Below are 127,691 nucleotides of genomic sequence, written 5' to 3'. Positions count from 1 at the left end.
GGGTTCAACTCCCAGTCTGAGGTGAATGGTTGTAGCTGGCAACCACAAACTGACAGTGAAAAGGTAAGAGAGGTTTAGAGTTAGGCCTGGTCCTATAGAGGCCCTTGGGAAACCATGAGCCAAGTATACAGGAGAGGACCTTTTACTGTTGTCTACTCGTTTCCCCACCCTGCCCCCAACTCTAATCCTAGGTTTATTCAACACAATTACTTTACTCTACACAACAAAATACAAACATAACATTATCTCAAATATTAGTGACTAGTGAAACTCGCTCAGTGGTGTCCGACTGTTTGTGACTCTAGGCCAGAATACTGAAGTGGGTAGCCTTTCCCTTCTCCAGGGGATCTTCCCAACCCAGGGATCAAACTCAGGTCTACCCGCATTGCAGGCAGTTTCTTTATCAGCTGAGCCACAAAGGAAGCCCGTCTCAAATACTACAAAGTTACAAAACTCAAAACAGAGAATTTATAGTACAATAAAGCCACCAGGGCTTTCCTGGTGGCTCAGACAGTAAAGAATCTACCTGCAATGTAGGTGACCTGGATTCAATCCCTGGGTCAGGAATTTGCCCTGGAGAAGGGAATGACTTCCCAACTCCCGTATTCTTGCCTGGAGAATGCCATGGCCAGAAGAGCCTGGTGGGCTACAGTCCATGAGATTGCAAAGAGTCAGACACAACTGAGCGGCTAAACGTACACACACGTATAATAAACATCAAAAAAGCAATGGACACGTTGCCAAGGTAACCTTCACCACTGCTGTGAATACCAACACAATGAGGGTTTCAATGATGGTCTAGATTTAAACTCACAATATCAGAGAGGGTGGAAAAGTGTGTGCGTGTGTGTGCACGCACGCGCACATCCATGTATGCACATGCTGCTGCTGCTAAGTCGCTTCAGTCACGTCCAACTCTGTGCCACCCCATAGACGGCAGCCCACCAGGCTTCCTTGTCCCTGGGATTCTCCAGGCAAGAACACTGGAGTGGGTTGCCATTTCCTTCTCCAATGCATGAAAGTGAAAAGTGAAAGTGAAGTCGCTCAGCCGTGTCCAACTCTTAGCAACCCCATGGACTGCAGCCTACCAGGCTCCTCCATCCATGGGATTTTCCAGGCAAGAGTACTGGAGTGGGGTGCCATTGCCTTCTCCGACGTATGCACATGAGTACATGGGAAAAGAACTCTTGGGGCAAATAACATCTGCTCACTTTTGACCTGGTGGGTAAAATCCATATGCTTTTGCACATCTGTGAAATATTTCCTGCTGTAGGGCAAGAAATGTCACAGCTATCCGATATTCTGAATTTCTGAGCCATTCGGACAAGGGCAAGTGGTGCCATTTCCTACACAAAGAACTTAAGGATGTCACAGTTATCATGACTACAGCCCTTCAGTGTGACCTAAGGGAATTCAAGAAGAGAAGAATACTGCTATAAAAATGCAGGATGCTGGCCCCAGATAGCTGAGATACATATGAAAGGAATCACATCAATAATCCGAAACTCTTGCATCGTTCCATGCATAGAATAACTCTACATTCCTTAACTTGATATCTGGTTTTCCTTACTTAACAATAATCTTTGATGTTCAGGCTGCTTGCCCCTATTGTTGCAAACTAGTAAATAGCCCGACTCCCTCTCCTGCCTGCTTGGAGCAGTTTTACAGGGCTACTGAGATACTGTCTCTTGGGCTTGGAGTCCTTAACATTCCCACAAAATAAAATAACTCTTTACTTTCAGGTTGTGACTGGTTTTTGTGTTGTTTTTTTTTTTTTTTTGTAGCCTACACATCCAACAGCAGGTCTAGGACAGAATTGTTAATATCTACACTCCTCTCCTTGACTCTCCGGTTTTTCTCCTACGTTCTTGCTTTCTTGTTCACCCCTGCTCCACTTCTTTTTTTCTTCTGTTAACCCCAGAACACCTGTGTGACCACCAAGGCGTACTCTTTTCCTCTTGCTCCTCTCCCTCTGACCCTTCCAAGTGCCAACTCTTTGTTGCTGTTAGTTGCTCAGTCATGTCCACCTCTTTGTGAACCCATGGACTGCAGTACGCTAGGCCTCCCTGTCCTTCACCATCTCCCAGAGTCTGCTCATTGAAGCCACGTGTTCCGGAAAACAAACTCACTCAGAAGGACAATGCAGATAGTGGAGTGAAGTTTATTACACCGGCGGGCCCAAGGACTCCTCTTAGCCAAGGACCCCACCCAGTTTTTGTGAAAACATTCCCTGAAACTAGTCTGAACAACGGAAAAAGAAAGATACATCAAAGTTAACCCGTGATTCTATGCCTTAAGCCTAGGTAGTTAACTGTGGACAATTATCAATAGGCCTATGGTCATAACCCAATAAGCATAATAGAATGTATTATGTATTACATTAATAATACATTAATGTATTAGTAATACATTAATACATTAATAATACATTAATGTATTATAACCGAATGTCTATTCGGTTACACAGATAATTAGGGTATTCTTTTAGGCGATGGAGAGCCCTGGGGCTCTTCCTTCCAGGGGCCTGGTTTTCTAGTTGGTATGTTGTTTCCATAGATACTGGGCATATAGCTCAAAGTCCACAGTCCGGCCCAAGATGGAGCCCTGCTTTCAAGACAGAGCCTGTTCTGTTTCCTCCTTCATGCTCAGACTCCTGTCCATTGAGTTGATGATGTCATCCAACCATCTCATCCTCTGTTGCCCACTTTTCCTCCTGCCCTCAATCTTTCCCAGCTTCAGTCTTTCCCAATGAGTCAGCTCTTTGCATCAGGTGGCCAAAGTATTGGAGCTTCAGCTTCAGCATAGTCCTTCCAATGAGTATTCATGGTTGATTTTCTTTAGAATTGACTGGTTTGATCTCCTTGCTGTCCAAAGAATTCTCCAGCATCACAGTTTGAAAACATCAGTTCTTCGAGGCTCAGCTTTATTTATGGTTCAACTCTCACATCCATTCGCTACTGGAAAAACTGTAGCTTTGACTAGCTATAACTTTGTGTAGTCTCTGCTTTTTAATATGCTCTCTAGGTTTGTCATATTTTTTCTTCCAAGGAACAAGCATCTTTTAATTTAATGACTGTAATCACTGTCTGCAGTGATTTTGGAGCCCAAGAAAATAAAGTCTGTCACTGTTTTCATTTTTTCTCTATTTGCCATAAAGTGTTGGGACTGGATGCCATAATCTTTGTTTTCTGAAAGTTGAGTTTTGTGGCAGCTTTTTAACTCTCTTCTTTCACCTTCATCAAGAGCCTCTTTAGTTCCTCTTTGCTTTCTGCCATAAGAATGATATTATCTGCATATCTGAAGTTATTGATATTTCTCCCAGAAATTTTGATTCCAGCTTGAGCTTCATCCAGCTGGCATTTTGCATTATGTACTCTGCATATAAGTTAAATAAACAAGGTGACAGTATGCAGCTTTGATGTACTCCTTTCCCAGTTTGGAACCAGTCCATTGTTCCATGTCTGGTTCTAACTGTCACTTCTTGACCTGCATACAGGTTTCTCAGGAGGCAGGTCAGGTGGTTTGGAATTCCCATCTCTTTAAGAATTTTCCACAGTTTGTTGTGATCCACACAGTCAAAGGCTTTCGCACAGTCAATGAAGCAGAAGCAGATGTTTTTCTGGAATTCCCTTGTTTTTTCTATGATCCAGTGGATGTTGGCAATTTGATCTCTGGTTCCTCTGCCTTTTCTAAATCCAGCTTGAACATATGGAAGTTCTTGGTTCACATACTGTTGAAGCCTAACTTGAAGGATTTTGAGCACTACTTTGCCAGCATGTGAGATGAGTCCAATTGTGCAGTAGTTTGAGCATTCTTTGGCATTGCTCTTCTTTGGGATTGGAATGAAAACTGACCTTTTCCAGTCCTGTGGTCACTGCAGAGTTTTCCAAACTTGCTGGCATATTGAGTGCAGCACTTTCACAGCATCATCTTTTAGGATTTGAAACAGCTCAACTGGAATTCTATCACCTCCACTAGCTTTGTTCATAGTGACGCTTCCTAAGGTCCACTTGACTTAGCATTCCAGGACGTCTGGCTCTAGGTGAGTGATCACACCATCATGGTTATCCAGGTCATTAAGACCTTTTTTGTACAGTTTTGCTGTGTATTCTTGCCACCTCTTCTACTTCTGTTAGGTCTGAGGTTAGAAATAGACGGGCTCCCATTTGGACATTACCATCAGCCAGCCTCCTGTTTGCATTTCCTGAAGCAAGAGACAGGTGGACTCAAGTGGAGGAATTTACAACCAGCCTCCTGTTTGCTCTCTGAAATGGAAGTAACCACAGAAACTGGGTAAATAGCTAGTCTTTGTCTCTTGTAAACATCTCATGGGAATAATCATGGCAAGGACAAAGAGAGGGAAGAAAAAACCCCTCACAGTAAAGGATAAGGGAGACACTACACCTGCGCAGAAAGGCTCCATGGAGTCAAAAGTCAGAGGATAATTCCAAACCGTAATGAGTCTTGCTCCTCCCAGAAGCTCTCACTTGGAGAACCATCTTGGCTAGGGTGTGCCTGTGCACCCCAGGGGAGGGTCCTGAGACAAATTAACCAGGGAGGGGACAGAGCAAGATGATTGGCCTGAGTGAAGACAAACATCTAGAGGACTGCCCCCTTATACAGGCTTTTTTTTTTTTTTTTAATAAGAATGTTAATTGTGGCTTTATTTCTTTTCTCTTTTTTTAAAAATTTTATTGTATTTTTAAACTTTACAATATTGTATTAGTTTTGCCAAATATCGAAAAGAATCCGCCACAGGTATACCTGTGTTCCCCATCCTGAACCCTCCTCCCTCCTCCCTCCCCATACCCTCCCCCTGGGTCGTCCCAGTGCACCAGCCCTAAGCATCCAGTATCCTGCATCGAACCTGGACTGGCGACTCGTTTCATATATGATATTATACATGTTTCAATGCCATTCTCCCAAACCTCCCAGAATATTGGAAATAAAAGCAAAAATAAACAAATGGGACCTAATTAAACTTAAAAGCTTATACAGGCTTTTAACTTCCCAAAGCCGCAACTCTTTCTGAGCTCGCCTGTATGCCTTTCCGCATATGCTTTTCTTTTCAATAAACTTTTTACTTTACTCTTTACCTTCTTCCTCCTTGCCTGAATTCGCTCTCGACTAGGCAGAAAAGGACTAGGGACGCTAGTCCTAGCTGCTCGCCCTTGTGGTCCAGTGGTTAAGACTCCAAGTCTGGGAAACTAACGCCTTGCTTCCAGCTACCCCTTGCTTCAAGCTGCTGTTTACTGCTGCCCAAGTCCAAAATCAGGTCCATATCATTTCTGTCCTTTATTCTGCTCATCTTTGCATGAAATGTTCCTTTGGTATCTCTAATTCTCTTGAAGAGATCTCTAGTCTTTCCCAGTCTATTGTTTCCCTCTATTTCTTTACATTGATCACTGAGGAAGGTTTTCTTATCTCTTCTTGCTTTTCTTTGGAACTCTGCATTCAGATGGGTATATATTTCCTTTTCTCCTTTGCCTTTCACGTCTCTGCTCTTCTTAGCTATCTGTAAGGCCTCCTCAGACAACTATTTGCCTTGTTGCATTTCTTTTCCTTGGATGATTTTGGTCACTGCCTCCTGAACAATGTCACAAGCTTCCGTCCATAGTTCTTCAGGCATTCTCTCTATTAGATCTAATCCCTTGAATCTATCTGTCATTTTCCCTGTATAATCATAAAGGATTTGATTTAGGTCATACCTGAATGGTCTAGTGGTTTTCCCTACTTTCTTCAGTTTAAGTCTGACTTTTTCGATAAGGAGTTCATGATCTGAGCCACAGTCAACTCCTGGTCTTGTTTTTGCTAACTGTATAGAGCTTCTCCATCTTTGGCTGCAAAGAATATAGTCAATCTGATTTCACTATTGACCATCTGGTTATGCCCATGTGTAGAGTCTTCTCTTGTGTGGTTGGAAGAGGGTTGCTATGACCAGTGTATTCTCTTGGCAAAACTCTATTAGCCTTTGCCCTGCTTCATTTTGTACTCCAAGGCCAAATTTACCTGTTACTCCAGGTATCTCTTGACTTCCTACTTTTGCATTCCAGTCCCCTATGATGAAAAGGACATCTTGTTTTCATGTTAGGTCTTGTAGATCTTCATAGAACCATTCAACTTCAGCTTCTTCAGCATAACCGGTTGGGGCATAGACTTGGATTACTGTGACACTGAATTGTTTGCCTTGGAAACGAACCGAGTTCATTCTGGCATTTTTGAGACTGCATTCAAGTACTGCATTTCAGACTCTTATTGACTGTGAGGGCCACTCCATTTCTTCTAAGGGATTCTTGCCCACAGTAGTAGATATAATGATATCTGAATTAAATTAAATGGATCCCTGAGTTATGATACTATATTGCTGTTAGATTTATGTTGTAAAAAGAAACTTAAACGGAGTGAGCTTCTGTACATTCAAATTTTCATAGCCTTGAGTTTAGACTATGAGACCCAAAAGGAATTTAAGAAGTGTGTAGCTCAGGGGGAGAATTCTAGTAAGGACACGGATGACATTTTAATTTACCCGATGGGGCCATCCAAGCAAAAAGGAGCTACTCCCTGCCTTCTGGGAGTAGCTGTTGCCCCAGAAGAGGCCACGGTACCAGCAGCAGCTGTGGCAACAGAGGCCACCCCTCCGACAGGAGGCCCTCCTCCGCCAAGGCTTTTGGCCAAAGGGAAGACACAGCTGGGGAAGAAAAGAGGCCCCACCCACATTCAGGAACCTCTTCTTTGTACCCTGAGTTACCCAAGGGACCATGCTCAGTCTAGCTAGCACTCACAGCAGCCTGAGTTACCAATCAACTGTCCCTGACTCTTGGTGATCCTATGGACTGCAGCACACCAGGCTTCCGTGTCCTTTGCTATCTCCCCGAGTTTGCTCAGACTCATGTCCATTGAGTCAGTGATGCCATCCAACCATCTCATCCTCTGTCTTTCCCTTTTCTTCCTGCACTCAATTTTACCCAGCATCAGGGTCTTTTCCAGTGAGTCGGCTCTTAGCATCATGTGGCCAAAGTATTGGAGCTTCAGCTTCAACATCAGTCCTTCCAATGAATATTCAGGGTTGATTTCCTTTAGGATTGACTGGTTTGATCTTGCTATCTAAGGGACTCTCAAGAGTATCGTCCAGCACCACAGTTTGAAATCATCAGTTCTTTGGCACTTGGGCTTATTTATGGTCCAACTCTCATATCCACACATGACTACTGGAAAAACCATAGCTTTGACTAAACAGGCTTTTGTAGGCAAAGTGACATCTGCTTTTTTAATATGCTGTCTAGGTTGGTCATAACTTTTCTTCCAAGTAGCAAGGATCTTTTAATTTCATGGCTGCAGTCATCATCTGCAGTGGTTGTGGAGTCCAAGAAAATAAAGTCTGTCACTGTTTCCATTATTTCCCCATCTATTTTCCAAGAAGTGATGGGATCAGATGCCATGATCTTTGTTTTTTGAATGTTGAGTTTTAAGCCAGCTTTTACACTCTCTTTCTTCACCTTCATCAAGAGGCTCTTTAGTTCCTCTTTGCTTTCTGCCATTAAGGTGGTTCAGTTCAGTTCAGTCACTTAGTCGTGTCCAGCTCTTTGTGACCCCATGGACTGCAGCATGCCAGGCTTCCCTGTTCATCGCCAACTCCTGGAGCTTGCTCAAACTCATATCCATCAAGTCAGTGATGCTATCCAACCATCTCATCCTCTGTCGTCCCCTTCTCCACCTGCCTTCAATCTTTCCCAGCACCAGGGTCTTTTCCAATGAGTCAGTTCTTTGCATCAGGTGGCCAGAGTATTGGAGTTTCAGCTTCAACATCAGTCCTTCCGATGAATGTTCAGAACTGATTTCCTTTAGGATTGACTGATTTGATCACCTCTCAGTCCAAGGGACCCTCAAGAGTTTTCTCCAACACCATAGTTCAAAAGCATCAATTCTTTGGTGCTCAGCTTTCTTTATAGTCCAGCTTTCACATCCATACATGACTAGTGGAAAAACCATAGCTCTGACTAGATGGACCTTTGTCGGCAAAGTAACGTCTCTGCTTTTTAATACGCTGTCTAGGTTGGTCATAGCTTTTCTTCCAAGGAGCAAGTGTTTTTTAATTTCATGGCAGCAGTCACCATATGCAGTGATTTTGGAGCCCAGGAAATTAAAGTCGCTCACTATTTCCATTGTTTCCCTATCTATTTGCCATGAAGTGAAAGGACCAGTTGCCACGGTCTTCATTTTTTGAATGTTGAGTTTTAAGCCAGCTTTTTGACTCTTCTCTTTCACCTTCATCAAGAAGCTCTTCAGTTCCTCTTCACTTTCTGCCATAAGGGTGGTGCCATCTGCTTGTTTGAGGTTATTGATATTTATTTTGGCAATCGTGATTCCAGCTTGTGCTTTGTTCAGCCTGGCATTTTGTATGATGTACTCTGCATATAAGTTAAATAAACAGGGTGAAAATATACAGCCTTGATGTACTCCTTTCCCAATTTGGAACCAGTCTCTTTTTGTGTGTCTAGTTCTCACCGTTGCTTCTTGACCTGCATACAGGTTTCTCAGGAGGCAGGTCAGGTGGTCTGGTATTCCCATCTCTTTCAGAATTTTCCACAGCTTGTTGTGATCAATACAATCGAAGGCTTTGGCATAGTCAATAAAGCAGAAATAGATGTTTTTCTGGAACTCTTGTTTTTTTCCGATGATCCAGCGAATGTTGGCAATTTGATCTCTGGTTCCTCTGCCTTTTCTAAATCCAGCTTGAACATCTGGAAGTTCACGGTTCACGTACTGTTGAAGCCTGGCTTGGAGGATTTTGAGTATTCCTTTGCTAGCGTGTGAGATGAGTGCAGTTGTGAGATAGTCTGAACATTCTCTGGCATTGCCTTTCTTTGGGATTGCAATGAAAACTGACATTTTCCAGTCCTGTGGCCACTGCTGACTTTTCCAAATTTGCTGACATATTGAGTGCAGCACTTACACAGCATCATCTTTCAGGATTTTAAATAGCTCCACTGGAATTCCATCACCTCCGCTAGCTTTGTTCATAGTGATGCTTCCTAAGGCGCACTTGACTTCACATTCCAGGATGTCTGGCTCCAGGTGAGTGATCACACCATCGTGATTATCTGGGTCATGAAGATCTTTTTTGTACAGTTCTTCTGTGTATTCTTGCCACCTCTTCTTAATATCTTCTGCCTCTGTTAGATCCATACCATTTCTGTCCTTTATCGAGCCCATCTTTGCACGAAATGTTCCCTTGGTAGCTCTAATTTTCTTGAAGAGATTTCTAGTCTTTCCCAGTCTATTGTTTTCCTCTATTTCTTTGCAATAGTCACTGAGGAAGGCTTTCTTACGTCTCCTTGCTCTTTTTTGGAACTCTGCATTCAAATAGGTATATCTTTCCTTTTCTCCTTTGCCTTTTGCTTCTCTTCTTTTCTCAGCTATTTGTAAGGCCTCCTCAGACAACCATTTTGCCTTTTTGCATTTCTTTTTCTTGGGGATGGTCTTGGCAGCTGCCTCCTGTACAATGTCATGAACCTGTGTCCATTGTTCTTCAGTCAGTCTGTCTATCAGATCTAATCCCTTGAATGTATTTGTCACTTCCACTGTATAATTGTAAGCGATTTGATTTAGGTCATACCTGAATGGTCTAGTGGTTTTCCCCACTTTCTTCAGTTTAAGTCTGACTTTTTCGATAAGGAGTTCATGATCTGAGCCACAGTCAACTCCCGGTCTTGTTTTTGCTGACTGTATAGAGCTTCTCCATCTTTGGCTGCAAAGAATATAGTCAATCTGATTTCACTATTGACCATCTGGTTATGCCCATGTGTAGAGTCTTCTATTGTGTGGTTGGAAGAGGGTGTTTTCTATGACCAGTGCGTTCTCTTGGCAAAACTCTATTAGCCTTTGCCCTGCTTCATTTTGTACTCCAAGGCCAAATTTACCTGTTACTCCAGGTATCTCTTGACTTCCTACTTTTGCATTCCAGTCCCCTATGATGAAAAGGACATCTTGTTTTCATGTTAGTTCTAGAAGGTCTTGTAGGTCTTCATAGAACCGTTCAACTTCAGCTTCTTCAGCACAACTGGTTGGGGCATATACTTGGAGTGAGTGAGTGAGTGAGTGAGTGAGAGTCGCTCAGTCATATCTGACTCTTTGCGACCCCGTAGACTACACAGTCCATGGAATTCTCCAGGCCAGAATACTGGAGTGGGTAGCCTTTTCCTTCTCCAGGGGCTCTTCCCAACCCAGGGATCGAACCCAGGTCTCCTAAATTGTTTGCCTTGGAACTGAACTGAGTTCATTCTGGCATTTTTGAGATTGCATCCAAGTACTGCATTTCAGACTCTTTTTTGTTGACTATGATGGCTACTCCATTTCTTCTAAGGGATTCTTGCCCACAGTAGTAGATATAATGGTCTCTCAGTTAAATTCACCCATTCTAGTCCATTTTAGTTCACTGATTCCTAGAATGTCGATGTTCACTCTTGACATCTCCTGCTTGACCACTTCTAGTTTACCTTGATTCGTGAACCTAACATTCCAGGTTCCTATGCAATATTGCTCTTTACAGCATCGGGCTTTACTTCCGTCACCAGTCACATCCACATCTGGGTGTTGTTTTTGCTTTGGCTCTGTCCCTTCACTCTTTCTGTAGTTATTTCTCCACTCTTCTCCAGTAGCATATTGGCACCTACTGAACTGGGGAGTTCATCTTTCCATGTCATATCTTTTTGCCTTTTCATACTGTTCCTACTCTTCATTAAGGTGGTGTCATCTGCATATCTGAGGTTGTTGATATTTCTCCTGGCCATCTTGATTCCAGCTTGTGTGATTTGTCCAATGCAGCGTTTCTCATGATGTACTCTGCAGTAAGTTAAATAAGCAGGGTGACAATATATAGCCTTGACGTAGCGCTTTCCTAATTTGGAACAAGTCCGTTGTCCCATGTCTGCTTCTGTTGCTTCTTGACCTGCATACAGGTTTCTCAGGAGGCAGGTAAAGTGGTCTGGTATTCCCATAACTCTCTGCTTTCAGGCTGTGGCTAGTTTTTTAGTCAACACAGAAGATTCAAAAAGCAACTGCTGGTCTTCAGACTCCAGTGAGCGATCATTACTCCAATTGACTTATTTAGTTTTCAATAATTGGGATATGGCCACAAAGGCTGAACGAGCTCAGAGAAATATGCATAAGGCCCAGATGATTGCAGCGGCTTTGTCTGCTCAGAGTCGACCAATTGGGAGACTGCTTCTTGCGGCCAATCTGGCCCTGGCAGACCACTAGGTCCATGGGTACCCAAACAAGGAAGGTGTATCCTATGTGGACAAAAGGGACACTGGAGGGAAGATTGTGATTAATGTGCCCTTTGCACATAGCCAGGGCATTGGCAGATGGATGTCGCAGGGGCCAGAGAGTGAGGTGGGGAGGCCTTCCACCCTTGGTTTCACAGTCAGAAGACTTACCAGCCCGAAGCTAAAAGGGGCTCTTCCTGGAGATACTATCTGCATAACTAGCCTCAGGTGGTTATTGATGTGCCAGGCTACTTGATAGAATTTCTTGTAGACAACCTTCTCGATCTTAACCCAAGGATTGGAAAACTTAGCAATCATAAGGAATACATAATGAGGTTGTCAGGGAAGAAACAGGGGCACACTTTCCTGGAGCCCCTTTTGTGCAATGTCAATGGCCAGCTGTTTTTACATTCCTTTCAATTTGTGCCTTATTGTCCCATTCCTTTGATGGGAAGGGATTTCTTAACTAAGTTAGGGTCATTCCGTTTCTCAAGGGGCAAGGGAACCACCCTTATCACCAAATGGCTCTAACAGAAAACAGAAAGCAGCAGACTGGATCTGAAGTTGAGATGGAAGCCTTCGTAGACCCTGGAGTGTGGAGTATCGAGGATCCAGGCCTGGCCGAAGATATCCAGCCAGTGGTTATTAAACAAGACCCTCAAGAAATGGCTGGTGTTCACTGTAGGGGACATCAGTCTCAGATTCCCGGGTCTGAAATTGGAAAGGGAAATCACCACGTTGACCAAGAAGCGAAGAAAGCAGCGTGTACACCAACAGATAAAATAAGAGCAGTTTTACACGTCCCAGGCTTGATAGAGGAAATGCCACAACCTTGTTATATGAAGGAGGAAGATTGGGCTAAAAATAGGGGGTTAATAAGTCAAAAGATATGGTATATGTTAGATGAAAAGATTATGATCCCACAAACTCAGTGATGGAAAGTAATCAAGGCTTTACCTGAAACCATCCATGATAAACGTGACGCTCTTTGGAATTTACTGCAAAGGCAGAATGTTGTGCTTTTATTCCAGATAACTCTGCTAATGTATCTCAATTACTAAGTCACATTGCACAAAAAATAGAGGCTGTAAATGACCCTCTCCCAGATTTAGGAACTATTTTGGGAAAATGGTTCAAGTCCCTAAGATCGTGGCTAAAATGTTGAAACAGGAACTATGATGCCTCTGTGTTTGCTTGTGTGTTCATATGTGACTATGTGTGTGTTATAGACATATAGTATTGCCAAAAATTAATTCATAAAATGGCTCTATTTGATTGACTTAAAGGAAATTAAGCACATATATATATTCAGAAATACAAAATAATCTGGTCAGAATAAGTTTCAGGTTCATGTTATCTGGAAAGTATTCAGGGTAAAACTGATATCTGGTATTGCAGGTGGCTTAAACTTGTTGGTTGATTAATACAGACATGTCTTTAGAGTCATCAATGTTAAGTATGATACTTCTGTTGTCCCTAGGTCTACTAGATCTAATTATATCTATCAAAAATTTGTCAGCAAGAATAGTAACATGGAAAAAAAACTTTTAAGAAAAATCAGATATGTGTTTTCAGTAAAAAAAAAAAAAAAGGTGTGAGGAATGAAAAAATACTGAAAAGAATTATGCATGATCAGGATTTTCTAAGATTGGATTAAACTTAGTTGGGTAAATGGATTTTGTTGGGAATGGGCTAGGACAAGACTGGATTTGGATTCTCCCTCCAAAGTATTCTTGAAATGCTGCTTTTCACAACAGATTGTGTGAGTTTCTTGGCCTTTAATTGATTTGTATGTGCTTGTGAGAGCTTTTGTAACTTTGGTTAAGGAATACGTGTTGTTTGACAGTGACCTATAGTCTTATTTGACAAGTTTTAAAACTTTTTGACAAACGTCTGGAATACCAAATTTTAATTAAAGTTCTGATTTCCAGCTTTGGAGGGTCTCTGAAAGAGAAATATTTAACATGCACATATTTGGTATGATATGTTAAATATTATTGTAATGTCATGTAATGGAAATGGTTATTGTAACCAAGATTTTTTTTTTTTTTATCAATTACACTGTTTCATGCTTAGTTGCTCAGTCTTGTCCGACTCTTTGCAGCCCCATGGACTGTAGCCCACCAGGCAAGAATACTGGAGAGGGTTGCCATGCCCTTCTCCAGGGAATCTTCCCAACCCAGGGATCGAACGCAGGTCTCTCACATTGCAGGTGGATTCTTTACAAGTATACTGTAATCAGATATTTAACTATGCCTTTTGAGTCTTTTGTCATTTATAGATATTTTTGTACTCTGGTGCTGTTACAAAAAGTGCTTCATCACCCAGAAGATTCTTAGAAGGCTAAGGAAGTGTTTGCTGTAGCCAATACTGATTGCAGGACCCTGTTATGTTAGCGCTTATCCAGTCCTTCTTCTCTCCACCCATTTAACCTACAGGTGTCTGTTCTCCCTCTCTTTCTTGCTTAACTGCACTCTGAAAATGATTGCCATCTAGCTACACTTGATGTGTGTCCTCCCAAGACAGCACTCCCTAATAGTCCTTTCCTCTGGAAGCATTCTGCATTCCAGAAAGAATGTTACAGGAGGATGACCTCTAAGACTACCAGAACCTGTCTTGGAATCACATGATGCCTCATGATCTCAGTGGCCCCAGGAGGAGGAGAAGAATGTAAGACCACAGCAACTCTGATACTTATCTTCAGCCTTATTTTCCATCCTAAAACTTGAAGGCCTTTTCTAACGTCCCAGGAGGTGGGGCATGGTCTTGAAAACATTAGCTTGCTGTGGTCCCCCTTTGCCTTGCAAAGTAATAAACCTACTCCTTTCTACTCCTCCAAAACTCTTGATTCCATATTCATGTTCAGCATCGGTGAACAGAGCCCAGTTTTGTTTTGTTTTGTTTTTTTTTGTGACACAGTGGCATCAGTTCCACATGAAGATGCTGCCTATGTGGGGGTTCCAGTCCATACAGATTAAAACAAGGAGCTGTCCTGGACCGGGGCCCCTAGCTCAGGTATCTGGAGATTTTTACTCACTGACAGGAGGGTCCACACCCCTATTCAGCCTTGAAGCAGTTACAGAAGATACCACCGTTGTCCTGCTTCTCATAAGAACATGGGAGTAAAATCTCTGAGGGGAGAACAAATCAGGATGGGAGGAGACAGGACACAATTTTTGAAAGAATGACATAGCCCAAGGACACAACACAAACTGATAAGAACCAAATGGGTTCAAGACGGTGGACAAGCCACCTTCCACTAGACCTTGAGCCTCAGTATACGCTCACTGTAACACATCAACAAGCTAAGTCACGCTCTCGCACACGCCGTGACAGTTCCCAGGCTGATCATTAAAGATCAGAATGTAGCGGCCCAATTCCTGGAAATCTCTGCCCCTTCCCAAATAGTTGGAATAACCTGCTCATTAACTGATGTAATTACCCAGCCCATAAAAGCTAACCACACCACATTTTGAGGCCACACTCACCCTCTGCGACAGCCCACGCGCTTGTCTATGGGATGTCTTTCTTTCTAAACAAATCCACTTCTTACCTATCACTTTGTCTCTCACTGAATTCTTTCCAGTCCTTTCCTCTGGGAGCATTCTTCATTCCAGAAAGAATGTTACCGGAGGATGACTTCTAAGACTACCAGAACCTGTCTTGGAATCACATGATGCCTCATGATCTCAGTGGCCCCAGGAAGAGGAGAAGAATGTAAGACCACAGCAACTCTCATACTTATCTTCAGCCTTATTTTCCATCCTAAAACTCGAAGGCCTTGATGCGACGAGACATCAAGAACCTGAGCTTCATTAGGTCCTGAAACCGGGTGTTGTGATCTCAGTTGGAAGACTGGGTTTTGGCTGTGTTCCAGTCCCAGCCCCATGGGTTCAAGTCCTAGTCTGAGCTGAAAGTGATGTGAAAGTGAAAGTTGCTCAGCGGTGTCCGACTCTTTGCAACCCCATGGACTATAGCCTGCCAGGCTCCTCTGTCCATGGAATTCTCCAGGCCAGAATATTGGAGTGGGTAAGCTGTTCCTTTTAACAGGGGATCTTCCAAACCCGGAGATCAAACCCTGGTCTCCCACATTACAGGCAGACTCCTTACCATCTGAGCCACCAGGGAAGCCCACAGTCTGAGCTGATGGATGATGTCATTGGCAGGGCTTCCCAGGTGATGCTAGTGGTAAAGAACCCACCTGCCAATGCAGGAGACACCAGAAACATGGGTTCAATCCCTGGGTAGGGAAGATCCCCTGAAGGAGGGCATGGCAACCCAATCCAGTATTCTTGCCTGGAGAATCCCATAAACAGAGGAGCTTAGCAGGCTACAGTCCATAGAGTCTCAAAGAGTCTGACACAACTGAAATGACTTAGCATGCACACACACGATGTCATTGCTGCTGCTGCTGCTAAGTCACTTCAGTTGTGTCTGACTCTGTGCGACCCCATGGACTGCAGCCTACCAGGCTTCTCCGATTCTCCAGGCAATAACACTGGAATGGGTTGCCATTTCCTTCTCCAGTGCATGAAAATGGAAAGTGAAAGTGAAGTCTCTCAGTCGGGTCTAACTCTTAGTGACCCCATGGACTGCAGCCTACCAGGCTCCTCCATCCATGGGATTTTCCGGGCAACAGTACTGGAGTGGGGTGCCATTGCCTTCTCCCACACGATGTCATTAGGGACTGGGAATTTGGCTTTATATGACCATTTGGCATTCCCTATCAATGGATTACTGATTTCTGGTTGAAAAGAAATGGAAGGTCTATTAAGGATTTAGTGCCCAGGGACGAGTTAGGGACTTCTTCGGCTATCCAGTGGTTAAGATTCCATACTTCCACTCCAGGGGGTTTGAGCTTGATCCCTGGTCCGGGAACCAAGAATCCACATGGTGTGGACAAAGTTTTTTCTTAAAGGTCAAAATGTCAAAAGAATTTATCGCCCATCAGGAGGAACAGCTTTTGATGTCTGGACATGATTTTGGGTGTTTCTGTTGAAAGAGTTCAGAACATGCCACCCCTCCACCAATATGCTACTCTAGCAGACTGATTATTTTGAGTTCAAGGCATTAGTATAACAGCAAGATGCAAGAAGGGCTCTGGGAACTTCCTTTTTCTTCCTGAAAGCAAGAAATAAACTTCCCATGGGAAAGTTTTCTTCCCTATACTGGGAGGAAGAAACCTTTTATCCTCAGAGACAGAGTCAGATTTTTCTCAAAAGATTTTTTTCCATGAGGACAATCCGTACTAACAGGTCTTTTGAAATAACTTATCCTCCTTGTCTCCCCAGGTATTTCAATAGCTTTTCTGTAGTTGCTCCTCTGTTCAACCTAGTAAATAACAAGTCTTTCGGTCTTCATTTTCTTCTTTTTTTTTTTGGCAAAGATTCCCACATACACATAAATTTTGTGTGCTTTCCCCCCTGTTAATCTGTCTTGTATGTCAGTTTCAGTTGGAGACCCTAGAAGGTAGAGGAAAATTCTACATCCACTATGGTTCTGGAGACAAGAATGGGCTAGCATTGGCAGGGATGCAATTGACTTCTGGGTCTGCAACTTAGAGATCCAAGGACCAGGCTGGAGCAGAAGCTAGAATCCTTACCATATCTGTCTCCCTGATTGCTGTCTGTGGTACCTCGCAGAGAGAGGATGGTAAACAATTTCTCTTTATCTTTTTCTTTCCCGGGTGGATTGGCCAGAGAAAAGCATTTGAAAGGATTAGTAACTTTGGGTAGTTAACTCTTGTGAGCTTTTTTTCTTTTTTTGTCCGTGCTGTAAGGAAAGCAGGATCTTAGTTCCTTGACCATGGATGGAACCTGTGCCCCCGGTAGTGGAAGCTCTGAGTCCTAACCACTAGATCACAAGGAAATTCCCAGAACTCTTGTAAATTTTGTGTGGGGTACCCATTTGTTAACCCTTTCCTTTCCAGGGACAGCTGTTTCCTCTTTGTTTCCTATTGTGTGCTGAGAGCTTGGCTTGGCTTTCTGTCTGCGGGGACATGCCGGCATGTTTGGTCCTGAGTGTCAGACCCGCAGGTGAGAACCCTGAGAATATGCTGATGGCCACACACAAATGTATTTTGCACCCCATTTGTGGATAGGGTCCTACCGACCACTGGGCCCTGTTGCCAGCCTCTGAGGGAAATTGTCCAAGTCTTTCTCTCTTTTGGTCATCTTTGAGAGAGGGTCTGGATCTTGAAGGGGCTTCCCAGGTGGCACTAGTAGTAAAGAACCCACCTGCCAATGCAGGAAACAGCAGAGATGTGGGTTCGATCCCTGGGTCGGGAAGATTCCCTGGAGGAGGGCATGGCAATGCACTCCAGTATTCTTGCCTAGAGAATCCCCTGAACAGAGGAGCCTGGTGGGCTACAGTCCATGGGTCCCAAAGAGCTGGACACGATTTAGCATACTTGCTGGATTTGAGAGGGTGCTATTTTTTGCACTCTTTGGGAAAATCTCATGCCTCCATGAGAGGGCTTCTCTGGTGGCTCAGATAGGAAAGAATCTGCCTGAAATGTGGGAGACCTGGGTCGGGAAGATTCCCTGGAGAAAGGAATAGCTACCCATTCCAGTATTCTGTCCTGGAGAATTCCATGGATTAAGAATCCTGGTGGGGTTACAGCCCACGGGGTCACAAAGAGTCAGACTAGACTGAGCAACTAACACTTTCACTTCACTTCATGCACCCATGGTTTAGTCACAGGAGACTGACTGATTTTGAATCACTTGAAATAAGTATGCTTTTGGTTTAAAAATAGTAGGAAAAAAATGAATTCAGTACTGTTGGGAAATTTTACTGTTTGTCTGAGCTGAAACCAGATATTGAAAGGATTTTTTTTTTTTTAAGGAAGTCTATGGCTTATTTGGTGGAGAAGGCAATGGCACCCCACTCCAGTACTCTTGCCTGGAAAATCCCACGGACGGAGGAGCCTGGAAGGCTGCAGTCCATGGGGTCGCTAGGAGTTGGACACGACTGAGCAACTTCACTTTCACTTTTCACTTTCATGCATTGGAGAAGGAGATGACAACCCACTCCAGTGGTCTTGCCTGGAGAATCCCAGGGACGGGGGAGCCTGGTGGGCTGCCATCTCTGGGGTCGCACAGAGTCGGATACGACTGAAGTGACGCAGCAGCAGCTGCAGCAGCAGCATGGCTTATTTGGAGAAATTGGCTTAATTGGAGATATATTCAGAGTCTGATTGCAAGGATAATCAAGGCCTTCTCTCCTAAGCTAAAATGGAATTATATATCAGAGGGCTATTTGGAAACATACTGGCAAGCAAAAAAGTTTTAAAAGCCTTTTTTCAAGGGCTTCCCTCGTGGCTCAATGGTAAAGAATCCCTCTGACAACCCAGGAGACATGAGTTGAATCCGTGATCGAAGAAGATCCCAAGTGCCTTGGAGCAACTAAGCCCATGTCCAGAACTTCTCCACAATGAGAAGCTTGTGAATGTACTAGAGAATCAACTAGAGAGTAGCCACCACTGTCTGCAGCTAGAGAAAAGCCCTTGCAGCAATGAAGATTCAGCATGGCTATAAATAAATAAATAAAATTATTTTCAAAAAGCCTTCTTCACAAATATTAGTAAACTTATTCCATCTGCCAGAAACACAATTTGCATCCAATTATTTTTTCTTAAATAATGAGTTTAAAATTCTTGTACTTGTTTCATGACTAAACTTTAAAAATAAAAGCTACAAACTCTCTGTTTGCTTTTGTCTCTATGATTGTCTATGTTGTCTATGTTCTTATGGTCCTTTAATGGACTGGAACCTGGTGGTCCAGAGTCAACGATAAAAGTGAAAGAGAGAAAGAAGCTAGTATTTCCTGGTTTACGCAGAGAACCAATAAAACCCTAGAACAGGGCTTGCACCACTTACGAAGGCACAGGGTGTCCTCTTGAGGAGGTCTTGAAAGCCCGGGCAGGAGAGTGAGCTCGGTGGGTTTCCACACTCCAGAGAATTAGCCAGAGGGAGAGAGGGAGAGAGAAAGAGAAAGAAAGACACGGGACCCAAGTCTCTGGTGGAGCAAGTGTGCTTTAATGATCTTTCTGTGAGTATATATAGGCTGGTATACAAGGAATTTCTTTCGACAACGATAAAGATCAGAAAACCAAACGTACAACAACCGTTATCAAGGAAACAAGGAATTAGCAATGGTCATAAGTAAGAAGTCAATCTATATGTCAAGAAAGAGAGTCGTGAACAAGCAATTTTGTCGTAAGGAGAATGTTTACTGAAGGAAATCCACAAATGTGTTTTATCTCATGACCTCATTCCTGGGAGCAGCGTGCCACTCCACTCGTTACCGTTATCAGGAACTGATAAGGAACAAGGATTTATGAGAGATAGAAAACAGCACACAGGAATCCTCCTGTTAAACGTTTCCTGACACTATGTTGCATGTATGTAATATTTTTTTTTACCTCTAGGAAGTATTGCTAAAAATTAACTTGTAAAAGAGCTCTATTTAGTTGGCTTTAAAAAAGGTACTTACATTGATTAGTCAAACAAACAAATTTAGCTGTCTCGGCTAAATGCTTAAGATTTTAAAACCATGAACTCAACTTAAGGACAAAACAAATGATAAAAGTGAGTTGCTTGACATATAGCAACAGTAAATTTTAAAATAACAGAAGTCTGGCCTTCCCTGGTGGCACAGTGAATAAGAATCCACGTGCCACCGCAGGGGACACGGGTTCGATCCCTGGTCCAGGAAGATCGCTCTTGCTGGCAAGCAACTCAGCCTGTGTGCCACAACTACTGAGCCAGTGCTCTAGAGTCTGTGCTCTGCATCAAGAGAAGCCACCACAGTAAGAAACCTGGGGACGGCAGCAAAGAGTAGCCCCCACTCACCACAGCTAAAGACAGCCTGCACACAGCAACAAAGATCCTGCAGATCCAAAAATAATCGATCGATTAAAATTTTATATAAAGGAAGTCATATATTTAACTTTTTATACTCTTTGCTTCTGTAATTTTTGACACTTGCCTGATTTATCAACAAGAAAAACAGGGTAAGGTCATGGCTAGCTATTTAACGACTCATGAAAATTTCACGAGTAATCTAAGTATAATTGTTAGAAAACAAGTAATACATATAAATGAGATACACGTTTATAAGTGAGCTTTTCAACAATAATTATGTGTTACAATATGTGTGCTTAAAAATAACTTCCAGAATCATTTTGGAAGCTTGAAACCTTGGAGTTACACTAAGTTAAGAAATGATGGATCATTGAATATGTAGATCATTTTCAAATAAGGGAAAATACTACAATACTAATTAATAAACATAAGCTTATCTCCTTGGCTTCTTAATTTTTACAGAGGCACTAATGATGTTTAGACTACTAATGCGTCCTTTGCCACATCAAAAAATTGTATTATAAGGAAGCATATGCCTCTACAGATTATTAAATGATATATTCATAATTTTGTGAGTCTACTGCAGAATATTGGTATAGACATTAGTATAAATGTTGGTATGGCCACAGACAGTTTCCAATTACTTGCTTCCTAGTTTTTATTGGAAATTAGAGTTACTAATGAACTGTGGTGTTGGAGAAGACTCTTGAGAGTCCCTTGGACTGCAAAGAGATCCAACCAGTCCATTCTAAAAGAGATCAGCCCTGGGTGTTCTTTGGAAGGAATGATGCTAAAGCTGAAACTCCAGTACTTTGGCCACCTCATGCGCAGAGTTGACTCATTGGAAAAGACTCTGATGCTGGGAGGGATTGGGGTCAGGAGGAAAAGGGGACAACAGAGGATGAGATGGCTGGATGGCATCACCGACTCAATGGACGTGAGTGTGAGTGAACTGCGAGAGTTGGTGATGGACAGGGAGGCCTGGCGTGCTGCAATTCATGGGGTCGCAAAGAGTCAGACACGACTGAGCGAATGAACTTAACTGAAGAATGGTTGCATAGTAATCTATGAACTTTTTAACCAAGTGTTCAAATCTTTGCTGTTTTGGACAAGCTTCCCAAAATCGAATTCTAAATTTTACTTCCCCTACGTTGTTTCCTCTTGAGCCGCAGCTGAACTTTTTGAAGCTGTAAACTCTGTCTGCATGCCTGGTGATAGCTTAGTGGCTCAGTCGTGTCTGACTCTTTGAGACCCCACGGACTGTTGCCCGCCAGGCTCCTCTGTCCATGGAATTTTCCAGGCAAGAATACTGGAGTGGTTTGCCATTTCCTTCTCCAGGGGATCTTCCTGACCTAGGGATCAAACCCAGGTCTCCTGCATTGGCAGGTGATTCTTTACCGAATGAGCCACCATCTGCCTGCCTGCTGCTGCTAAGTCGCTTCAGTCGTGTCCGACTCTGGGCGACCCCATAGACGGCAGCCCACCAGGCTCCCCCGTCCCTGGGATTCTCCAGGCAAGAACACTGGAGTGGGTTGCCATTTCCTTCTCCAATGCAGGAAAGTGAAAAGTGAAAGGGAAGTCGCTCAGTCGTGTCTGTAATTCAGAGAGGCCTTTACTTCTCACTGTGAGTATATTTTTCTGTATCAGGAAGTGTGAGAGGCAGCATTCTAAGATATGGTCCCAAGATTTCTGCCTCAGATGTATCTGTACCTCCTCCTTAAGTGTAGGTAGAACTTGTGAATATGATAAAATGGCGAATATGATGTGATGTTGTATTTTAGAAGGAATTTGTAAAAAATTTCATTTTACTCAAGTATGGTTGCTTTACAATGCTGTATTAATTTTTAGAAGGGACTTTGTAGTCGTAATTACTCTAGTCAGTTAATTAAAAAGGAGCTTGGCTAGTGCCCTGCTTGTGACATATTTCTTTTTCTTCATTGATGTATAGTTGATATATCCTAGTATATAAATTAGTTGTACAATATAAAGATTCACAATTTTTAAAGGTTACACTCCATTTGTAGTTATTATAAAACATTGGCTATAGTTTCTGTGTTATACAATGTATCCTTGTAGAATATGTGTGTTGGTCGCTCAGGCTATAGTTTCCGTGTTATACAATGTATCCTTGTAGAATATGTGTGTTGGTCGCTCAGTCCTGTCTGATGGCAACATGGAATTCTCCAGGCAAGAATACTGGGGTGAGAAACCATTCCCTTCTCCAGAGAATCTTTCTGACTGGGGGATTCAAATCCTGATCTTCTGCATTGTAATCAGGTTCTTTACTGTGTGAGCCACCAGGGAAGCCCATCTTTGTAGGGTGTGCGTGTGTGTGTGTTCAGTCACTTCAGTCATGTCTGACTCTTTGGGACCTTAGGACTGTAACCCACCAGGCTCCTCTGTCCATGGGATTCTCCAGGCAAGAATACTGGAGTGGGTTGCCATGCCCTCCTCCAGGGGATCTTCCCAGCCCTGGGATTGAACTTTCATCTGCTTCCATCTCCTGCACTGCAGGCAGATTCTTTACCCACTGAGCCACCAGGGAAGCCCCTTTGTAGCATATTTTATGCCTGATGGTCTGTACCTCTTAATCCCTTACCTCTATATTGCCCCTCTACCCCCTCCACTGGTAATCACTATTTTGCTCTCTATATCTGGGACTCTGCCTCTTTTTTGGTATATTTACTAGCAGGTTGTCGTTTTTTAGCTCTGTGAAACATTTCTATGGGGCAGATTCCTGAAGGGGCATTTACTGATATCAGGGAACCACAGGACAGACTTATCAGTCCTAATTCCAGTTATTTGTTCAAATGTAAACTTGGCCATGATCCCACCATATTGCATTTAGCTATCCCTCTCCTTAGGCTCCTCTGGTCTCTGATCTTTCTGGTTTTTTTCTTGTCCTTCAGGGTTTTTTCTTGCTTTTTATGACCATGACACCTTTGAAAAGGACCGGTGGGGCATTTGGTAGAATGTCCCTCCATCTGGGTTCAGGTGCTGTTTTCTCGTGGTTAGATTGGGGTTCACAAAGGTGTCTGTGAGAAAGTGCATGATACTGCATGACTTACTCCTGGTGACGCTCGCCCGAAGCATGTGACCCTCACCTGGACCACGTAGTTCAGGGGCTGTCTGCCAGCTGTTTCTGCTCCACTATCGAGTTACCATTTCTCACTTTCCCTTCTTTGGAATTGAGTCCCTGAATCCAGCCCACTCTCAGGGTTGGGGTGAGGGGGTGGAATTAAGCTCCACTTTCTGGAAGAGAGACCATCCCCAGATAGGATTTCATCAACCAGTGTCAAGAGACTAAGTTCGACTTTTGGCAGCAAGTGCTACAAAACCCTCTCAGGAAAGCTGGCTTGTCCCTAGCTTGCAGGGTAAGCCTTACAGATCCAGCCAGGCCAAGCTTTGCAGATTTCGGGGACATCAAAGAAGAGCCAAATTCACCAAAAGGCATAGATATAGCAGGTGAAGCTCGGGCTCGTATCTTCAGTTAGCAAAGGATAGAGGCTTTTGGAAGTCCACTCTGAGATTCCTTATGGAAACTTCCAGTAAAGCAAGCTGAACTCTTGCTGTACCCATGTAAAGTAATCAGGGCAAATTCGATGAGACCTGGCAAGGAAGGTCTTTCTTTGAGATTATTTTTAACAAAAGGGACAGCTCAGATATTATTTAGTCATAAAAAAACAGAAGCAAATCTTGCTATCTGTGGCACCGTGGATGAAGCTGGTAGGTGTCATGCTAAGAGAAATTAGCCAGACAGAGAACGATTAAAATCTGCATGATTTCACTTATGTGTGGAAGTTAAAATAGCCCAACTCACAGAAACAGAAGAATGCCGGTTTTCAGGAGCTAGGGGATGGGGTGAGGAATGGGGTGACGTTGGTCAAAGGGTACAAACTTTTACCATAAGCCCTGAGGATCCAAGGCACAGCATGGTGACTATAGTTAGAGTGCTGTATTGTCACATGTGAAAGTTGCTAAGCAAGTACGTTTTAAGCATTCTAACCACACACACCAACTGCAGATCATGTAGGACTGTATTTATTGGGGGGAAAAATCTGTGTAGGGTGTTTCCCTGGTGGTCCAGTGATTAAGAGTCCGCCTTGCAGTGTATGGACACTGATTCCATCTCTGGTCTATTACGATCCCACATGCTGAGCAGCAACTACGCCCTTGCGCCACAACGACAAGCCTGTGCTCTAGAGTCTGTGAGCCGCCATGAAGCCTGAATGCCCTCAAGCCTGTGCGCGGCAACAGGAGAAGCCGCTGCAATGAGAGGCCCATGGACTGCAGTGAAGAGTAGACCCCAGCTCGCCGCAACTAGAGGAAGCCTGCACGCAGCAACAAAGATCCAGCTAGCCAAAAATAAATAAATAAAATTATTTTACAAAATCTGTGTAGAAGTGGATCTATGCAGTTCAAGCCTGTGTTGTTCAAGGGTCAACTGTATTAAGATTATAAAAACATCATAAAACTGGGCGCAAAAAAAGGGAAAGCTGATCATTTCTCTGCCCCTGTGAGTCAGTTTGCCCAATCATTTCAATATTCCTGATCTATAAACCTGTTTGTTCTTTGACTATCTGACCAGCTGCCCCTCATAAATCATGAAATAGGGAAAATCTTTAACATGCAATCATTTTACACCAGCGTGAGAACCATGACTTGTTCCCCTTCTTTGAAAGTTATCCTGTAACATGGCCTGTTGTTCTTAGATGCCTCAGCCTGGCACTCTAACTCCAGATCTTGTTGCTGTCTGGGTCTTTTCACACTTGTTCCCCTTCCCTGGAACTCCATGACTTCTCCCCAGTAAACTTATTCTTTCAAACTCCCCAGACAAGGTCACTGCCCCACTTGTGGCCTTGCATGACTCCAGTTACCACCTTCTGGCTTAACCCATAACACCTAGTGTGGGGCAGCGAAAAAGAGTAGCTAGGGATGTGTGTTGATGTAACGGATATATTTTTTGCCTAATGAACTCCTAGTCACCCTTCAAAACCCCAGCCCTAATGTCCCTCCTTCCTATGAAGAACCTTCATTTCTCCTCTGGGCTCCTCTAGTACTGGTGCCTCCCACTCTGGCCCATCCCTGCCCCATGGGACTAGGGCTATCTGTCTGGCTCTTCATCCCCAGGACAGGGAGGTTCTCAGGGGTCCCAGCATTGTGCATATCTGGAAAAAGGAGATTTGCTGAATCACAAAATCCAAAAGTGTTTATTAAGTGAGTTTTGACGTAGCACCATTCACAGTGAGACAAGATTCTTGATCCTGGGGCAGAATTTTGAGTCTGGGCTTCGTAGAATAGGTGGAAGTAGTGGCTTTGCTGAGTCAGGGATCAAAAAACAAGGACAGGTGTGATTTCGTTCTTCTTGCACCAGCTCCCTCCCAGGACACTGGTTGTCAGTCACTTGAAGTGGACTTCCTTGGACAGCTCAGCTGTGAGTTGGCAGACATCTGGCTTCTGGCCCTGGAGAAGGTGGCTGTGAGTTGGGGTCCTGAAAGGAGACCCTACCCTACCCCCACTAGCCAGAGCCCTCCATTCCCTGCCTGGCTTACCTGGTACAACCGGCAGACAAGGTGTAGGAGATGTTCCTCATCTTTCATGTGTTCCTGAACAAGCAAGACAGGGGGTTAAAAGTTCCACTGGCTCCCAGTCTGGCCCTTGCCTCCTGCCTCCCAGATCAATGTACATGCCCATCAGCCCAGTCCCTGCCGGGGGGCCCCAAGAGTTCTTACCCCATTGACGACGACCCAGGGCACGTATTTGTGGGGTGGCCGCAGAGCGTCCGTGAGCTGAGCGTTGATGTGCAAAAGCTGCATGCCACGGTTCCCCGTAGCACACTCCATGATGGAATCCGCGGACACCTTTGGCGCATAGATCTGCAGGCACTGAGGGCAGATGGGGAGCTGATTAGCAGGGGCATTGCCTCAGCTTCCTCCCTGCTATCTCCCCAACGGTCCTCCTTCTAGCAACCCCCACGCCCTCAAGCCCAGTTTCTGCCTCCTCACTTACGACTGTGGTTTCCAGGGATGCAGCAAGGCTCCTAAACAGCAAGTGCTTAACACATGCCTGAGTGGAGGCCCCAGGGCAGGGGCTCAGGCTGCCTCCAAGAAGACCAGACCTGCAGCCCCACCCCTGCAGTGTTTTATTTTCCCCAGAGCATCCGTAGTCGCTGTTCCCTCTGCCGGGAACACTTTTCCTCCTCCTTCCTCTGAGTCTCCTGAGTGTTCCTTCCTCCTTTGCACACCCCCAGCCACACTATGACTCTGCAGGGCTTGGAGGTGTCTCAGGGAGGCTTCAGGTCTCTTGGGTGGCCCAGATGCTTGATGAATAAACAAACAATCAGGGCAGATGAGTCACCCTTTTGGGAGTTCTTTTTCATAATCCTCCAGGGAGGGAGGTGGGCCAGATGTGTCATCTCCATACCCCAGAGAAGGATCACTGTCTGTATCCTTGTATATTCCTGTTCAACCAAGCCCAGCTCAGAGGCACCTCATCCAGGAAGCCCTCCTTGATCTATCAGGCAGGCCCGCAGAAGATCTTGGTTCTCTCCATTCAGAGACTGAATCTTTGAGAAAGGAGGCTGTATTCCTGGGACTGCACAGAGAGTGGCAGTTGGGGCCAGGACTTGAGCCTGGGTCTGTCTGGATGCAGGGAGGCCAGGGCCCCCCAACCCAGGCTGAATGAGGGGTGCTACTCACCGGCTTCAGGTTTTGCTCCATGTCATCCATTTCCTCTAGGCAGACAATGGTCAGGAAGGCTATTTTCTGCTCCAGCTGATCCAGCAGGCAGGCCTGGGGGTGGAAGCGGGCAGGCAAGGATGTGAATGGCTCAGAGCACCCTCCACCCCAAGGACCACCCCAGGAATAATCACGAGGTGTCCACCAATCAAGTGGAGAACAAAGACATGATTAAATGGAGGCACAGAGGCAAGGGACAGAGCTGTCTGCAATCCCTTCTGAGTCACGATTTCACCTTCCTTATCAGGGCAGTCGCCCCAGCCTCTGTGCCCCTCCCTTGGGAACTGGGGGAGAAGGGAGCTGCTCACCTCCACTTTGTTAAGCAGGCACTCCCGCTCGCCATGCTGGCATGTGAACTCCCACTTGCCGCTGACGTTTCTTTCCTGAAAAACAAGAGAGGTGAGTGCTGGCTGGCCCTCCCCCAGACCTCCTTCCTGTGGCCACGTGCCTCCCTTTTGGTCCCCAGGCACCTGAGCGTTCCCATAAGGCACCAAGGTGACGTTGAGGATTTCCAACACCATCAGCCACGTCGGGAAGAGCTCTCGGATCAGGAATTCCCGGCAGCCAGGGCACAGCGCCTCATAGTAGAGGCTCACGTTGACCAGTGGAACATCAGGCTTCTGGGGCGATGCCTGCAGGCACAGCTCACCGACCTGCACAGGAGAAAGGGGTGTGAGTCAAGTTAAACCCTCTCGGAGGAAGGAAGCTGCAGACAGTAGGTGTTCTATCTCACACTCCTTCCCCACCTTGCCAGGTGGGAGTCTGATGCTGAGGCTTCACCGAAAGCCTAAATCTTCCTAAATATCAGTCAGATTGCAAGATGGATGTGACACAGATTTGCAAACAGTAGGCAGTTAATGGAGGCACAAGACTTGCTTTCCTCCAGAGATGAAACTTCTTACCCAGGGGGAGACAGGGTGGAAGAATTCATGGCCTTCACCCGCCTGGGTCACTGCGGGTCAGCCCTGACTTCCGGTGGTGTGTATCACCACCGCCTGCTCCTTTGTGGCCACTTCATCCCCTCGAGCCATGGCCCCGGGCTGAGCAAGGCCCTACACCTCACTGACTCCTTATTTACTCTTCCTCTCCACCAGCCCACTGAACTCCTCCCAAGGCTACTGCAGAGGCGGCGCCTAATAGGTGCTGACTTCCGGCTCCAGCTGAGGGGTGCGGGCGGCCGAGTCTGTGAGCAAGTGGTTTAGCCTCCGGGGCATCTGTTTACTCCGGACCACAAAAACGCGCGCTCTTCCCGGAACGAAACGCACCCTCGATGAATGCCCGTGGCCAGGGGCCGGCAGCTCAGCGAGTCTGGGCTTCCTTCCCCTGGCCTAAAAGAGGGGACTCTGATTCTCGCTCCAGATGTACACAGTTGGTGCTCAGTGCACCTTGGGGGGAGGAGGGAGTTGCGGGAGGATGGGGTGGGGGACAGCTGAGGGACTCGGACTCCAGATAGGAAAGCGAAAGGGAAAAGAAAGTATGGCCAAAGTGCCGGATTGAAGGGTGGGTTTGGGGAGGGGCTCGCCACTCCCCTCCCCCCCGTGTAGCATCCTCTCCGGACCCGGGTGGTCCCCGTCGAAGTCGGGGGGGTGGTGAGAGGAGAGGAGCGGCCGGCCCCCGACCTGGGCGCGGGTCCCGGCTGGCCCGCCCGCCGCGTCGCCGACGCTACCTGGCAGGGGGCCGCCCCCTCGGGGAGTGCTTCCAGCAAGGACCACCGCGTTGCGGCGGGGACCTCCAGCGGCAGCAGCAGCAGCAACACGAACAGGAGAGGCGACGAGGCCATCACAGCGGCGGCGAACACGCGACGGCGGGGAGCCGTGGCCCCGGGAAGAAGCCGCCTTTAACTCGGCGGTGGCCCGGCCCCCAGGCGGAACCCGCCTCCCGGTGCCCACGCCCCTCGGGGGCCCGGGCTGGTGCCTCTGGGTATCTCTACTTTTCTCTCTGGGTCTTTCTTCCCATCCCAACCCCACCCCAGCCCCATTCCCCCCCACACTCCCCGCCAGGTGCTGGGCCCCCCAGTTACCTGAACAACGCGCTGCCCTTCCGTCTCCCCCAACCCTTCCCCGCAATCAGCCCGGCCCAGCCCTGTGAAGCTGAGGCTGAGCACCTCGAGCAGAGGTGAGGTGGGGGCTTAGAGACAGAGAAACAGAGAGATCGAGAGATAGGAGGTCTCTATGCGTCCACGGATTCCTCTGGGGGCCGTTAGAGCAGCCCTGCCCCGCCCCCACCCCGGACCTAGCTCATGGACCCGACTCTCCGACCTCCCTACCCTGTGTTCCCACGGGAGGTGATCCCTTGCCCCGGCGTGGGCAGCCAGGCCCCCTCTCCTAGCTTGGCCCATACCCCTCCTCATTCCCAAGCTTCACCCCTCCCCCTCTCAGGCTCCCCCCCGTAACCCGGACAGCGTGGTCGCGTGGGGCTGACTCAGGCTTGACCACAGCAGGGCCAGAAAGCAGAAGCCAGTGCTGGGAGGGGCACCTCACTTCCCTCGGCACCCCCATCCCTGGCTGGAGGGTGGGAAGAGAAAGCTGGTCTTCCTTCTTGCCGCTCTCCCAGGCTTGAGGAGGGGTGCACCCCTGCCCTCTGCCAGCTCCTTTGGTAGAAGAAAAGCCTGGGTTGGAGCAATCATTACTTGAAGCCTGTGTGATGTATTAATACATGGGATGTGGGAGTGGCCCTGTAGGACCCAAATCCAGGGGAATCAGGCAGACCCAGGTTTGCTCCAGGACTGTGCTGGACACCTCAGGTGATGAAGCCCCAACTTCTCCTTCTATAAAGTAGGAGAAGTGAGGTTTAGGGACTAAAGCTATCATGAAGGGCTCGGAACAGAGGGAATTGCCCCAGGCTGGGGGTAGGGTGGAAGGTATTTGCAGGATGGCAGACTGGGCAGAGAGAATAACCTAGATAAAGGCTTGGAGGCTAGGAGTGTTAGGGAAGGAACCAACACATTCAGACTTTGCATGGCAAAGATTTGGGCCCCACGGGAGGAAACGCTCCCCACCCTTGCCGGGAAATCAGTCTAGCCCCCAGCTCCACAGCCCAGGTCCCCCTCCAGTTCTGGGGAAACCCCAGCCCACATGGCCACATTCATAGCAGCAGGTTCGGGTGCTGGGGTTCCCCTGAAGTCCCCATGGCTGGAAGATCCCACCTCATTCTTTTGAACCCTTCGCAGAACCCCTTTCCTTTGTGAAGCCTCTGCAAGGCTAAGCGACATGGCTTTGGGGAACTTAGTCTGTATTCAGTCCTGTACTGGGCTGAAGAAATAGCAATAAATATAATTGCTACAATTTTTCCAGTGGGTATCAAGCACCAGCCTTATTTGGAGGAATTCCTAAAGGTAACCTCACCCATTTGAGCATGAAATCCTCAGAGATGCCCAGTAGAGACTGTTGGCCTTACTTGATAAGAGGAAATGGGACGGAAATGGGAGGTGACGTTCCCAAGGAGACACAGTTGGTTGAGTGTGGAGACCAGCTAGAGGCTATGTGGGACGTTCTCTTCTGTGCTCAGGCTCCACCCGGCTGGGCTCACGGGACTGAGAAGGTGAGCTTTACCGTGCTTCCACTCAGGGCGTTGGGGAAGCCCTCAGTGGGGGCCGAGTCTGGGCTGGAGTTATTTAGAGGGTGCCTCCTGACTGGTCAGTCACTCAAGTGGGGACAGTGCTTGGAGGACCGAAGCTTTGAGGCCAAGGAAGGTAACTCCTGTCCCTCTGAGAGCCCAGGGGAGAGATGGATCAGACAGCGGCTCCTTCATCCCTGGGGGCTGTCTCAGCCACATTGGGTCCTGACAGGTGCCGTTGGGCTGGGGAGGAGAGGAGGTTCCCAGCCCTGGGGGTATGTGAGGGGAGGGCAGCAGGGAATGGTGACTGAGTCCGGGTCAGTGCCACCATGAGGACCCAGCTCAGTGTCCCCAGAGCCACGGCAGGCCGCATTGGGCAGGTGTGGAGAAGAGGGGTTTGACACTGTGGGGATCCAGGACACAGGAGGCCCCTCTGGATGGCATGGGAGTGGATGTGACAGTCTTTTCTGCTTGGCCACGAGGAAGCTGCACTTTAGAGGGGTGGCGATTTTCTGGGGCCAGGGATGGTGGCTGAGTGTCAGAATTCAAACTCAAACTCAAAACTTGGGAGCTATGGCCTGGGGTCCCTGCAGCAGAGGCTGGGATCTGAGACTCTCTGCCGTGTGACCTCAGGCAGGTCTCATCTCTCTGCACATGAGCAATCTAAGCTGCGATGGCGAGGGAGGTGGGGGACAAGGCAGGGGCTGGCAGCCTCCATTCGGCAGCCCAGAGCTAAAGCCTGTCACTGAAAACAGAAGCGTCCATCGAGTTCAATGTTTTATATCCATTATCAGTATCAACGTACCATACAAAACCCTCCTGCCAGCCTAGCCAGACAGGCAGGAAAAGGGGGGTGGGGTCCGTGGGTGGCATAGAAAATCAGGGCTCTCGTCCCAAAAGAGGAGAGAAAAGAGGGCTTTAGGTACACTTGAGGGAAAATGAAACCAGAGCCCAACATGATGGAGAAGCCTTGAGTCTGCGTTGACTAGGGTGCTGGCACCGTTATGTGCCGGCTGCCCGGAGGTGCTGGCGGCCTCAGTTCCTGGGAGGCCTGGGGTCAGCCTGTGAGTTTATTTTTAATTATTTTCTTTTTCAGGGGTACTTCTTGGCAGCAGCCCCAAGGTGGGGACAACCCGGGGCCGGGTTTCACTTCAGGGTTTGAAGGGGAAGTTGGGGTCTATGGGGCAGGTCCCGCCTGGCCCCAAACGTCACGGCTGAGGTTCTTGGAAGTGGCCAAGCGAAGTTCCTTCCTGCCCTGACCCCAGGTCTATGGCTTAAAAATGGGGGCACCCAGGCGGGGGCCACGCAGCCCAGGGGCCTCTGTAAACACGGCAGGTGCAGCCAGGTGGGGCTCTGGGGACCCCCGGAGGCCCGTGGGGGACAGGGCACAAGGTTGTGGGTGGCCAGAGCCGTTGGAGGGCAGTGATTGTGGGGGCAAGGGCTGTGGAGTTGGGGAGGCGGGACCCCCAACACGGATACACAGAGACGGGGAGGGAGGGGGGACGGACAGATGGAGCTAGAAAGAGACAGAGTGACAGCAGGGGACAGAAAGAGACTCAGAGAAAGATGGAGAGAGAGGCAGACACAGAGAGACAGACAGAACTGCGGAGAGAGGAAGAGAAAAACAGATACACCTTGAGAGATTCACAAAGAAGAGACAGGCGGAGGAGACCCAAGGAAGAGACAGATTAGACACAGACTCCAGATGCAGCGGCTCCGCTCTGGGCCCAGCCGGCGGGGCCCAGGCCCGGGGGGCGCGCCTGCTCAGCGCGCAGCCGGCGGGGGCCCAGGGCCGGGGGCGCGCACGGGGTGGGCGAGCGTGACGGTCAGCGCGTCGTTGTGCTGCACCAGCGAGGCGTGCTGGTAGTGGAGGACGAGCTCCTTCAGGGACCCGTACAGGTTGTAGGGCTCCGCGAAGCCGAAGCCGGTGGCCGTGCGGTAGATGACGCAGTGCTTGGTATCCCCGTCCACCCTGCGGGGGCGGGCTGGGTCAGAAGGGCGCCCGTCCTCGCAGGCTTTCCCAACTCCGCCCCACGGCTCCTCTCAGGTGACCCTGCCTGGGACCCCTACTTCCCCATCTCCTGGGTGCTGGCTGCTGACCAGGCCCCGACCCTGCTTTGATCCTGCCCCAGCTTCCTCCCCTGTCCCCAAGAACCCAGGGCTTCTTCCCGGCTGTCTCCCAAGGCCGAACATACAGCTGGTGCTCAATGAGAGCCCTCAGAAGGAATGGGTAGATCCCCCTCCCAACATTCAGCCATTCTCAGTTCCCTGGCCAGGCACTCACACCACAGAACAGGCGTAGCAACCCCGCTGGCTGCTCTCACGGATGAGGAAGGTACCGTCCCGCTTGCCACTCAGCATTTCCTCAGCTTGGGTGCGGTTGATCTTGCCTACATACCAGGTGCGTTCCTCGTGGTGGGGGAGGTCATCCTCATCCTCCATCAGTGAGTACTGGCTGTGGAGGAGGCAGGGAGGAGCCCTGGTCACCTACTCACCAGCCTCCAAGGTCCCCCTGTCACCTGGACAACGCTCCTTCCCTGGTGAACTCCTATTCACCCTGCAAAACCCACGCAAAATGGCCCCTCCTCTAAGAACACCCCTCCAACCCCTCCACCCCTTGGCTGAAGTGGTCACTCACTCCTCAGTCTCGTTCTTGATCCCCAACCATTCGTTGATTTTCTTCTGCCGGGCACCCTTCTGAGTGAGCCACCTGGAGGGAAGAGGAAAGGTGGGCTCCTGCTGCTTGGCTGGGAGGGGAACAGAGGCTGCAGCATAGGAAAGGCAAGCCCTCCGTGGTCCTGGCCAGCCAGGCTGGAGGCAAGGGCTGACCAGAGTAGGTTCTGGGTGCAGTACCCCCGGTTACCACAAGGGGTCAGCCTTGGCCAGGGCAAGGACAGCTTCAACTCAGGTGGATGCCCCAGGCTATGCCAGGGAACCCCGCTCTGCCCCCGCTACCCGCGCCGCCGCCATTTATTGTTTCTGTTAACACTTTTTGAGACCCCAGACTGTGCCATCACAAGGTGTTATCAGCATCAGAAGCTCAGTCCAGGGGGCTGCACAGTAGTGCGCCTTTGCCCATGGCAGCTGCCTGTTCTGAACCTTAGTTTCCCCCACCTGCAAAAGAGAAACTTTACAATATTTCAGAGGACCAAGTGAGCTAATGTATGCACGGTGCTCAGCACACACTAGGTGCACACAAGTGTCAAAGGTCCAGGTGGGAGGGGGAAGCCTCAGAGACGGGATCTGGGGCTCGGGTTGGGCACTGCATGCCAGGTCACGGAGTCGGCATTTGCCGGGGCTCCCAGTGACTCAGCCGTGTTGCAGCAGCGCTCCCATTTCACAGCTGAGGCTGGATGGAGCTGCTGTACAGGGAGCCCTTTTTTTTGGCAGCACCATGCTTAGTTCCTCCGCCAGGGATCAAACCCGTGCCCCCTGCCATGGAAGCACAGAGTCTTAACCACTGGATCACCAGGGAAGTCCAAGAGCCCTTCTGAGTGGGCCAGGAGGGGCCTGATCGAGAGGGAAGGGGGCTGGTGGACAGATAATGGGGTAGGGAGGTAGATGGGACTACCTGGTGGAGAAAGTGAGATACATGCAGAGGTCACTGCTCCAGGTGCCCCTGCATTAACAGGGGGGGACCCCCCCAGGCAAGCGCAGAGCCAGGCACTCACACAAGGTACTGGTCTCGGATCTTGCGCAACTGCATGAGGTCTGGCTTGAGGCTGTTCATGCGCTTGTCGATCTCTCGGTTGTCAGAGGCCTGTGCCCGCAGCTCCTGCTCCAGCTTTGTGCGACTCTCGTGGATCTCGGCAATGCGAGACTTGAGCCGCTCCGAGTTTAGCAGGATCCTGTGGGAGGAGTGGCTCAGAGGCCTCAGACTGGCTCCCAGTCTCTAAGCCTCTGGACAGGCTGCTTCCCTGAGTTCTCTTTCTGGCAAACTCCTATTCGTCTTTCCAAGTCCACTCCAACCGACCCTCTCCCCACCTTGGAACCCAGGCTGCCCACCCTGTTTCCTTTCTTTCCCCACTTGAGCTGTGTTGGAGCAGGGTGTGGTAGGGCAGAGAAGAGGAACTGGACTCACCTCTGCATTTCTTTCTCATTGCCCTCACGTCGGAAGCGCTCCAGGTATTCCTTGCTGCACTTCTCCTGCGTCTGGCCCTGCTCTTCAAAGATCTTGATGGTCTCATTGAAGGCTTCGATGGCTGTGCGCTTCATCTGCAGTTCCTGGAAGAGGGGTAAGTCTGAGCACCTCCTGGGACTCCCGGCAAATCCCTCATGAGAGGTAAAGGCAGATCCCAACTCTGATGTGGAGGCACTGTTCAAGCTGGTTCCTCCACCAGGGGCACCGTTCTTCCAGCTGCACCGAACGAACTCCTGTTCCGCCTTCAAAGCCCACATCCCCCAACCCACTCTTCTTTTAGATTCTCCTTTGGGCATCTTACAAAACAACTGAGTGCGTGAGCGCTGCTCAGAATTAATGATAAATCTAGTTGCTACAATTCGTGGGGCTCCTTCTCAGGGTAGATGCTGCACCAAGCCCCTTTCATGCATCCTCTCATCAAACCTCCCAACAGCCTATACAAAGTCAGAATTGTTAATGGGGAAACTGAGGCTTGGGAGGCGTAAGCCATTTCCAAGGTCATGATGCTCCTAACTGATCCCAGACAGTTGTCCTGTCCACTCAGAACCTCAGGTAACCTGTCTTTAGAAAGGAGACAAGAAAGAGACTGCTCAGAGATTACAGGGGAGACAGAGAAACTCCCTGATGGAGATGGGATGTTCAATCTGAATAAGTTGCATCTCAACTTACAAAAGAAGTTTATTAACACAGTCCTGGAGTGATAAAACCTTTCCCCACTTGCCTGTTTTTAAAAGATACTGCTGTTTCCCATGACCCCTGACCCTTTGTCTTAGGCAACTCTTGGTGAGGTGGTTACCATCATTTTGATAACATCCAGGTTGACGGGGATGGAGAAGAAAAGGAACTGAAACTCATGGTCCCAGTTTCCAGATGGGGAGACTGAGGCCCAGAGGCTCAACCAAGACGCCTCCCACGGCTCAGCCGCTCACGAGGCTGCTGGGTACCTCCTCATCTGTGTTTTTGTTTTTAGAATCATATATATAGATTTCTGGGCTTCCCTCAGAGCTCAGTTGGTAAAGAATCTGCCTGCAATGCAGGAGTCACAGATTCAATCCTTAGGTCGGGAAGATCCTCTGGAGAAGGAAATGGCAACCCATTCCAGTATTTTTGCCTGGAGAATCCCATGGACAGAGGAGCCTGGCTAGCTACAGTCCATGGGATCACAAGAGTCAGACACAACTCAGCAACTAAACCACCCCCGCATTGACTTCTATGTTTTCAGTCAGTCCCTGGTGCTAAGAGCCTGCTCGTGACCTAGAAGTGGACGTGTGGCACTGCGACCTCAGCACTGCCCCTGCGCCCAGGCCTCCTTGGGGTGTGCTTGCCGTGGTACCTGGGAGGTGCGTGTGTACTCCTCGTAGAGCTGGTCGTACTCGCGACTCTTGTCCTGGTACTGCTGGTGGTAGACCTTGAGCTGGGCACCCACCGCCTCCACGCTGTCCTCCTTGACGATCTGGTCCTGGGAATACCCGGTGCCATCAGGCAAGCTACCTGGGAAACTGAGGCCCAGCGCCAGCTGGGCATCGCCAACCCCCAACCCCAGCGCCCACCCCAGCCCCCGACCTGTTGGTACTTGGACACTGGGTAGAGGAGCCGCGTGTCCAGCTTGGCGTTGTACTGGGCCAGTGACTCATGGCGGTAGTGGGTGATGAGGTCCACGACAGAGCAGAAGGTGAGCGGCTCCGAGAAGCCGTAGTGCCCATCTCGGTGGAAGACCTTGATCAGCTTGTTGTTTCCGCCTTTCCTGGGGTGGGTGAGGGGGTATCAGTGCCCAGCGGCAGGTCCATCCGTGTGGCACTGCCTGTATGACCCCCAGTCCTCTGACCTGAGTGGCCCGCTCCCACCCCTCGCCCCAGTCTCCCTGAAGGGATGGGCCCCCACCTGAGGGTCAGCGTGTACTCTCCCTGGATCTTGCTGGAGGCATCTCGGACCAGGAAGGTGCCATCGGGCGTGTCCCGCAGTTTCTCGTTTACCTCCTCCCTGTGGAGACAGCCGGGATGGGTGCCCGCTGGGAGGCCCTGCCCCCCCGGGTTCTGCGGCTCCGCCCAACAGTCCTACCTGGAGATGTCACCCCAGTACCACTCGGCGTCCTGCAGGGAGGGTGGGCTGCCCCCATTGGCCAGGCCTGTGGGGGCTGGCTTTGTCTTGGGGGGTTTTGGTGGCAGTGCTGGGGGACAGGAAAACAAATACGCATTGAGCACCAACTGTATCCCAGGGTGAGCTCCCCTGGCAACTGAGCCTGCTGATACAGGCAGGGCCCCGAGTCAGCATTCTCATCCCCAACAAAAAGAGCTAATCCAAGGGGGTGGGGGTCACCTGGGGGGGCAACCTCCTGCTCCTCCAGATGTTCCTGAAGCAGCTTCTCCACCAGCAGCGCAGGAAAGTCGGGGGTGGGCTCGGTCCTAGGGAGAAGGGGAGTGTGGTGAGTGCTGGTGTGCACATGGCCTTCTGTGTGCTTGCACACCTGGCAGGGGGTATGTGTGAAAGCACGAGAGTGGAAGAAGAGTAGATGCTGCAGGCAGGCGTGGGAGACCCACTACTGTCTCTGCACATACAGCAAGCGATGGGTAAGTCTCATGCAACAAACAACAGGAGTCCAGCACATGGGTGGGGAAGCAGAAAGAACAGACACAATCCACTTGCCTGCTCTCTCGTCCAAGCCCTTTCGCCTTGTCCCAAGCCCTGATGGAGTCTTCTTGGAGCTCAAGTCTCACCCCCAGTCATCTTTCCTAGCCCGCCCATCACGACAGCTCTGGCCTCTTCCCCATGGGGCCCTCATCCACACTCCCCTCTCCTTTCTAGACCCCTCCCTGGCTACGTCTCCGGCCACCCCTTTCTGCTTCGACTCAGCCCCGCCCCCCAGCATCGGCCTCTCACCCGTCGGGTGCGCCCCCTGGCGGCGGAGAGGGCGGCGGCGGCGCGCGTAGCAGCAGCGGCCCGAAGGTGGCGCCCAGGGCACGGACCGCGGGGCCTGGGGCTGGGGCGCGCCCGGCCACCCGGCCCAGGTGCTGGAGCAGGAAGCGCAGCGTGAGCGCATGGTGCAGTGGCAGCGTCGGGGGCTCCAACGCCGGCCCCACGGGCCCCGCAGCCTCTGCGGACAGATGGCCAGGGTTGAGTGAGCCAGGGCCTGAGCCCGCCTGCCCAATGCCTTCCCCAGCCCGGGCTTCCCTCCAGATTTACCCCGCAGGGCTCGGTGTGCCTCGGCCGCAGCCTCGGGTGTCACGAGGGGCGCTGGCAGCGCCAGCAGGAAGCCTTTCACACCATCTGACAGGGCTGCCGCATCCCACTGCTCCACATCACTCAGGGACCAGTCTGTGGGTGCAAGAGGGATACCTCGGTCCAAGGCGGGCGCAGGGAGGGGACACATCCGTCCAGGGCAGGTTCCTTTCCCACTCACCCACTGAAGCTTGCCCTCACCTGTGCGCACGGCGGGTGGCTCAGGCCTGTAGCTGTCCAGCCCTGGGGGGAAGGGATGGGGTAGGTCAGCGTCACCCTAGGTGCCAAGACCAGCTCTCAAATGCTGCCTCTACCCCATGTGGGGTCTGGGGTGGCTACTCAACCTCCCAGAGGTAAGAGCAGAGGGAGGGGAGGGAAATGGTAGCAGAGGGCACGGCACATGCTATGCAGGGGTCCACGTTCCCTAGGGAGTTATTCCTTCCCCAACTCAACAGGGAGACCCAGAGCATCCAGACTCAGCCTCTCCATGCAACCTGAGCCCAGGGAAGAGGATGAGTTGCCCATCCCCAGAGGTAAGCAAGCAGAATCCAGGGGCTGCAGGCAGGCCAAGGCTCACCTGTCCGTTCAATGGCCTCCACCAGCTTCACCAGGATAGGGGGAGCCACATCAGGGGGGGAGAACTGCTCGGGTAGGTCAGGGAGTGTAAGGCCTGGCAGGAGGGGACGCAGTGTTGGCAGGGTCCCTAGAAGGACCCCAGCCCCGTCTTTGCCTGCTGCATCTCAGCCCAAGGGCCTGGCATCTGGCCCACTACCCTGGGGGAGACAGAAGGCCCAGCTGGTGGAGCTGGGAGGGCTGAGCTGGTGGGAAACAGTGTTCTGGGTTAAAAGATCAGTTCACACAACTTCAGACATGAGGTGGAGTGGATTGACCAGTGTCAACCAAATGGGATGTCCACTTCCTAATCTCTCAGATATAATGAAGATAAGGGTTTCACGATGAGACCATCTTAGATTAAGGGTCCTAAACCCAAGGACTGGTGTCTTTATAAGAGAAGGCCATCTGAAGAGAGAGGCAGAGATTGGGGTGATGTAGCACTAAACCAAAGTATGCCTGGAACCCCTAAAAGCTGGAAGAAGCAAGGAAAGCTCCTCCCTTAAGGTCTCTGGAGAAAGCACAGCCCTGCCCACACCTTGGTCTAGACTTCTGGTCTCTAGAACCATGAGAACATGCTCCCGTTGTTTGAACAGCCACTGGCTCGTGGCAGTTCATTACAGCAGCCACAGGACACTCATGCAGCAGGTTTAGGACTCTGCTGTTGCTTGCTGGCCAACCTCGGGCACAGGACATACCCTCTCTGTGCCTTGAATCCTGCAGCTGAGAAACTGGTCAATGGCATCATCTCTCCTTTCTTAGCGGGAACAACAAAGCAGTTGAAAAGAATAAATGGAAAATATCTCATCGGGGTCAGGACATCTCATCCCAAGAAAAATCTCCATTTTCTAAGTCACTTTGTTTTTTTAAAAAAAAAAAAAAGTCCCCCCTTTTAAAAATGCTGGCCCCCTCCCTGTCCCAGCCCCTCCTGGCCCCATTTCGCCCCACCCAACCTTTTGTGTGCAGGCGCTCTCTGCCGGCACAGCCACCATCTGATGCAGCTTTGGCCCTTGGCGGGGACGCCCTGGCACACAGCAGGGGCAAGCCAGGGCCTGTGGGGCCTCCCTGAGTGATGGGCCAGGTGGTGCTTGAACTGCAGAAAGGCCCAGCTGTGTCAAAAATGCAAAAAAAAAAAAAAAGAGCAAACAAGGGGAGGTGGGTGACATCCAGCTGGTAAGGGGGCCACAGTTCCGAAACTCCACTCTGAAATCGGCCTGTCTGCAACGCGGGGAGGGAGGTCCCATTAGAATAGGTGTCACCCCCCATTTTATGGGTGAGAAACCGAGTTTCAGGAAAAGAGCAAGTTCCCCTAGACGCACAGGCCAGTGGGGGCCCAGGTCACATCAGGGCTCGGCATGAAGCTCCCTGTGCAGAGCTGCATGGAGGGAAGGCAGGCAGCTACAGCGTGTTGCCTAGTGGTCCTCAGAGGGTCAGGGCTTGAACAGAAGGACCAATACCCCCCAATTTCCAGATGAGGAGACCGAGGCCTGGAGAGGGCTGGCCCTAACCCATGTCACGTGGATATTGGGATATTGGGAGGGCGGAGCTGGGTGGCTGCCTGGGAGTGGGGATGTGTGTGGTGGCTGGACCCAGGCCAGGCAGAGGAGGGAGGCGGCTGTTACCAGGGGGAGAGGCAGACTCTGGCGGGGAGCCCGGATGGGGCCGCCTCCTGCTCCTCCAGGCTGAGGCGGGACGCAGGCACAGGCTCCGGAGACACCAGATGCTGCAAAGCCCAAGCCTGCAGCATGCCGCCTCGGCACCCCACCATCCCACCCCACGCCATGGGGACTCTGGGCTGACCCTCTTTGGGCATCAGAGTCCCTTGGGCACAAAACCAGGTGGGCCATTGGGAGGGGCCATGGTGCCTCTCAAGGCTTTAGCCTTCACTGGGACTCCCTGAGCGAGTGGTTTGACTCCCTAGCACCTTGGTCTCCCTATGTGTACAGGGGGCCACGCTGGGCCACTGTGAGTGATGAGGCAGACCATGCTGGGTGCTCAGCACTCATCAGCCTCCTTCCTACAACTTGTGCCTCGTTTCTCTGCCCAGCATACAGGCCGGCATGCAGTCACAATGTACGTTCAGTGTCCTGGTTCTCCATTCCGAGCATGCTCTTTGGAGGGAGGGGGGGCCGAGGGTCTCTTTGAAAGGGACGGAGCATCCTCACATGCCACTGTGCTGTGTGGCCTCAACTGAGTAGCCCACCTTTGGGCTTTTTGGCTCCCATCATTCTGGAAATCAGAAAACCAGGGTTATAACAAAGGGGGCGGGTTTCTCAAGGGATTCCGTCTGCAAACCACAAGATGAAGTTAAATTGAGCCTCTGAATCTTCCCGGACACTCCCTATTATCTTCAGAATCAATCCCATGAAATCCAAGGTGAGGACCCTGCCCCTTCCTCACTCGGCTCCACTTGTCAGGGCTGGTTCCCTGAACCCGCTGTGACATTCCCTCAGGGCCTTTGTCTTTGCTTTGCCTGCTGCCTTCTCCCCCTACTCTCTGAGAGGCTGCTTTCTCTCGGCATCTGTCATCACTTAATCACCTTCTTCTCACTTCTTGAACCAGAAGCCCCATGAGAGCAGGGCGAGGCTAGTGTGTCCGCCTCTGGGTGCCCAGCCACGAACTGCACCCAGTCCTCCATAGCAGTGTAATTGATACCTGCCAACCAATCAGATATCCTCATTCCTCCTCTCCGGGGAGAAGCACCATTGCTTCATGGGAAACAAGAGGAAACTGAGGCTCTGCGGGCACTCCCGGTTTCCCTCATTCCTGCCAGGGGCCCAGTCTGCTGCTCACCTGGCTCAGGGGGCCCGTCTCGGGGCCTGGCGGGCAGTGGGCGGGGGCCACGTGGGCGAGGGCCAGGCCGGGCCAGGGCCACGGGCCCCAGGAACTCCACATAGGTGCCAGGGAAGTCGCCGCGCTGCCGGGTACGCTCATTGAGGCCAGGCATCCAGCCTACGCTCTGCGGGCAGCGCTCGTTGCCCTCGGCCACGCCCAGCGCCTGCAGGGCGGCCCTGCTCACCACCAGCACATCACCCGGAAGCAGCTCCAGGTCCTCCGGCCGCTCCCGGCGGAATGGGTACAATGCACGGTATTGGAAGCCCTCAGGGCCAGCCATGGCTGGCGGGGTGGGGTCTGGATGGTCAGGTGGCTGCTTGGGGCCCCAGTGGCCCCATCAGCCCCGGGTGGGGGGCCGGGAGGGTCCGCTGGGAGGGCTTGGGGACTCAGGCTTCGATTTTCACCAAGAAGTTACAGGTGACCACCCAGGATGCTCACGCTTTGCTTCCCACCATTATTTCATGACCCTAACAAGGGTCACTCGTTGCTTGTCCACCATTCGTCAACTGGTGGGAGGGGCTCGGCAGCCTGATCTCAGGTCACTCAGCTGCTGCGTCCCCCCTCAATCCGTAGGGCGGGGCCGGGTCGCTCACTCCCTCACGTGGGGGGCCATCGGCTCCCGAGGCTGGCGGCTCTTCCAGCTGCGCCAGGCGAGGGGGCCGAGGGCACGGGCTGTCACCATGCTCGGCTCGGGACACCGACCTAGGGGGAGAGGGGTGGGGCAGCATGAGTCGGTTTGAACTCCTGCCACCCTCAATTCAGAGCCAAACCCAAATCCCAGGTTAGAATCCCCTAACTGGGTACCCTTGGGTCAGTCCCTGCACCTCTCTGGGCCTCCGTTTCCCCAGCTGTAAAATGGGTGAATGGCCCTCCCTTGGGGTTGTTGGGGGCAGAGCTCCCAAGAATCTGTCCTGGGCATACTGCAAGTTCAGTAAACAAGTTCTTCTTCGCCCCTGTTAGAGATGGGGATACTAAGGCTCAGAGTAGGCAGGTCTCTGTTGGACATTCAGTGGGCCAGGAAGCCAGGACTGAAAAGCTCAGAGCTGCCCATTTTCACAAGGCCCAGGATGCATCCATCCCAAATGGCCAGTTAAACCCTGAATGCTCAGAGCATAATGGGTGATGATGTTCAGCGTGCTGTGGAGCCCTGAGGAGGGGCTGTGATGGCTGAGTGCAGTCCGAGGCTGCAGGGGCCACAAGGGATAGGGAATGAAGTCCAAGCAGATGTCATAGCACAAACAAAGGTGAGTCCAAGCAAACGGATCTCTGATCTCTGTAGGGGGAGGAGAGAACGGGGCGGTGGTGGTGGGGGTCCCTGACGTGTCTCAGCTTCAGGCCCACAGTAGGTACTTAAAATAGAAGAGGGTTGGTGGGAGGCCAAGAGGGCCTTAGCCCCACAACAGACATGGAGCTGGGAAACGGTAGAAGGAAGGAGGGCACTGCAGCTGCCAAGTGGGTGGCTGCTGTATGCAGGGGCAATGATCACCCCCAAGGAGCCACCAATCTCAGGAGACACAGCCCAGCACAGACACATTCTCAATCACAGCCCTGCAGGTTGGGTCTTCCTGAGAGATTGGGGGTGGGGTGGGGTGGGGGGCGGTGCTTTTCCAAAAGGCGGGTCCTCACAGAGGACAGGAGGAGCACTGGTCAGAAGGACTAGTACAGGCAAAGGCTGGATAGCCAGAAATACTTGTCAAGAGTTCAGAGTGGCCTTAAAGCCACAGGCCATGCAGGCCTTGGGGTCCAGGTAGAGGGTCAGGCTTTATCCGTGGACCGCGGGGAACCGCTAGAGGTGTCCAAGTACTGGGCACAAGCTCCACATTCCAGGACGCCCCAACTTATCCGCTCCCTGGCCCCTGGCGCCCCATTCTACAGATGGGGAAACTGAGGCCCAGCGACAGGGACGTCCAGAAAACCGCCTGAATCCGCTTGCTTGCCCGCCTCCGCGCCCCGCCGTGCACACGTTTGCACACGCCCCGGTGTGCGCGCCTGGGAACCAGCGCTCCCCGAATCCAAGAGGCGGGGTGGAGGGGCCAGGCTGGGGGTTTGGCGGGGGACGCAGGGCCTGCGCGCTCACGCGTGTGCAAACGCGCACTCGGGCCTGCGTGGACCCCGAAGCCCAGCTCGGGGGCCGGAAGCGCAGTCGACCCTCTACCGTCTTGCACCCCACCACCCCACTGTGCCCCACACAATGCCTGGGCGACCCCTCTTTACTGCTCGACGCCCCACTCCCGGCAGGGCCTCCCTCAATTCAGGGCCGCGGCTCCAACCCCTTATCTCTGCCTACAGTTCGCCGTTCCACCCTCATCTTCCAGGGCAGGCTGCACCAGGGCCAGGTCGAGCCCGAGGCCTCCCGCTCCCTGCGGCCCCCAGTTCCCGCGGGGCCCGATGCAGCCCTGCTCGCGTTCCGGCTTCCACCGCGGCCCCATACTCTGCCTGGGCGCCCCGCATCTGAGCGCACCCCTAACCCGGCCTGCCGCGCGGACAGCTCACACTTACCTGGTCGTAGCCGCCACCGCTGCCGCCGCGGCCACCGTCACGCCGAACCGAGCCAGACCCGTGGCTTCACCGCGGCCGCCGTCGCCGCAGCCGCGGGATCCCCGCCTCCGCCGCTGCCGCCGCGGTTCCGAACGGTCGGGTCCGCCCCCCGGCGGAAACGGCCGAGTGCATTCGGGCCGGGCGAGTGCTCTGGGACCGAGACGGGGCCAGAGGACGCCCGAATGCTTCCGGAAAGAGCCGAACGTACTCCCGCGGGACTGGAGGGTGCTGTGGGGCGAACGTGCCCCGAGACAGCCGATCATTTCCGGAAACAGTCGAACACAATCGGGTCAGATGAGTCATTCGGAGGCTGGGCTCGGCTAGGCTCGGCTGTACTGAGATGCCCGAGATTGTGGAAACGGCTGAGCGCTCTCCAGCCGGACTCGCAAAACAGGCTGGCCCCCGAAACTTCGGAAACTTACTGGAAAGAACCAAATGGGCTTGACCTCAAATGAGGCTCTGAGAACTTAGATCCAGAGGCGACTACCCACTTCTAGAAACTGCCGAAGCAGGGACGGCTCCCGAGAGCAAGTGAGGTGGCCCTGAGCTCAAGGAACTGAAGGTGGCATTTAGGTGGAAGGAGCTCGCCACAGAAAGCTGAACCTTTCAGGAAACAAGCTGAGGGCCGAGAAGGGATCAGGCTTCAAAGCCGGGGTTTCCATGGTAGCCCAGAGCGTCTAGAAACAACTGAACTCGCGGGCGGAGAGAACTACCCCAATGCCGGCCCACAGGCGTACGACTGTTTCCGGAAAGAGCCGAAGACACTCGGAGACAAGGGGCGTGGCCAAAGCTTTCCGACCCTTCCTAACACTTCAGAAGTAATCTGAACGCGCTCAGGCTGGGTTCCGACGTGGTGAGGGGAATTTTAGGGCACAGCCCAAGCGAAGACCAGTATAAAAAGGTCGCAAAGATGGCTTATTTATTATCACGGCTTCAAGGCCCAGACGGTGTCTGTATGAAGCTTTTAGGGACAGAGCCCTTGATAGGTACTCAACCGGGAGAGGGTAGCAGGAGCCCTGGATCAGAGAAGGCATCCATCAAGAAGGATCTCAATGGTGAACTCCCAGCAGCCTTCAAAACCCACTTCAGGTGACTTTGAGCCAAGGGTCCATTTTCATCCCAACCCCACCCCATTCTTCCCTTACCCTTTTCTCACCCCCTCAGAAATCCAGACATCGGACCTCCTCTTTGTAAATGTGAGCTTTTATTCACTGTCAGCTCCAGGATGGAAGGCGGGAGCAAAAGTCATGCACAGCCTTGATCTAGCTCCAACACCAGGCAGTGCTGTGTGGGTGTCTCCGGAAGGAACGCAGAGTGGGCTGCAGAGCCTGGAAAGTGCCCTTATCATGTGGGACACAGCCATTACGTTAGCCATCTCCCAATGGAAAATGGAGGCTCTGAGATGCCCGGTGGGTCACACAGCATTTCAGGGGAGAGGGTTGGAGTTGGAGTCTGTTGTATCTGACAACAAATTCTCCACAGCTCCCTTGACAATGCCCAGGACAGGGGCTGGCTGCATGACTCTTACCAGGAAAGTGTGGGGCATGTCTGTGCCCCTTGCCAGGCCTTAGTTATGGGGAGGACAACACCACCTCCAGCCTTCTGAAGACTGACTGAGGGAGAAGCCACAAGTAAAAGCGCTTGGCATACAGTAGGTGCCTAATAAATAGTCATTAGTATTAGTTTTGTAAACACAAGGAAACTGAGGCACAGAGTGGGGAAGCCATTTTCCCAGAGCCAGTGAAGCCAAGATTGCAACTTGGGCCTCACTGACCCCCAGTTGGATTTTCTTATTCGGATTTCATCCCAGCAAGGCTCTGACATATCGAGGGCACTTCCCAGGGGGTGTTTTAGACACATCATGGTCAAGTTCTCACCCTGGTAGGCATCAAATACAAAACAATCTTGTCCAGGGTGGACATTCTTCCCCTACCCTGGCAGTGCCCTTTGAGGCCTCTGCCTCCTGGGGCATCAGTGTCTGCCTGTGAAGTGCATGACTCCTCTGTCTATATTTGGTGAACTTCTACTCATACATCAAAGCCCCAGTTCCCACAACCCCTAAGCCTACAGAACTGGAGGCAGACTCGAGCAAGGCTGGCCTGGAGATGGAGGCCATGATGGTGGGAAGTGGCCTGCAGAATCCAGTCCATCATCAGAATTACTTCGTTTTGTGGTGGAGGGGAATTGTTTACAGACTCTCCAAGTCATCCAAACTGGGCCTGGACTGATAAGCTAGGCTGCATCCCTTCAAATGTATGGGTCTTAAGTCAGGGATGGGTTAAGTAACACAATACACAAAAAAACTTTAAAAGAACAGAAAAACCATAAAACATGAACACGCGTTGACTTGTCCAAAGTGCTTCCTTCTCAGCCCAGGGGGGCAGGGTTTACAAATGGGTCCCAGGTGCCTGGGGCAAGACCCGGGCAGCCGCCTTAAGGGTGGCGACTCAGTCTGACTATCGTTTATAAAAAGTAATAAATTAGTTGCAGGGATTTGCTGCTATTTACAATGCCACCCTAGTCTCCCATTCCTGCCCCTAGGGGCCCCAGATCGACCAGCTCCAGGACATTAAGGAGGCACTGTCTACACCTTCCAGCAAGAACTGCGATGACCTCTCTTCTTTCAGATGTCAAAGGCTGGTGGCTCAGTCTCCATCCAGGTGTCAGTTTATGGAAAACACATTCCACAGAAAATGCATTGACTGCCAGGCCAGGGGGAGGCCAGGTAGATTAGTCTTTCCCAGAGGGTCCAAGGGCTCCTGACACAGCCTCAGCACCCTCCACGGCAATTTGCGGCACCAAGGTGGGTGGCCCAGTGGCTTCTTCTAGTGGCTCATCAAAGCTCACCTCCTGCACAGCCTCCTGCTTCTTGAAGGAGTCTCGGCGCTCAGACAGATGCAGCCGTCGCATGATCACCAGCTCAGAGTCCGGCCCTCGGCTGCGGCGCCCCAGATCCCCGTCCAGTCGCTCACCTGTACCCAGCTTGTCAGCTGACTGGCCTCGGCGCAGCCTTGGGGATCGGGCAGGCACAGGCGGGTGCCCTGACAGGGGTGAGGGTGAGCGGGGTGGGGGTGCAGGCACAGGTGGGCAGGCCAGTGGGGAGGGTGGGATGCTGCTGGTGGACTTGCGGCGGCCGGCTTTGGGGCGAGGTGGCCCGAGCTTGGCGGCCAGGCCATGCAGGGAGCTGGGGCGGGTGTGGCCAGCGGCAGCTGGAGATGCAGGGCTGCTGGAGCTTGGGGATATACTGGGTGGAGACGCTGTGTCTGCGGGTGACAGCGGAGGGTCAGGCCACCAGTCTCAATGTCCCAGCCTCGAGGTGGGCCCTGGGACTGACTGCAAAGCCCATATCATTTCCAGGCATGTGGTCACCTATCAGGCCTGGTTTTCCCTTTGTCTGCACGAGTTCTTCCTTTGGCTTAGATCTGGTAAACTCCTATTCAACCATCAAAGCTCTAGCACCTTTTCACCCACTTCTTATCTAAATGTCCCACCAAATCATTCGGCCAAAGGTACCTGTCCACTGTGCATCTGTCCATCCCATGAGCCATCTACCCACTGGTTCAGGAAGTTATCCAATAAGGGCCCTGCCTCTGCCTGTACCCACTCTCCACCCCTAGGCCTCAGCCTCAGAGGCTGGTCTAGGGGTCTAAGGAGGGCAACGATGGCATAGATAACCCCAGCCCCTTGAGGTCAGGGAAGGCTAGAGAGAGAGACAGCAGTGGGGCCCTCAGAAGGCAGGGAGGGCTTCCTGGGAGAGCAGCTCTGTGGCTCTCCTCTAGGATGCCTTCCTTCCTCTGTGGACTGCCTCAGCCTGTCTCTCTCTCCCTCTAGACTGATGCTAACCCAGTGGAAACAGGGATGTCCATCTCTGGCTGTCTCTCACAGACTGGGGAACCTCAGGGGGACCATCCTTTCCTGCTCTAGAACTATCCTTCCATATCTTCTCTGGCTCACTCACTCTCTGTGGCTCCCTATTGCCCCCCACCCCAATTTAAGCCCAGCTCTTTGGCTTGATCCATCCCCCAATCCCCTCTGCCTAGCCTCCCTCTAGCTTCCGCATCCCTCTTATCTAGACGCCCATTGCTTGTGATGTTCCCTTCTGCTGGACACGCCTTTCCCTGCCCTCACACCCGCCCTGCCCACCCCAGGCTGCCTTTGAGGCAGTCATTCATCACGTCACTTCATCCTTCCAACTCTGTTCGCCCCCCCTCCCTGGGCCAACCACTGCAGCCCCGTGTGGTCCTTCTTCCCAGGATGGTTCTGGGGGGTGCACCCACCTGCTGGGGCATCGGGAGCCGGGCTGCGGCAGGGTGTGGTGGGGCTGGGGGACAGGCTGTGGGTGGGGGAGCCTGGGAGGCTTTCGCTGGACGACAGGGACTGGTGGAGGCCAGAGGAGAAGCTGCGGCTGGTGTGCAGCACGGACGACTGTTTTGAGATCTTCTTGAAGAGCGATTTCCGCCTAGGGGTTAGAAACCCAGATTCTCCACAAGTCCCGCCCCCCAGTGGCTGGGGCTGCCCAACCATGCCATGCGTCCTGCATCAACCCTCCATGGGGGCCAGCCCACCGCTCACCGGTCCTGTGTCTCCCGCCTTCGGCTCCGCTTGCTCCTGCGCGCCATGCGGCCCTTGGTCACGTTCTTCCGCGCGGGGCCCACCTTGATGGACGTGTTCTCCAGTGCTGTGGTCCGAAGGGCGATCTTGTTGCCACTCTGCAGGAAGGATGGCGAGGGGTCGCCAGTGTGCCTCCTAGCCAGTGATACCTCCACCCACCTACTCGTCCATCAAAAGCCCTGGATCCTAACCACCCATTTCTCAACTAATGGCCTCCGCACTCACTGGGCCAAAGATGGATGTGTGCCATCTGTCCATCCATCCAATGAGCCATCGACTCACCCACTGGTCCCAGGAGCTATCCAACCAGTGGCCTGCCTCCTCACTTGTGCCCACCTTTCCTCCCCTGGGCCTCAGCCCTCAAGGAGGCAGGAGGCAAAGATGGCCCAGATACCACCCCCACAGGGTCAAGGTGGGCCAGAGGGAAGGTCAGGAGTGGGGCCCCAGGGGGCTTCCTGGAGGAGTGGCTATGAGGGGTGATATAAGAGGGCTAAAGAAGGAAGCTGGGACTTTCCTGGCTGTCCAGTGATTAGGACTTGCAATTCCACTGCAGGGGGTGCAGGTTTGATCCCTGTTCAGGGAACTAAGATGCCGCATGCCACTTGGCCAAAAAAATAAAAAAGAAGGAAGAAAAAGAGAAGAAAGAAGCAGAGGGGAGAAGAATGCAGGGCCCAAGTGGAATCTGTGGTTGGAGGGGGAGAACCACACGGAATCAGCACCTGAGACAAAGGGGAGGGGACGGGGGTTACAGGAGCAGCGCGGGGAGATCAGGGTACTTTGAGGATGGACCAGGGGTGGGGGCTCAGAGCCCTATGGGTAGGCCGGGGTGGGTGGTGGGAGTAGGGGGAAGAGGGCTGCACCTTCAGCAACAGCTCCACGACGTCCATGTGCACCAGTCCCAGGACGGACTCCCCATTGATGTGGGTGATCAGGTCCCCAGCTCGCAGACCTGCCTCCTGGGCAGGGCTTCCTTCCTCCACACTCTGGGGTGGGGGTAGCGGGGCACGGGGGGCAGACGGTCAGTGGTCTGGGCCCCACAGACAGAGACCCCAGCCCAGCTGAGTCAGCCTCGGGCCCCCAGCAAGCTGATGCTTCCACTCTGCCTGGTTTCCCAGCTTTCCCAGACTAACAAACGCAGCTCTGCAAGGAAAGCCCTGCACCAGGGCAGAGCTGGACTCCAACCAGGTCCGGCTGTTCCTGCCCATCCCAGGGCCAACTTACCCACACCACGTGGTGCACAGTGTAGACGTCACTGTCGCCCATGTAGACGCGGATTGCCCGCAGGTTGAAGCCGTACTTCTTGCCTGAGCTGTGGATGACGATGGGGGGCCGCAGGCTGCCACACACGGGGGAAGGGTCTCGGCTTGGAGAGGAGTCGCGGGACGATGGGTTAGAGGACAGTGAGCGTGGGGACAGGGGGCTCATGAGGGGGCCACCGCTGCCATCATCTGCAGGGACAAGGTTCAGGGAGGGGGTCACTGCCTTGGGGGGCCCCTCACAAGGCACCTTCCCCTCCCCCTGCACACTGATGGCTGTTTCATGTTTTTGTTTTTTGACCACCGCGCGGCCTGTAGGATCTTAGTTCCCTTCCAGGGATCGAACCATGCCCCCTCTAGTGGGAGCACAGAGTCTTAATCACTGGACTACCAGGGAAGTTCCCATACTGATCACTCTGGCTGCTTTGCTGCTGCTTCAATGCCCCCAGACACCTTCCCCCTCCCCTTCAAGTCTTGGCACATGCAGTGCCCACTGCCAAGAATGCCAGTCCCCTCCCCCTGCTGCTTCCCCTCTCCTGGGCTCAGCCGTAAACAGCAGCCCCCACATCACCTGGAAGGACTCCTGCCAGCTACCACTGGCCAAAACTGCCTCCACCCTGTAGTTAAAAATGGACGTGGGCAGGCACTCCAAGACAAGGCTGGGCCATGGGTGTTACCTGCTGTGATGATGAGCGACAGGGCGGACACCGAGGCTGACTTGGGCACGCGGCCTCCGCTGGGGGAGGTCCTGGATTTCTCGGGGGCAGAGTCTCTCTGGCTCCCGAGGCGGCGGCCCCGGCCAGCATCCAGGGCCCGTGGCGTGGAGTGTCGTGCACCGGTGCTGTTGCTTCGTAGGCGCGCATGGCTGAGGGCGGCGGTGTCAGCTGTGAGGGACAACAGGGTCGGGGGTTAGTCTGCCCCACCCTCCAGCTTACCATGTGGCCCTTCTGCCCTCAGAAGGCAAAGCCCCTTCCTTCCTGGTCGGCATGCACACGGTCCAGTCTCCTGGCTGTTACACAGGCTGTTCCCTTTTCTTGCACACCCTTCCTGCACTGCTCTCCCTGGGAACCTCCATTCTTCAGGTCCCCTCCTTCACAAAGCCTTCCCCTCATTCCAGTTAGATCCCTACTCCCACTCTCAGAGCTCCCCAGTTCAATTCCTCTCTCCTGTCCTGATCCACTGAAGCTGAGGGTATCATCCCTAGACTGAGGCCTTTGTTAGACAAGTGAATGTTCTCTCTAGAGAACTCCTACTCATCCTTCAAAACCCATCTTAAATAGTCCCTCCTGTGGGAAATTTGCCATAAGACTACTGCTCCCATCCTGGATTCTACCTACCAGAAAGGCTGGAGGGCTTGGGTATCACTGGGGTGGTTTCTGGGGGAGCATCGGGCTCCCCGAGAATGAAGATGGGCCTTTTGGGGCCCACAGGACCGGGGCCAGCTCCCTCATCCTCTGATGAGAAGGCAAACTTGGGCATCGTGTCCAGGCTGATGGTGTTCAGGAGAGATGGGCTAGGGCCCCGCTCAGGCTGGGAGGAGGATGAGTGGCAAGATGAACCAGAAGATGTGCAGGATCTCAGCCTGTAGTGGGGAACAGCCTGTGTCACACTTGCCTGGTGCCCTCACCCCAGAGCACCCAGTCTCCTCTAGTGGCTGCATCTTAACCCTCAGCCTAGAGTCAGAGGTAATCTGTAAAGACAAAGTGAGCTCCCTGTGCCTGCTCCATCCTCTGTGACTGCCCAGAGAACTCCTATTCATCTTTTAAAACCCAGCTTCCAATGCCCCTCCTCAAACAGACACTGATTATTTGTGTTGAGTCTGGACTTTGACAGATGAATGAGACTTCATGAGCATAAGCAAAGGGCATTCTGGGCAGAGGAAACAAGCAAAAGCCTAGAAGCATGATGGTATATGGCTGCTTTTACCTTTAGTATGGTTAGGAATGCAAATCCAAAGGGAGAGATGATAGAGGCCAGGTTGGCAGGGGTCTGATAGGCTGGCCAATATGTGTGACCCTTTTCTACTGGGCCACTGGGCAGCTCTTTCCAATGTTGGGTTTGGTGGCTCCACCTCCCAGCAGGCTCCACTCCCCAGCCCACCTACCGGACCTCAGTGGTGCTCAGCCGGCGCCCATAGTTCCCCTCACTGCTGCGTTCCCACCCTTCCTCCCGGTCCTCACTGAAGCTCCGTTCAGCGAAGGTTGGGGTGGGCTGGGCGGCCAGGAACTCAGAACTGCTATAGACCTGGGAAGCAATTAAAAATAACAGTCACAACAACCGCATCCCTGGGGGATGGCTCAGTTGAGTGCTTCCTACATGCCTGACGCTTCTGAGTCATTTCCTCAAATCCTTTCTCACCACTTCTTTAAAGACACAGTGTCTTTACCCTACTGTACAGATGGAGAGACTGAGGCTCTGACAGGCCTGGTTACCAAGGCGCCCTGGCTGAAGTTTCCCACCCGTGGGGCCCAGGCCCATAAGCAGTGCAGGCTTTGGGGGGTTTTTTAGGTCATGCTGCACGGCATGCAGGCTCTTAGTTCCCCCACCAGGGATTGAACCCATGCCCCCTGCAGTGGAAGCTTGGAGTCTTAACCACTGGGCCGCCAGGGAAGTCCCTGTGCAGGTTTTCTGATCCAATTATAAACAAAGGAAGGAACTTGAGTGAAACTAATGACGCTATAAAGTAACACCCAGCATAGCAGGTCTATTCACAATTGCCCCAAAGTGGAAAAAGGCAAAATGGTTCATCAACTGATGAGCGGATAAACAAAACTGTGGTCCAGTCACACGGTGGAATATTACTCAGCCATAACTAGGAGTGAAATACTGACACGCTGTCACGTAGATCAGCCTTAAGAAGCCAGAAACAGGGACTTCCCTAGTGATTCAGTGGTTAGGACTCCGAGTGCTCATTGCTGCTGGGTTCAATCCCTGGTCAGAGATCTAAGATCCTACAAGCCATGCAGGGAAGCCAAAAAAAAAAAAAAGGCCAGGGACTTGGCTGGTGGTCCAGTGGCTAAGACTCTGAGCTCCCAACGCAGGGGGCCCGGATTTGATCCCTGGTCAGGGAACTAGATCCCACGCACTGCAACTAAGAGCCCACACAGACAAATAAATAAATATTAAAAAAAGAAGAAGAAGAAGCCAGACACGAAAGCCCACAGAGTGTATGGAGTAGAAACGTGGAAAGGGGCCCCGGAAGGAATCTCTCCTGAGGTGCTGCGGTTTCTCCTCATGTTGGGATCTCAGAATCCAGACAAGGGAAGATTAGGGCCTAGGTTCTAGCCCTAGCTTGGTTCCCCTCCAGGCTCTTAATCAACGGCTGGTTTTCCCCTCCTATCTCTGTGGTTCTGTGCTAGCCAAGTTTGGGCTCATAATTGGCCCAGGGGGTCGTGGGGGGTGGGCATCAGCAGGGCTCAGCCGGCCTTGTCTGCAGGAGGCACCCACGAGGTGAAGCAGCACCCCTTCTTTTGGACGCTGGACTGGGTGATACATGATATGTATCACATACATACATCATGTATGTGATATGTCCAGAACAGGTAAATGCATAGAAGCAGAAAGCAGGGGTGAGGGAGGGGGAGACAGGAGGAGGAAATAAGGAGTGGCTGCCCACAGGTACAAAGTTGCTCTTTGGGCATGATGGAATGTTCTGGAACCAGATAAATGTTGTGATGGTTGCACAACACTGTGAATGTACTAAATGTCACTGGACTGTACAGTTTAAAAAAGTTAAAATAGTATATTTTATGTTATATATATTTCACTACAATGAAAACAAAAATTAAAAAAAAAAACCAAAAACCCAAACAGGGACTCCCCTGATGGTCCAGTGGTTAAGAATCCCCTCGCAATGCAGGGGGCACGGGTTTGATTCCCAAGATGGGGAACTAACCTTCCATATGCCTCAGGGCAACTAAGCCCGTGAGCTGCTGAGCCCGTGCACCTCAGCTAGAGATGAAGCCCACAGGTTGCAGTGAATATTCCACATGCCGCAACTAAGGCCTGACACAGCCCAAAGAAACAAAACAACCCCAAACAAACACCTTGCCCTGTTTCCTGAGTGCCAGCTACACCCAGGATCCCGGGCTCACCTTGCTGAAGCGGTGGGAACAGGACGAGAACTGGGGGATCTCTGTGGATGACTCCTCATCGTTAGTCTCGTCATCTTCAGAGCCCAGGTGGCGGTAACGTTCCGAGCGGGCTGCAGGAGGGAAAGGCATCACCCACCTGATCCCCGGAGGTGGACACAGGGGTGATGTGGGGAGGGCTCCCGGGTGGGGAGACACCGTCAGAGCACAGGCACTGAGGTGGGACTATGCCTGGTATGTTTAAGGGCAGAGGAGACTTGGGTGGCAGATTCAGCTGCTGTTTAGTTGCTCATTCATGTCCGACTCTTTGCGACCCCATGGACTGTAGCCTGCCAGGCTGCTCTGTCCATGGGATTTCCCAGGCAAGAATACTGGAAGGGTTTGTGTGCCCTCCTCCAGGGGATCTTCCCGACTCAGGGATCAAACCCACGTCTCCTGAATTGGCAGGTGGATTTTCTACCTGTGAGCCACCAGGGAACCCCTGGCAGATTTAGTGTCTGGGAATAAATCTCAGGTGTGTCCCTAAAAGTTGTGGGGCCGTGGATGGGAATTCCTGTGTCTCAGTTTCCTCACTCTTGAGATGGGTCCCCTAGAGCTAGGTAACACTGCACAGCTCAAACATAAAAGATGTTCCTCATTTTACAGAAAAGGAAACAGACGTTCACAGAGGACCTCTGACATGCTCAAGGTCACACATCCAGTTCTGGAGGAGGCGCTGGAAGCCAAGAGCATTTACTCTGGGATTGGCCAGAGCCCCACGTAGGAAGAGGGAGATTTGTCTGAGCCCATCTGAAGTGCTTGAGGGGAGCACCTCCACCCAAGCTGAGTGAGGCAGCCCACCCTCTTGTATGACAGGCAAGGTTCCATGCCTGGTCAGGACTGAGATTCAGGAGGCTGAACCTGATGCGGGATCCCAGAAAAGGGTCTGCCACCCTAAGTAGCTTGGTGTCCCCTCCTGCAACCTGAGGGGGTGCTGCAGTACCTGAGCTCAGATGCAAAGGAAATCCTAGCAGGGGGGTGTGTGTGGGGGGGTGGGGCAGCCAGCACACATACGCCCAGAGTCCTGGAAAGCTCAGCAAGTCAGAAGCTCCAGGCCCAGTGTGAGGCGCCGAGCTGGGATGGGGACCCTGGCAGAGACCCCTTGCTGCCCTAGGAGAGTACGGGACAGCACAGCCCGTCTCCTGGGCCCCCGCTTACTGTCGAAGTAGCTGGTGTCGTCCTCCGCTTCCAGCTGCGGCACGAACTCGGCCTTGTGTCGCAGAAGCCCGGCCCAGTCCAGCGTCCAGAAGAAGGGGTGCTGCTTCACCTCGTGGGTGCCTCCTGCAGACAAAGCCAGCTGAGCCCTGCTGGGCCCCACCCCCCACGACCCCCTAGGCCAGTTATGAACCCAAACTTGGCCAGTGCAGAGCCACAAAGATGGGAAGGGAAAACAGCCATCGTTTAAGAGCCCAGAGGGGAACCAAGGTATGGCTAAAACCTAGGCCCTGATCTTCCCTCGGCTGGATTCTGAGATCCCAACACCCGGAGAAACCCCAGGACCTCAGGAGAGATTCCTTCCAGGGCCCCTGTCCACATGTTTCTACCCCAACGAGCAGAGTCGACTGCACAAATGTATCCTGTTCCCCAACCTCAGCGCTCGTGGTCCTCTCCAGTGGCCAAGTTTCATCCTGAAAGTGATCCGTAGTGGCCACATACTGGGTGGCTGCATCAGTATTAAATAATCCTCTTATCACCATTTTGGTGGCTGGGGAAACTTGGACAGTGGGACCCACTGCGCTGGTCCTTAGGGACCTTAGGACACAGCCCATGGTGACCTGGCGGGCTCCCATACACAGCCTCAGTGCCCCATGTCTGCACTAGACCCAGCTACTTTCAGTCTTATGCAAGTTCCTAGTGAGCTCATATGCATCCTTCAAAACCCCAGCTTCAAGTCCCCTTCCTCTATGCAGCCTCTCAAATAGAGCTCATGCTTACTCCAGCCTCCGGCCCACCCACTCCAACATACCAGTGCCCAGGCGGTCCAGTGGGCTCTGTCGGAGCAGCCTGGTGATGAGGTCCTGGGCATCGGCTGGGAGGGCCTCCTCTCCCTCTGGCCACATGATCTCGTCTGAAGTGAGAGGAGAGAGTGAGGAAGCTGGGCTGGTGCTTCCTAGCATCTCCTAGCCCTTCTGCTTTCTGCACTCCAAGCCATCAGCCTGCTCTGCTCCTTCAGCATTCCAGCTTTGGTCCCTCACAGCCTTTGCTCTGGCCACGCTCTCTGCCTTGAGCACCTTCCTTTCCTCCATCTCTTGCTCCTTTAAAACTCTGCTCACATGTCACCCCAGTGTCATTCTCTGTGACTCTTTTAATACAGCTCCTCTACCCCACACCTGGGGCTTCCCTGCACTGCCATGCAGAAGACCCAGGAGACTTAGGTTCAATCCCTGGGTTGGGAAGAGCTCCTAGAGGAGGAAACGGCAACCTACTCCAGTATTCTTGCCTGGGAAAATCCCATGGACAGAGGAGCCCGTTTGGGCTCCTACAATCCATAGGGTCGCAAAAGAGTCAGGTGTGACTGAGTGACTAACCACCCCACACCTGCCACCCCACACCCTCCCTTCTTCCTGCTTCTTTTCTTCCTCTGCATTTTTGCCTCTGATTGTTCTACAGTTTTGTTTTTTTTTTTTTGGCCACACCAGGGGGGCATTTGGGATCTTGGCTCCCCGAGAGGCATCGAACCCCCCACCCCTAGCCCCGCACAGGAAGGTGGAGTCTTAACCACTGGACCACGAGGAAAGTCCCTCCATAGTTTGCTTATTTATCTCCCTTACTGTCCATCTTGCCCTTGGCTGTATCTCCAGTGCTCAGCCAGGGCCTGGCATGCCAAAGGTGCCCAATCTATCCACACGGGGGCTGCTCCCCTCCCCGACACAGGGATGAAACCTGGGCCACGGGGGTGGGGAACGCACCACTGACCACCTGGCCAAAGAGTTCCTCGGGGGTATCGCCGAAGAAGGGCACACAGCCCACCAGGAATTCATAGAGGACGACGCCCATGGCCCACCAGTCCACTGGCTTCCCGTAGCCCTGGCGGAAGATCACCTCGGGGGCGATGTACTCAGGCGTCCCGCATACCTGGGCCGGGCGGGACAGGGAAACTGAGGGCGGCTCCCAGTCGGGGAAGGGAGGGTGGGGAGAATCACGGGAAGGGTTCACATACGCCTTTCTGCTGCAGAGTCTCCCCATGGCCCGGGGCTGGGCTTTGGGCAGGGGGAGGCTGCCCACCTGCTTGTCCACGAACTCCCGGGTGTCTTTCTCGATGTGGCCTTCGTAGAGGTTGGTGGCCATACTCATGAGCCCAATCTTAGACAGGCCGAAGTCAGTGAGCTTGATGTGGCCAAGTGAGGTGATGAGCAGGCTGTGGGCAGGTGGGTGGGGCGCTCAGGGCTGGGGGGTACTTGGCTGCTCCTGCCGCCCCCCATCACGAACTTTGTCCCATCCAAGGTAGCCCAACCCCACCAAGGGTCGGAACACACGTCCTACGCCTGATTACATTACTGAAAGAAACAGAGGTTCTCGGGGAACATTACAAATTTGGCAAACATCTCTGTGCACCTTCTGGGTGCATCGGGTATTACCGTTGAGCACCTACTGTATACTATGCTGTGCAAAAATCAAGTTCCTGAGAATCATGGCATTTCCCTACTAGGCAATAAAACATGTCCTGAACACCTCCTAGCAGGAGAGCTACAGCATATTTTTGTACCTACAGCCATTATTTTTAACAAATTAAATATTGTGCAAGCACCTACTGTGAAGTGAACATGTCTTTAGCACTTGCTATATACAGAAATATTTGTGCCCCTCATGGGTGCACCAGTTGTTTAAAACTCACACACCTATCATGTACGCTGCTGTTCCTGTTCTCTTGCAAGTTTAAATATATAAATATTTTAAGTGATAAAAATCACATGCATCAGCTTTATAAAGTCATGTTTTCATGCACCTCCTGGGTACACCTGCCCATTTAAAAATAAATATCTGCAGGACTTCCCCAGTGGCCCAGTGGTTAAAACTCTGTGCCCCCAGGGCAGAGGGCATGGGTTCAGTCCCTGGTCTGGGCGCTGAGATTGTGCATACCACAAGGTACAACCAAAAATAAATAAAATGAGAAACAAATAAATAGGGGCTTCCCTGGTGGCTCAGAGGTAAAGAACCTGCCTGCCAGTGCGGGAGACACAGATTTGATCCCTGGTCCAGGAAGATCCCACAGGACATGGAGCAACTAACCCCAGGCGCCACAACTATTGAGCCTGCGCTCTAGAGCCCGGGAACTGCAGCTCCTGAAGCCCGTGAGCCCTCGAGCCTGTGCTCCGCAGCAAGAGGAGCCGCCACAAGAAGAAGCTTGAGCAGCACAACTAGAGAGGCGCCTCCACTCGCCGCAACTAGAGCAAAGCCCATGCAGCAACCAAGATCCAGCACAGCCAAAAATAAGTAAATACAAGTATTTGAAAATGTATTTTAAAATAAATAAATAAATTTCTGGAGAATTCACTGTTTGTATCCAAGTAGTCGCAGGAGTCATTTATTTGACACCTACTGCATACCTCAACTCTAGAAAGAAACAAGTCTGTGTGCCCACTCCATGCCTCTGCTGGTTCTTGTTTGTTTTTTAAAATGATGCTTCTTAAGCAACTACTGTGTATACCAGCTGTGGAAGAAACACTTTGGTGTAGCTACCAGCTAAGCCAACTCCCTCCAAAAACCAAGGCCTCATAGCAGGCCTTTGGCCATCCTCTGCTAAGACAAACCAATGTTTCCTGAGTGCCTATGGGCATGTCCTTGCCTCAAAGACATTCATTTCCTGGGACTGCCCTGGTGGTCCGGTGGCTAAGACTCCACGCTCCCAATGTAAGGTGCCCGGGTTCGATCCCTGCTAAAGGAACTAGATCCCACAAACTGCAGCTGAGACCCGGTGCAGCCAAATAAAAATAAAATAACAAATAAATAAATCTTTTTTAAAAAGTTCATTTCTTGAATGTTGACTATATGTGGTATTTAAAAATTTGTTTCCTTGTCACAGAGAAAATGAGACAACGCCTGGAATTTGCTTCAACTCACCCAGTGGGGAGGACTGAATGGCCTGGGAGGAAACTGGACTGGATGAACGTTGACAGCTGTGGGGGTGGGACGCTGTAGCCCTCTTCCGTTATGGACTGAACTGTGTATCCCCCAACTTCACACGCTGAGCTCCTAACCCCCAGGAACTATGATGGGGTCTTATCTGGGCACGGGGTCACTGCAAATGTCATTACTTAAGATGAGGTCATTCTGGAGTACATAGCTAGCTGCTGTGCTATGCTGTGCTTAGTCGCTCAGTTGTGTCCAACTCTTTGAGACCCTATGGACTGTAGCCTGCCAAGCTCCTCTGTCCACAGGGATTCTCCAGGCAAGAATACTGGTGTGGGTTGCCATGCCCTCCTCCAGGGGATCTTCCTGATCCAGGGATCGAACCTGCGTCTCCTGGGGCTCTTGCATTGCAGGCAGATTCCTTGCCTGCTGTGCCACCAGGTGATCACAATTCCAGCAGGACTGGAGTCCTTATAAAAAGCGGGGATTTGGACACAGACTTGCACACAGTGGGGGACACTGCGTGAAGGTTAGAATTATGCCACCGCAGCCTAGGAACCACCAGAAGCCAGGAGACAAGCCTGGAATACATCCTTCCCTGGTACCTTCTAAGGGAGCTGACCCTTTGATCTTGAACTTCTAGCCTCCAGAACTGAGAGAGTAAATTTCTTTTGAAAAAACTTTAATTAGTTAATTTATTTTTGGCCACACTGCACGGCATGTGGGATCTCAGTTCACTAACCGGGGATCGAACTCACGCCCACTGTAGTGGAAGTGCAGAGTCTTAACCACTGGACAGCCAGGGAAGTCCCAAGAATAAATTTCTTTTTGTTTAAGCCCTTAGTTAGGGCGGCCCTAGCAAATGAATGCACCTTCTCTTGACTTGGGGTGTACCTGAAATTTTCTGAACTGCAAAGGAAAAATTATTTATCTCCAGCACCAACTGTGGGGACCTATCCCTCCCTGAACCCTCTGGGGCTGGACCCCTTCCCATCCCGTTTTGCAGATGAGGGTCGTGAGCATGGGAGGGGCCAGTCCTGCCTCGGGAACACTGGGAAGACCCCAGTCCAGGATGATCGCAAAGAGGTCTGATGGGCACAAAGCAAGCAGCCAGACGACATGGACCATGGAGGCCTAGGTATACAACAGGCGCCAACTACACATTTGCTTGTTTCCTAAGCCAGGGGTCCCCAACCTCGAGTATCTAACGCCTGATGATCTGAGGTGGAACTGATGCAGTAATAGAAATGAAGTGCACAATATATATAATGCACTGGAATCACCCCGGAACCGTTCCGTGCCACCCTGGTCCGTGAGAGAATTATTTTCCATGAAATGGGTCCCTGGTGCCAAAAAGGCTGGGCATCGCTGTTCTAAGCCTCTGGCAAACTACAAGATGCCCTGAAAACATGCAGGGCTCTTAAGGCTCAGGTTCACAACTCCACACGGCAAGTACCTTCATTGGAGAAAAGGACCCCTGTCCCCAGTATACAGCAGGTGTTCATTCCATGCTGACCTCAACATAAACACTTCATATAAAAAGACAGTTGCAGTGTTCAGGGCCTGACACACAGTCCTTGCTTGCTGCTGCCGCTGCTAAGTCGCTTCAGTCGTGTCCGACTCTGTGCGACCCCACAGATGGCAGCCCACCAGGCTTCCCCGTCCCTGGGATTCTCCAGGCAAGAACACTGGAGTGGGTTGCCATTTCCTCCTCCAATACATGAAAGTGAAAAGTGAAAGTGAAGTTGCTCAGTTGTGTCCGACTCTTAGCGACCCCATGGACTGCAGCCCACCAGGCTCCTCCGTCCATGGGATTTTCCAGGCAAGAGTACTGGAGTGGAGTGCCATGGCCTTCTCCGCAGTCCTCGCTTAATAACACACTTATTAAGCAGAGGTGCTCTGATCACCTCTACACAGCTGGTGACCAATAAATACACACCAGCAAAAAAAGGCGCTTTAGAAACTCAAAAGTCATCAGTGTGTGAGGAGTCAGTTATGCCGCCATCTGGGCTCCTTAAAATGAGAGCACAGGCCCAAGGTAGACAGCAAGTGCAAACACGTGTGTTTTGTTTTCTAAGCCATTTGCAAAATACAAGATGGCCTGAAAACATGCAGACTCTCTGAATTAACTAATCATTGGCCACCCCGCGCAGCACAGCACGTGGGATCTTAGTTCCCCAGCCAGGGAACGAACCTGTGTAACCTGCACTGGACGTGCTGTGTCTTAGCCACTGGGCCACCAGGAAAGTAAGTCCTAAAACATGCCGACTCTTGATGCTTACGTTCACACCTCCACACAGCAAGTACCTGAGACTCGCATGTCCTGCCTGATGTCCAGAGGGTACTTGATATAAGAGCAGCCCTTTCCTGTGTACACAGCAGGTGCTCAATTAATGCAGGAGGAGAGTGCTTTGAAAATTATGGAGGGGTTACAAAGCCTGAGGGGTCATTCACACTCACACGCGTGTTTTCCAGCCACTCACAGAGGGCCTGGCACTCAATAGATGCTTACTAGACACTAGACTGAAATAAACAGCCCCAGACTCTCTTCCCTGCACTAGTACACACCAGGTGTTCAAGACACGCATAGTCCCTTTCTTCACACATGAGGTTTTGCACAGTGCATGGCCCTGCCCTTTGTATACAGCTGGTGCCTCATATGGTCAAGTTCACTTCCGTTACATTGTAGCAGTGCTCGAGTGCATGGGCACCCTCTTTGCCAGAGCACTTCCATAAGTGCACTGTCTTTCCCCTGCACATAGCAGGCATCTATTAATTATCTGCTCGCCGCCGGGGCCCCATGATGCCAGCAGGATCCAGATAATGGTGCTTCCGAGCAGCCCCAGACCCACTCCAGAGGCCCCGCTCCCGGGGTCCCCGTTACTCACTTGTCAGGCTTGAGGTCCCGGTGGACGATGCCGTAGTTGTGCAGGTACTCCAGGGCCAGCACCGTCTCGGCGAAGTACATGCGTGCCATGTCCACAGGCAGCGGGCCCATGTTCTTCAGGAGCGTGGCACAGTCGCCACCTGCAGAAGCGTGGACACGCTTGCAGAGATCCTTGGTTCTGCAGCTGTGCCGAGACTTGTACCCACCTGCCCTCCCCACCTCTGGCACAGTGTCCCCAGTCTGTCCTGAATTGGGGTGGGGAGCTGGTAGGGGCAGGAGGGGATGCAGACCCTACTTTCTGATTTGCCCTGGGCAGGCAGCAGCTTTGTTAAGTGCACAGCCCCTTCCCTTGTACAGAGCTGGTGCCTCCTGAGTGCATGCTCCCTCTCCTTGACTGGCAGCTACCTTGGTAAATGCTTGTTCCTGCCATTACCTGAAGATACTATTCTTTCCTGAGCTGGAAACCTGATCCTACAACTCCTCAGCCTGGCTTCCAACCATCCTAGTCCTTCCAACCCACACCTCCTGACCTCCCTTGCTTTTATTCCAGCCTCCAAGCTTCTGCCCACCAGTCCCCTCTGCCTAGGCTGTCCATCCTACCCCTACCCTATCCCCTAGGCTTCTGCCTTCACACTCGTCTCTGGGCTTCCCCATCTCCAACCCCACTGCTGGGTCCCCCACTGCAGACTGAGCCCTTCCTCTCACCAAGGCAGGCTGGGACCCCATGGAGGACAGAGCAGACTCTAGCTGGGTCAAAGAAGAGACTGTCTCCTGGATAAGGGGTGAGCTCCCCATTGCTGGAGGCAGGCAAGCCCTCGTGACCACACCTTCCACATACTCCATGACCATGCACAAGTGGCGCCGGGTCTCGAACGAGCAGAACATGCTGACCACGAACGGGTTCTCGGCGAAGGTGAGGATGTCACGCTCCACGAAGACCTGCTGGATCTGGTTGCGCAGCATCAGGTTCTGCTTGTTGATCTTCTTGATGGCAAAACGCTGCCTCGTTTCCCGGTGCCGCACCAGGTAGACGGCCCTGGGGTGGGGTTGCAGCGGGGGTGGGGGGCCTGCTGAAGCCCCGGCAGGCACCGGGACCTGACCTGGGTCCAGAAGCCCACACGCCATGCCTTGGCCTGTGCCCTCCACCCAGGCAGCCTCTCCGAGGGTTTAAGCCACACTCCCTGGTGTCATATGAAGAGTCAAAGACAGCTCCTAGGTTGTTTATTTCTTCACAGCTGACTGAGACCCGTTAGTTCAGAAGCCTCGCTGGCACAAACTCAAATTGTGTCCATTACAACTCAAATAAGCAGATTTTTAGCCATTTAGAGCCTGTTGGTTTTGCATACCCTCAGATAAGGTAAATGCTGGGGCTATGAAAACCCCAAGCTGCTTCCACCTGATGGAGCTCTCTGACTCAGCAACTCCCCACCGCGTTGCTAACACTTTAGCCTGGATGCATAAGCCCCCTCTGTAATTTCCCCCTCCGCCCTCCCCCACATGACAGTCTTATGCTATGAGGGATTCCCCCCTACCACCTCTGCCAAAGCAAATCTGTCAAAGTGGCATTTAAATAATGCTCGCACTACTGCCATCGCTTGCTCAGCCCCCAAACTCCTAGAACCCTACACTCGGGGCGAGTAAGGACCGAGATCATGGATGAACCCTTCCAAGCCATGTCCCTGCTGGGCTGTGCCTTTACTTCCCTCTGCAGGTCTATTTCTCTGTCTACATACTCAGGGGCTGTGTGGGCGTCAGTCATCCCCAAGGGCATCTGAGAAATGGGTCTACGGGGAACCCAAGGACTCACCCGTAGGCCCCATTGCTAATGAGTTTGATAGTCTCGAAGTCACTCTCACATGGCTTCCTCCGTGAAGGACCGACCAGGGCACGACTCTGGTGGGGCAACAGGGGTCAGGGTCCTGCCCCAGCTCAGAGCACGCTGTGTTCTTCCTGCCCTCAAGTCCCAGCTGGCACCTAATGCTACTTCTTCTGTACATACTTCTCAAACTCACCCTCCAAGCTTGAGATTTTAGCTGAAGCCATGCATGCCCTCCTACCAGGAAACTCCCACACAGCCTGCAAAATCCCACTTTCCAGTGCCCCCTCCAACCCTGCCCTGCCCAACCTTCCCAGTAGGGCAATCTCACCTGCCCCCACCTTCTCCCAAAGTCACAGGCATTCATTAAGCACCTACTATATACAAACCCTCAGCAACTGGCAAACCTAGCCCCTCTCAGGGCCACCTGGTCTACCATCAAAAAGAACAAGACACGTGGGGGCTCTAAAGCTCCATGCTGTCTTACCTCAGGGGACTCCTCTGGTGCTGGTGGCTGTCCTCCATTGTCATCGAGGTGACTCAGAGGCACCATCTCTGTAAAATGTGGGAGGAGCCTCAGATGGGGTTTCTGAGTGCGGCCCCTCCACCAGAGACTTCCTGAGGCCTCCAGGGCTCATCTTGGAATGGGGAGACAGTGCCTCCCCTGACCAGCTCCCATGATCCTGTTGTTGAGTCCCTACTGCGTCCAGGTTTCAGTCAAATCCAGGAGGCTGGACTGAGCAACGACTGAGGAACCTTCTAGACGGGCCAGTGGGAAGCCCAGGTTCTGATTGCTCTGGCTATCTTGAATCCTGGCTCCATGCTTCGGGGCCGTGAAAACCCGCTGTGACGCAGGCCCTCTAGGTGGTGGCTGATACGCTCCTCAGCTCGGGGCAGGGCCCGGGGGAGCCTCCTTAGTCTCCAGCCTCAGCTGGGGTTTAGCAGGGGCAGTCTTGAGTGAGAGTGAGCAGCTGGTGAACATCAATGGTGACGGTGACCATGAAGACAGTGTCTCATGGTCACAGAGCAAGGCTGAGACGGGGCAGCACAGCCTCGGGTGAGCGAGGCCCAGGGTCTGATGCAGCCCCTCATGCTCTCAGAGGGCCCCCTGCGGCGCTGGGCGGGTGATCTGCACTCAGCCTCAGCTGCCACCTGTCTGCCTGGCCACTTCCCGTTTCCTCCGTCACTGGGGCCCCGCCCCAGCCACAGCCCCGCTGTCGGAGCACAGTCTCGGCCAGACAGCTAGTCTGAGCGTGGTCCGGCCTTGGGCACGCCTGGACCTGAATCCAGCTGAACAGCATAGAGCCTCAGTCTCTGCAACTTCAAATGGGACAGTGGCAGCCTGGTCCCCGTGGGTGCCGGCCACTGCGGCTGGGTCCTGCTGACCCCATCGCCCCTTCCTCAGCCACACCCCTTCCTCACTGCTCTTCCAAAAGGCCAGACACTCGCCTGTCTCGCAACCTCTGCCTTCACGGTTCCCCTGCCTGGTTCACTTCCTCTGTCCCCCAGATCCGCACCCGGTCGCTTCTCCATCCTCCAGGCCCCAGTTTGAATACAATCTTTCCCCAGAGCTCCCCTGACCACCCCGAGACCAGGCCAGGTTCAAGTTCAATGCTTCCCCCAGCACCATATCTTTTTCCCTGTCCTGACTGTTTGGGGGAGGTTCCTGGCTGTTTCAGTTGTGCCCATGGATTGCCCTGTCTGACTCCGTGTCCCACTTCCCAGGCCACAGTCAGAAGAAATTGGGAAAGTGCTTTGGAATTCAAGTGAATGCCACTGCTCACAGTGGTTCCCTGGCACTCTGGCCCAACTCGATTTAGCATTGAGAAAGCTGAGGCTCCAAGGCAGCTGGCAGGTCAGGGGGTCCAACATGTGGCCACCTTACCCTGGAATCCTGGGCACCTTACCCAAAATGTGCCCTGCAGGTGGCTGAGGACAGGGCCAGAGGGGAAGGACAGTGTGGCGCACGCTGCAGCCACACGGGCATAGGCTGGAACCCTGGCCCGTCCGCATTCTCACCCCAGTTTCCTCTTTTGGCCCTGCCCCCACTCCAGCTCACCCTGGAGCGGATCCTTAGCCAGGCCCAGTTGCCCAATGATGTACTGTGGCAGGTCAGTCTTGATGCCCTGGCCCTCTCGGGCCTGGCCCTCGGCAGCCTCCAGCAGGTGGTAAAACTCCTCGGGGTCAAACTCCTGGGGATGCAGAGGGATTGGTCAGTCAAGGCCTGGTCCCACCTTCAGGCCTTTGCACACCTCCCCCCACCGACCTCTGTCTGAAGCATTTTACCAGTGGCTCTGACTTGTCCCTGGGATCCTAGCTCCTGGTCCCTCTTCTGGGAAGCCCACCCGAGTCTGGTGGCCCCCAGTGTTCCTCACAAAGCCCTACACGATGGGGACTGTCTCTTTTTAATCTCTGCAGGACTGCTGAGGGCCTGGTCTGAGCCTTGCACCGGCCATATGCCAAGACACTCACCAGACACTCGAGGAGCCTCGCTGGCCGTGAAATGATGATCAGCAGCTTCCGGACGAGCTGGACAATGAAGCCAACTTCCTCACTGTCTGAGCGCTCGTGGGCCTGGGAGCAGATGGATGGTAGCCTCATACACCAGCCCCTGGTCCTGCCCTGCCCTGCCTGGGGACCCCAAAACCCTGTATCCACTCCCCCCCGTCCCACCCCCACGCACATCCTGCAGCAGCCGCTCCAGCTTCTCCTGCATCTCCAGGAAGTAGCGGGAGGTGACAAGCGCCTCTCCAGACTTGGCCAGGCAGTCGCGGGCCAGCTCGATGATTTGGTGGTGGATGAAACCCAGGACGCCGTCAGCCAGTGCCAGCCGGGCGCCGGGTGAGAAGGCGGCCAGGAACTCCTGCAGACGGCCCTCCATCTGTGCTGTGGCCTGGGCAGAAGTGGGGGGCGGGGGGGAGATGGGGCGACCTGGTCATTGGACGGGGCCTGGGAGCAACGTGTGTAGATGGGGGCGGGAGAGAGAGAAGGTGTGACGATGGGGTCCAAGGATCGGAGGGGAGGAAGTGATGTGCACAGATGCCGAGGGGGCGGGGGGTGCAGCGTGAGACAGAGTGACAGGGAAAAACAGAAACGCACAGATGGGGAGACGGACACAACCAAGAGGGCAGCGCGCACCACAGAGGGACAACAGAGGGGGCGGAGCTGCGGCTGGTCCAGCCACCAGGTGCTGCCCACCTTGGGGAATCTCTCCCGGTACACATGATTCATCATCACGATCTCATTGTCGAAGGTCCCTGTGGTGCGTCCGGGGCTGAAGGAGGGGACAACTGGCTTAAGACACGGGACCCGAAACACAGCCCAGGGAAGGGTGGCTGAGCCAGGACTGAGGGCGCAGGGCTAGAGGCCAGGCTTGGGTGGGGTCAGGACCGGAGGTGGAGGAGGAGGAGCTGCGCCCAGGGAAGGGCTGGGGCTGGGGTCAGAGGCGGAGGCCCACCTGAGGCTGCGGGAGCGGGGGCGGAGGCGAGGTGAGCGGTGGCCGCCCTCCTCATCAGCCACACTGTCTGAGCTGCGGAAATGCTTGGACAGGAAGCAGAGTTCGTCCGGCGTCGGCTGGAAAGGAAGCTGGTGGAGGCGCTCCCGAGAGGATGAGCTCGACTGGCAGGAGGGGGTATCAGGGCCACGCGTTCACGGTCAGCACCACAGCCAGGACCCCAGCATTATCCTAACTCTCAAGGCCCAGCTGTCTATCGGTCAACATGGTACCTCTCCTGCCTCTCTCCTGTGCATGCTTCAAAACTCCAGCTGTGATGCCCCTTCCTCCAGGAAGCCCTCGCTGCTTCCTTGGCAACTCCAAGACCCCCTCTAACCAGACCTTCCCTTACCACACAAGGATGCAGATATCTGTGTATACCCGACCAGGAGCCCTTTGGGCCAAGGCTGGGACCCCCACATCGCTCAAAATGGAGCACAGAGGGGGGAAGTCAGGATGTTTACTGACTAGACAACTATTCAACACCTTAAAAAAACCAAAACAAAACAAAGATGTGTCTCCCCCACCCCCAACCTGGCACTCCCTGGTCTGCCTGCCAAGGTAGGACTGTGTGTACCGAGACAGTAGAGCTGGGCGTGTTGGTTCCATAGCCAGAAGACGGGAGTGATGCGAGGGACCATCTTCTGCCGTCGGCCCTGGGGAGGAGAAGGAGACGTTGGAAGGGAAGCATGGCCCCTGTGGTTTGTGGGGACCAAGGGCAGGAACTATGGCTGGCCCCGCCGGAGGAAGGATCTTCTGCAAAGGCCAAGAACACGAATACAGTGTGAGCAAGTCCACTGTGTCTTTCTCCTTGTTCTCCAGACGCGTCCTCCAGGAAGCGCTCCCTGATGCCAGCTGCCATCAAAGCTGTTCTCTGAGTTACAGCTGCTAGGGTACATGCTGGCCACTCCCACCAGCCTGAGGATGCCCTGAGGGCCAAAGTCCAGCCTCCCATTCCTCAGCCCCCCAGCGGAGGGCACGGGAACGCAATAAATGTTGTTGAATGAATAAGCGGCATTTAAACACCTGGCACACAACAGCTCCTCCACCAGCTCTTGTTAGGTGAATTAATAACTTTCAGGGAGTGAGATTCCTGGACCAGGCCATGCCACCCCCACCCCCACCCCCTCCCCAAGGGCTCCTAGAAATTACCTGTCTGTGCGTGTGATGTGGCTGTAAGAGGTCGTGCATGCATGCGTTTGCCAGGGGCGGGAGCCAGAGGGGGGACCACCGCAGGGCAGAGGCCAGGGGAGGGGGAAAAAAGGCTGATGAGGAGGCAGGTCCAGCCACCAAGAGCAGGCCCCTGCCTGGCCCCTTGCCCATGGTATCAGCCACCATCCCCCAAAACTGGCAACCACTCACCTCCGTGCGAAAGGGAAGTTGATGGCAGAGGCAGCTGAGAAATTCCGAGGACTATCTAGGGGACTGCTGCCTGCTGAGGAGGAGGTGGGGAAACTGAGTCAGCGGGAGTGGAGACAGGACACCTCCACTCCACCCCGCTTGCCCCGCCCCGCACTCACCTGTTGGGATGGACAGTGGCGACAGGGGCCGGGAAAGGGTGGGCGAGGGTGTTCCTACCACCAGGCTCTTGCGGTTCCCGCTGCGGCAGCTATTGGGGGAGGGGGGATAAGGTCAGACCTGGACCTCCTGGCTCAGAGAACCACATGCCCAACCGGGAGCCCATGGGCGGCAGCTTCAGGGACATGACTGTGCCCTCTCTGCTCCCCAGGTGGACTCCCCCATGGCCCTGAGTTCAGCCTGGGAGCCCCTGGCCCTGCTTCTCCAGCTTCTGTGTTCACAGTCCCACTCCCAGAGCCTTGCCAGGAACACTGGCAGACAAGACAGAGGGTGAAGAGGACCCTGGAACCCACAGAGGGGTTAAGGCAGATCCCCTACTCCATATTAAGCATCTCTTCCCAGGACCACTGCTCCAATCTCCTGGCCAATCCCCTCCCCTGAGACCCCCCTAAAACGTCAATGTGACCCTTGGAAACCCTAAAGCCGGCATCATGCACAGTTGCATCTTGTTCTGCCAAACTTTGGCCCACGTGCTTTCCTCCCTTCATCCCAGCTCCTTCCTGGCCACCAGATCCCTGGCCCAGTTTCTCCCACCTGGGCCCTGGCCCCAGCCCCCGCCCTGGCATAGGGAAGTTGCGAGCAACATGGTTCCCCCCCCCAACCCTGGCAGTCGCCTGGCAACGGCTCTGCTCGCCCGACAAGTGCATCAGCCCACGCAGCCAGAGCTGCCAACGCAGCCTGGCCTCGGCAGAACTGCGTAGAGAGGGAGAGATGAAACGCTGGGGCCTCGCGGGGCCAGGAACAGTGTTCCAGGCAGAGGCACAATGCAGGCCGAGGAAGGCGAGGTCAGCAACCCGCTCAGGAGACTCAATGCATAGGGAGGAGGGGTTCCGCCTACCCACTGCTGTACTTGCCGCTGCCCCCCTGAGCCTCAGTTTCCCCATCTGTACACCTTGCAAGGTGCATACACAGTTCTCAGCTTTGGGCGGGGCACAGGGTGAAGTGTGGCGGGTACGTATCCATTACTCACAGGGTTTGGTGCATGGTGGGAGAGAAGACAATGACTCGCCAGAGAAATCACCAGCATTCACCAATACCAATAAGCCCAGAGGAGGGAGAGACAGGCTACACCCATTTCCCAGCCTGGAAAACTGAGGCCACAGATGTCACCAGCCACAGAGATTGTCCTCTAGTCTGAGGCGCAGAAGCAAAAGTGAAACCCACAGGTTCCTGCAAAACTTCCTGTCAACCCCCCACCCCAACACACACACACACTCACAGCCCACATCCTCTTCCAACCCCTCACCGGACTCTTCATTCCGACGCATCGTTTTTCACTTCCAACAGCATTTGGGGAAAACACTTGGCCTCCTCCCTCTTGCTCTCAGGCAGGGCCTTCTCAAAAACAGCTACATCTGAGCTCTCAAAGGGGATCTGGGCATCCTCTGTTCAATTCCTGAGCATCTATTGAGCCCCAACTATTTGCTCAGCCATTCCTGGAGAAGGCCCAGGACCCCAAGAAGCTGCCTAGTTTTTCAAGAATCACCCTTGTGGTTCAACAGAGAGTGAGAAGTATGTTAGAAAAGAGGGGCCTGAGGTCAGTTTCTGGCACCTGATCCCTGAGGGGCCCATGAGCCTTCTGCGGCTCCCCGGGTTCTGGAAGAAGAGCCTGAATCCTAAACTAGGCATTCAAGGTCCTTCAGCTGCTGGTCCCATTACTCAGCCTTTGCCTGTGTTCCCTCTGGGAATGCCTAGACCAAGCACTGGTGAGACACTTAAGCACAGAGAGGTTAAGGAACTGCCTGAGGTCACATATCCTGACATTGGCTGAGCTGGAATTTCCACATAGGTCCAGCAGGGCTCACAGCCCTCACTTAGCTTCTCTGCTTTTCAGAAGGAGAAACTGAGACTCCACTTTGCTCTGTATAGAACGAAGTGATTTTTCACCCCCGCCTGATAACCGACATGCACACCAGCCTCCTGCAGCAAATGTTTACTTCTGAACCAACATTTCCGCTGACTGGGCCCCAAGGACCAAAGAGTCTCAGTTTTTCCAAGAAGCTCCTCCCCAGGTCTGGCCAGAGGACTGACCTAGGTTCGAATCCTGATTCAGTCCCAAATCCCTACAGCCTCTGTCACCACCTGAGCTGACCCTGGCGGACAGACACTCCAGTCTGGGTAAGGAGCGGTAACAGGAGGGTACCTGGGACCCCAGGGGATACCTAGATCCCAAAGCATCCTCCCACTTCCCCCCACCGCCGCACACTGTGGCCCTCGCCACGCTGCCGAGACGCACTTTCAGCAACTCGTGTCTGCTCGATCGGCCGCTGCGCCACTCGGTAGGTCCGCGCGAAGCCCCCTACCTCTTGGAGCGCTGCAGCAACGCGCCCTTGGCCAGGCGGCTCCGGTGGCCGGGCGCCGCCACCGCCGTCCAGTAGCTGGGGTCGGACATGCTGCTTCCCTTTGTGCCGCCGCCGCCGCTAGAGGCCCGAGAGGCACGGGGGCGCAACCAGCGGCGGCGGGGCGCGAACCTTCACCGTGGAATCTGCTCCCGGAGCCCCACGGTGAGGGGCGGGGGGGCGCGCCGCGGGGCTGGGGGTATAGGGAGAGGAGGAAGCGCGCGCCCGGGAGCGAGGCCGGGAACCCCGCCCAGGACCGCGCGGGGGCGGGGCCTGGCCTGGCTGGGAGGGGTGAGCGACTCGGAAGCCAGGCCGGCGGACTCGCGTGCTGGCGAGTGGGCGTGGTGTTGCCATGGCCGCGGGCGGAGGGGCGGGACGTTGCCAGGGCCGCGGGCGGAGGGGCGGGACATTGCCAGGGTTGCAGGCGGCAGGGGCGGGGCGTTGGCGGTACCTGGATGCAGGGCCTTGGAACTTGGCTCTCTTCCAGCAAAATGTAAATACGACAGCTTCTCCCTCTACCCATTCCCTAGGCATTAAGCCCTTCGGGAGGGAGTGTGGCACTCAGACCCATCCAGTGGCCAGGTTCAGCTCATGCTACCACGCCCACGCTAGCTTTACTCCTTGGAATGCCTTTCCTGTCTGGCAAAATCCAGTGTCCCCCTCGTCCAGGAAGACTTCTCTTGTGTCTGTCCAGCTCTGTCTTCCCCTGACTTGGGATTCTTTGTCCCAGCATCTTCCAATAGTGGACGTGTTTAGCAAACTGAGTAGAGCACCTGATATCCTCTTCTTGTCTGTATGACAGGAAAGGCCATCAGCCTGGCTACTATCAGGAATCAGACACCTGATTTAACTTCTCAAGCCTCAGTATTCTCAACTGTAAAATGGGAGGAATATGGGGCTGACACGAAGATTACTCTGTGTCTCCAAGAGTGCTTGGTAAACATTTGATCAATGTTAGCATTAGGTAAACTTCCAGGACTGTTTCCCCATCTACACATGTCTGTTTGTGAAAATGCAATAAAAGAGCTGACTCATTGGAAAAGACCCTGATGCTGGGAAAGACTGAAAGCCAAAGGAGAAGGGGGCGGCCGAAGATACCATCACCAACTCAATTGGACATGAATTTGAGCAAACTCTGGGAGACAGTGGAGGACAGAGGAGCCTGGTGGACTACAGTCCATGAGGTCCCAAAGAGTCGGGTAGGACTTAGCGACTGAATAACAACGAAATCAGAGGCACAGAAAGTGCCTGGTACAGAGCTGGGGCACAGATCACCTTCATTACGTAATGTGTCACACAGCAGACTGTGAGTTAATGCTTCCTCCTTTCATGACAGCCCCCCCGGAAATCAGGGACAGTGTCACCCTGAAGGTGAACCCTCCACAGGCCATACAACACTTTGGGAACTACCCCAGGCAGGACTGACCTGGAGCCTGCCCCCACATCTGAGAAAACCAAGGCATACAGAGGGTGTTGCTGCCTGGTACATAGCCCTATAGCCCTAACCCTGTGCATCCATCGTGCCACTGATTTTGCTTCTCAAGTCTCTCTCAGAATCCCCACCTTGCTCCCTCTAAGCCCGGTGTCACCTTCAGGTGGCCCAGATATTGCTGAGTGTCTCCCCAGGCCCTCCAGACTGAGGCTCAAACAACACATACCTAGTCACTCATTCACTCAAAAAAAATACACCCTTTGTACTGGACATGGGGGATGCAGGACACAAATAATCCCTGCAGCCAGGGTCCCCAGTCTGGGGACTCAGGAGGCAGAGAGGAGACAGGAAACACTTATGTGAACCAGTTAATTTCTGAAGTCAAGGAAGGCAAAGAACAGGGGCAACACTGGCAAAAGACAACTTTAGCCTCTCTGAAGTGACACTGCAGCCAGCCACACACTGAGAAGGCAGAGGGGCCAGCCATGGAGAAAAAGCATCTCAGGCAGAGAGCACAGCTCATGCAAAGGCCCTGAGGCAGGGCTGACAGGAAGACACCAGCAAGACTCTCCACACAGGCCTTGTGGGCTGCAGGGAGGATGGCAGTTTTACTGCAGGGGCAATAGGGAGCCATGGAGGATGTGTGTGCAGAGGAAGGGTGTGATCCGGACTATTGTAAAACAGCCTCCCTCATGTCTGCCATGGGGAACAGGAGCTGTTGGGGCAAGAGTGGAAGGTGGCAGGAGGCTAGTAAGGAGCTGTAACAGGGCCTGGGAGGGGGATACTGAGGGTTGGACCAGGGTGGGGCCATAGAATGAAGTGGGTAAATTCTGGATGTATTCTGAGGCTAAAGAAGAGGTGCTGTTAAGGGGTCGGATGAAGAGATGAGGATAAGAGAGGTCACCCAGGATCCTCAGGTATTTAGCCAGAGCCACATACAGGAAACAGAGCCTCCTGCCTGGGAGGAATTCGGGGTCCCATAGGTCTAGGAACCCAAGTGGGGATGAAGTCATAGTCTCATGCACCATACGCTAACACGCTGTATCCACAAGCTCCTCCCCCACCCCACCACCACCACCACATGTGCCAGGAACACTTCTGCACACAGTTAGGAAAGGAGCTGCCCATCATTCCCAGCCTGCACCGCCTGCCTGCCTCCCATTACGCCCACGGCACTGGCATCCCCAGCAGCTGCTTCTCCCACGCCCATCTGGCCTCAGTTTCCTCCTCTGCAGACCAGGCCACAGCTGGCAATCCAGGGGACCCATAGCCATGGCAAAGACCTCCCGTGAAAGGCTGGCTGAGCCAGTAATCTCCAGCACCAGCCCACTGCCCACCAGATCAAGGTCCTCCCCTGCTCACACACCCTCCATGGCTCCTCATTTTACAGCAAATCTGCACTCCTGGGTTAATCCCTTTCCTAGAGCTCAGATCGTAGCTTTCTGTCTAGGGCTTTGCCTCTCTCTGCCTGTGCCAGTAACTGTGTAAACAGGAAAGCCCTTGGTGGACATACAGACCCCCATTCCTGACCCCACATCGGTCAGACGATCACAGCCCCTTCCACCTGCCCATGAGCTGTCCACACCCCTCCAAGCTCCATACCTTGTGGGGTTCCCAGTACCCTCAGTAGAAAATCCAAAATCTTCCTGTCCTTGGTATCTAAGGCCAGAGGGAACCCTCCTCTGACAACGCTGTTCCTGCTTGGAACAGCCTCTTTGTTGTCCCCTTGGCCATATGGACCCAACTCAAGACCTTCTCTTCAATCTGCTCCCTGCACCCCAACACGGGTGGGACCCAGCTTCCTATTTGTGCCCCAAGCATTAACTGAGCACCTGCTGTCTACCAGGCTGTGCCTGAGGCTATAGGATGACCAGGACAGATGAAGTCAGGCCCTCAAGGGACTCCCAAACCTTTGGGTGAAAAAAAACAACCCAATAATCACACAAGAAAACATAGAGGGACTTCCCTGGTGGTCCAGTGGTTGAGAATCTGCCATCTAATGTAGGGGACACGGGTTCAATCCCTGGTTGGGGAACTGGGATCCCACATGTTGTGGGGCAACTGACCCCGCCCCAACTACTGAGCTTACATCCTGAGCCCGAGTACCACAGCTAGAGAGAAACCTGTGCACTGCAATGAAAGATCCCGCATGCGTCAACCAGGAGCCTGAGTGCTGTAACTAAGGCCCGCCGCGTCACACTCATGGGGGGGGTCAGGATGTACAACATGAATGTAAGTGGGGCTTGGGGCCCTTATGGGGGGGCAGGGGCGGGGAGGGTTGGTAAGGAAAGGCTTCCTATCTGAGAGCTTGACGGAGACTTGACAGATGAATAAAAGAGTAAATAGAGAAAATGGAGCTCTAAGCAGAGGGTGGGCAGCAAATGCAAAGGCCCTGAGGCTGGACCAGCTTATACTATGGCAGTCCAGGAAGCCACATGAGTAGTCAGGTGAGCTCCGGAGAGAGATGGATGGGCAGGGGTGGCGGGGTGCATCACTGTGTCCACCTAACACTATCCTATTTACACAGTTACTGGCACACCATGGGCTGGACCCACAGGGCTTTGGAGGCTGAGGGGACAAGTGTGGGCGTATTCCAAAAGTGCTCAGAGCCCAGGAGACCAGGACCCAGTTCTTTGCCTGGCCCAAGGCAATGCGGCTCTGCTGCCCCCCGGTGGCGAGAAAGGGGACCGGCGGACTGAGCTTGGGCCCCAAGCTCTCTGCCTCCATTTCCTCCTGGTAAAACTGGCTTATCTGCTTTCCACAGGTCCCTCCCCTCATCCGGTCCTCACCTGGGGTTGAGGCCAAAGACTCAAGAGTCAGATCTGGCCTGATATTCTCTCCCAAGGTGCCCCTGGACAACACACTCAGAGGTCCTAAGCTGTAATCGCCTCCTCTGCTCAACAGGGGGCGACACCATCTCTGCCTTCCACTGAGGCACCCCAGCCTGGTCCAGACCACACCATCTCCTACCTGGATGTTGCCCTAGCCACTTTTCTGCCTCTGTCACCTCCATTCCTATCTCCTGTCCCCAGCCAACCTTTCTCTCCCCAAGGTGGCCACAGAGGCTTTAACATCTTGGTCCTGAGACTTCCCTAGTGGTCTAGTTGCTATGACTGTGTGCTTCTACTGCAGGGCGTGTGGGTTAGATCCCTGGTTGGGGAACTAAGATCCCACATAGTGCGGGGAGCGTGGCCATAAATAAATAATAAAACAAAAAGTCTTGGTCCTGCCTCAGGACCTCTGCATGTTCACATCTCTCTGTTTGGCGCCCTCCTTCCCCGAGCTCTGCTCAGGCCTTGGCTCAGACACCATATTCAGAGGTCTCCCCCTGAATGCGTCTTGTTAGCTCATCCCCTTGTTCATTGCCTGCTGCCTGAGAACTGACTGAGAGCCCCAAGAGGAAGAAACTACGCACCTCTGGTTCACAGATATGCCCTTAGCACCTGGCACACAGTAGGTGCCCAGCACCTTGTGTGGGCTCCAAGGTGCTCTCTCTTCTCTCCATTAAAGGCCCAGGGAAAGAGTCCGAGCAGCCCATTCATACTAAGGTGTAAATAGTCGATAGGCCATCAAATTCTAGACATCACTCACCTATACCTCTGTCACCTCCCTAAATTTTGCCCACGCTGTGCGAGGAGCCCATTATAACCTTGATGTTCTTTCCTGTACAGGGGCAAGAGCCTGAGACACCCACTTCTCCAGTTACAGTCAGTTCAGTCAGTTCAGTCGCTCAGTCGTGTCCGACTCTTTGCGACCCCGTGAATCGCAGCATGCCAGGCCTCTCTGTCCATCACCAACTCCCGGAGTTCACTCAAACTCACGTCCATTGAGTCGGTGATGCCAGTTACAGAGGGTAGTTCAAACCCTTAACAGACTCTGATGGCAAAGCTGGTCCGGACACTTAGCCCCCAGACATACTGAACCAGGAGAACTGATGTCTCCTCTCTGAACCTCAGTTTCCTCTGCTCGGAAATGGGATCAGAAAGGGCGCTTCTCTCCCAAGGTTGTGGAGGGGAAAAGAAGGCATTTGGTAGAGAGCTGGTGCTCAGTCAAGCTGGTTCTTTTCTCCCTATACTACTCTGCCTGGTTAAGTTCGGTGCCAGGGCTCCAAAGGTGGACTCTCAGCCTTAGGGGTGAGTGAGTGAGTGAGTGAGTGTGTGTATGTGTGTGTGTGTACATTCAGAGGGAGGAGTTTTCAGGCCAGCTTCAGCTGGGTCACAGCCCAGGAGGCCAGGCCAATTCATCAAGGCCCTGAACAGGCTGGGAACCCAGCACCTGTCTCAAGGAAGTCCTTGGGCAACAGTTCAAGTTCTGGCCTCCTCCTGGCCATCTGCCAGAAGGGGGACCCGCTGGCTCTGAGTGAATATGGAATTTTCCCATCATGGTCCTAGTGTGGATCACAGTGTCATTTTATGGAGGGGTAAACTGAGGCCCAGAGAGTCCAAGTCACCAGCCCACAGTACCTTGGGGGAGGGAGCTGGATCTGGGCGGCTTCCAAGTCTCTGGGGTGCCAGGGCAATGTCCGTGCCCCGCCCGCGTGCACGGTCACTTACCTCCAGGGGTGCAGGCCCAGCGAGGGGCTGCAGGGGCTGCAGGGGCTGCTGGGACTCAGCAAGGACGGGCTCTGGCTGCTTGGAGACAGACTGCAAAGAAAGAGGCCGGGGACGGTGAACCTGCCAACAGCCCCTGCGTGTGGCTGGAGACGGACCAGGGCGTGGTTCCCTTAGGGAGAAGGGGCCTGAGGCTGGGGATACTGGGTCTACCGTAGGCCACGAGGGCAGGGCCAGATCGATGAGCCGGGAGGGCTCCCCGGAGGCGGTGGTGCGATTCGGGGCGACTTGAACAGAGACGCGGAGGAAGAGTGGTTGTCACCCTGTCCCTCTTCCCCTCCCTCTCCCCTTCCAGGGTCAAGCACTCACTCGAGGGTCAGCGCCGGGATGTGCAGCTTGTCCCTGCGGGACTTCATGCCGAGGCCGCGTCTATGCGACCGCGACCGAGTACTGACGCCCCCTTCGTGGCCGCCCTGATCGTGTCGCAATCGGACGGACAGACACAGGACGCCAGGACAGCACGCCTAGCAGGCGAGGCGGACGCGGAGTGGGGGCTGGGCTGCGGGGGGCGGGGAGGGCGGGTTCTCTCCGCCCAGGGGCGGGGCTCCGAGCCCTGCACCTACGCGCAGGCCCAGCCTAGCAGGAAAGATCGGATTGCGGGAGGCGGGAGGCACCGGTGCCACCTTCTCCCAGGAAGGGCCGGCGAGGGTGCCGGGCTTCGAGTCACTGAGCTGCACAGTCGGAAAGAAAGGCGGTCACTGCCTTCTCAACCAGTTTCATTGCTCCATCAACTGGCCCCGCCCCTTCCCGGAGGAGACCCGGCCCTCGCCGAGCCCCGCCCTCGGGGGGGGGGCGTCTCTGGACCCGGGATTGAGCGTGCCCCGCCCCTATCCTCCCACTGGCCACCGCCGCAGGGGCTCAGCCCCACGTCCCTAGCCACCCACAGCCGGTGTCAGCATCTCCCCGAACACCGGAGGCCCCGACTACGCCTCCGGGCCTTTGCTTCCCTGGATTCCCTCTGCCAGGACCGTCATCGCCCTCATTCATATCCGAATTCAGCCCCACCAGTCTCCCTAATACAAGTGGACCTCCGGCGCTCCAAGCCCCAGCCTCCGTCCTGCCCAGCCCAGACTCCCGAAAGTCTGGGGTTGTCTGTGCTTGGCCGCAGGCCCCTAGAAATCCTGGTTAGAACGAGTCAGGCACACCGCAGGTGGCTAAGAGTAGACCGCCTTCAGGGAGTGTTTGTCCTGGTCCTACGCAGCGGTCCCGGACTTCGCCCTCTGCAGTTTGGACTGATTCACCGCCCACCACCCGCCCCCAGCCTGGGCAAAGGCTGGGGACAGTGCCGGCCTTCCCGGCGGCGTCCATTCCCTGCCCCTATCGGGGCCCGCAGGTCCCTCCCCACCTGCTGCACTACCCTCTGTCCAACAAGAGAGGGTCTGAACTTGGGGGCTACTCTGACACCAGCCCCACCACCAGACTTAAAACTCTCATCCAGCCCCCAGGATCTACCCCTTTTCCTCTCTCTCCACTCCTGTCTCCATGCTGTTTCCCCAATACTAAGCAGGTTTGCATCTCAGGACCTTCGACCATGCTGTTCTCTCTACCTGGAATGCTGTTCCCCCTACCCTTTCCCTTGGCCTCTCTCCCTCCTCTTCCATATCTAGTCTCAAATGTCACTTCCTCTAAGCCACCCCCCAGCCCCCTCTGTCTGCCTCTAATCTCTCCCCTGTATAACATCACTTCCCAGGTGGCACAGTGGTAAAGTATCTGCCTGCCAATACAAGAGACCAAGAGACAACGGGTTCAATCGCTGGGTCAGGAAGATACCCTGGAGTAGGACATGGCAACCTGCTCCAGTATTCTTGCCTGAAAAATCCCATGGACAGAGGAAGCTGGGAGGCTACAGTCCATGGGGTTGCAAAGAATCAGACATGACTGAGAGTGCACACACACACACACACACACACACAGTGCTATAGAACATCACTTCATCATTTTGTCCAAGAGAGTGCAAGCTGCATGACAGGATCCAGCATTGACTTCTCACCCTGTCGCCTGTGCCTGGAACAGAACCTAGTACACAGTAGATACTCAAAAGAAGTTTGCTGAGGGAGTGATTTCACTGAGGCGCAAGGGAATTCCCACCCTCAACTCAGGCCAACACAGCTTCCAAGCCTCCAAAGAGCGAGTGTTTGCCATCACACTGCCCCAGACCACCAGCACAAGGCAAACTCCTCCTCTTCCTGGACTTTGGTTTTCCCACCAATGCTGCTAAGTGTGCTAAGTGGCTTCACTCATATCCAACTCTTTGTGACCCCATGGACTGTAGCCCACCAGGCTCTCTGACCATGGGATTTCCCAGGCAAGCATATTGGAGTGGGTAGCCATTCTCTTCTCAGCCATTTTCCTGACCCAGGCATCAATCCTGCGTCTCCTATATTGCAGGCAGTCTCCTGCATTGCATGCGAAGTCTTTACCAACTGAGCTACCAGGGTAGCTCACACATAAACCTGTGTAAACCTGGGCGCTTCCCAGGTGGCTCAGTGATAAAGAATCTGCCTGCCAATGCAAGACACACAAGAGATGCAGATTCAATCCCTGGGTCAGGAAGATCCCCTGGAGGAGGGCATGGCAACTCACTCCAGTATTCTTGCCTGAGAAACCCTATGGACAGAGGAACCTGGTGGACTACTGTCCAGGTGGTTACAAAGAGTAGAACACAACTTGGTGACTAAACAACATCAACAAACCAGTGAAGACACTTAACAAATCTTCTTTGAGTTTGAGGGATCTCACAATGCCAACCACCAGGAACATTAATGTGACCCTGAATTGTATGATTTTCCACCGATGTTCCCTGAAATAGAATGAGCTTTCTGTCATGGGAGGCATGCAAGCCAATTCCAGGACACCAGATTGGAATTCTATAGTCTGGACCCTGGATACCACCCTTTCAAGTTGGGTGCTTTTGAGCCAGTGATGCAACTCTTAGGCACTTCAGGTTCCCATCTGCAAACTGGCATGATTTGTACCTCACCTCACAGCCTGTGGTGAGGTGCCTGTGAAGCACTTTGCAAACACCAGGGGGAAAAGGGGGCAGGGCAGGATCAAGGTGAGAAGCTTTGTAGTAATTATTAAATAAATTCACAATTCAGATGCTGACACTGAAATATCTGTGCCCAGAACCATAGGGCTCCACCCAGCCAACTGGCCCCAGGTGAACTCACCCACGTCCCCGGCGTGGTAGGCTCAGCTCCTTCTGAAAAGAAAACAGGAGTCATTCCCAAGGAGACAAACCCCTCACTTCCCTAGCCTTCCACTCACCTCATCTCCCAGTTGGCCCCTTATTCACCCTGTTCCAACCAATGCCTCTTTTCTGCTCACCCCATACACTGAACTCAGCCCTGCCTCAGGGCCTTTGCACCAGCTGTATCCTCTGTCAGGACCACTTTCCCTCCCTTTGGTGCTAGTTAATTGAAGTTCATCCCTCAGGTCTCAGCTCAAACATCCTTCCCTCCAGGAAGCCCTCTCAGACTCCTTACATTAAAAATAACTTCATTATTTAAAATAAATTAGTTGATTTAACAAAGAACTCTATCAGTAGTGGCTAAATATTAATACTAATATTCTACTGAGGAAAGTAGACTGAGAGCCGAAGAACTGATGCTTTCAAATTGTGGTGCTGGAAAACTCTTGAGAGTCTCTTGGACTTCAAGGAGATCAAATCAGTCAGTCCTAAAGGAAATCAGCCTGTGAATATTCATTGGTAGGACTGATGCTGAAGCTGAAGCTCAAATACTTTGGCCACCTGATGCGAAGAGCTGGCTCACTGGAAAAGACACTGATGCTGGGAAAGACTGAGGGCAAGAGAAGAGAGTGGCAGAGGATGAGATGATTAGATAGCATCACTGACTCAATGGACATGAATTTAAGCAAACTCTGGGGGATAGTGAAGGACAGGGAAGCCTAGTGTGCTGCAGCCCGTGGGGTCGCAAAGAGTCAGACACAACTTAGAAACTGAACAACAACAATTGAGGAAAGGGAGATTCCTGCATCATCCTTACCCTGTGCCCTCCCAGATCTGAAAGCTATTTCTGTTCACCCTCTGCAAAATCCAGGCAGGTTTGGGTCCTGGTCATCAATGGGGGCTGGGGGCACAAACCCTATTGAAGATGCAGAGCTCAGCAAGCTGATCTGCACCAATCCTGGGTGTCCTTACCATATACAAGAAATCCCTATGCTTGGGGTCCACTGTGATTCCAGAGTCCACCCTGAAATGTGGTTTGCCCAAGAGGACTTTTTAATTCTCAAAAGGCTGTGTAGCCCAAGTTTACACTCAGACCTGGGTTCAGATCTATTATCTCTTTTTTCCTGTCCGTGGGACCCTGAGCCAAGGGGTTGGTACCCCTGTGCTTTGGTTTCCCCACGTGTAATGTGGAGATAATGTAAAACGGGGTCTGGGGTAAAAATGATCAGAAATTATTACCGTCGTGTGTTGTTGTTGTGTTATTTTTGAACTTAGGAAGGGCCTTCGCAGACTATCGCAATACTCGCTAAATTTTACTCACATTCACTGAGACTCTACTACGTACCAGGAGCAGAGGCCTTTTTAGAGGCAGGGTAACTGAGGCGCGGAGGGCAGCAGCTGTCCACATCTCTTGACTAAGGTAGGGTCGGGAATCCAGGTCTCTGGACACCACACACAAACACACACGCTGGGGCGGTAGCGTCGAGGATGCACAACTATTTTTATCTCGGTGGGTTCAGGGCTGCCCACATCTAGAGTTGGGCGTTCGTCATGGCAACAATGACGTCATCAGCCCCCGCTGCCAATTGGAGGGGGCCGGAAGCTGCTGGGCGCGGAGATGACAGGGCTGGGAAAGGTTGACAGGGTCTCCAGGCAGAGGAAGAGATGGATCTGCAGGGGTGGGGCGAAGCCCCGAGGCTGGACCCCGACTACCTTGAGCTCAGAAAACCAAGTCAGAGCCCTTCAAGATGGGAGGAGGCTCATTTGCCAACCTGAGGTCTCCTTGTTTGCTTGAATACCTCTGGGGATGGAGAGCTCAGTATCGTGCAGGGCAAAGGGTCCCAGACCCACCACCATTAGGGGCTCCCCTAATTGGCCCCCTCCAATTGTTGTGAGTTCTTTTGCCAGCTTCCTCCTTCCCCTACTAACCCACAAAACGTGGGGAGCTGGGATCTGAGCTCAGGGGTTTTTGCTGTGCCCACACGTGTACACACACACACACACACACCCTCCATCCCAGCCAATTCCTTCTAAAACCCTGACAGTCCTTGGTTCCCAGTCTGGCTCCCCAATCTGGGCTGTATGATCTCCTCCAAACAACTTCATCCCTTTGAGTCTCAGTTTCCTTGTTTGGAAATGGTCCAGTTACATGGGGCCCTGAAGGAGTCAAGCAGCAGGCTCAGGGCCTGATGCTGGGGGAGGCTTTGATAAAAAGAAGCCAAGACACTTGTTTTGTGAGGTTGATAAATCACAATTAATCCACAAATTTTAATTTACTTCCAAAATACAAAAAGGTGAGAAGTGGCAAAGAGAAATGAGGGAAGGTCAGTAGCCCCCTGCATAGGCTCAGTGGAACACTGGGCCCACATGGAACTCTCCCGGAACCACCCCCGGACCCTCTGCTCCCTGAACCATCTGCTTCTGCCTTCAGCCTCCTCTTTGCCAGCTGTTCCTCAGGGAGTGGTTCTCGCCTAGAAAGGGGGTGGAGGTGTGTATGTGTGGCAGGCCCAACCCCCTGGAACCGCCCTTTAAAGATAATATTTATGGTATCCGCTTCTGGGCTGGGTGATGCTGCCTCTTCACCAGAAGCCTCAGCTCCACCTGGAGGAATCCCCAGTCTGAAGGAGACAGGGGAAGGCATGGACACCCCCATACTGGAGGCACCAGCAAGGACCCAGAGGAAGAGAAGGGGCTGGAGGGAGTGGGGAGCCAAAAGACTTCCTGGAGGGGTCTTCAAGTTGGACCAGCAGGCTAATGGGAGACAGTAGGGTGGAGGTGGGACTCAGCCCAGTGGGACCAAGTCTCATGGGGAGATGGCAGCTGGAGCAGAGAGAGAGAGAGACCAGTAGGGACCACATGGCACCAGCCAGAGGACTTCCTGGAGGAGGAGAATAGTTGGAACTGGGCCATGAGAATGCCAGATGGTCCTTCCAGGGAGCTTCCCCAGCAGCAACAAGAGACAAAGTCCAGACACAGACTGGCCAATTTCTCTGTCCCTGCATGCTCTGTTTGGGGATCTGGTGTTATAAAATTCTGTCATTTGTGAAGCAAAGGGCCAAATGGGAAATGAAAATAATGATAGAATAATAGTGGTAGTAATCCTAGTAATAACAGCTTATGTTAACTGGCGCCGACAATCGCTACACAGAGGCTGAGCCTAACCCAAACCAGGAAGAGCCAGTCTCCTGTTCCCTTTACCCACAGCCAAGGCAAACTGGTGGCCCATGGGCCAAGCCAGGTCCTATTTATGACCTCCTAGTATTCAGTCAGGCTTCCCTGGTGGCTTAGCGATGAAGAATCTGCCCACCAGTGCAGGAGACAAAGGCTTGATCCCTTGGTGGGGAAGATCCCCTGGAGAAGGAAAAAGCAACCCACTCCAGTATTCTTGCCTGGGAAATCTCATGGACAGAGGAGCCTGTTGGGCTACAGTCCATGGAGTTGCAAAGAGCTGGACACACTTATCAACTAAACAACAACAAAACCACTCAACCAACAGCATACCCTGCATGGCCACAGTCAGATTGGCCAGGACACCTCCATGTATTGTCTGGACTGCTCAATCAGCTCATGATTTTCTCAAACTTTTATGAATTGACTCTTTGACCTGTGGCAAAGATTAGCCTCCAGGATAAATGATTGACTTGACTGACTCTGATCAGCAGGCTGCCCCCTGATTGGGGGTGGGGGGTGGCTCTCAGGGCTCCAATTAAAGGAGTGTGTGACTGATCCCCCAAACCGAAGCCCTCAACATCTTTGCACTCTCAAGTGCCAGACCAGTTAGAATTTCAATTCTGACTTCCCGGCTGTTACTTTCCCTCTCTGAGCCTCAGTTTCCCCCTCTGATAAATAAAGCTAATAGTCCCCTGGGCTGTTGGAAACTTAAATACATGCTTAGCATTTAGCATTTGTAGGTGCCGCATAATGTGAGCAGTTACTTACACTCCTACTGTTATTTTAAAAAATATTTTCATTGTATCTCCTACTTGGTCCTTTACTGTAGCTGCTTTCCTTGTTTCTGGCTCTTTTTTAGACCCACACCTGCTCCAGAGGAGTCTTTCAAAGCTCTCAGATCTGACATAACCTCCCCTGCTCCAGCACCTTCCACAGCTCCTAATCACCCTAGGGAGAAAGTCTGACCTCTTCAAAATCAGCGCTAGAAGCCCTGGAAGTAGATGAATCCATCTCGCGTGCCCAGTTTCAGCGCTAAGAAATGGCTTCTGGTTGATCCATAAACACATATGTTTGCATACCTCTGAGCATTTCCACGTGCTGTTCCCCCTGCTCAGGTTGCCCTCACTCACCTGGGCAATCCCTACTCGTCCCTCCACCTCCTTGGATGGAGTCCAGCCAATGTGGGGTTGGTCTGGAGGGAGAGCCAGGTCTGTGTGGGTTCAGATCCTGACTCTGATACCCACCAGGACACCTGGACAGAGCCTATGAGTCTATGAGCCTTAGTTTCCCCATTTGTAACGTGGGATTTGTCCTCAGGGAATGGGTACCTCCTCCCCATGGAACAGGCCCCCACTTTCTGACGTCAGTTGCACCCCCATTCGCCTACCCAAAGGCAGTTTCTCTATTTTAAGAGGCTGTGGGCGGGGCTCAAATCTATCTGGGGCTCTGGGCGGGGCCTGGTTCCCCAGTGCTCACTAGTCCAGCTGCACCCCTTCGTCTATGCTCAGGGCCCCCCCACTCTTGCCTTGGGCAATGACCCCTGCCCTTCTCCTGCCCCTCCTTCCCCATGCCATCAGGGTCTCTGCCTTGTAGCTCTACGCACACCCTCCCTGTTCCCCAACCCAAATCCAGGTGACCGCAGCCCCTTCACCTTTAGACAAGTTCACAGTCTGGCAGCCAGTTTCAAAGCCTGCCTTTCCCCATTCTCCTCAGCTTCAGTGCCCATTTCCCCACCCCTGTCCTTTCTGGCTTCTCTCAGCCTCATTCATTCCCCAAAAACCAACCCCCTGCCCTGCCACCAGGGGCTGCCTTCTCTGTCCCAAAGCCACTGGCAACCATCAGTTCAGGTACCTTCTCCAGGGGTGCCTGAGGGTGCCCCATGGCACCTGACCCCTCGGCAGGGTCACTGCTGCTCAGGCATTCATTTCCCCCAACAAGCTGGGAGATCCAGGAGGGCAGTTCCAGGGGTGAACACCCCTCACCACCACCGCTGCCTCTTCAATAAATGTTTGTTGGATAAATGATGAATCCCGGTTTCCCCACTTGCAACTCGTGGCTTCTACATGTGTGGTCTAAGCTCCAGGGAAAGGGCTAGATTGTCTAAATTCCCATTGAACAGACGGGGAAACTGAGGTCCAGAGAGATCAAAGGAATTGCCGCCTGAGGTCACCCACATCGGAAGGTCAGCCTCTGCTAGCTGTGATGCCTTTTTTCTTATCTCTTCGTGGCGCAGCCTCCGCAACACAAACCCGAGGCCAGGGGTCAGAAAAGGAGGGCCCTTATAGTGAATGGGGAAACTGAAGTCCGGAGACGCAAGAGTGCCTCCCACCGCCCCTGCCCCCACACCTCAGGCCACACAGCCAGTTGGCAGTGACTGGTGCACCAGAGAGCTGGTTAAGCGTGGGCAAATTACATGCCGCTGGGGGACCTCGGGATTGTGACTTTCTTAGACTGGAGCCTCAATTTCCTCGTCTGATGAAAGGGCTGCCTGACAGCCCCAGCCTCCCCATCTTGCCTTATGGGTGAGCTGAGACAGGGGTGCGATGGCGCTGCGAAGGCACGAAGCACGTATTAATACACGTTAATTAATATTACTATATCCCTAGTAAAAAGATTAATACAACATATCACTAGTAAAAGGATTAACACCAACGACATGAACATACGATGAGCGCTCAAAGGCTGTCGTTGCTCGTATTATTAGAGCTCCTGCTGGAGAGAGCGAAACCCTCAGCCCCTTTCCTCGAAGGAGCCTCAGTTTCTCCATATGGCAAATGGGCATACCCTCTTCTCACCTAGCGAAAAGCACTTTGAGATGTGAGTGCACAAGCGGGAGCCCCCGGAGCGCGCCCCTCCCTCTGCCTCGGCTTCCCCCCTGGTCTGTCCAAGCCCGGATCCCGCACCCTGCACCCAGGCAGGTTCACTCCACCAGCGATCTCTGCCCGCTCGCACGGGGCCTCACCTGGAGCCCACGGCGCCGCAGGAGGCTCGGCTCGTCCATTGCCCGCTAGTCCGCACAGCCGGCCGGCTCCCGGCCCCGCCTCAGCCGGCCAGGCCCCGCCACCCCGCGCCATTGGCCAAGCTGGTCAGCTGACGAGGCCTGACCCCGCCCCTCTCCAGGAGCTGGTTGCGAAAGGCCCGCCCCTTTCGGGAGAGCCTGCCCCGCCCTTCCAGGCCCCGCCCCGCCCCTAGAGCCTAGAAGTAAACACTTTGCAATACATCTTCCTAGAAGAGAGAATTATCCCCATTTTGCAAACGAGGAAACTGAGGCTCAGGATCCATGTGCCTGGGGCACACAACAAGGGTGAGGTGGGTGGGGTATTCACTGCTGTGCAAAATTTAACAAGGACTCACACACACACACACACAAAAATCCTTAAGATACACAACATTTTAAAAACAATAGTGTAAAGAATCAAAGCTCACGCAAAAACGCATGATGAACTAGACAGCAACATTTTAAATACAGGATCAGACTCTGCCCTTGCACAACCCCGACTGCTTGCCTTACTCCAATCCTGGCCCTTGTCCCAATAAAACTTTATTTAGAAGAATAAGCAACCACCATAGTTGTCAGTTTCTTTTTTGATGATGACTGCCTTTGCTGAGTGTCAACTGAGCACCCAACTAAATGCTTCATGAAGACCTCCCCTCATAGGTATCTGATGGTAATTGTTCAACCTGAGTTTGTAGAAGGGAAAGGGAGGCTGGAAAAAGCCTGAAGTCCCAAGGTGGCATCTGCATTCTCTCTTTCCCTGGAACTCCCACTGTCTCTGCAGCCGCAGGTTCCTTCGTTTACCCTAATGTTCCACCTGACATGACTGTACATTCTCAGGTTGGAGGTGACCTGGCTGATCGTCTGTGTGGTACTGTAAGATCCACCAAGTTATGGTAGCCAGACTGAGCACATAGAAATATAGGTGGTGGTTGTTGCTTAGTCGCTAAGTTGTGTCCGACAATTTGCAACCCTATGGACTATAGTCCGCCAGGCTCCTCTGTCCATGGAATTTCCCAGACAAGAATACTCGAGTGGGTTCCCATTTCGTTCTCCAGCAGGTCTTCCTGACACAGGGATCAAACCCATGTCTCCTGTATTGCCAGGTGGATTCTTTACCACTGAGCCACCAGGGAAGCCTGTTAAAAAAAAAAAAAATACGGGACTCCAAGGCAAAATTTGCTTTTCTCATACATGTGTTGAAATTGGCATGTAATTTGCCTACCCTAAAGTTTACCTTTTTAAAGCGTACAATTCTGTGGTTTTTAGACATATTCACAGAGTTGTGCAATCGGCACCACTATCTAACTCCGCAACACTTTCATCAACCCCAAAAGAACCCCTATACTAGTGACCTGTCACCTCCTACTCTCCCTCCCCTCAGCCCCTGGTAAATGCCAATCTGCTTTCCATCTCTGTGAATTTGCCTTTCTGGATATTTCACGCAAATAGACTTGCACAACGTGTGGTCTCTTGTGTCTGACGTCTTTCACTCGGCACAGTGTTGTCAAGATTCATTCACATTGCAGCAAATGCTGCTCCTTTCCTTTTTAGGGATGAATAATATTCTATTGCATGGAGAGTGTTTTGTTTATTCATCTATCCATTAATGGACATTTGAGTTATTCTACGTTTTGCCTCTTGTGAAGAGTGCTGCTGTGAACATTCATGTATTACCTGTATTACAAGCTTTTGTGTGGATATGAATATGCTTTCAGTAATCTTGGGAATATACCTAGGAGTGGAATTCCTGGGTCCTATAGTCGCGTGCGCTTCCAAGGTGGTGCTGGTGGTAAAGAACCTGCCTGCCAATGCAGGAGATGGAAGAGATGCAGGTTCGATCCCTGAGTCAGGAAGATTCCCTGGAGGAGGGCATGGCAACCCACTCCAGTATTCTTGCCTGGAGAATCCCATGGACAGAGGAGCCTTGTGGGCTACAGTCCATAGAGTCACGAGTCAGGCACAACTAAAGGGGCTTAGCATGCATGCGTGGTAACCCTGCTTTTAAATATTTAAAAAAAACTACCAAACTGTTTTCCAAAGCACTCACTGTTAGGGGTTGATCTGTGTTCTCCCCAAATTCGTAAGTTGAAATCCTCATCCCCCAGTACCTCTGAATGTACTTGGAGAAAAGGCCTTTGAAGAAGTAATTAAAGTAAAATGAGGTCATACGGGTGGATCCTAATCCAATATGGCTGATATTTTAATAAGAAGAGGCTTCCCTGAGGGCTCAGATAGTCAAGAAAAGGAGATTAGTATACAAATATGTATGAGGGAAGACTATGTGAAGACAGGAGGGAAAGATGCCATTTTCAAGCTGTGGAGAGAGATCCTGGAAGAAATCAAATCTGCCAACACCTTGGTCTTAAACTTCTAGCCTCTAGAACTATAAGGAAGAAAATTTCTGTTGTTGAAATCATTCAGACTACGATACTTTGTTATGGCAGTTCTACCAAACTCATACAGACCCCTAGTTACATTTCATTTCAGATAAACAATGAATACTTTTTCAGTATATTACTCTCCACAATAATTGGGATGTAAGTATGCAAAAAGCCCTCTATTATTTATCTGATTCCCTGATGACTCAGTTGATAAAGAGTCTGCCTGCAATGCAGGAGACCCCAGTTTGATTCCTGGGTCAGGAAGATCTGCTAGAGAAGAGACAGTTTACCCACTCCAGTATTCTTGCGCTCCGCTTGTGGCTCAGTTGGTAAAGAATCCACCTGCAATGTGGGAGACCTGGGTTTGATCCCTGGGTTAGGAAGATACCCTAGAGAAGAGAAAGGCTACCCACTCCAGTATTCTGGCTTAGAGAATTCCATGGACTGTATAGTTCATGGGGTCCCAAAGAGTTGGATGTGACTTTCACTTTTCACTTTCATTTATCTGAGATTCCAATTTAACTGGGGGGGGGGGGTCACGTATTTTATCTGACAACCCTACACTAAATGGGCTTCAGTTGGAGCTTGCATACACCCAGGTAATCGTAAACTCATGCCCTAAAATAGCCAACTTTCTGTCTCTGGCTGCTGCTGCTGCTAAGTCACTTCAGTCGTGTCCGATTCTGTGTGACCCCAGAGACGGCAGCCCACCAGGCTCCCCCATCCCTGGGATTCTCCAGGCAAAAACACTGGAGTGGGTTGCCATTTCCTTCTCCAATGCATGAAAGTGAAAAGTGAAAGTGAAGTCGCTCAGTCGTGTCTGACCCCTAGCGAGCCCATGGACTGCAGACTACCAGGCTCCTCCATCCATGGGATTTGCCAGGCAAGAGTACTGGAGTGGGCTGTCTCTGGCTAGTTCTACCTAAAAGTTCTATTGTAGTCCAGGCTGGGGTGGACATGTGACCTAGAGTCTTGCATCCAGCCACTGTGATTGGTTCAAGATGGAGATGTGACTCAAATTCAGCCAATCAGTATCTTTCCTGGGACCTTGGCCGGAATCCAGAGGTGGAGAGGTTCCATGTATGAAAGGTTGCTGCGAGCTGCATGTTACACCAGGTTTCGTGACCTCCGGAGCAGAGGATTTCTATCCGGGGTCAGAGATGAGGCTTGACTACTTGAAGCTTTTTGTGTAGCCAAGTTTTATTAAAGTATAATAGAGATAGAGAAAACTTCTGACACAGACATCAGAAGTGGACAGAAAGAGTGCCCCCTTGATAGTTTTTAGCAAGGTGTTTTATGTCTGTTGCTGCTGCTGCTGCTAAATTGCTTCAGTTGTGTTCAACTCTGTGCAACCCCATAGACGGCAGCCCACCAGGCTACCCTGTTCCTGGGATTCTCCAGGCAAGAACACTGGAGTGGGTTGCTATTTCCTTCTCCAATGCATGAAAGTGAAAAGTGAAAGTGAAGTCGCTTAGTCGTGTCCGACTCTTAGCGACCCCATGGACTCCAGCCCACCAGGCTCCTCCGTCCATGGGATTTTCCAGGCAAGAGTACTGGAGTGGGGTGCCATTGCCTTCTCCATTTATGTCTGTTAGAAAACTATTAATCAGATAAGAGAGACACCTCAAGGCTGAGAGAGTTTCACCAGGCCCCTCTCCAACAATATGTATTTTCAAAATAGGATGACATGAGGTGTGCCATCCCCCGGCCATAAAACAATTGCCAGGAAAACTGGCTTGTTGAGCCATTATCAGCCCAAGATTTGAGAAGAGTAAAAAAAGTTAGTCTTAGGCAGATAAAGAAAGGCAGATTCTAAAACAAATACATAGTTTCATTAACATAGCTTAAGAAAAACATCTCTAAGAAAAACGCATTGGTTAGGTCAAGGCAGAACCAGGTGTCCTCAACACATAGTTAAAAGAAGCCTCTTTTAATTTTGTGTAGAGAAGGAAGACAATGTCTGCCACTTAAAGTTTATTTCCTCCTGCCGCTCGGGGACCTCTGGCCTTCCTCCCTGTTACTCTCATGTACCAGAGGTGGTTGGGTGGACAGATGAGGAGCTAGTAGAGGGGGAGCCACCAGAGAGGTCTCAATGTCCTTGATCCCTCTGAAGAACTCCTTCCCAAAACTCCTTCCTGAAAGACCACTTCAACGGGCAACAGGCAGCATTTGTTGACTGACAAAGTGATGGAGTGACTGAATGCAATTTTCCCACAGTGAACACCTATTCTTCAAAATCCACTTCAAATTCTCTTTGAGAAACATCAGAGATCATTTATTGAATGGACATAAATGTTGTTTTTTTTTTTCCTTGCAATCTTCTACACATTCATCAAAACCCTCCTCAAATGTCTCCATGAGGGGCATCAGGGAGTGAATAATGTGTATGCAAATGGGCATCCCTGGTAGTTCAGATGGTAAAGAGTCTGCCTGCAATGCAGGAGACCCAGATTTGATCCCTGGGTTAAGAAGATCCCCTGGAGAAGAGCATGACTACCCACTCCAGTGGGTATCCCACTCCATGGGATTTTCCAGGCAAGAAAATCCCATGGACAGAGGAGCCTGGGGGGCTACAGCCCATGGGGTTGCAAAGAGTCAGACATGACTGAGCAACCAACACACACACTTTGTATGTATTCTTTAAAAATAAAAAATGAATGAGGGGCTTCCCTGGGGGTTCCAGTGGCTAGGACTCCATGCTCCCAATGCAGGGTGGCTGGGTTTGATCCCAGGGAGCTAGATCTCACGTGCAGCTAGGAGTTCACACGCTACGACTGAAAAAAGACCCCACGTGCTGCTACTTCTCAGTGGTGCTACTGGTGAAGAACCTGCCTGCCAACGAAGGAGACGCAAGAGATGCGGGTTCGATCCCTGGGTCGGGAAGATTCCCTGTAGGAGGAAATGGCAACCCACTCCAGGATTCTTGCCTGGAGAATCCCACGGACAGAGGAGCCTGGTGGTCTGCAGTCCATAGAGTCGTAAAGAGTCAGACACGACTGAAGCGACTTGGCATACACATACATGCCTCTACTAAGACCCATCGCGTGCTGGGCTTAGTCATTCAGTCGCGTCCGACTCTGCAACCCCAGGGATTGCAGCCCGCCAGGCTCCTCTGTCCATGGGATTCTCGAGGCAAGAATCCTGGAGTGGGCTGCCATTTCCTCCTCCAGGGGATCTTCCGGACCCAGGGATCGAACCCACGTATCTTACGTCTCCTGCATCGTCAGGCAGGTTCTTTACCACGAGTGACACCTGTGTCTGCTAAGTAGCTCTTTGTGACACGGTAGACTGTAGTCCGCCAGGGGGAACCCACTAAGACCCAGCACAGCCAAATAAATTAAATAAATGTTTTTTTAAAAATTGAATAAATATTGACCTACAGCATTATGTCAGTATATAATATACATATATAATATAATATATATTAGTTCAATATTTCTATACCTTACAAAATGGTTACCACTATGTATCCTTTAAAACATCCTCAAATGATCCTCTGGAGGCATCAGAAAGTCCTGGCTGAGTGAATGAAAAATGCTCTTATTGGTGGGAAAGATGTTCTTATTAATAAATGTGTTTGTTAAATGAGCTAATGGATCGTTTCCTTGCCAACTCCTACTCATCCCTCAAGATCCTCCTTAGATACCCTTCAAGGGCATCAGATCTCTTGACCACATAGAGAGTAGCTCAGTTCTTCTCAGGCTAAAGGTCACTACCCACCCTCCCCACAGAAGACGGAAGCTGAGGGGGTGGGGAAGTTCTGTGGTTCCTCCTGTTACCATTTCCTGGGCAGGGGCGGGGGGGCCTATGACCTATCCTTCCTGCCCCTCCTCAGTTTGTGGGGCATCTGAAAGTGGGATGGTGCTGGGGACGTACCTCAGTTGTGCTTCTGGGGCAGCTGGGAGGGCTTCCTGAAGTAGGTGGCAGGCAGGCCAAGAGAGGTGGGCGTACAAAGATTTGACACGGGGAAGGTGGGCTGCGGTGAACCTCAGGGTGAGCCTCCAACTGTGACCTCAATAAGGGTAGAAACAACACCTCACACATGGCTGGACTCCTGCTCATACTGCTGCCACAGTTCCTTGGGGAAAAGCCCAGCCCTTCAGCTCAGCAGTCAAGGGTCTGGTCCACTCTGCCATCTTCATCTCTCACATGGAGCCCCAGACCTGCCAGTTCATCTTGGTGTTCCCCAAAGCGCGTCCCCCAGACTTTTGCTTCTCCTTTGACCTCTGTTGGGAATGCCCTTTAGCTCTACAAAGCCAGTTTAATACTTCCCTTCTCTGGGCAGCCCTCTCTGGTCCCCCTCAGAGCCCCCCAACCTCTACCCCTCCCTGCAGCCAGCCCCTAACCCCCAAGGAGCTGCGAGCATCTGTATCTAGCTCTGCTCCACCCCCTTGATGTTTTTTCAGTGGCTGCTTTAGCTTTGGGGGGATGGGAAAGAGGTGTGATAAGAGCAGAGGTCACTGAGAGCCCCCAAAGAATGACAAATCGTACTGGCTGTCTGGTGGGCAGCAAGCCTTGTTTATCCTTGGGCTCAGTTGCGCAGTCATGTCTGACTCTTTGTGACCCATGGACTGCAGCCCATCAGGCTCCTCCATCCATGGGATTTTCCAGGCAAGAATATTGGAGTGGGTGGCCACTTCCTTCTCCAGGGCATCTTCCTGACCCAGGGATGGAACCCGCGTCTCTTGTGTCTCCTGTATTGCAGGTGGATTCTTTACCACTGAGCCCCTGGGGAAGCTCCATTTATCCTCACTTTAGCCCATTTGCAGATGAGGAAGCTGAAGCATGGGAGGCCTGACTTTCCTGGGGATAGGAGGTAGCCCTAGGGCATGAGCCTTGCTCATGGAAGCTCAGCCCCACTGTGTGGGGGGCTCTGCCTCGGTTTGCATCTATGTCTTTACCTCTAGCCAGGGCCCTGAGTAGGCTGAGTGTCTCTGGACTCAGTCTTTCCATCTGTAAAATGGGGCGCCTGGGATAAGAGTCTCAGGATCACTGAGGGGGGGGCCCATTGATTTACCCTATCTCCAGTGGTCTCTTCCATCTTTATATTTCTCTCTGTGTGTCTCTCTCATTTCTCTCTCTCTGTCTCTGCCCCTCCCCCAGACCTCACAGCTACTCCGCCCCTGGCCTGGCCTGGGCCCTGCTGCCAGTGAAGGCTGTTCTGTACAGGATCACAGGGTCCCCGTCCCCACTGTGCCAGGCCTGGAACACTGCCTCTTTGTTCCAATGGCTCTGACTTCATGGCCTGCTGGGCGCCTGACCCTGGCCAGCCCAGCTGCCTCTCGGAACTGGCTCTCAGAAAAAGTGCTTCCTCCCAGCCACCCCGGGCCTCAGTTTCCCCAGATGCTTTTCCCCAGGAGAGACCCTTATCCTGTTTTTTTGTCCACCTGGGTTCTGAGAACAGCTTTTTTTTTTTAAAGGTGAAAATCACACAACATATAATGAACTGTGTTAATATATACAATTCAGTGGCACTGAGAACATTCACCATATTGTACAATGATCATCTCTATTTAGTTCCAAAACATTTCCAGCATCCCCAAAGGCAACCCCATCCCCGTGAACAGTCACTCCTCATCCCCTCCCCAGCCCCTGGCAATCATTCTACCTTCTGTCTCTGTGGATTTACCTGTTCTGGACGTTTCGTATATACAGAATCGTACAACATGTGGGCTGCTGGGTCTGACTTTTTCCACTCAGGATGTTGCTTGGGGGTGCTATCCACTTTTTGTAACATGAATCAGCTCTTCTCTGTGGACATTTTGGACTTTTGTTGACAGTGGGGAGAGAAGATCAGAAACTGAGACAACGCCTCCCCACCCCAGTCCCCAGCCTCCCCGTCTCTGGCAGAGAAACAGATACAGAGAAAAGACTAAGTTGAATCTAAAGGAAACAAGGAAATTCTTCAGACACGGGACCCAGGGTGCCCTGAGGTTTGAGTCTGGGAAACGATGAGGTGGACATTTTGGGGGGGGTCCAGCGTACAGAATGCACTTCATAACAATTTTTCAGCAGAGCGAACTCTGATGTCCAAAGGCCCCTGGCCTCTCATTGAGCTCCTGGATCTCAGAAGTGGGCCAGAGAGGCCTGGCTGCTGCTGCCAAGTCACTTCAGTCGTGTCCGACTCTGTGCAACCCCAGAGACGGGAGCCCACCAGGTTCCCCCATCCCTGGGATTCTCCAGGCAAGAACACTGGAGTGGGCTGCCATTGCCTTCTCTCAGAGAGAGCTGGAGACCTAGCCAAGTACACAGAGCCCCAGGCCACCCACGGGGTTCTCACCTGGTGTCCGGCTCCCGTCTGGAGCCAGCAGAGAAGACCCCAGACCCTCAGGGGGTATAGCTCAGGGTCTAGGGCTCAGGTGGGTTTGTGGCCTAGATGAGGCCACCACCCCCAAGCTGACTTCCTGGGTTTCTCTTTCACTTTGACTTGCCCTGGGAGGGGCCGTGTCTCATAACTTTTTTTTTTTTTTTTTTAATCTCTTTAGTCTTTCTTTATCAGCTTCAGCGTGTTCCTGGGTGAGGCAAGACCCGGTGGCTGGGGCCTCACCGGCAGCGCAGAAGTTCATCTGGGGCTGCTGCCCTCTTCAAGGACCGGATGGGGCAATGGGGGTTCAGGCTGGTTGCCCTCCTTCTCCTCTTGCGCCACAGACAGGGCGGTGAGTCCCCTCCCCTGACAATTCGCCTCTTCTTATTGGGGGTGGTGGGGTTGTGTGTATGTGGAGGGCTAGTTCCAGGGTTAGTTCCATGTCTTTGTGCCTCAGTCTTTCCCTCTGTCAAATGGGACATCAGTAATTTTGACTTCTGATGTCAGGCTTGGGCATTTCCTCTCCGGTCTTAATTTTTGACTTCTAATGTCAAGCTTGGGCATTTCCTCTCCGGTCTTAATTTTGTCTGCTGTATTTTGTGCTTAGTCACTCAGTCATGTCCCACTCTTTGTGACCCCATGGACTGTAGCCCGCCAGGCTCTTCTGCCACTGGGGTTTCTCCAGGCAAGAATACTGGAGTGGGTTGCCATGCCCTCCTCCAGGGGATCTTCCTGACCCAGAAATCGAAGCAGGGTCTCCTGAACTGCAGGCAGATTCTTTACCAGCTGAGCTACCATGGTGGAGTGGGCTAAATCTCTGAATCTTTCCCACTTGCCAGAGTTTAGTGAGGAGTAGCTAAGGAAGGGAAAAAGAGCAAGTATGTATATAATAGATATGTATCTAGTGTATGTAACATACATACTCTCTCTCCATCTTGTGGACTCCAACGGGAAAGGACTCAGCCCTTTCTAAGAGCCAAGTCTGGACTCCGATCCCAACTCTGCTGTTGCATAAACTTGGATAACTTCCTTGTGCCTCAGTTTCCCTCTCTGTAAACTGGAGATCAGCAAGGTTTTGGGACTTTTGGAGGTCAGGCAGGCCTAGAGACCAGCAAAAGGGAGGGGGCAGAGGACACCGAGTTGCTTTAGAGGAGCAGCCTGAGAAGCAGATGGCTGAATGGATGGATGAATGGATGGGCAGATGCATGGATGGGTGAGTAAATGGATAGATGAGTGGATGGATGAATGGATGTATAGGCAAGTGGGTGGGTGGATGGATGATGGATGTGCAGGTAGATGGAAAGACGGATAGATGACTGGATGGATAGATAAGTGGATGGGAGGATGGACAGATGGATAGAAAGCTGGATGAATGGGTGGGGGGTGCATAGGTGGGAAAGTGGATAGGTGTGTGGATGACCCCTGGGTGAGCGCCTCTCCCTCTGCAGTGAAAGGCTGAGACTGTCATTATCTCTTCATTGCCTTTGCAGCTGAAGCCTGCAGTACCGTCGGATGCTGTTTTCAGAACCCACCATACCCAGATGCAGACTCAGGTCTGGGCAGTTCCCCATCGTGGAAGGGAGGGCTGCTGCTGGGCTCTGACTGACTCCTCCCTAGCAGCCCCTCCCTTAGCTCCTTCCTGCTCAGCCCAAGACTGGGGTCTTGGGAGCCCTGCCCTGACGTCCTGACAGCCTGTCCTCATCAAACTCAGTGCAGTCATCCACCTCTGTAAGCTTTGTCTGCCCCCTAACAGAGTCACAGGACTGTGTGTCTGTCCGGACTGGTCAGCATGTGGGGTTAAGCAGCCGCTAAATATTTTGCCTCCCCTGAAGCAAGCATTGCTGGAACACTCATGCTTATAACAAATTCACTGATCTGCCCCTGGGCAGGCGTTTCATCTATTCTTTTGTTCAAGAGATATTTACTGAACAGTTACTATGTGCAGACACAGTCCTGGATGTGAAGGAATCAGCTGCGAACCCAGCTGTCCTCTGGGGTCACAACCTAGTGCAGGGGGTGGACGACAGTCACACTAATGCATATCCTGTGTATAATGATGTGCTATGAAATAAACAGAGCAGAGTGGGAGGTGGAGAGGGAAGGGGCTGCTTCAAATAACCTAGTGTTTGAGGCGGTGACTCTGAAGGAGAAATTGGAATGTGACGATTTGGGGCAAGAGCGTTTCAGGCAGAGGGCACAGCACATGCGAAGGCCCCGAGGTAGGGGTGAGTCCGATACGTTTGAACACCAGGGAGGAGGTTGAAGTGGCTGGAGCAGGAAGTGCAGGGGAGATGGCAGGAGACAGGTGGGAAGGGCAGTGGAAGGTGCTGGAAGCCACAGCGCGTTTAAGCTGGGGTACTACTGGGTTACATAAGTGTCACAAAGATACCTCCCTGAGTTGAGTCAGTGTGGGGACACCCCTCCCTGACACTGTAGCCTATTCTCAAACCTCCAGGCTCAGCTTCAGGCCCCAGGGCCCCAAGCTGCTACCGGGTGTTCAGCAGCGCTGGTTATGAATGTTCCTGGGAGTACGAGGGCCCTGCAGCTGGAGTCAGCCACTTCCTCAGATGCTGGTGAGGACCCTACCCTTTGCTCCGCAACGGCTGTCTCTGCTCTCGGGGTCTGTGCCCCTTCCTGGGCCTTGGCTGGGGCTCCGTGTTGTGGGCGCTCAGCACAGGTGGGTACCCAATTTGGGCGGCAGTTAGGACCCCTCTGTCCTTCCTTCCTCCTCGCCCTCTCACTGACTCATACTTCTATTCACTCATCCACCCATTCATTTCTTCCTTCCCTCCGTGACAGGCTTTGTTAGGAGACTCTGGGGTCCTCTAAAACCCTTAGTCCCAGGCTGATCCCCAAGAAGCCCCCAGGCTGGGAGGAGGGGTGGAAGGGGCAGGAAAGGACAGTGGGTTGTGATGCACGTCATCCACCGCGGCCGCCGAGACCCAGCATCAATACCTTCCTTCCCGCAGCCTCCAGTCTGGCCGCTGTTGCTACTTTGCCACAGGCTCGGCCACCAAGCTGCAGTTCTCCGACCAGGATGGCATATCCGTGCTCCACAATGTCACTCTCTGGGTGGAATCCCGGGCCGCCAACCGGACAGAGAAGTCCCCCAACGTTACCCTGAACCTCTACAGCTCAGGTCAGCACCCTGCTCTCCTCCCCACGACCCTCTCCTCACCCAGAGAAGCTTCTGGTCCCCAAGCCAAGACCTGAGCCGGGGTTGGGGGGATTCTGGGTCTCTGGCAAGGGGTTGGATAGTGCCAGCTGTTTTCCCATCCAACACTGCCCTATGACTTGGCAGAGTCTTTCATGGTTCCCTTACCGATCCCCTACTACTGGACATTTAGGTAGCTTCTGGTTTCTCCTTGATACCGTAATGCTCCCAAGATCCTATTGGGTCTTTAGAATCTGTTTTTGTTAATCAACAACACACGCTTGGTTTAGATGTATTGAGCTGCCACTGTGTGCCATGCTCAGTCATAAAGGACACAGATAAGGCCAAAGGAGGTCAGAGCCCAGGGCTGGGACGAGGGAGGGGTGAATGAGGCACCCTCCTTGGCCACAGAACTTAAGGGGGGGTGGTGGCGAAAAACCTCAGTAGTCCAGATAAACGGTATCAGGATGCAATGTTTAAAAAAATTAATATTGACGCAAAAAAAAAAAGAAGCCATGACGAACAAAATATCAAGATTTTAAATAAAGAGAGGATCTGACCCTGTATTTGTACAACCCTGCCTCACTCTCCTCACCCTAATCCAAACCCTATCCCTGCTTCATGGAGCCCAGATTCAAGCAGGGTGATGAACAAGGCTTCATGGAGCCCAGATTCAAATAGGGTGATGGACAGGGAATGATCATTACACATGATGAGATACTGCTGGCAGAGCAGGAAGGCCCCTGGTTCAAGCTGAGTCCTTGAAGGATGAAAAAGATCCAGCAGGAATAAAGATAGGGAAGTGTGGTTTAGGCAGCAAAGTGCCAAGGCCCTGAGGTAGAATCAAACACCATTGACCAAAAGACAGGAAGGGTGACAGATGTCTCTCCTTAGGTCAGGCTCCCTGAAGTGAGTCTAAAAAAGCTAGCAAGAGTTCCCCGATAGTCCTCCAGAAACATAGAACCAGTTAATTACTCTCTCATCAGCAATTTACAGAAGTATGTCTCACCATAGCTTTGCCAGCAATGAGTATTAATATTTTAAAGATATTTTTACTAACAGGATCCTGTGTATGAATCTTGACTCTTTGACTCATAGAAGCCCAGGCGTAGAGGGGTCTTGCTGGGGTGGGCCTTGGGGCTTTCTCTGGACCGGGAGGATCACGTGCAGGTTTTCTGGGATTTTCAGGACCAGCAACTCACACACACGCCTGCTTCCCTTCCCCAACCCCCACCTCTGCTTCCAGTTAAATACGACCCTCCCCCAGAAAACATCAAGGTGTCCAAGTCAGCAGGGAAGCTGCATATGGAATGGGAGACCCCAGCCCGCCAGGATGGTGCCCAGGTACAGTTCCGGCACCGCACACCTGGCAGCCCGTGGAAGCTGGTGAGTTTATTCCCCGGATCAGCGGTTTGGACAGGGCACAGGGCACCTTCACATTTCCCCCATCAGCTTTGCAGTCTCTGTATCTATCACCCCTTCCACCCGGCCTCCACTCTTGCCCCATAGTTAGCCTCTGGGGTTTGTCTCTGACTTGAAGATCTGATTACGACTGCCCTTGCTCACACAAACCAGGGATTGAACCTGCATCCCCTGAGTTAGAAGGCGGGTTCCTAAGCACTGGGTCACCATGGAAGTCCTTCATTTGCTTTTCCAAGGATGTCCTCTCGCTGTTCCAGATCCAGTCCAGGGTTCTGTGTGGCATTTAGCAAAATAATTGTTGAAGATTTCAAAAGAGCTAACTAATATTTTCAACACCAAATGTAAAATCATGGATAAATGTGATCTCATTTTAGGGTGACTGTGGACATCAGGATGATGCTGGCTTCGGTGAGAATAATAATGAATAATGACAGCAGCAGCAAGTTAGCACTAATTAGGCACCCACGGTGTGCTAGTGCTAAGTCGCTTCAGTTGTGTCTGACTCTTTGCGACCCTATGGACTGTAGCCCACCAGGCTCCTCCGTCCATGGGATTCTCCAGGCAAGAATACTGGGTGGATTGCCAAGCCCTCTGCCATGGGGTCTTCCCAACTCAGGGATCAAAACTGCATCTCTTTACTGCAGGTTCTTTACTGCCGAGCCACTGGAGAAGCCCCCACTGTGTCGTAGGCCCAGTGCTAAATTCTTTGTAGACTTGTGCCCCCTTGTAGTTCAATGCTGGATGATTCCCACAGGGGAGGAAACACAGGCTTGAGAAGCCCAACAAGGCCAAGGTCACATCCCAAGGAATGGTATTGCTGAGACTTGAACCCCAGACAGTGTAAGAAGTGGGTGATCCCTGAGGCCCCAGAGCACAGGACCTGGCCTATTCTGACTGTCCTTGTCCCCAGGGTCTGGCACGCAGGTACCTCTCAAATAATGCATGAACACAGTTGGCACTCAATAAGTGCATGGACACAGTTGATGCTCAATAAGCGCACATACAGTTGGCGCTTCATATGTACATGGTGGCTAAGTGACCATCCCAAGCTCTGGGTACTGCTAGCTGTGGGACAGCCCCTTGGCCTGAAGTTTGTTCTGCTTCTCCTCAGAGTCATGCCTCTGCCCCTTGGAGATGGACATGGCCCAGGAATTCCAGCTGCGGCGGCGTCTGGGGCCAGGGGTCCCCAGAGGTCCCTGGAGCAGTTGGAGCAGCCCTGTGTGCATCCCCCCTGGTGAGAAAACCCTGGGCCACAGGAAGGGAGACAGGCATCCGAAAGATGGTAGTGGGATCAGAAATAAGGTGGCGAGTGTTAGCAATAAGGTGATGGGTGTTGGAAATAAGGTGGCAGGACAAATTAGGGGAACCTGGTGCCAGGTGACAGGGCAGTGAGAGAGTTTCACTTTATATAATGCAGCCAACCTGTCATCTCAAAAGAAAACATTTCTTAGTCCTTCTCTCCTTCCGGTTAGTTTGGCGGGTTTTGTTCTCTGAAAGCTGAACAGGGAGTTGATGGGTGCATGTAGCTGTGCTGTGAAGATGGATTTTCCCAAACAACACAGGAAGCTGGAGCCTGGGCAGTTCCAGAGTGGACATGTAGCCCAAGGTGGGGGTGCAAGGGAGAGAAGGGGTGACTGTCAATATTTGGCCCCCACCCTTTGAACTGGAGCTTCCTCCTGTCAGCCCAAGAGTGTACCTGCTGGGAAACAGCTCCAGTAGTTGTTTCCAGATTTGTCTAAAAAAATCTGTAGTATTTAAAAAAAGGACATGATATAAAATTGACCATTTGAACCATTTTAGCCAATTGCAATAAGTATATTCACCCTCATGAGGTGGATCTCCATGTTTGCAGATTCTGAAAACTATGTAACCCGCAGAATCCTGTGTTTCATGGGAGGGAGGGAAAAGGTCCCATGTCTTCATCCAGGGTCTGCAGGAGGTTGTGAGCCAGGGCACCACCCCCAGTGTCACTGTCTTGCTGTCTCATTGCAGAAACCCCTCCACAGGCTGAGGTGAGGTTCTCAGTAGAGCAGCTTCGCCCAGATGGGAGGAGGCAGGTGACCCTGCATGAGCAGGTAACAGGGTTGTCCTTGGGCTGTGGGTTAGCCTGGGAAGAGAGAGAAGGCAACAGGAGGCTAGAGTGGAAATGTGTAAAGCTCAGGGAGATGAACCGTGAAGGTGACTGAGACCGGAAAGACTGTAGGTTGAAATCTGAAGGCAATGGGGAGCCGTGGTAGGTGTGTGAGCTGAGAATATGGCTGGACTCAGGTGTTCACAGGCTCCCTGTGGTGGCCATCGGGAGAATAAATTGTGGGGGGCTCAGGTGGAAGCTGGGAGGACAGGAAGTAGTTGACTGTAGTTGGTCTGGATGGGAGATAATTTCTTTGAAGTCCCCCAAACAATTCATTAAGTATAGTCAAATGTACCTATTTTACAGAGAAGGAAACCGAGGTACAGAGGAAAAGTCTTCTGCCTGAGTCAGGGGCAAAAACATATGTTTCAACCCCTGATTTCACCATAATTGATTCAGCCAGATCCCCAGTGACCTGTCACAGGGAAGTTACAGGGAAGCTCCTTCTCTTCCTAGGTTTCCTATAATTTGAATCCTTTTTCTTAGAAAAAATTTCCAGACTTGAGGCAACTGGGTTCAAAGATGGAAACTTTCTTTTTCCCCTGGCTTTCAGTGGGTTTTGCCAAATTATTCCCCCCTTCCCCCAGACCAACGATCAGTGAACGTGTCAGTTTCCCAACAGTCTTGCCAGCACTGAGGTTTACTAGTTTGTAAATTTTTGCTCAAGTCATCACCTGGGCCTGTGGATGAGTCTGTGTTCATGGGCTGAATCCTGATGTCAACCCATGGGGACAAGGAGCATGTTCAGGTCCCCAAAATACCATCTCTCACACTCATGACAGCTGCCCCAACTGGAGCTTCCGGAAGGCTGCCTTGGGCCTGACTCTGGGATGGAGGTGACCTACCACATCCATCTGCACATGCTGTCCTGCCCATGTAAGACCAGGGCCAAGAGGACTCTGCGCCTGAAGAAAAAGCTCGTCCTCTCGAGTGCTGCCTATGATCTGGCCGTCGTTTCCCGGAATCGCTTTGGCCTCGGCCCCAATCAGACATGGCACATTCCTGCCTGCATCCACTCAGGTGCCTTTGGCTGGGTGGTGGGAGGGCCCCTTGGAGCTGAGCGCATCTGAATCTCAGCTAGACTAGGTCAGACAAGTGAAGCACAAAAATTTAAGGGGGTGTCTAATTTAGGAGTGTATCAAAAGTTAGTCATCAAAAATGCATAGTGTTTTTAAAAAGGCATAGTGTTATAATGGAATGGTTCAAAAAATAATCTCACGGGCAAACTACAGCTCAGGTCAAACATTTGGTTTTGTAAATAAAGTTTTATTGGGACCAGAGGCAGGATCAGGGTGTCAAGTGAGGCAGGGTTGTACAAGAACAGGGCTGATCCTGTCTTCATTTAAAATCTAGGCAATTTGCTCACTTTATATACAGGTATATGTATATTAAGGGCTTTCCAGGTGGCGCTAGTGGTAAAGAACCTGATTGCCAATGCAGGTTCGATCCCTGGGTTGGGAAGATCCCCTGGAGGAGAGCATGGCAACCCACTGCAGTATTCTTGCCTGGAGAATCCCATGGACAGAGGAGCCTGGGAGGCTATGGCCCATAGGGTCACAGAGTCGGCCACAACCGAAGCGACTTAGCATGCACGCAGGCATATACATATATTTACATATAATGAAAAAATAAATGGTGATGATGTGGATAAAAAGGAATCCTTGCGCACTATTGGTAGTAATGTAAGTTGGTGCAGCCACTAGGGAAAACAGTATGTAGATTCCTCAAAAAATTAGGACTAGAACTACCATGAAAAGTGAAAGTGTTAGTTGCTCAGTCGTGTCTGACTCTTTGCGACCCCATGGACCTGCCAGGCTCCTCTGTCCGTGGAATTCTCCAGACAAAAATACTGGAGAGGGTAGTTATTCCCTTCTCCAGGGGATCTTCCCAATCCAGGGATCAAACCCAGGTCTCCTACATTGCAGGCAGATTCTTTACCATCTGAGCTATATGATCCAGCAATTCCACTTCTGTGTATTTATCCAGAGAAAAGAAAAACATAATTGGAAACAACATATTCACCCCTATGTTCATTGCAGCGTTATTCACAATAGCCAAGATATGGGAACATCCTAAATGATCATCAATGGAGCAAAAAGATGCAGTGCATGTATACAATGGAGAACCACTCAGCCGTAAAGAGAGTGAAATGCTGGCATTTGTGACAGCAGGCATGGACCCTGAGGATATTATCCTTAGTGAAATAAGTCAGATGGAGAAAGACAGATAGGCTGTAATTTCTCTCAGATGTGGCATATAAAAACCACCCAACAAACCAAACAAACTAACTGACTAACCAAATAAATAAACGGACAAACCAAAACAAACACATAGGCAGAGAGAAAAGAGTAGTGGTTACCAGAGGGGAAGAGACGGGGGAGGGGAGGGGTAAAGAAGATCAACTCTATGGTGACAGATGGAAACTAAATTTTCCATGGTGAGCACACAGTAGGGTATTCAGAAGTTGAAATATAATGTTGTACTCATGAAACATACCATTATAAACCAGCTGCTGCTGCTGCTGCTGCTAAGTCGCTTCAGTCGTGTCCGACTCTGTGCGACCCCATAGACGGCAGCCCACCAGGCTCCCCTGTCCCTGGGATTCTCCAGGCAAGAACACTGGAGTGGGTTGCCATTTCCTTCTCCAATGCATGAAAGTGAAAAGTGAGAGTGAAGTCGCTCAGCCGACTCTTAGGGACCCCATGGACTGTAGCCTACCAGGCTCCTCCACCATGGGATTTTCCAGGCAAGAGTACTGGAGTGGGGTGCCATTGCCTTCTCCAGTATAAACCAGCATTACTGCAATAAAAAATAAATCTAAAATTTTAAAAATCAAGATTTATGTGTATGTATATACACATATATTTTATTGAGGAAAGGTTCACATGGCAAAATGAACCATGTTAACAAGCACACTTTGGTGCACTAATCGCATTCAGTGTCATGCAACCATCACCTCATCTAGTTCCAGGACATTTCATCACCCCCAAAAGGAGACCCTGCCCCATTAGCTGTGACTTCCCATCCCCTCCCCCAGCCTCTGATTATCTCTGATCTCGTTTCTGTCTCTGTGGATGTTCCTGGGCTTTTTTCATAGAAACTGATCCTATGCTTTGTGATCTTTTGTGTCTGGTTTCCTTCACTCAGCCTGATGTCTCCAAGATTTAACTACATTGTATCGTGTGTCATGCTTCATTCTTTTTTATGGCTGAGTAATATTTCACTGTGTGGATGGGCCACACTTCGTTTATCTGTTTTTCCACTGATGAACATTTAAGCTGTTTCCATTGTTTGGCAACCCTGAACAGGACTCAGTACATATTTTTCCATTCATTTCTATTTTAAAAAATATTGCATTAAAAGAACATTGATACTGATAACTGAATTCTTTGACACCTCCTTAAATCTCATGCCCAAGATAAGTGCCCTGCTTGCTTCACCTTAGTCATGATCCTGCTGAGCACCCAGCAGGGTGATTACGATGATGCCCCATTCCAGAGATGGGACAACTGAGGCTCAGACAGATGCAGCCACTTTGCCAGGGCGGCACATCAGGGAGTCTGTCAGTTCCTGGTCTGGTTTGGGCCATGGCCTTGCTATGTGACCTTGAGCTGGTGGCTCTCTGTCTTTGAGCCTCAGTTTTTATATCATTGATATAATTTGATATTGATGTGGCATGATATTGATACGATTTATATCATTGATCATGGTGACTGTAAAACAGCCCTGGCCTGGTGCATACAGTCAGAACTCAGTCAATGACAGCTGTTCTCTCTAGAACTGGAAGCAGTACCCACCTCTCAGGTTGGTGCTGATACCCTGTTGTAGGGAGTGGCAGAGATGAGCCCAAGAGGGCTGAGTGGGTGTGTCCTCTGAGCGCTGGTCCGATGAGGAGGCCCCTCCCCCACCACAGCCACCCACTGCCGCAGCGCGAGGCCGGTGGTGGGCGGCCAGGCATCTGCTGGAGCGTCTGCTTACCAGCCTGGCAGGGTAGAAGTGGCAGCATAGGGAGCTCTGATGGTGGGCATCCTGGCAGAGAACCCGTGGTCAGGCTGGGGGAGGATTCGATTCATTCAAACGGCCGCTGCTGTCCCCTTGGGGCTCAGCCCCTAACTCGGCAGCCCCCAGCGCGGGGAGACAGAGTCAGATACAAACACTCCCGGCCCCTGGGGGTTAGAGTTTGCCGAGAGAGTGGGATGGGGCTCTCAGAGCCTTGGGTGGGTGGTTGGGGGCGGGGCATAAGACCCCTGGTCTGACGTGCCTCCCTTGTTTTCTTCCAGAACCAGGGCTTCTGAATATCAGTGCCGGAGCCAACGGGACTACCATACGGTGGCCAGCCCGGGCCCAGGGAATGAGGTACTGCATTGAGTGGCAGCTCCAGGGCCAGGAGGAGAACCTTGCCGCCTGCATCGTGACGGCCCCCCAGGACCCGGATGCTGCTGGGACGGGTACCGTAGTTTTGGTTACCCTGCATCCTCCATTACCACTCCCAGTCAACTCAAACCTATAGGCATCCTCCATGTGGGGTATCTGAGGCCCAGAGAGCTCTTGCTACTTTCTCAAGGTCACACAGAAGTGGGGACAGGCCAAGACCTGTCAGACCCTCCTACTCGCACAAGTCTGGAGTTTCCTGCTGCAATCCTGGTTTGCCAGGGCTCAGCCCTGGGCAGGTTGCACCCTGGCAGGAAATGAGTCTCACGTCCCGGGGTGTTTGTAAACACTCACTGGTGCCAGGAAAGGTGGCAACTAGCAAGATGCTACTGGCAAATTAATGAGGCCTCTGGAGGGAAAGAGGGGGTACTGAATGGCCCAGGCAGCCTCTTGCTCTCTGCCCTGGTCTTGGCCAGGTCCCCCAAAATCCTCAGTCTTAGCCTGGCCCTCCAAGAGCTTCCAGCCAGGGGAGACAGGCTGGACACAGACATCCCTGGCACCACAGAGTAAGAGCTGTGCTGGGATGCTTTGGGAGAGGGCAAAATAAAGGAATCCTGGAGGAATCCTGGAGGAAGGCACATTGGTGCAAGGGTTTTGAGGCATGAGTAGGAGTGCTCTAAAAGTTCCTGGTAGATGGCACAGGTGCAAAGATGGTGACACAACCTGTATACTGGCCTGGCCCTTGCTTATTCTTCCAGCAACTCACAGCTGGAGCCAAGAATCTGGGGCATTGGAACAGAAGGCATGTTACCGCATCACCATCTTTGCCTCTGCACACCCAGAGAAGCCAACCTCATGGTCTACGGTCTTGTCCACCTACCATTTTGGAGGCAATGGTGAGTGGCCCAAACCTGCAGGGTGGTCTCCACTGATCAGTGGTCCTTGGATATAAGGAATGGGGAATACCATTTAGAGGCACCTACTGTCTATCAAGGGCTGGCCAAAAGCCACTTAGAAGTCAGCTCAGTCAGGACATCCCTGGTGGTTCAGTGGTTAAGATTCTGCTTCTACTGCAGGGGGTGTGGGTTCAATCCCAGGTCAGGAAACTAAGATCCCACATGCCAAAAAAAACCCCAAAAAAGTCAACTCAATTGACTTCTAAGACACCCCAAGAGGCACTGCCCCATTTTATAGGTAAGAAAACTGAGGCTCCGAGAGGGGAAGTGATGGTACCAGAGTAGTGCAGCCAGGATTTGAACCCAGACCCACTTGACTTGGTGGTCATGGTTCCCTGGGTCTCTGGACGGTACCAGCTGGGGAGGCGGAACATGCTGAGCCAGCACCCTTGGAAATGACTGTGGCAATGGTGTGATTGCAGCCTCAGAGGCCGGAAGCCCACAGCACGTGTCGGTGAGGAAACTCAGCCAGGATTCCGTGTCTGTGGACTGGACACCATCTCTGCTGAGCACCTGCCCTGGCGTCCTGAAGGAGTATGTTGTGTGCTGCCAGGAGGAGGACAGCAACCAAGTATCTGGTAGGGGAGGCAGCACGGGCCTGGCTTGCAGGGGAAGGGGTCTGGGCTGGAGTCTGCCTTGCTATGTGACCCTGGGCACCTCACTGTCCCTCTCTGGGCCTTGGTTTCCCCACCCATAAAATGATAGAGTTGGACTCATCGTTTGATTGACCCTGACGGCAACTCCCATGGAGCAGGAATGACTGTCCCCATTCCACAGATGGGGAAACTGAGGCCTGCCCAGTTTCACCTGCCCACCTGGGATTCACCTGCCCAAAGGTTAAGCAAGATTGGATTTGAACTCAGGTGCCCCTTCCTGCCTCGTAAGAGGGAAAGAAATGAGGATGTACAGGGCAGGTCTCACCAAGGCAGGATCTTCCTGTCATTTCCTGCACTGGGAGCCTCATTCTCCCACTGGGTAGCACTGCCTTGCAGATACAGCCTCATCCACCCATCTCCTGCAGCAACAGGCCAGCAAGACCATGGGTTTACTTCCTGCCTTCTCTGCACAAGCCCCAGCACAGGGCAAGGCATGATGCCAGGGGTAGGGGAGGGGGGATGGGGGGATGGGGGCTCTCCAGATTCAGACGTAGACGTCCTGCCACCAGTCTGGTCACCCTGTGATGTTTAGAGGGAGTGTGCATTCGCGCATGCACTGTCAGTCGCTCAGTCGTGCCTGACTCTTTGCGACCCCGTGGACTGTAGCCCGCCAGGCTCCTCTGTCCGTGGGATTCTCCAGGCAAGAATACTGGAGTGGGTTGCCATTTCCTACTCCAGGGGATCTTCCCCACCCAGGGATGGAACACGCATCTCTTGCATCTCCAACAAGTAGATTTAGAGGGGATAAACAAAGCCTAATGGGAGTTGGTGACGCATTCCGGCACAGCCAGAAACAGCCCCGTTTGCTGAAAACCAATTTGCCAAAAGCCAAATTGCTGAAGATTCATGCACCAACTGCCCATTTGGCCAAATGTACCGACTTCCCTGAAATTTCTTTTGAAGAATAGTCCTCGTGGATATTTACAAAGAATATGGATTTAGGGTTCTAGGAATTTTTTTCTTCTGGACAACCACCACCAATTGTATTCTCATTTTAAAGATTTTTATAAGGTGCTTTATTTTTTTAAGTCAGCCCATTCCACAAACAATTGTTGAGGTCCTACTGTGTGCTGAGGTGCTGGGGACACTGTGGGGAAACAACTTAGACAAAGGTAACCCCGACCCTGACCTGAAAGATGGGAAAGAGGTGAGGGAGGAAACCATGCAGTCATCTGGGGAAAGGGTAAACGCGGCCAGGGAGTCAACCAGTGCAAAGGCCCTGAGGTTGACGATGGGACCTGATGGCTTTAGGGAGCTCTGAGGAGAAGGCACACGTGGCTGGCAGAGAGTGGGCTAGGAGTGGGGGAAGGGCGTATTGGTCAGAATTTGAGAAAAACAGCATCGTTTGCTGAAGATTCTGATGAAGAATATTTTTCCAAATGAACTCGAGGTGAATGGGTGCATTTAGGGAAGAGTTTTCCACAAAATGTCTGTGAGCCCCCACCCCCATCCTCACCTCCCAGGGTGGAGCCCAGAATAAAGGGGGTCTGGGAACTCACGGCTGCCTCCCGTTCACAGAGCTGCATGTGAAGCCCACAGAGACCCAGGTCACCCTCCAAGGCCTGCGGGCTGGCACACCTTACAAGGTGCAGGTTCGCGCAGATACAGCCAAGCGGAGGGGTGCCTGGAGCCAGCCCCTGCGTTTCACCATCGGTGAGTGAGGGGGTGAGTGACAGTCGCTCAGTCGTGTCCAACTCTTTGCAGTCCCATGGACTGTAGCCTGCTGGGCTCCTCTGTCCATGGGATTCTCCAGGCAAGAATACTGGAGTGGGTTGCCATTTCCTTCTCCAGGGGATCTTCCCAACCCAGGGATCGGACATGGGTCTCCTGCATTGCAGGCAGATTCTTTACCATCTGAGCCACTAGGGAAGCCTGAATGGAGGAGGGTGGGGGGTGGACCCTGTATTCACCCAGCATGCATTGCCCCACATCCCACATCAACAAGCATTTCTGCCCTGACCCTCCAGATTTCCATGCTCCCCATGAATCTCCCTCAGGAGCAAGTCACAGGCTAACCTGCTCCCACCTCCTTCACCAGCTTCCTCTGCTGTATCTTCCTCCCATAAACCTTTTCTCACACTCCCACGTTCTTGCCCTTGCAGGCCTCTGCCTAGAATATTTGTCTCCTTGTCAAACTCCTATTCACCCTTCATAACTCAGCTCAAAAGCTCTCTCCTTCAGGAAGCCTTCCAGGCTTCCTTCTGCGGCATCCCCTTCCCTCCAGCTGTGATTGCCCCGCCTACCTAGCCTGACACCTTGGGAGCAGGTGGGGGTGTCTTTCTGGGCTCTGCCTCCCCCAACCTTGGAGCTACTGGGGAGAGGGAGGGAGCAGGGGTGGGTATTTATTGAGGGAATGAATGCATATGAATGAACATGTCTCATCACAAACATAAGGAAGTCGGTGGGCTCTGCTGTCTTGGGGCATGTGGAAGTGGGAGATTTGGGGACCGAATGACCCCTATTCTTGCCATAGTCCCTACCTGTTGTCCTCGCAGTGAAATCTGGTTGTAAAAGAAGCAGTGAGTCAGACTAGGTGTGTGGTGGGCAGGTCTGGGTCCAGGGGGGCAACCACACGAGCCCCACCTGCAGGTGATCAGCACTACGGTGTCCTGAGCACTTAGTGTCCCAGGGCTTTATCCCACAGTCACAGGGCAGGCCGGGCCCCGCTTTCCAGAGGAGGAAACTGAGGCTCAGAGCAGCTCGCGCTGCGCCAGGGTCAGCAGTGAGCTGATGGGGGGCCCGCCCCTGCCAGTGACCCCCCTCAGCGAGAGGCAGAAGGTGTGTCTCCCTCAGCCCAAGCTCTTCTGCTCCTAGAAGTCCAGGTTTCTGAGTTGTCCGACTTGTCCATCTTCCTCGCATCTTTGGGGAGTTTCGTGAGCATCCTTCTCCTGGGAATCTTTGGGTACCTCGGCTTGAACAGGTAACTTGCACCCCCTCCTCTGAGATGATCTGTAATAGTGATAGTATGAATAATAATAATTGTTAGCCCCAAATAGGTTTTTATGTCCACTTTCAAGATGGGGAAACTGAGGCCCAGATAGGCCCAGAGCATCCAGCAGTGCTGGAATTTCAACCTGGGTCTGCCAGTTTCCCTCTGCTCTGACCTCTCAGCCGCATCTTCACTCTCCTTATTGTAACCTAATGGAGATGAAAAAAGTAAGTCAGAACAATTAAAAAGTAAGAACAAACAGAAGCACTGACTGGTTCCCCTCTCTCCTCAGGGCTGTAAGGCACCTGTGCCCACCCCTGCCCACACCTGGTGCCAGCACTGCCATCAAGTTCTCTGGCAGCCAGGGGAAGCAGGTAAGGGCCCCTCTTTCTAATTCCAGGTCTTGTTTATTGGGTCCGTATCTGGATTAGGGCTCTGAAGAGTAGTGGCCATGTGTTAACTCATTTTATTCTTTCCAAACCATTGGTGCAAGGACTCAAAAAAAAAAAAAAAAAAAAACCCTACCCTATTTTATAGACAAGCAAATAGAAACCCAAAGTGACCCTCATGTGGATCATTTCCTAGTAGCAGAAACAGAACTCAAATAACTTCACAACATAACCTGATGGAAAAAAAAACTCTAAGGTTGTGGGCTTCAGGCATGGCTGGATCCAGGAACTAGGACTCCATCTCTCTGGGGTGCTAGCTTCCCTGCAGGCTTCTTTTCCAGGCAGGTTCAGCCTTCCTCTTGTGGAAACAAGGTATCCCTTTTTCCCATTAACTGCAGCGAAATTCTGGGCCATCACTGATTGGCCCAGCTTGGGTCACATGCCCATCCGTGAGCCTATCACTGGAACCAGGGGGCTGGAATGCTCTGATCGACTGGGCCAGGATCACATGCTGATGGCAGGAATCAGCCTGGGGCTACTGCCCTGCCCAACCACATCACTCATCAGAGGAAGAGAGACAGTTTTCCAAAGAGAAATGGGGAGCCCTTCCTATTGATCCTTGAATTGGCCTCAGGATTTTAGAGAATTTAGCCGGAAGGGACCTGGTCCACTCCATCCTTGTGTGGATGGGAAATAAGGCCCCGCCCACAGCCTTGACCCCGCCCTCCCTCTCCAGGTTTGGCAGTGGACCAGCCCAGCAGACTTCCCGGAGGAGGTATCTCCACAAGAGGCCCTGATGGTGAATATATCCTGGGAAAAAGGCGAGGGAGCTGACATGGGCACACTTGGGACTCTCAAGGAGAAGACGGAGCTGCCTCTGCATGCCCCTAAGCCAGCCCTGGACTTGAAGGACAGGAAGCAGATGCAAGGATGCCCTGAGGCTGGGGCTCCGGGGCCTGGCTGGCAGGACGGTCTGGTGGAGGACAGCCTTGCCCAGGCGGCTAGGTCCCCACTGCTGATCCTGGGGGGCCTAGGGTGGACCCCCAGGTTCGGTTCCCAGGGAGAAACAGGAGCGTCTGCCTCCTCCTACAGAGAAGCCTGACGACTGCCGCCACAATGGCTGGTTATTGTTTACTGCATACTCAGCCTGCTCTTTCCAGACACTCAGGTGATGCCCCTGAGTGACATGGCTGTCCTATGGACCTAGTTTAGTGAGCCTCAGTGAGGTTCAGAGAGGGCTAGTGGCTGGCCTGGGGCCACACAGCACACGCAAGACTCTGATCCACGCCCAGTGGCTCAGACTCCATCCTTACTCCCCGGGCTTTGGAGCCACTCCCCTCCATAGACGCTGACTCTGCCCAGCACCAGCTGCCACAATCCTATGGTGGGAACCTTAAAAACCACCTTGAAACGGAAGTTGCTGCCCAGGGCCAGGACCTGGCATCCACGGAGTAGGGCGCTGTGGTTGGCCTGTTGAGGGGGTGTGGGATAGACTGAAGGGGGGCCCAAAGAGGCTCAGGGTGATCCCAGATCCTGGGCTGGGTGTCCTGTCTGAATGGGGAATCTGGGTGCTGAATTCTCTGTTGCACTGCAGGGTCTCCAGGCTTGGATGACCCAGATGTGGGGGAAAGAAGGCTAAACATTCTGAGGGAGGTGATGGCCCCTCCCTGGCCGCAGATGTCTCGCCTGTAAAGTGGGGGTGAAAATATAAAATAAAAAATAATAATAAAATGGGGAGGTCGCTGCTGCTGTCACTATATCTCATTACAAAACTGCTGAGCAGTTCCAGAGGTACTTGGAAAAGTTGGGAGTCCTGGACATATATGAAGAACCAGAGAAACCTAATAGTGCTTTGGATTTTTTTTTTTTTTTAAAGCATCACTCGGGAGCTGCTACCCCAGAAAATCCAGAAATAGAGCTGCTTTGCCTAGGACTGGAAAAATTGAAAGAGAAATATGAAGTTATTGTAAGAGAAAATGAAAAACTGAAAACTAAGGAGAAAATTCAGTAAACCTAGGGTGGAGAGGAAGAAACTACCTTGCTATAAGCCACAACGTCTTTAGGAAGCTATAGATTATTGCATTAGCAAAGAATGCAATGCAGTCATGAATGGGAATTAAGTCTTAGTTTTCCAGTCATTTTAAAGGTTTAGATAAAAAGAGCTTTCACTGGATTTGATTGTATTAAATATTAAAAATCATTGAGTGATTTTAAAAAGATAGGATTTTAAAAAAATAAAAAGATAGGATTTTAAACTTACTGAATCAGTAATTAAGTTTAATAGTTAACTGCTTTTGTTACTATTCAGTTTTCTTACCCCATTTAGAATAAAATTCACCCAAACTCCAAAAATTAAAAAATAAATAAGGGTGATGATCATGTAGACCTCACAGGCTGGTGGGGCAGGGGGTGTCTAAGGCTTAATAAATAAATAACAGGAGGAGGTTTGGTTGCTCCCAACCCCATTCCTCTGTCCAGGGCTCCGGCGAAGACCTGGGATTCTTCGCTCATCCTAACATCGAACACCTGCAGCAGAGTTTTTACTCCCCAGACACACCTGAAACCACAGCTTCCGATACTTTCCCCGACCAGACCTTCCCTCATTCTTAAACAAGTTGGTGCTGATTCCCTCTATGGCCACCAGGTGGCAGCAGCAGCGCGTGTCTCCCACGCCCAGTCCGCCCAGCCCCCTCCCACCTCCCAGAGAGTTTGCGAAACACACTCTTCCGGTTTTAAACACGGACGGGATAGAGATTAAAACTCAGAACCACTGAATTTTGTGGCAAAAGATGAGACCTCTGGGTGAAGAAGGTCTGGCAGCCGGTAGGGTCGAGAATCAAGAGGTCCTGGCCCTTCTTCTTTGGGGTCTTCTGTTTCCCCATCTGGATGGGGAAACCTGTGCCCTCCGCTAGATAAACCCTCCCCTAGATAAACCCTCCCCTAAAGATCAGCCCTCCTCATTCCTGAGGGCTGGGCTGCAGCCTGAGGAGGAGGCCTGGACAGTGGCAGGACCAAGTGGACAGGATAGAGGGGATACTGGGTCAGCAGCCTCATGAGAAAGACCAGAGTGACCCGACCCCCAGAGGCTCAGAGCTACCAAACTCAAGTCCAGAGTTCCCCTCTCCCTCACCCAACATACACATGTACATGGTGCTTCAGGGAACTAAATGCCCCCATGCTGGCCGTCCCAGTATGGGACCCAGTATTGTACCCACTTAGGTGGCCCTTGGAGTTGGCAAACTCACCTCCTGGTTCCATGGAGTTAGGAGTTTGATATTTATGGAGCACCACTGGAAATTCTTGCTGAAATGAATGGAGAAAATGAACACCCTGCTTGTATTCAGGGAAGGTTGAACATGCCTGGAAGAGAAGCTTGTGGAAAGGACAGCGACGCAGAGAGAGGGCGTCCTAGTTCCTGGATCCAGCCATGCCTGAAGCCCAAAATTCTGGTTTTTCTTGTTGTTAAAGGCATTTTGAGCTCTGTTTCTGCTGCTAGAAAATGACCCATAAGAAGTTCCTCTCTGGGCCTCTACTTGCCCATCTGTGTAATAGGAGAGGGCTCAGGGCACTGGCTTGAGGGCCCTACCTCCGTGGGTTGGGCGATCCTACTTAGCAGAGCCCTGGCCCAGTGTTAACTGAGCACTTGCTGTGTCTTCATCATTCTAGGGCTTCTCTGAGTGTTGATTCCTCAGCTGCTCCCAGCAGTTCCAGGAATCAAGACTATGGTAGACCCTGTTTCATGGTCTCCTTCCTTCCTTGATTCAGGAAATCAGTATCGCACATCTACCGTATACCAGTTCCTGTTCTGCACGGGTCAGAATTGATCTAGTCATGAGGGGCTCCTGGTTGGGTAGGGAGGACAAAAGCTAATCTAATCATCACAAAGAGAGTTACAATAAACCTGGGCGAGTGATAAGTGAAAGTGTGAGGAAGAGAAGTGAGGGAGGGCTTCCTGGAAGAGGTGGTGCTGGGGCCACATGGTGAAGATAGGCCAGAACAGCAGGAGCAGAGGCCCTGTGGCAGATGTGGTCGGTGGGGAATAGATGGGGGTGGGGATAGAGGTCACAGCCTCCAGCGGCCTGGGGACCTAAGTTTGTGGGGGGTTGGAGGGGAGGTTCTGGAGCAAGAGAGGTGAAGGATCTCAAGAGACAAAGAGACTTATCCCCCCATGAATCAAGATGCACATTTCCATCAGGGAGACAGGCTGCCTCAGTTTACCTCCCCAGATAACCTGCTTCTTCTGTCACTCCAGCAGCCTCTGGGTAGTTTGGTCATAAAGAGATGTTGTCTCTGCCTCTTCCCTTGAGCCAGGATGGGGCTGGGATATCAGGGATCTCTGGGGTGCAGGAGGTGACACAGAACAACCCTGGCCTGGCCTGTTATGTGACCCTGCCCTCACCCTGCAGATGCCAGGCCCTTGGCCTGAAATGAAATGCCCTTCCCCTAACTGTGCATCTTTGCCCATTCATCTTTTTTTTTTTAAGGCTGTATCCACATACCACACTATTCACCCTTTCATTAAGGGCTTTCTCCAGTTGCAGTGCTCAGGGCTGCTCTTCACTGTGGTGCCCAGGCTTGTCATCATGGGGGCTTCTCTCATTGCAGAGCATGGGCTCTAGACACACACGGGCTTCAGTAGTTGCAGCTCATAGGATTTTGTCGCCCACGGCATATGGACTCTTCCTGGACCAGGGATCGAACCCATGCATCGGCAGATGGATTCTTATCCACTGTAGCACCAGGGAAATCTAATCTCCTTCCATTTGTTAAAATTTATTTTGGCCTCGAGGTATGGGAGATCTTAGTTGCCCAACCAGGGACTGAACCCATGCCCCCTGCAGTGAAAGCAGAGAGCCCTAACCACTGGACCCTGGGGGATTCCCTCATGCTTTTATTGATTGATTGATCTTTTTCAGCTGCACTGGGTCTTTGTTGCTGTGCGAAGGCTTTCTCTAGTTGCGGCAAGTGGGGGCTACTCTCTGTTCTCCTACACGGGCTTCTCATTGCATGGCTTCTCTTGTTGCGGAGCACAGGCTCTAGACACACAGGCTACAGTAGCTGCGCCATGAGGGCATTTGAGGCTTGAGGGCTCTAGAGCGGGGGCTCGGGGGTTGTGCTCACAGGCATGGCTGCTCTGAGGCATGTGGAATCTTCCCGGACCAGGGATCGAACCTGTGTCTCCTGCACCGGCAGGCATCCTATCCACTATACCACCAGGGAAGTCCCCTTATGCTTTTAAAGTGAAAAATTCAGGGGCATACACAATGTTATGGAACCATTATTACTATATAGTTCCAGAGCATTCCCATCACCCCCAAAAGAAAACCCTAACCCCATGACCAGTCACCCTCATTCCCACTCCCCCAGCCCCAGGCCACCGCTAATCTGCTTTCTGTCTCTATGGATTTGCCTGGACATTTCATATAAATGGCATCATATAATATGTGATCTTTGTGTCTGTTCTTTTGTTAAAGAAACTCAGCTTGGTGTTTTTCAGGTTCATCCACACTGTAGTGCATATCAGAACTTCATTCCTTTTTTTTTTTTTTTTTGCCGGTACTGCAAGGTTCGCGAGATCTTAGTTCCCAGACCCGGGATTGAATCCAGGCCAGCCCTGAGAGCTTGGAATCCTAACCAACTGCCAGGGAATTCCCCACTTCATTTCTTTTTATGGCTGAGTAATATTTCATTGTATGGATGGGCTGCGTTTTGTTTATCCATTTATCTACTGATGGACACTTGGGTTATTTCCACCTTCTGGCGATTGTGACTAGTGGTGCTATGAACATTGCATACAAGGGTTGGTGTGAAAACCTATTTTCAATTCTCTTGGTAAATGCCTAGGAGCAGAATTATTTGATCACATTGTAATTCTATGTTTAAATGATTAAGAAACTGCCAGATTGTTTTCCAAAGTGCCTGCACATTTTTCATTCCCATCAGAAGTGTGTGAGGGCTCCTTATTTCCCCACGTTCTCATCAACATCTATTATTTCCAAGTTTTTTTTTGTTTGTTTTTTGAGTCTGGTCATCCTAGTGAGTGTGAAGTGGTATCTCAGGGGGCTTGATTTGCATTTCCCCAAAGACTAATGATGGTGAGCATCTTTTCATGTATATATTGCCATTTGTACATCTTCTCTGGAGAAATGTCCATTCAAGTCTTTTGTGCAGTTTTCACTGGGTTCTCTTTTTATTATCGAGTTATGAGTGTTCTTCATACATTCTGCATATTAATCTCTTGTCAGATGTATGATTTGCAAATCTTTTCTCCTATTCCGTGGGTTGGCTTTTCCCTCTCTTAAGTGTCCTTTATCAAAGAAAACTCTTACATTTCACGGAGTCCAATTTATGTGTTTTCGTTTGGTCCCTTGCGCTTTAGGTTCGTATCTAAGAATTCTCCTTGTCTTTGACGCCCCCCTCTTGCAGCCACGGGCTTCCCAGGTAGCTCAGTGGTAAAGAATCCACCTGCCGATGAAGAAGCTGGAGAAGCAGGTTGGGTCCCTAGGTGAGGAGGATCCCCTGGAGAAGGAAATGGCAACCCAATCCAGTGTTCTTGCCTGGGGAATCCCATGCACAGAGGAGCCTGGGGGTCTACAGTCCATGGGGTTGCAAAGTGTTGAACACGACTGATCCACACACACACACGCACACGCACACGCACACGCACACGCACACGCACACACAGATACACACTTACCGCTGTGCAGCCTCTCCCTCTGGCCAGCGCTGACCTCCCCACCACCTGCCCCGCCCCCCCGCCCCCCTCCCCCGCCCCCATCAATTCCTGTTGGGGCATCAGCCGTCCAACCCTGTCTCCGCACTGGGAGGCCTCCTGGCAGACCCGGGCAGCTGCCATCAGTGCTTAATAACGGAGAGCTCAGAACCTTGGCAGCCACGCGGGAAACCCCGCCCGCAGGCACCCGCCCCTTGGCCACATCGAGCGCCGCTCCCCCATGGCCGCGCGTGGGAGCCCGCAACTTTCCAGGTGGGGAAACCACGATACGGAGGGAGCAGGAGGGAACCGGCCTGGTCCCCGGGTTGGGGTGATGGCGGAGGTCGCCCCCCTCAAGCTGCTTCTGGCTCAGGTCCCTGCCCTGGGCTGACCCTGGCGGGCGGGAACCGCCTGCGGGCAAGGCGGTTCCGGATGAAACCGTAACATCCAGGAGCAGAGAAGAAAAATAATCTGTGGCGGGCGAGCTGGGCCGGGCGGCGGGGAGCGGGGGCGGGGCAGGTTTTTTTACCAGCCTGGTGCGCTCTCAGGTGGGAGGCTGGAGGGGTGCAGTGTCACACAGAAGACCGAGAAACGTCTTTCAGGTCTTGGCCGAGTTCTGCTCTGCCTCCAGCTGGCTGTGCAGCCTGGGGCTCTCCAGCCGTGTTTCCCCATGGGTGGGATGGGAGTAGTTAGTGCTTGAGACGGTAGAGAATCTGCCTGCAATGCCAGAGACTCTGGTTCGATCCCTGGGTCAAGAAAATCCCCTGGAGAAAGGAATGGCTACGCTGCTCTAGTACTCTTGCCTGGGAAATCCCACGGACAGAGGAGCCTGTTGGGCTACAGCCCATGGGGTTGCAAAGAGTTGGACACGACTGACTAACACACACACACACACACACACACACACACACACACACACACACACACACAGAAAACCCTCCTTGGGTGTTGTGAGAGGTGAAGAGGGTGCCTGGCTCTGGAAGCACACACCTTAGGAAGCTGTCCATAACCTCATCCTCAATAATATGAAAGTCTTGGTTTGTTCAAGAGCACAGGGGGCCAGGTGGGGGTAGCTGTGTCTCCCTAACTGCCCACCTCCCTCTCTCTTTGTCTTTGTCTACCCAGCTCTCCTGTTTCTCGCCCTCCTTCTCCTCCTTCTTTTTCCTTAGTTGCCACGTGGGATCTAGTTCCCTGACCAGGGATCCAACCCAGTCACCCCACCCCACATCAGGGTCCCAGAGTTTTAGACACTGGACCACAAGGCAAGTTCCTCCCTTTCTCTTCTGTCTCATCTCTCCCTATTTCTCTCAACCTCATTTCTCTGGCTTTCACTGTCTCTCTGTATTTCTCACAGTCTCTGGCTTTCCCTAAAATCTCCTCCAGATCCCCTAGACCAGGCCTGCATCAGCCAGCTCAGCCTAAGCCTGACCAGTGTCTTAAGCCCACATTTCCGTGAGACAAGGTCCAATCTGATCTCCCTGAAGCCGCCCCCCCGCCCCCGACTCCCGCCCCCGTGGCCTCAGGGTGAGGATCCAGGCAGCTTGGGGCCCTCACTTGCTGCCTGGAACACCCAAACAGACTTAAGAGTCTCTCTCTAACCCCCCAAAGCCCAACAGATCAAAACCCACAGTCTTGGACACACCGACTCCCCCTCCCCCATGATTCGTTTAGATGGGGAAACTGAGGCCTGTATAGGGCTTCCCAGGTGGCTCAGATAGTAAATGAGGGAGACCTGGGTTAGATCCTGGGTTGAGAAAATCCCCCTGGAGAAGGGAATGGCTACCCACTCCAGTATTCTTGCCTGGGGAATCCCATAACAGGGGAGCCTGGCGGGCTACAGCCTGTGAGGTCACAAAGAATCGGACACGACTGAGTGACTGACTTTAAGGCCTGTATCATGAAGACTCTTGTCCAGAGCCGCCAGCTCCAGGGCCATCACTCATCATCCTTGTCCAGCCTCTAGGGTCTGTGGCTCTCAGGCGGCCCTCCAGTCTCCCCTTCCCCTCGTCCACCTCTTCACCCCTGCCCCTGGCCTGCCCGGTGAATGGTAATCGACCTGGTTCCACCCAGACAGGCCAGGCAGTGACACTCCCACCTCCCAGAGCTGGTTTCCCGGTGGCAGAGCTGGCCGATGGCCCGGGCTGTGTCCCAGTGGCATTGGCAGCTGCCTAGTGCCAGCTGGAAATGGGGACCGGAGGGTGAGGTCTGAGGTGGGTCCCACAGTATTCCCACTCTTGCTGGCTTTCATCATGATGTGTGCAGGGGTGGGGCAGGGAGGGAGCCACTTTGCAGACTGAGGGTCCCTTCTTCTGGAAGCATCTCCCGCTGCCTCCCAAACTCCTGGGGACCCCCAGCTCTGAGTACGTCCCTCTGGGCTGGCCTTGACCCCATGGAACCATAGGTACCCCTGCGGGGGGTATCTGTGTTGGGCCGGGACTCTCTCAAGCTGGGGCCTTGAACACTGACCCGCATAAGGCAGGTACCTGACGGTGGCTCGGTGAGCAAATGAGTGAACAAACGCGTGATTTACATGCATCCTGGAACCATGGAAACGTAGGCCTAAACACTGAAGCTGGAATTCTTAGCGTCCCTCTCCCCCCAGGGGCTCCCACTGTAGCCTGCGTCTGAAGCCTGAAGTGAATAATACATTCCAGGGAGGGAAGGACATTTGACGGTGTGTGTCTGCGCCCCCGGGCCGCCCACGTGGCGCAGTGGTAAAGAATCTGCCTGCCAAGGAAAGGGTCACCAGGAAGTCACCAGATGCAGGGGACACGGGTTCCATCTCTGGGTTGGGAAGATCCCCTGGAGGAGGAAATGGCAACACTCTCCCATATTCTTGCCTCGAAAATTCCATGGACAGAGGAGCCTGGTGGGCTACAGTCCATGGGGTTGCAAAGAGTTGGACACACCTAAGCATGCAGCACACACGAGCCCATCTGCACCCCACCCTCCCCCCTCCCCACCTAGTCCAGCCCCATCATTGATGGGACCAGTGCAGGCATCCCTGTCCTCCCCGTTCCGGCCGTCTTCCCCTGTAGTCTCTTCCCCGTGTGGAGACCTGAGTCAGACGCATCCTTCCTTTCTTTGGAGGGGGAGGGGGTGCAGTCCCAGGCCCAGGCCCTGGAGCCCCAAGTTAGGGTTCACATCTAGCCTCTGTCACTCATTGACTTGGATCGCCATTTTGCTTCTCGGAACCTCAGTTTGCCCATTTGTAAAATGGGCATGGTGCCCTTGTTTCAGGGTTGTTGTGGGAGTAAGTGAATCTGTGTGAAGCTGGGTCAGGCCTGTCTTCAACTGTGAATGGTAAACCTCCTCCTGTGACAAGGTTTGAAATTATAGAGATAAAATCAGAGACCGAAAGAGAGTAGTTGCATCAGAAGGAAGCTGGTACACTTGGTTGGGAAAGGAGGGTGGGGTGTAAGGCTCCCTCCCAGACTCGGTTGCCTCTTGACTTCCTGGTGACCCTTTCAGCCTCTCCTTTACTCAGATCAAGAGCCTCATCAGTTCCCCATCTGTGAAATGGGACCAAGCAGGCATCCTTGACTCTCCATCCCCCACCCCCGTGCACCAGTGAAGTGCTCCAGAGTCCCCCCCACCCCACCTAGTCCAGCCCCATCATTGATGGGACCAGCGCAGGCGTCCCTGTCCTCCCCACTCCTGCCGTCTTCCCCTGTAGTCTCTTCCCGAGTCAGACGCATCCTTCCTTTCTTCAGAACCTCCATGACTCCCACCTCCCTCAAGGTAAAAGCCGAAGTCTTCCTTGAGATGGCAAGGCCCTGCTGGTCTTGCTGCTCCCACTTCCTTTCTCCCCTTAACCTTGATTGAGTCACAGTCGTGTCCCCCTCTTTGCGACCCCATGGACTATAACCTACCAGGCTCTTCTGTCTGTGGGATTCTCCAGGCAAGAATACTGGAGTGGGTTGCCATGCCCTCCTCCAGGGGATCTTCCCGACCCAGGGATCCAACCTATGCAGGTCTTCTGCATAGACAAGCAGATTCTTTATTGCTGAGCCACCAGAGAAGCTCTGGTCACATTCGGGCTCCTCAAAACCCCTCCAATAAGTCTGGCATTTTCGTGCTTCAGGGACTTTGCACATGCAGTGCCTCCACCTGGGACCATCTTCCCAGAGTCACTCAAGTGTTTTCTGAACCTCCTTCAGGTCTTGGCTCAACTCCTGCCCACCTGCCCTTTCTTCCTCTCCTGCCTTCAGGAGTCTTGATTTTCTTCATGGCAGTGTCAGGTTAATGAGCTCACAACTCAGATGCCTACTGTCAAGCCTGGGCTGGTAGCTGGGGACAGTGGAGGCATCCATGCTCCTGTGGGACTCAAGATCTGGAGGAAGGGAGAGAGGTGGACAGAGCGGATAAAATGGGACACAGGACCAGAGGGAGGGTCTTTCCAGAATGAACAGTCGTGGAGGGCCTCCTGGAAGAGGTGACACTGGGGTCCAGGTCTGAATGAGGGGAAGGAGAGAGCAGGAAGTGTGGTGAGAAGGTTCCAAGCAGAGGCAAAGACTCTGACCCGGGAATGAGCTTGTTGGCAAGGAGGCTGTGGAGTGAGATGATGGGGCAAGGGCAGGAGGGCTGGACCTCATGGGACCTTGAGGGCCATGGGGAGTTTATTGGTCTTTCTTTTTGTCTTTTTTTGGCCACACCGCACAGCATGTGGGGTCTTAGTTCCTCCACCAGGGATCAAACCCGCATCCCCTGCCTCGGAAGCTCAGAATCTTAACCACTGGACTGCCAGGGAAGTCCCAGGGTGATGGTCCTTACCTTAGAAACAATCAGTGGGGACTTCGCTGGCCCCAATGGTTAAGACTCCACGCTTCCAATGCAGGGGACGCAGGTTCAATCCCTGGTCAGGGAACTAAGGTCCTGCATGCCACACAGTGCAGCCAGAAAAAAAAAAAAAAAGCAAGCAGGCACCCTGGGAGAATCTCAGGGGGCAAAGGCAGAGGACTGTTGTGTCTCCAAGGTAAAGACGTGACCGCGTGTGCTCACTCTGGTGGCAGGGTATCTCTTACTCGTTCACAGCTAGAGAAATAGAGGTTCAGAGATGTGAAGAGAAGCCTCCCTAGGTCCAATCTCCCCTGCCTGGAGCCTGAAATCCCCTTCCCTGCCCCCCACACACACCCCATGCGGCCCAGTTGCAGATGGGGAAACTGAGGCACGGAGGTACTGTCCCCTGGGAACAGAGCCCGCCCCCTCCAGGCGCCCTGCCCTTCCACCGAGGAGCCTCACCAAGGGACTTTCTCATGAGGAAGAAGCAGCAGCAGCTGGTTGCACAAGTGGGTGGCTAAAGCCGCAGGCCTGGGTTTCAGTTTGCAAATAGCGTCTGGGTCCAACTGCTTGCTTCAGCCGGGGAGCTTTGCTGGACAGCTGCCTACAGGAGAGTATCTGAGCTAAGGGCACACCTAACCTACTGGCTCAGAGAGGCAGGGTGCTGCTGAGGCCTGGGGGTGGTCAGGGGTCAGGAGCCTGGGGGTGCGCTGACCCCTCATCCTCATTCAGCCTCGATCCTTCATTCAATCGACAGCTATCGCATACTTCATGTTTGCGGTATTGGCACATTTTATTTTCCCCGTGAGCGTATATTATGTGCATGCCAGGCTGTGTACCCGGTGCTCACTCGCTTAAACATCATCTCGAAATCCTCTGGGGCAATGTTTGAGCTCCCTGTGGTGGCTGTAACAGGTGGCCATAAACCTGGTTCCTAATACAATAACAATGTATTCTCTGACAGTTCAGGAGGCCAGAAGTCTGAAATCAAGGTGTGGACTGGGGTAAGGACTGGTTTCTTCTGAGGGTTCTGAAGGAGAATCTACCCCTTGCCTCTGTCCTGGCTGCTGGTGGCCGCCAGGAACCCTTGGCATTCCTTGGCTTGCAGCCGCATCCTTCCAGCCTCTGTCTCCATCTTCTCCCCGTCTCTCTCTGTCTTCTCCTTTTCTGTCTCTTAGAAGGACACCTGTCATTGCATTTAGGGTCACCCTAGCCCAGGTTGATCTTTTTAGGAAAATTATGTACTTATTTATTTTTGGCTACACCGGACCTTTGTTGCTCTGCATGGACTTCTCTCTAGTTTCAGGGAGCAGGGGTTACTCTCTAGTTTCAGTACCTGGGCTTCTCACTGCGGTGGCTTCTCCTGCTGCAGAGCGCAGGCTCTAGGTGGGCGGCCTTCAGTAGCTGTGGTGCACAGGCTTCGTTGCTCTGCGGCATGTAGGATCTTCCCAGACCAGGAATTGAACCCGTGTCCCCTGCATTGTCAGGCAGATTCCCAACCACTGGACCACCAGGGAAGTCCCTAATCCAGGTTGATCTTGTCTCAAGATCCTCAATTAATTACATCTGCAGAGACCCTTGTCCCCAGTAAGGTCACATTCGGAGGTTCTGGGTAGATATATTTTTGGGGGGACCATGATTCAACCCTCTCCAAGCAGATATTATCAACTCTATACGTCAAAGAACTGAGGCACAGAGATATCAGGTCGCTGATTTGAAGGACTAGGACTTAACCCCCAGGCTGCTGGAGCCAAGATCTATTCACTTCACTGTCCTGGAATCACCTCCAGTCTGCTCTGTGCCAAGTCTTCACCAGGAGCTGGGGACACAGAGGGGAACAAGAATTACAATATTAGGGACACAGCTTTTGAACCTCAGGCTGATGGCTGTTTCACTTTAGGGTGTGATCTGAAGATTGAGAGTCTCCCTTGAGACTCGGAATGGTTATCCTCTGGAAGACATGTCTACCTGGTACCGATGAATGGGACCTTATTTGAAAATAAGGTCTTTGCAGGGCTTCCCAGGCGGCTCAGTGGTAGAGAATCTGCCTGCTAGTACAGGAGAATCAGGAGACAAGGGTTCGATCCCTGGGTGGGGAAGATCCCCTGGAGTAGGAAATAACAACTCATTCCAGTATTCTTGCTAGGAAAATCCCATGGACAGAGGAGCCTGGGGGGCTACAGTCCATAAGGTCTCAAAGAGTCAGATGCAACTGAGCACAGATATAATTAAGGTAGGGATCTTGAGATGAGCTCATCCTGGATTAGGATGGGTCCTAAATCTAATGACAAGTGTCCCAATAAAATGAGAGAAAGGAGGGGGAAGAGACAGCCAAAGAAGACAGAGGCAGAGCCTGGAATGATGCTGCTATAAGCCAAGGGATGCTAAGCGTTGCTGCCAGCCAGGCAGATGCCAGGAGAGAGGCCTTGGACAGATTCTCCTCAGGAAACTCCCACACTTCCTCTCATCCAAATAACTTGCTCCCTGTCTTCCCGCAGGTCTCCCAGCCCTGAGACAGGGGTGCCTACCCCTGGGGCATTCTGACCAGGAGTAGAGAGGCGTGTCTTTTGGGGATTTCAGGGTTGTAGAAACTCCAGATGGTTTCCTAAAGTGTCGAAAAGTCTGAGTTTCTTGTGAATCTGTGACTTGGGAAACACTGGTTTTGTTGGGTTTTGTAGCTTTTGTCAATCAAACAGCATCTCACTGGAGTTTCAGTTTGCATCTTCCTTATCTCCTATCGATTCTGAACATCTCGCCACATGGGTTTCCTCTTTGGCTTCTTCCTACTATTTTTGATGAGTCAGGCATGCGTGCATGCTAAGTCACTTCAATTGAGTCCCACTCTTTTAACCCTATAAACTGTAACCCACCAGACTCCTGTGTCCAGGGGATTCTTGAGGCAAGAATACTGGAGTGGGTTGCCATTTCCTCCTCCGGGGGATCTTCCCAACTCTCGTCTCCTGTGTCTCCTGCGTCGGCAGGCAGGTTCTTTACCACTAGCGCCACCTGGGAACCGTTTCTATGATTAGTCATAGGAGTTCCCTATATATGTTTGATACTACTCCTCTGTCAGTCCAGTGCGTTGCAGATATCTTCCCCTTGTTTACAATTTGTCTCTACTTTCTTCAAAAAGATTAACAAAAAGTCTTAATATATACAAGTTGATCAATATTTTGTTGTACAGTATACAATGTCTTGGGCTTTGTCTGGTGGCTCAGTTGGTAAAGAATCTGCCTGCAATGCAGAAGACCTGGGTTTGATCCCTAGAAAAGGGAATGGCAACCCACTCCAGTATTCTTGCCTGGGAAATCCCATGGACAGAGAAGCTTGATGGGCTATAGCCCACGGGGTCGCAAAAGACTCAGAAACAGCTGAGTGACTAACATGTACATAGAGAGCCTTGGTGCTCTTTACAAGGAAATCTTTCTTTACTGAAGTTCACCTATATTTCCTACCAAGACATTCAAGCTTTATTCAAGCTCTTTCCCCCCATATTGTCCCTTCCCCCACATGAAGCTGAGTTTTGTGTGATATAAGGATCCAACTTAATTGGACTCTCACTTCCCAGATTCTTTTATGAGATACTCTCCCTTCCCCACTACTAGGACAGACCTTCTCCACTTTGGAACAAAATCTCTGACCTGCATTGGCTGTATGAAGGCATTTCATTCCAATCCATTTGTCAATGTGTCTCTCCCTGTGCCTCTTACTCAATTATAGGTTCTGTAATGGCTCTCAGTATCTGGTAGGGCAGGTAACACCACTCTGTTCTTCTGTAGAAGCATCCTTGCAACTCTGTTCTTCTAGATAAAAATTTGACTCATCCAGTTCCAGGGGGGAGTCACAATCCTGTTGTGAATTTGACTGGGGCTGTTAAAACTTCAGATGGGGAGAATCAGCATCTTGAGACTCAATCTCACTGTCCATGAATATGGTACACCCACCATCCCTGTCACTTCCTTAGAATCTCAGTACTGCTGTTTATGTTTCCCTGAAGGGCTGAGAACATCAGTTGTTTCATTTATTACTCTTCCGTGATGCAGCGGGCCCTCCATCTGATTTTCTGCTTTACTACAGCTTACTTGTTTTCACTTTGAGGGTTGTTTTCATGCGTGGTATTTTTTATTTCTGTCTGTTTCTTTTCTGAATTTTGCTTTGTTCTGTGCAGATGGGCCCACTTTCACATGGCCGGCATATTTTCCTGCCCAGTTTGGGATGCACTTCGAGCTCATTTTAAGCTCCGGGCCTATCTGACCTTCTGCCCTCGCTCTCAGTGGAAGCCATGGTTCAGAATTTTTTCCTCGTGAAATGATGGGTTTCTCCAAATCTGATCTTTTTGATTCCAGCCCATTTTCTCAGGAACATCAACAATAATGGTGGCTCAGATGGTAAAGAATCTGCAATGCAGATGACCTGGGTCTGATCCCTGGGTCGGGAAGATCATCTAGAGGAGGAAACGGCAACCCACTCCTGTATTCTTGCCTGGAGAATCCCATGGGCTACAGTCAATGCGGTTGCAAAGAGTCGGACACAACTGAGCACCTAACACTCAATGATAAGGCCAGCTGCAGTACCCCAGTCTCAGACAATGAGATGAATCCCCAAGTCCCCTGAAACCTTAGGCCACCACTTCTCCCTTCCCCTCCTTCACTAGTTCCAGCTTCCCTTCCAGCATCTCCCAGGCAGGCAGCTGATGGGAGGTGGGGGGCCACTCTGTCTGTTGCAAGTGCCTCCCCAGGGGTAAGGGGCAGCCCCCTGCTCAGGTCACCCTGCCAGCAGGTGTGGGGGTGTGCATAATGTGTTCTTGCAATGGCCACAGCGGGGGTGGGGGGATGCCAGGAACAGAATTCCCAGCCACCCCCTCTAGGCTGTCTGGCGCCTCCATCTCAGGCCCTGGTCATTCTCAGAATTTTCTCAGCATCCCCCACTCTGGTGCCTCTGGGCCAGTCTCCAGGAAGAGCTGAGATTTTCCTTGATCCTGGACATCAGGCCTGGGATCAGCCTCAGGAGCCCAGAGTTCATTTAAAAACACTCTGTGTCATGGAAACTTTCAAACGTGCCCTACAGTTAAGAATGCACAGTGGCCCGAGGGCCATCCCCAGATTCACAGTGACGCAGGCCACACTCTCCCCACGTCCATGACGCTACCCACCCCTGC

At 52.1% G+C, this 127,691-nt stretch overlaps 4 protein-coding genes across 18 annotated transcripts; 1 reads left to right on the top strand and 3 right to left on the bottom strand.

Moving 5' to 3' along the window:
* Positions 1-25,321: 25,321 nt before the first annotated feature.
* On the bottom strand, positions 25,322-28,719 carry IFI30 (IFI30, lysosomal thiol reductase). Its single transcript, XM_027548261.1, has 7 exons — positions 28,538-28,719; positions 27,342-27,524; positions 27,180-27,254; positions 26,833-26,925; positions 25,867-26,019; positions 25,687-25,740; positions 25,322-25,597 (listed from the first exon to the last, which is right to left on the bottom strand). The coding sequence occupies exons 1-7, from the start codon at positions 28,649-28,651 to the stop codon at positions 25,535-25,537; spliced, it is 735 nt and encodes a 244-aa protein (XP_027404062.1). The 5' UTR covers positions 28,652-28,719; the 3' UTR covers positions 25,322-25,534.
* A 2,471-nt stretch (positions 28,720-31,190) lies between these two features.
* On the bottom strand, positions 31,191-43,867 carry PIK3R2 (phosphoinositide-3-kinase regulatory subunit 2). Of its 2 annotated transcripts, XM_027548259.1 has the most exons (17): positions 43,730-43,848; positions 41,189-41,932; positions 39,349-39,504; positions 38,361-38,453; positions 37,985-38,026; positions 37,748-37,879; positions 37,445-37,658; positions 36,884-36,969; positions 36,626-36,734; positions 36,449-36,547; positions 36,131-36,311; positions 35,901-36,026; positions 34,508-34,650; positions 34,098-34,274; positions 33,065-33,136; positions 32,711-32,881; positions 31,191-32,398 (listed from the first exon to the last, which is right to left on the bottom strand). In XM_027548259.1, exons 2-17 carry the CDS (start codon positions 41,508-41,510, stop codon positions 32,191-32,193), a joined length of 2,331 nt encoding a protein of 776 aa, XP_027404060.1. In that variant the 5' UTR covers positions 41,511-41,932; positions 43,730-43,848; the 3' UTR covers positions 31,191-32,190. The 2 variants fall into 2 exon arrangements, with proteins under 2 accessions (XP_027404060.1, XP_027404061.1); XM_027548260.1 differs by lacking the exon at positions 39,349-39,504 and having other exon boundaries at positions 43,730-43,867.
* Positions 43,868-44,950: 1,083 nt separating this feature from the next.
* On the bottom strand, positions 44,951-86,389 carry MAST3 (microtubule associated serine/threonine kinase 3). Of its 14 annotated transcripts, none has more exons than XM_027548246.1 (29): positions 86,314-86,381; positions 80,161-80,192; positions 76,934-77,023; positions 68,552-68,640; positions 68,394-68,463; positions 68,184-68,204; positions 67,609-67,687; positions 66,996-67,156; positions 66,737-66,812; positions 66,222-66,431; positions 66,011-66,112; positions 65,598-65,730; positions 64,026-64,093; positions 63,530-63,615; positions 62,550-62,758; positions 61,724-61,862; positions 56,991-57,123; positions 56,675-56,840; positions 55,732-55,833; positions 54,924-55,046; positions 53,730-53,839; positions 51,740-51,879; positions 50,973-51,217; positions 50,313-50,519; positions 49,601-49,827; positions 49,240-49,362; positions 48,341-48,477; positions 48,046-48,227; positions 44,951-47,031 (listed from the first exon to the last, which is right to left on the bottom strand). In XM_027548246.1, exons 1-29 carry the CDS (start codon positions 86,350-86,352, stop codon positions 46,499-46,501), a joined length of 4,032 nt encoding a protein of 1,343 aa, XP_027404047.1. In that variant the 5' UTR covers positions 86,353-86,381; the 3' UTR covers positions 44,951-46,498. The 14 variants fall into 14 exon arrangements, with proteins under 14 accessions (XP_027404047.1, XP_027404045.1, XP_027404046.1 ...); XM_027548244.1 differs by having other exon boundaries at positions 68,394-68,466; positions 86,314-86,380; XM_027548245.1 differs by having other exon boundaries at positions 68,394-68,466; positions 80,161-80,189; positions 86,314-86,367.
* An 8,845-nt stretch (positions 86,390-95,234) lies between these two features.
* Positions 95,235-112,771, top strand: IL12RB1 (interleukin 12 receptor subunit beta 1). Its single transcript, XM_027548243.1, has 16 exons — positions 95,235-95,386; positions 96,525-96,587; positions 97,490-97,607; positions 98,004-98,173; positions 99,435-99,574; positions 99,985-100,018; positions 100,722-100,844; positions 101,603-101,685; positions 102,524-102,761; positions 106,022-106,189; positions 106,871-107,008; positions 107,491-107,646; positions 109,243-109,377; positions 110,539-110,644; positions 110,946-111,027; positions 111,779-112,771. Exons 1-16 carry the CDS (start codon positions 95,326-95,328, stop codon positions 112,142-112,144), a joined length of 2,181 nt encoding a protein of 726 aa, XP_027404044.1. The 5' UTR covers positions 95,235-95,325; the 3' UTR covers positions 112,145-112,771.
* Positions 112,772-127,691: the final 14,920 nt, after the last annotated feature.

This window comes from Bos indicus x Bos taurus, chromosome 7 (genome assembly GCF_003369695.1).
Source record: "Bos indicus x Bos taurus breed Angus x Brahman F1 hybrid chromosome 7, Bos_hybrid_MaternalHap_v2.0, whole genome shotgun sequence".
Classification (NCBI taxonomy): Eukaryota; Metazoa; Chordata; class Mammalia; order Artiodactyla; family Bovidae; genus Bos; species Bos indicus x Bos taurus.
Note: the sequence above shows the minus strand (reverse complement) of the source record. Positions and strands in the feature narration are given on the sequence as shown.

Excerpts from the sequence above, each read along its gene's own strand:
- IFI30 (XM_027548261.1), bottom strand. The coding sequence starts at position 28,651 with ATGGCCTCGTCGCCTCTCCTGTTCGTGTTGCTGCTGCTGCTGCCGCTG. Across the intron at positions 27,525-28,537 it reads AGGGGGCGGCCCCCTGCCAG|GTCGGTGAGCTGTGCCTGCA; the intron begins GTAGCGTCGGCG and ends TCTCCTGTGCAG. Across the intron at positions 27,255-27,341 it reads TGCCTTATGGGAACGCTCAG|GAAAGAAACGTCAGCGGCAA; the intron begins GTGCCTGGGGAC and ends CTTGTTTTTCAG.
- PIK3R2 (XM_027548259.1), bottom strand. The coding sequence starts at position 41,510 with ATGGCTGGCCCTGAGGGCTTCCAATACCGTGCATTGTACCCATTCCGC. Across the intron at positions 32,882-33,064 it reads ATCAAGAACGAGACTGAGGA|CCAGTACTCACTGATGGAGG; the intron begins GTGAGTGACCAC and ends CCTCCTCCACAG. Across the intron at positions 32,399-32,710 it reads TGCTACGCCTGTTCTGTGGT|GGTGGACGGGGATACCAAGC; the intron begins GTGAGTGCCTGG and ends CCGCCCCCGCAG.
- MAST3 (XM_027548244.1), bottom strand. The coding sequence starts at position 86,352 with ATGGACGAGCCGAGCCTCCTGCGGCGCCGTGGGCTCCAG. Across the intron at positions 67,688-68,183 it reads CACATCACACGCACAGACAG|GGCCGACGGCAGAAGATGGT; the intron begins GTAATTTCTAGG and ends TCTCCTCCCCAG. Across the intron at positions 63,616-64,025 it reads CACCAGAGGAGTCCCCTGAG|AGTCGTGCCCTGGTCGGTCC; the intron begins GTAAGACAGCAT and ends TTGCCCCACCAG.
- IL12RB1 (XM_027548243.1), top strand. The coding sequence starts at position 95,326 with ATGGGGCAATGGGGGTTCAGGCTGGTTGCCCTCCTTCTCCTCTTGCGC. Across the intron at positions 109,378-110,538 it reads GCCCCTGCGTTTCACCATCG|AAGTCCAGGTTTCTGAGTTG; the intron begins GTGAGTGAGGGG and ends TTCTGCTCCTAG. Across the intron at positions 111,028-111,778 it reads CTGGCAGCCAGGGGAAGCAG|GTTTGGCAGTGGACCAGCCC; the intron begins GTAAGGGCCCCT and ends CTCCCTCTCCAG.